This window comes from Engystomops pustulosus, chromosome 5 (assembly GCF_040894005.1).
Source record: "Engystomops pustulosus chromosome 5, aEngPut4.maternal, whole genome shotgun sequence".
NCBI lineage: Eukaryota > Metazoa > Chordata > Amphibia > Anura > Leptodactylidae > Engystomops > Engystomops pustulosus.
This window is the reverse complement of record NC_092415.1, coordinates 46,932,024-47,076,202: the sequence shown is the minus strand read 5'-3', so window position 1 is coordinate 47,076,202 and position 144,179 is coordinate 46,932,024. Positions and strand designations below refer to the sequence as shown.

At 43.2% G+C, this 144,179-nt stretch overlaps 2 protein-coding genes across 5 annotated transcripts; one reads left to right on the top strand and one right to left on the bottom strand.

Moving 5' to 3' along the window:
* The first annotated feature begins 81,077 nt into the window (after nucleotides 1–81,077).
* On the top strand, nucleotides 81,078–94,481 carry SDCBP (syndecan binding protein). 4 transcript variants are annotated; one of them, XM_072151852.1, is made up of 9 exons: nucleotides 81,078–81,267; nucleotides 84,388–84,449; nucleotides 86,188–86,272; nucleotides 88,005–88,105; nucleotides 88,821–88,982; nucleotides 89,072–89,247; nucleotides 89,456–89,627; nucleotides 89,928–90,019; nucleotides 93,909–94,481. In XM_072151852.1, the coding sequence occupies exons 2-9, from the start codon at nucleotides 84,399–84,401 to the stop codon at nucleotides 93,961–93,963; spliced, it is 894 nt and encodes a 297-aa protein (XP_072007953.1). In that variant the 5' UTR covers nucleotides 81,078–81,267; nucleotides 84,388–84,398; the 3' UTR covers nucleotides 93,964–94,481. The 4 variants fall into 4 exon arrangements, with proteins under 4 accessions (XP_072007953.1, XP_072007954.1, XP_072007951.1 ...); XM_072151853.1 differs by having other exon boundaries at nucleotides 81,078–81,278; XM_072151850.1 differs by having other exon boundaries at nucleotides 81,080–81,263.
* Nucleotides 94,482–94,895: 414 nt separating this feature from the next.
* On the bottom strand, nucleotides 94,896–143,613 carry NSMAF (neutral sphingomyelinase activation associated factor). The gene is made up of 31 exons (XM_072151849.1): nucleotides 143,426–143,613; nucleotides 135,938–136,027; nucleotides 133,608–133,686; nucleotides 133,466–133,524; nucleotides 133,339–133,375; nucleotides 132,394–132,444; nucleotides 130,546–130,617; nucleotides 129,430–129,477; nucleotides 128,509–128,561; nucleotides 126,736–126,865; nucleotides 125,660–125,731; nucleotides 124,652–124,760; nucleotides 124,216–124,392; nucleotides 123,726–123,805; nucleotides 122,259–122,349; nucleotides 120,671–120,734; nucleotides 119,343–119,394; nucleotides 119,148–119,268; nucleotides 118,927–119,058; nucleotides 117,669–117,711; nucleotides 114,138–114,301; nucleotides 111,259–111,367; nucleotides 110,606–110,664; nucleotides 108,411–108,478; nucleotides 104,072–104,139; nucleotides 102,481–102,604; nucleotides 101,905–101,988; nucleotides 101,285–101,435; nucleotides 101,050–101,152; nucleotides 100,211–100,320; nucleotides 94,896–99,516 (listed from the first exon to the last, which is right to left on the bottom strand). Exons 1-31 carry the CDS (start codon nucleotides 143,473–143,475, stop codon nucleotides 99,422–99,424), a joined length of 2,745 nt encoding a protein of 914 aa, XP_072007950.1. The 5' UTR covers nucleotides 143,476–143,613; the 3' UTR covers nucleotides 94,896–99,421.
* Between the last annotated feature and the right edge of the window lie 566 nt (nucleotides 143,614–144,179).

Below are 144,179 nucleotides of genomic sequence, written 5' to 3'. Positions count from 1 at the left end.
CAGTTGTCGTCAGAATTGCTGTGGTCATTGCTTAGTTTTAGTTGCATGTGTTCCCTGCCATAGACAGGACTTTTTTTCCTTAACATTGTCAAATACCTGTCCAGTAAACAGCGCAACCACAACCAGACTTGGCGCAAGCTGTCAGACTGGGTAAGCAGTGCAATGCCCCTGCAGGCTAAAACTGCCTAAAGCAGATATACTGCCCTGAAAAGGGCAAACCCACTAACATCAACATTCCAACAGACCCCGAGAGACCCTGCAAGTGGATAGGGAGAACTTACTTTGCTGTATGGTGAAGTGGATAGGTAACAGGGGGTCAGAGACACAAGGACACAGAGGGATGAACAACAATAACAGACACACAAGCAGAGTCAGGCAGAGCCAGGTCAAAACTGAGATGGCAGCTAAGGCACATAATCGAATTACTAGAAAGAGATTGAGTAAACCTAGCAGAAGTTGGATACAGAATAACAAGGTAACAAAACGCTGTAATAGGGAAAAGGTACGAGGAGACTAGTAGAACCCGCAAGTTGTAATGATATTGGGCAGGTATATAAACCCCTAGTAACCCATACAGTACAGGGATGGGCTGCAGAGAGCTGGGTGGGGCTCAATCACAACACAGCAGCAAACTTAGCCACAGTTCACACTCACAAAAAAGATAGGAAAATTAACACCTAAGCCATACTCTCCAGACAGAGGAAGAATGGATGTTACCAATATTTTTCAAGATTATGCAACAGAGGCCCATAATGATCTCTATGACAAAAGTGTGAACTTATTAGTATGAGTATATAGTATTCTTCTAAAGGAGATAACAATTTGCGCCTGCTCTGCCAACATAGAATCTGCCATTAAATAGTAGTAAAAGAAAAGTAAAAATTTACCTTCTTGCATTCATACGTCTTTCTCCGGGTGAAACTTTAATGGTGGTTCATATTGGGTATAAATGCCCCTCCTAATAAGAAATGGAGCTGTCAGTGAGGATATTTAAACAGTTAATCATTTACAGCCAGACATATCTTTTTTACACAAAGCAAACTTTCAGTGCTAGAGCTTTCAGTAAATTGATATAGCCAAGATGAAACCTTTGATCTAATTAAATGGAAACTAATATTTCAGGCTTTAGATTACACTAGACTGTGGGCGCTCTAAAATAATTTATAACAAACACATTTTAATGGCCCGCTGGAACCAATAAAATGCTGCTAACCACAACTACATTAGACTAGATGGTGAGCTCCCAAGCCATAAAATCCAGAATATCTCATTTCTTTCCTATTTTCATTTGTTCTAAAAGAGCATTTCCCATGATCCATAAATTTACAGGCTGCGCAATTACCACGTTTAAAGGGACGTTATGAAAATGAAAGTCAGGATTTTTAGGCAGTCGGCATACAGAGCTTAGAACTCAGTCATAAAGGTAAAATGAGGTCAATGACGGCTTTATAATGCTCATCAAACAATACATTAATGATGTATCGCTGGTCGGCTGCAGAGAAATATTAAGATCTAAATGTAGGTTGACTTTTCTCCAGATATTATTAGCACTAAAAGTGGCTTATTACATTTCACTGCAAACAACTGTTGTTTGGCAGATATTTCATTTCTGAAAAGTTGATCCAAGGGGCTCTTTAAATGTTTTGATGGATGAATTGGACGATTAGTCGGGACACTCTTAAGAACACTTTGTGGCTACTGATAAATCATTTTAATTTCCTAAGAATATTTCTAGTGCTCAACAATTTTGCTGTGAGAACCATAAAAAAACACATTCAGAGAACTTGAAAAAGTTAATGAGAGGTTTCAAAAAGAGCTTTGCACATAACAATAAGCCAGATTCATTTTGTGATTGAGAGATTGGCATAAAAAGTTCTGAAATCTGCCATAGATTATGTGCAGTATATTTATCAGTTTACATCATATTTTCTGGGCACTAATGGGTCCTCCTAACACAAAAGTCCAAGTATTTTTAAAATTCCTTTTTTAATTTTTGATGTCCCCCTGTCAGGTCCCTGTCCATCAAACACCACAATCAGACTTGGCGCAAGCTGTCAGACTGGGTAAGTGGTGGCGAACTCACCCTGCGATGTCCATGTCGGCTACAACCTTGCCTAAAGCAGATATTCCGCCATGATAAGGGCAAACCCAAAATTAGGAACCTGCCAGCAGACCCTGAGAGACCCTACAAATGGATAGGGAGAACTTAATTTGTCTGGCAGCTACTGGATGGTGGAGCATGTATCATAACGCAAATCAGCCTACAAATTTTGGCCATCTTGTCCGCACTCATGGCTAGCCATGAGTAAATGATAAGATGTCCAAATCGCGTAGGATGATTTGCCTTATGTAACCCGGATCTACTGTTTTGTACTGTTTCTTTTTAATTGGTCTACTAGTTAAATTCACTTGGTTTTGTCGTCATTCTATAGAATAGTGTTTCTTGAAATTATTAGACTCCCTATCATGGTCGGCTCTAGGATTCAGTAGGCTCCTGGGTGACAGAGCCTCAGTGGGCCCCTTTGCAGTGAACTCACATGGCAGCATAAAAAATTCGGAAACTAAAACAGTCTCCTGTTCCCTAAAATATTCCCTAGTTTATCATATTAAACAGCCCCCTTATAGTTATTATATCTAAGCCCCCCTCACCTCCAAGGGTTCCTTAAGTACAGCCTTATATGGACCCCTCAGGAGTTCTGGGCCCTGGCATTTGCCCAGGTATGCCCAGTGCTGGCGCCGGCACTGCACCCTTTGGACCTTAGTGTATTTCTTGTAGTAATTTTTTATTCATTATGTTTTTAAAAATATATTCAGCAACTTTTAAGTCTATGTTTACTTTATTACATATTTTGTGTGATTTTTTTTTTAAATTAAAAAAACAGTATTTACCCAAATAATGGAGCGATAATCTCAGCCAAGTATTTAAAGATCTTCCGGATACCAGTGATAACATGCATGGAATGTACTGTATAGCCTAGTTTCCTTTCTGATTATCCCCCTTCCAAAAATGAAATGGTCACAAAAAATTTTGTTAATTTAAAATGCTTTCTTCGAACTATTTCTTTCACAAATCAGGCCGAAGAACATTAAGTGTTACTTGTTTACTTTGGCTCCAGAACACACACACTTTCATTTCAGATTTTTTTGTTTTCCTTAAAATGTTAGTTCTGGCATCAAAAATTTGTCAGGCAAAGTGAATATTCTTTTGTTTGAAACTGTCAGAATATATCTGTCATATCAGCACGTGGTGCCAAGAATCATATTGCCTGTTTCCTTTCACTTCTTTGGAATTCTTTTGTCTCTCAGAAAGTGAGACAAAAATACATTAAGATAAAAAGCTGGCAAAATCAATTATTCTCATTAGCCATTCAGCACACTCGCATCAATTCCAGTAATGGGATCTATTTACATAGCAAATGGTGGATGGTAGTGTTTATTTCTATAAGAAAAGATAGCTTTGCGGATTTCTAATATATTAAATCACAAGCCTTTACATAATGTGGTATTTTTCAGTTTTTTCCTGTTACCAGCCAAATTAACTTAAAAGCAGATGAAAATATGGAACGAGACACAAAGGGCAAAGAAAATCCTAAAGTAACATGTTACACTTTTTTCTATCATATGCTACTTCTACATACAATGGGACCGATTTAGTTTGTAAGATAATTTCATTGAAAAAAAAGTTAAACAGTTAAAAAGTATCACTCGTTACTCCTAACCCCAATATAAAAACTGTGACAGACCCTCCTCAACAACCATCTACAATTTATAACACTGGTGTTTCCAGCAAACGCGCAACCACAACCAGGCTTGGCGCTGGCTGTCAGACTAGGTAAGTGGTGGCAAACTCACCCTGCAACGTCCCTGTGGGCTAAGGCCCTGCCTAAAGCAGATAAACCGCCCTGATAAGGGCGAACCCACTATCAGGAACCTAACTGACTGTCCCTGAGCGACCCTAAAAGATGACAGGGAAAACCTACTTTGTCTGGCAGCTGCTGGATGGTGGAGCGGACAGGTAACCGGAATGCACACTGGTGCACATAATACAAACACAGGTCTGAGACAGGGAAAGCGGGATAACACTAGGTGGTAAACGATACTGAGAGACAAACAACATTATATATAGGTCAGGTCAAGATCAAGCGGGTATATACAGGTCCGGTTCAGATACAGGCGGACAAGCGGAGACAAACAAACTGGGTCAAAACCAAGATGGCTGCAAAGGTACAGAATCGGATACAAAACACATAAAACCAAACAAGATAGTAAGAGCACTGGATACACAGGTAAGACTTGAACTAGATACACAGATAAGACAAGACTAAAATAACCAGCAAGGTATGATAGGAATAGGCAGGTATATAAGGCCGATCCCGGACACACCTCCAGCAGCACACTGGGGAAACTGTCCATCAGGCTAGTAACCCTTGCTGGGCAGAACAGAAATGCAAGGAGCAGGGTGGGGCTCAGTTAATCCAAACACAAGCACTAAGCCACAGTTCACACACAAATAAACGCCATCATTCCACAAACTGCGGATAGTGCAACATTTAGGCACGGACGTTACAGGTGTCTTCTACGTTTTTACCAGAGTATGTGTATAAGAATGAGCACTGTCAGAGCTAGCACTAGTCAGAGACACCAGAAGACACTATGGAGATGCCGCTCGTTACCACTTCTACCTTTTCCGCTCCTTACAGCATTAGGCTAAATGAGCGGTCTAAAGGGGTTAAACAGAGCTGTTGGGTCTACTTAGACCCAGTACAGCTCTAATCAGCACCACTAGTGACAGGTGGTCATTTCCCCTGTAACTGAGGCTCTTATAGATGGTTCAGTTACAGGGGAAAACTTGTAAAAGAGAAACAAAGTAATTTAAAAAAAAAAAAGCCTTTTCCCCATGAAGCCACATCCCATTTTCATTGGCCAAGCACCTTTTTGTCGTGCTAGTCAGAAAAGTGTTAATAAAAGTGACACAAGGCATTTCAGACAGTTTGTTGACAAAAATTACAACAGAATTCAGTCCCAGACAGTTGGTGAAATTTCCCTCAATTTGTCCCATGCTAAAGAAAAGGGAAAAACACTACAATAAATTTCATGGTACTTTAAAAATGGAACACGCAACACATTCCATAAAAAAATTAAAACGATAAAACTCCCAAACAACACAAAAAGTGAAAATCACCACACTAACAACACATATGAGGTATTGCCACATCTGTAACAACCCATAAAGTTTACGTTTGCATAAGTAAAGAAAAGTTGAAAAAGGTAAAGTTTAAACAAGAGAATAAATAATAAATAAATAAATAAAAATATAAGCCCCTAAAATGTCACTTTCCCATACAAACACTTAATAAAGTATAAAGAACACAAAAACCACCACATATTTAGTATTGCTGCGTCCGTAACAAGCTGTACAATAAAACAGAATTGTTACTGGAACTGCACGATAAACGCCCGAAAAAAAAGCTAAAAACTTTCCGAAAAAAGATGAACAACTATTCTTGCCAAAAATAAGCCCTTAACCAGATTTGTCAGCCAAAAAATAAAAATGTTATGCATCTGAAAAGATGGTGATGGTGATGAACAAGATTTTCTCCAAATTAGTTTTTATTCAGTAAAATGTAATAAAATACACAAACCCCCCACATATTTGTTATCACTGTATCTGTGACAATCTGCATTATAAAACAGAATCATTATTGGATCTCCACAGTGAACCCTATAAAAAAACAACCACAAAAAAAACGCTCAGAAGAAGATCATTTTTAATTAACACCCTTTACAAAATGCTCTAAAAAGTGATTTAAAAAATGTTAGGAGCTCCAAAATAAGACTACTAAAAAAAACAATTTTTCTTGCAAAAAATGAGCCCTTAACCAGATTTGTCAGCCGAAAGATAAAAAGTTATGCATATGAAAAGAATATGAAAAAAATTTAAAAAATCTATCAAAATAAGGTATTTTTGTGATTGTGGTGACCCATAGAATGAAAATAATATACTATTTTTATAGTAAAACCCCCCAAAAATTCCTTCCTAAAAATTGATGATCTTCATTTCCTTCACCAACAAAGAGTTAATAAAATCTCACCAATTAGCTATAGATGCCCCAAAATTATGTACCAGAAAAGTGCATCTCATGTGGCAAAAAATAAGGCCCTATAGGTCCACATTGAAAAAAGAGAAAAAATTATAGCCTGTACAATGAGACATAGCAAATCTGATCTGGATGGCGCCTCCTTCCCTTCTCTGCCCGGCCGTGCGCCCATACAGCAAGTTACCACCACGTATGGGGTATCGGTGTACTCGGGAGAAATTGTGTAACAAACTGGAGCCTTTTCCACCAAAAATGAATGCATTGTAAAAAAATATTCCAATTTGTAGACCGCACCTCCATTTTGTTTTAACTCCTTTAAAATACCTAAATGGTTAACAAACTTCTTAAAAGTGTTTTTCATATGTTGAGGGGTGTAGGTTTCCATGTGGAAAATGGCACCCAAATTCTTTTTTTTTTTTTTTTTTAATTATTTTTATTAGTTTTATCATAAAACACGTAACATGTATTCCAATGTTGTACAATGTCATATCAATCAGATAACAAGATTTTGTAGTTCCTATGGCATCTTTATATCTTCTTGTCCTCTTATATGAATTGTATCGTACTTGACATATCTGATGATGACGACGATTGTAGGAATATCAGATAGTATACATGTCCTTAACTTTTTAGGGCCTTATTTAGTCCCTTAACAAAAAAAAAAAAAAAAGTGGGATTGGGGGGGGGGAGGGGGGGGGGTTTAGGTGGGGGGAATAGGCAAGCTGTGAATTCTGATACCAGTAACTAGTTTTATAGCAGATTCTCAGGTTATGTGCTGAAATGTTTACTTCCTGTCCAGAGGTTCCATTTGTCATGAAATTTATTGAAAGTTGTGGTCTGATGCGCCAGGATCCTTTCGTAGGCGCAAGTTGTATTCATTTGGCTGATGATCTCGATGATGTGAGGAGATTCAGTCTTGTGATTATTAATTTTGTGGACATCAGGAGGTGTGTTATCACCGTCTTCTGTTCTTTTGGGATGTCTTCTAGATTTATCAGTAGGAGGGCTTGTTCTGGGTTTAGCACAAAGTCCTTTTTTGTTATTTCTTTTATGATTGTAGTTGTTGCTTTCCATAGGGGTACGATTTTGGGGCAATTCCATAGAATATGTAGTAAGCTTCCTCTCATCCCACATTCTCGCCAGCACATTGGTGAAACATTTTGGTAGATAAGGTTGAGTTTAGAGGGAGTGAAGTACCATCTAAGGTGGGTTTTTAGGATGGCCTCTATGTGTGAGGTGCAGCGTAGTGTCTGGTAAGTCGTTTGGAGTGCTGCTTCCCATTTTGCCGGTGAAAATTTCATTTGAAGATCTTCTTCCCATTTCAGTTCGTTTTGAGTTTTGGTAAATTCTGTTTTCTTTTCTAGCCTATTGTAGAAAAAGGAGATTCCTTTTTTCCCCGTTTTTTTTGTCTAAATATTCTAATAAGATGGGGTCGATTTTAGGAATTGTTTGGTTTAATGAGTTATATAAAGTCTTTACCCTTGTGATTTGTTGGCATTCGGTAGATGGGAGGCCTCTAGTGTTCAGTAGGAATCTGGTGTCTATATGACCATTTGAGTTGAGAATGTCGCTTATTGTTTTGATTCCCTTTTGTCTCCAAGTTTCTAGGTTAAGATACTTATTTTGGTTTTCTAGGAAGCTTAGTGGAATTCTATTTATCATGTTGAGGGTATGGTTGTTTTCTTTCTTGATCATGTTTGCCCATAGGTTGTCTGATATTGTCATGGACTGGAGTTTGGAGGGTGGAGGGTCTGTTCCCCATAGTTTGGCGATCATTCTATTTGCTAGTGTCGTGTTGTTATTGTAAAATCTCTCTATTCCTATCCAGACTTTTTCTTGTGTGTCTGGCACCCAAATTCTAATCCTCATAACACATGTCTGCTTTAGGTTGGCATTTTTAATTTAATTTTATTCATTTTTTTAAATCGTTTTAAAAGTTCCAGTTATTAGAAAATTCTCTACTTTTGATGCAGATAGTCATAGCACCCAAATAAATTCATAACTTACATTTCCTAAATGTCTGCTTTATGTTGGATGGTTTTTTAACATTCCAAATATTTTACTAGAATGTTATGAGGCACCCAAATTCTAATCCTCATAACATTCTAGTAAAATATGTGGAATGTTAAAAAACCATCCAACATAAAGCAGACATTTAGGAAATGTAAGTTATGAATTTATTTGGGTGCTATGACTATCTGTATCAAAAGTAGAGAATTTTCTAATAACTGGAACTTTTAAAACGATTTAAAAAAATGAATAAAATTAAATTAAAAATGCCAACCTAAAGCAGACATGTGGTAAATCACCTTGGAAATCTACCAGTATCAATAAGGCAAAATAGACTGAAAATACTCACCTACTGTCCTCTTAATGTTTATCCCGGCCATGGTCTTCAGTAATCTTGACATGTTGGGATCACCATAAAAAAGACTTATAATAGCCGGCCAGAGATGCTAATTATTAGCGCTCCAGGCTGCTAATTATTAACGCCTCTTGTGTGACTTCACCTCCCTCTCCGATATGAGTGAGTGAGGTATCTAGTATGCAGGAAAAGTGAATAATTATCAGCCCGGAGCACTGGACATCTTGTCATCTAATAAGTCTTTTTCTGGGGGGATCCCGGCGCGTTAAGATTACTGGAGCCCACCAGGGCCGGCTCCAGGTTTTAGTGGGCCCCTGGGCGACAGAGCTCCAGTAGTCACACTGCCCCCCCCCCTCCGCCGCGTGGACACACGGCCCCTCATCCCCATGTTCACGTCCTCCCCTCCTGTATACACACTGCCCCCCCTCCTCCTCCTGTATAATACACACTGCCCCCCTCCCCCTGTATAATACACACTGCCCCCCTCCTCCTGTATACACACTGCCCCCCTCCTGTATACACACTGCCCCCCTCCTCCTGTATACACACTGCCCCCCTCCTCCTGTATACACACTGCCCCCCCAACCCTGTATACACACTGCCACCCTCCTCCTCCTGTATACACACTGCCCCCCTCCTCCTGTATACACACTGCCCCCCTCCTGTATACACACTGCCCCCCTCCTCCTCCTGTATACACACTGCCCCCCCTCCTCCTGTATACACACTGCCCCCCTCCTGTATACACACTGCCCCCCCTCCTGTATACACACTGCCCTCCACCTCCTGTATACACACAGCCCTCCATGTTCTCCCCCTTCCCTGGCCCCTGTTATGTCTCTCCCCCCTCACCTCACAGATGCAGGTCTGTGTTGTCACAGTGACAAAGCAGTGACTGCACATGTACTCATCGCGATCTGTGTCCGGAGGACACAGATCGCGATGAGAGAGGGAAGGAACCTCCCGGGCAGCGGGGCAGATGTCCTGCTGACCCGGGGGCCCGAGTGGGCCCCTCCAGTACTCCGGGGCCCCGGCACTTGCCCAGGTTAGCCGGGTGCTGGCACCGGGCCTGGAGCCCACCCCCGGGTGAGTATTTTCTGTCTATTTTGCCTTATTGATACTGGTAGATTTCCTTTAAAGCGTTCTAAAGCTATAACAAGTGACAGATTTGAAAAATAAGTCTTTGTGAAAATGAACTGTGTCCTTTAGGTGTTAAAAGAATATTATCACTATAAATTGAAAAAAAGGAACGTTGTGTACTTTGGGCCAGTTTGCTTCATCAGTTTTCTGCATCAGTTATTGTGAGTTACAGTCAGAGGGGTCTGACCATACAAAACCTGCGCAGATCTTTCTAAATAACCTCTGTGTAGCCATACTTGGTCAATAACTGATGCAAAAAAACTGATGAGGTAACTGAGATGTCAACTGACCATTAGTTTTCACATGATGTATTGATATTATTGGGGGAAGAAGTCGCAGGATTTCCTACTATGTTTCAGGCCCGCTTGTGTGATGGTGGTCTCAAGCTTTGCCAAAGCAAATCTAAAGTAAGTATGTGCCACATTTTTCCAGTTTGGATCTTTCTAAACTTTCAGCTGTGTATTTGTGCCATGTATCCACTAGAATGTCAAAGAGAGACAGTCATTTCAGGACATGCAATATGTAAAAAAAGAAACTGCTAACAATAAAAGAATACCAGGCCAGAGCAACGTCCTGTATAAGCACAGAGTAGGAAACCTGATTATTTGTCTGCTGTTAAAATGTGGAAAAAAGTACAGTAAGTAAACTCTCAAAATATAATAGACACCCAATTTACAAAAAGGCAATTCCAGCTGTATGTCGAAGCTAGGAGTTATGAATAAAGAATACCTTATCACATGCAGGTTATAATGAGTATTTTGTTGTGAGCTTCACCTTGTACAGTACAGTTGGTGACATTTATGCAAATCGTAAACACATTGGGGCTCATTTACTAAGGGTCATGCAGCCGCGATTCCGAATATTTCCGTTTTGCGCCGTTTTGCGCCGAATTGCCCCAGGTTTTTGGTGAACCCGATCGGATTGTGGCGCATCGGTGCCGGCTTTCATTGCGACAGAAATCGGGGGGCGCGGCCGTCAGACAACCCGACGGATTCGGAAAAAACACGGAATTTAAAAAACTATTTGTGTTGCAAGACACGCACTCACATGCACCGGGAAGAAGAAGGTGGACTCCAGCGGACCTCGGCGCAACAGCGACACCTGCTGGATATCGGGCGCACGACCTTAGTGAATCCCGGCAGACCCAAATCCACGTCAGACAATGCACTGTGGGATCGCGACTGGACCGGGTAAGTAAATCTGCCCCATCGGGGGCGATGTATCAATCTGTGTACACCAGAAAACTGTAGTAAGTTACACCTGAAATGCTGTGCGCCACATTTATTGAAGGTTTTAGACCATTTTTAGGAAATTATCTGACTTGTGAGGAAAGAGGGCGTGACTGGACAGAATATAGCCTGTGCGCCAAAAACCTCAGTCCGTGATCCAGAAAATGAAATTTAGTGGCACAGTAAAGAAGACCAATTAATAGGAGATGCAAAGTAGGACTCAGCAGATTAATCATCTAGCATCAGACACAGGGATTAAAGGGGCTGGCCACTTTACATCATGTTTTTCGTAATGTGTTTGAAGCCTCCTGTCTTTTACCTCATCAGCCAGAGATTCCTGCCCATAAAATGGCCGCAGATGGGGGGGGTCATGTGATCACTGTCTGTCCATGAGCAATCGCCAGTTAGAGATCACATGACCCTCCATCTGCAGCCATTTTATGGACATGAATCTCTGGCTGTTAAAAAGACAGGAGGTGTCACTTTAATAGCAGAACTATTAATAGATGTATATTGGTAAATTACCTAATATCCTGCCCCCCCCCCCCCCCACACACACACACACTTACACACACATTACAGAATACATGAGGTAAAGTGGCCAAGCCCATTAATCTGGCACAGTAGAGAACTGTCTAGTTCTAATCTGTACTGGTCTAAAGACTGACACATTAATATATCCCCCCCCCCATTGGTCTGTGGAGGGAACCTGTCACCAGTATTTTCACTGGTAAATACCAGCCCCTTTAGTTAAGGTATCAGATTTCCTCTCAAGCATTCCCTCAATCAACCTGTTTACCTACAAAACAAATTGCCTCCAAAGTTCTGTATAAATGAACTGGATTCATATTTTGTTTGATAAGAGTCCTGTCTTGTCTGAGATCATTCGAGCTGAGATGATAGAGGTGCAGGGCCTGGCATAGAAATAAACTTCCCCGGTCAGATACATCAAGAGGTGGGAACCTCTTGATGTATCCGGCTGCGCCAGATTCTCAGTGGGGCTTTGATGCACAGGCGCACGTGCCCCGGCACATGATAAATGACCCCCATTATGTCTACACTGCACAGCAGTGAGACCACTCCCTGGACCTCCAAGCCTATAATGAGAGGAGGTTTAATACTAATACTGAAGTCCTTCCGAAACAATCTATACATCATCTCAGCTCACCACCATGGGTTGCCTTTAAAACATGAACACAGACGATTACTAAGCTGAAATATTTCGAACAAATAGATCTTAATACTAATAAAGGAGACTGTATCATCATGCTAAAGGAAATGGAAGTGTGTTTCTATTAAAATGATATTTTATTTGTGACATTTCTTTCCTATATGATTATTTCTGTAAACAAACCATAAACTATAAGCGGGATTCTGCCCAACACTAGAAATTAATTGCTGCAGGCACCGATTTCCTGTCTGTTACTTAAACATAGTTTATTATAGCGGTTAGTCATCAGGAAGAAAATATAAATTTTCTGCTGCAGCAATATGGAAACCGTGGCGGACACCTCCTGAGATATTTCTCCTGTGAGAGTCCTTATTAATGCAGCCTTAAAAGTTCTCTAAATTCTTCAGTCCCCTTATAATTAAAAATTGAGAGCAAAATAATAAATAAAAGCTAATTTCCTGAAAAAGCACATGCAATTTTTTTAAGTTCATTCTTTCCTGATAGTTTCTATTCTCTTCTTTCTGGAATATAACCTTCGTCAGAACTGCCGCAGGTGTAACATCCCACTGGCTCTATATACGACCCCATAGGCGATCAATGGGCGTGTGGTACGGTGTAAGCCACATATGTCTATGGAGAGGGGAGTGGGCGAGCAGCGCTCACCCCCTCCTCCTCTCCCATGCCCCAATGTGTGCCTGCCGTGCTATGGGACAGCTGGCAGACATGTGTGAATGCAGCCTAACTGTAGACAAAAAAGTGCCCACTAATACTGCAGTCTGTATAGGTACCATAGAACAGATACCTTTAAGGAAAAGTATTACACTTAATTACACCAACTTTAGCAACGCCCCCATCTACTGGTCTCATTTGGTACTGCAGATGCTCTATATCTGCCTGAGAAGGAATGTGTATTTCTGTGCTGGTCGGATAATGAGCTGGACACTCCCAAGGGTTATAAAAACCCTTGGGGTGGAAGGTTCTGGTCTCTTTCTCCTGAGGTCTCTCCAGGAAGAGCCCAGTGAGGGCTGAAGCAGAGCACTCCTCAGTACATGGCCAGCAGCCACCAGGCCCAAGCAGACATCCCCCTTCAGGAGTCTACATCATCCTGCTGCTGAAGCAGCCAACTATCCTCTCCTGCCTGAAGCTATCTAGACCAGGCTGTGAGCATCTCCTGTGGAACTCCATCCAATCCCCCATCTCGACCCAGTTGTCTGTTACTGCTGTTCTGGCCATTACCGGGTTCCAAATAAACAAATGTAAATTGAATGATATTCTCTGCCTCCAAGTGATCCCTGTGAAACATCCCCCACCGGGGCCTAGCCTTTTCTTGGGGCCTTGAGGAAGCCCAGGCCCAGAACACCAGAGTGGCTGGCGGTTGAGACCTAGGGCACGCTGTGGTCGCGGTGCTTGGTATGGGGACCGGATGGCTGTCCTACAGCCAGTTAGGTCTCCAGAAGGTGGTGTGTGTGCAAGAAATATGGAGGGAGAGGCTGATGTACTGGTTCTCCCTGGGGCAACGCCTGAGTATCTGTAAGAAGAGTCCCTGGGTAATGGATGGGGAGCCCGTGGTGGTAGACAGCCTTATCCAGGGATTAGACAGAGGCAACATTGTGCAAATCAACTCACGGTTCTTTATTGAACAACAGGTAGCAGGCAACGGACCTAAATGGTCAAACAGCATATCTGGATTCTGCTACTGGTCGTGGAGAGTGGTTCTCAGGAAAAAACACCAGCCTGGTAGTCAATGCAGGCTGGGATAATGGAGATGGAGCTGTGTCCAAACTTTGGAAGCTTCAGGTCTGGATTAGAGTCTGTGACAGCACTAAAAGTGTCGGTATCTGTGACAGCACTAAAGTGTGTCGCACACTCTCTCTCTTTCTCTCTAGAATCAGACCTGAGACAGACCATGAGGTCTAAGACTGGACCATGTGCTCCCTCTGCACAGGGGTTTTATACTCCCCCTGGTCAGGTGGTAGCACCTCTCCAATCACACTCAAGTTCACAATACAGCCAACTGATTGGATAAGATCATACACCTACTTAACTATTGCCTTTCTAGGCAGAAGCTACAGCTGCAAATTGCCTGAGTTCTCCCTGCATTATCCCTTGGGTGAGTTGCGCAGGCTCTCCAGATGGATTCTGACATTTAGTGGGCCTTATTCGCAACTACTTCCTTGCCTGTACCTTGGCAGGGCTGACAACACCAAGGGAGCCCCATTCACCACCACCAGGGATTCCTACATCTACATCTGGGTTGAGGCCTCTGTCCCCTGGTACCCAGCACCATGACCGCAGACGAGCGCTAAGCAGCGCTCCGCCAGCCACTCGGGTACCTCAGGAATCCAGCTGTCCCCTACCCAGAAAAAGACTAGGCCCTGGTGGAGGATTTAGTACATGCTATAGGTAGTGTCTTTGGGTGCAAGATTGGAACGGCGTGTGGGGAAAAATAATAGCAATTCCTGACCATGCGCAAGTAATTGCTATTATTTTATTGTGTTTTATACAAGCCTGGATAAATCCCCCATAGAATAGAAAGGATCTGTATGCTGTCCTCATAAATAGCATACTGTGAAAGGGACTCATATGTGAATGAGCCTTTGGGCTATAGCAGGCGTGTTCTGTGGATGTGACATCAATGCTGAGACTCTATATACCCAAAATGTCAAGCTGTAACGGGAGGCGCCGATGATCAAATGAGAATTAGTTCTTTATTATTTTTACACAAAGTAAATGAACACAATCTATGGTAATGCTTTCTTTCTAGTCCCACCTCACCATTTGCTCTTTTGATCCCATTTCATACTTGAACTCTCACCTGCTTTTATTCTTGCTTCAACATTTTTTCTTAATCTATTTCTCAGAGAAACATTGTTAGGTTTAACCACATCAGGGAATTTTCTATGGAAACTTTAACTGATGGATGAAAAATAAATCTCAACTGCTATTTTGACAGTGAAATGGAAGCTAAATGAACAATGGAAAGCCAATCCCTAAAGGTACTGTATAAAAACGCACCTTTCTTTGACTGGTGGAATGAATGACTAACCCCTTCTTCGCATATAACTCACCGGCACTTTAATAACAGCATTCACACAAACCGTAGTAAACCCAAATAACGTAAACATTGAGGCTCATGTTGGGTGGTGGAAAACCGGTCACAGCATTTATTAACATTTATTGATTAACATTCTCAAACATTATTGAACAACATTAGGCACTTTAGGTGAAAGAAATCTCCATCCAACGGTAAAACGGCTCGGGACTGCACTATGCCCATCTGGACTCCCAGATGGCAAGTCGGCCAGACGAGCAAAGTACACCTCTCAAATCTCCATTTTCCGCCAGCTGTGACTTCAGGACTAAAGAAAACAAATATACAAACAGTAAAATTAACAACCAATACATTAGGGAGGGAGGGAGGGACTGCTTCCTGAGTGCCGCAATCAAGAGAGGAAGAGGGAGGAGACTTGCTCCCCTTATATACAGAACAAGAGGGGAGGAGGAAAGTGCCTGCAGCAAACCTCCTCCCCTTAAAGTGCACTTATACATATTAACCCCTTACGCCTCCCCAACTTCCTCCACCAGTCCAGGTGTACCCTCCATAACCTGTCGGGCGTACACCGCAGACTGGTGGAATGAATGACTAACCCCTTCTTCGCATATAACTCACCGGCACTTTAATAACAGCATTCACACAAACCGTAGTAAACCCAAATAACGTAAACATTGAGGCTCATGTTGGGTGGTGGAAAACCGGTCACAGCATTTATTAACATTTATTGATTAACATTCTCAAACATTATTGAACAACATTAGGCACTTTAGGTGAAAGAAATCTCCATCCAACGGTAAAACGGCTCGGGACTGCACTATGCCCATCTGGACTCCCAGATGGCAAGTCGGCCAGACGAGCAAAGTACACCTCTCAAATCTCCATTTTCCGCCACAAGTAGGTCCGTGTACCCCTACACGGAGCTACGACCGCCACCCAACAAGAATAGAGCCTGCTCCACCCCATCCTGTAAACCTGTCAGAAATATGTCCAAACCAATCTCGTTCAAATGGACACCGTCGGGCCGCAACAAAGCACCATTATCACCTTCTAACTCCTGATGTCGGACGACAACCCCACACTTTGCTCTCACATACCGCGCCATTCTAGCATTAACTGTGCGGCGGGATCTCTCCACTGCTGCCGCATCTCTGGCCCCATGCCACACCCTGCGAGGGATAATCTCTGACCACACGAGAACCACTTCCGGGAAATAAGCCAAAACCCTATCCAGATCATTCCGCATCCAAGTAAGAAGTTCCGGCACCCGCAGAAAACCCAAATCATTTCCCCCAGCATGAATAACTAGAACCACAGGCCCTGATGTGGCTCTCCCAATCTCCACCGCTTCAGGCAAAACTTGAACCCACTTCAAGCCACGAACACCTCTCCAAAACACATCAGCGCGTTGAAAACCGAGTTGCCGACCGCCCGGCCGACATGCCGCTCTCTGACCCGCCCAAAGGACATATGAATGCCCCAAAATCCAAACCGACGGACGAAGTGATCCCGAAGAGCCTGCAAGACAAACAAATGAAATTAGAGCAGATCAGGGCGAACATATCTAGCAAAGCATGCAGACCTCCATCTACCTATCCGCATCACCTCAGAGTCGGGCAAACCCGCTCTAGCCGCCTCAGTCGCTGCGCCAATCCTAAACGAATGGGTCCCATATGCAGATGCATCGGAACCTAGCTCCAACAAACATTTTTTAAAAACAGACCGAAATTGAAAACACGTCAAAGGGGAACCATCCCCATGGGACAAGAAATTTTCCCCCGGAATAGACAACGACACATAATCCTGCGCAAGGGCATAAGGGCATGCTGGCCCAGGGACAGCCAGAAGGCGAACCCATGACCCCCGACCATAAAGGTCAGTCTTGGACCTACACACCCGAAACCTAACACAACCTTGACCCAAACACACATCCCCCCTAGACAAACCACCCCGCTTGACAGAAGAAGGGGAAACCAGCTCACTCACCCGAAAGGCCCCAAAAAATGCAAAACTGAACGCCAGCGCAAACAATGAAGCCTCCGCAGGGGAGGAACACACTATCGGAGTGACCCGAATCAAGTCACACAACAGGGCAAAAGAAACCGGGCGACGCGAATCCATCGTGACATGTTCTCGACGCCAACCCTTCAAGGCTTGTCGTATCACAAAAGACTTTGTAACATCTGCAAAGCCATAAAGCTGCAAGAAAAAAGCTACCCCTGCTAACCTGCGCTGCGCTACCGCACCGGACACACCCAATTCCCGCAATGACACCAAATACCGGTGGGTAACCTGAATTCTATCAGAAACACAGTGGAAAACATCGAAACCACCAGACACAGCCAACCAGGCCTCCCACGCCTTACCGTACTGCTGCCAAGTAGCCGGAGCCAAAGATGACCGAACTAAAGCCATCAACTGCGGATCAGCTCCCACAGGAAACCCGGGCACTCCCTGCCCACCTGCGCCGCCGATGGGTGGCGCTGACGAAAAACCTGGAAATCAAAACGTGACAACGGATCAGCGACAACATTCTCAACCCCAGGGACATGACGGGCACGGAAATGGATGTTAAACTGGAGGCACCGCAGAACCAGATGCCGTAGGAGACACAAAACTGGCAAAGAGGAGGAAGTCTGTTTGTTAATGCAATAAACAACACCCATATTATCAGTGCAAAAACGAATCCTCCTGTTTGAAAAAACATGCCCCCAAATCTCGACCGCAACCACTATTGGAAAGAGCTCCAAAAGCGTAAGGTTGCGAACCAAACCATCCTGTATCCACGACTCAGGCCAAGGGGCCGCACACCATTCATCGCCAAACACCGCTCCGAAACCGCTACCACCAGCAGCGTCTGTAAACAATGAGAGCTCAACATTCTCCACCTCATCACTTTTCCAGCAAGTCCTACCATTATAAGACACCAAAAACTGCCGCCACATATTCAAATCCGCCCGCAATAAAGCAGAAATGCGAATGTGATGGTCTGGATTAACCACCCCTTTCGTGGCCAAAGACAAGCGTCTAGAAAAAACCCGGCCCATTGGCATGATTCTACAAGCGAAAACCAAAAGGCCGAGAAGCGACTGCACCTGCCGCAGCGTAACCCTCTTCACAGCGCAAAATCCCTCTACCAGAGACACCAGCCTTTCCAACTTATCCGCAGGTAAACGATACACCATGGCCTCTGAGTCGAGCTCGATGCCCAAAAAGGAAATGACCGTTTTCGGTCCCTCGGTCTTGTCAACCGACAACGGCACCCCAAAACGCTGCATCAAAAATTGAAAAGTAGAAAGGAGATGCAAACACACAGGGCTCCCCGCAGGCCCCACAAAAAGAAAATCATCTAGATAGTGGGTAACCGAACGAAAACCTGTCTCCCAACGAACTACCCACTCCAGAAATGAACTAAACGCCTCAAAATAACGGCAAGAAATGGAACACCCCATTGGCAGGCAAGTGTCGTAATAAAAAAGGCCATCAACACAACAACCTAGCAGATGATAACAGTCCGGATGGACAGGCAACAAACGAAAGGCAGATTCCACATCGGACTTAGCCATGAGGGCCCCTTGACCCGCCTCCCTAAGAAGATAAACCGCCCTATCAAAAGACACATAGGAGACAGAAGCCTCCTCGGCAGAAATACCATCATTCACAGACGTGCCCTTCGGAAAGGACAAGTGATGAATGAGGCGAAACTTCCCCGGTTCCTTCTTGGGAACAACTCCCAAAGGAGAAACACGCAAATTAGGGAAAGGCGGCGTATCAAAAGGGCCCTCAATCCTACCCAAATCCACTTCCTTCTGAATCTTCTCCCTCAAGATCTCAGGATTCTCCCTGGCAGACTTCAAATTCTTAGACACACAACCTTCCTCCCTATACTCAAAAGGTATAAAAAACCCAAAACTAAAACCTTCCCACAACTGACTAGCGGCCCGCCGATCAGGATACTGGTCGAGCCACGGCAACATCGCGACTACGTTCACTGGTGTCTTTTCGATCAGGGAGGGGTTGGGACCTGGCGCCCTGCTTCTGTGGCGCTCGGGGACAGCGGACGACTGCGTGGCCACCCCCACAAGAGGAGCACTCGTGCTTGTACTTGCACAAGCCATAGAAACGGCAGTGTCCGTCATTATAAAGCCAGCAGGCGCCAGGTCGCCGGGGGGCCACCGATCCCTGAGCGGCAGAAACAGAGGAACCGGTGGCCGAGGACTGAAAAGGCGGCTTAGGGGACACCATCAAACGTACCCAAACATCGGTCACCTTAACACCCCAACCCACTTCCGGCTCCAATGCAAGCCGCCGCCTAAAGTCCTCATCATACTTCCACCAAGCATTTCCACCATGAGTCTTAAACGAAGTATAAATCACATCTTGATATAAAAACAACTCAGAGCAGCGCTCCGGATGCTTCTGACCCATCACATAACCCAAAACCGAGAAAGCCTGTAACCAATTATTTATTGTCTTAGCCACTTTCGGCTTCCTGTCCTGAGGGCGGGCAGTAGCCACCACCCTCTCCCGGTCCACCGTATTCTGATCAACCGATACAAGCGACCAGATGTCAATATACGCATTAGACCAAATCTTCTCTTTCAACTCAGCATCCATATGCGCCCCAAGCGGGCTCACCCCGCAAAACACAGCATCCTTGTGAATCCCTGCCAGCGGAGGGGCAGGTGGCCCAGAGGAAGAGGGCTGAGGGAGGGGGGAGGGCGCGGGGGGGGTATAACGGTCTAACAAAGCCTTCAATGACGCTACCAGCTCAGGACCCCCCCCTGGGCCCTCCCCACTACCCCACGCCCCAGCATATTGAAAAGTACCTGGAGAAGGAGCACCCGCGGTCTCAACCGCGGGCGACGCGCTCGCTGCTGCTGGAACCAGGCCGGACGCCCTGGATGACCCCCTTCGGTCCCGCTGATGCCGAGCCCGGCGCCTTGGACCAGACCTCGCCGATGGGCTCGATGAACCGCCCGAGGATGACGGGGAGCGCCATCTGGACGACCTGGATCTCCTATGTGTTCGAGACGACCTGGAGCGGCCACTTTGCTGAGAAATTGACGCCGCAGAGCCGCGGCGCCTGCGCCTGCGGTCGTCCCGGGAGGAGGAAGAAGATGGCGAGCGCCTAGCGCGCTGGGATTGGGCAGGTGGAACCGAGGGCACTGGCACACTAACAGCCCCCAAGGGAAAAACAGGGGCCTGGGGCATAACAAAACTGGCCGAGGGGTAGACTGCTGGCTGAGATAAAGCTGTGCCATCGCCAGAGTCAGACCCCGCAGCCATAGGCATGGCAGGAGACACTGCCACTACAGGAGGAGGTATGGAGGTAGGAGGAACAGACACCCCAGCCTCATCCTGAGAAGGAAGAGGGGTGTCTGTAGAAGACCCAGCAGACCTGGAGTTCCCCATAGCTGGTGCGGCTGGTCTGGCTGCTGCGCTGGGGAGAAGCGTGTGACTGACACGCTGGGAACCAGTCCGAGCCGGAGCAGGAGCAGGAAGCCCCCCCCCGGCCGGAAATGAAGTGGCCGTGCGCACACGCGCCCCGCTGCGCCCACTAACGGCGCGTGCACGTGCGACATATCCAGGCGCAACACGCGCAGCGCCCGACCTCCGCCCCGCCACAGGGGAGTCAGGGGGGGCCATCAAAACTGGGCTAAGGCGCTCCGGCGGTCTGGAGATCCTCGCAGACCGCCGAGCAGCGCCGGAAGCGGCGACATCAGCCGCCGAGCTAGCTGCGGGAGGGGGAGGGGGGGGGGAAGGGTTGGAGGAGGGTGAGTGGGACCGGCCGGGATCGCTGAAGGGGAGAGGACTTGAGATAACCACCCCTCCCCTCAGCTTGGACACGGGCGCGGAGCGCCACAACCAGAGGATCCTCCATCTTACCAGGCAATAAGTCCTGGCTGCCTCTCAGCGCGCACTGCTTCCTGAGTGCCGCAATCAAGAGAGGAAGAGGGAGGAGACTTGCTCCCCTTATATACAGAACAAGAGGGGAGGAGGAAAGTGCCTGCAGCAAACCTCCTCCCCTTAAAGTGCACTTATACATATTAACCCCTTACGCCTCCCCAACTTCCTCCACCAGTCCAGGTGTACCCTCCATAACCTGTCGGGCGTACACCGCAGGACCTCAGGATTCCTAAACCTACAACCCAACCTTTATTCCCTTTCTTATTCTGTATTGTGTGTAGGTATGTAGTTTGTCACAAATCATCTAAATAGCATTTTCAAGTTTAGTTTATTCCTAACATTAAGGACATTCTCTGTTTTGCTACCTGTATAATCCTATACTGTTCATGTGTTTTGGACATTTAACACTTATAGTAGCCACAAAAATGTTCACATTTTAACATTAAAACAGCCATATATCTGAAAGGGAACCTGATTTACTCATAACTTAATAACAAGTTCCCATAGCTCTATATTAACTTGTGCCCACACTGTCTTCAGCTAAAAAATGCATAGTTCCTATTCCCCAGAAAATTAAGATTGTAAGCCTACCTTGCAACCTGTATGAAGGGGCAGGGTGTCCCAAGGGAGTGTGCTATTTATGCAAGGCGCTGTGTCTCTCACCTCATGTCTGCCGGCAAGTCCCTCTTTCCCCTCTCTTGGACTGATGGGTCATCCTCTTCTCTGCATTGCAGGAGTGATGAGGGGAAGAGCAGACATGAGGTGAGAGACACCCTGCCTTGCTTGAAACTTACATACTTCATTTTCTGGGGATAGGAACTATGCATTTTAGCTAAATACAGTGTGGGCACAAGTTAGTATAGTGCAATGGGAACTTGTTATTAGGCTTATTAGTCAAAATTTGGTGACAGGTTCCCTTTAAGGGTAACCTGTCAGGGCTATTTTGGATAGTACACCAATAACAGGTCATTATGGACCAGTGGTTTAGTGGCCAAAATTGCCCCCTACAAACATGCATTATAAAAACAAACATTTATACTTACTTGCGTACAGAGCTGGTGCAGTACAACCTCACATCACTGCATAAGCGCCTGCTTCACTTCCCGCAACGTGAGAAGAGGTGCTGGAGCGGGATCTGCTGATGTGATTCTGATGTGCTCATTGTACTCAAATCAGGGTAAGTACAAATGTCTTTTTTTATACTTAGGCCACACAAACCACAGGATCTGATGAGAAATAAATAATATTACGTCTTGTATTACGCTTTCTGTTGCACCTCTATTAACTACCAATACTTTTTATTCAAGGGGTTCTCTGGGATATTAAAAAAAATATATGTGGCTGGTGGAGGTTGGCAGTTGCTGTAGCACAAGTATTCGGCTAGTGATCAGGAAGGCACTGCGGGACCCTGTAAACCAACAGAGACCTGGCAGTGGTATCAGCGCCGCGCTAGAGGAGATAAATATACAGTAAGTAGTTTAGTCTTTTTGATTAGTCCACCTCTCCAGACATATTCAAAATAGTTTTAAAATCCCGGAAAACCACTTGTAAACCGCTTGTAAATACTTAAAACAATAGTCATCTGAAGAGCTGAAGAGCATTATACACCTTTGACAATGTTTATCTCTGGGGTTTGTATTTATAAAATCTGCCTAAAAAGCAAAGGACTCCTAGGGTCCATTACATATTACATTGTTGAAAATTGTTGGGATCTGTGAACCACATTAAATGACTTAAGATACAGTTTTGCTCTTGACTTCTTAAGTGTAATTTATGATATTTATTAGTCCTGATTCAGTTTTCTGGGTATCACAAACACTATGTCTCATCTGTTAAATCCTGCAGACACAGTCACATATTGATGCTGACATTTTTATTAAAATGAGTCAAATAATACTTTTGACACACTAAATGCTTGTGCCCACTCGAGGAAATGAACTGCCAAACAACATAAAATATGATAAGTGAATTAAGCTCAGAGACGAAAAACAAAAATCAAGTTGTATTTCTAGATGGAGTTTGAGAATGTTCACCAACCCTGGCGGAAGCTTTCATTTTGAAGTAAATAAATGGAGGTAAGTAACTTTCTGTACAGAATCTATAATAATATTTGTGCTAAGCAAGCTTAAACCAGTGTTCACATTTCAGTTTTTCCAGAAAGGTACAAAGATACAATCAGCGCCTCCTCAGCCGCAGACTACAGACAGAGGAAGACGCTGTCACGGATGTTACAGTGCGGTTCTGAGGCTCCAGGTTTTAGGAGGACCCTGGAGGACAGAGCCTCAGTTAGTCCCTTTGCAGTAAACTCACGGCATAAAAAATTCAGAAACTAAAATATTCCCTAGTTTATCACACCAAACAAACCCCTCATGGTTATTTTACATACAGCCCCTCCTCCCCCTTTATGGATTCATTAGATACAGCCCCCTCACCCTTATGGATTCTTCATGTACAGCTGTATGTAAGCCCCATTAGGAGCCTCGGGCCCGGCACTGGCCCCTGTGTATGCCTAGTGCTGGCACCGGACCTGCTCTGAGGCTAGCCATTGTAATGAAGTAATCACATCTTGCCTGTCAACCTCTGCGGCACACAAACACCAGAGGCACAATAGTTGAGTGGGGAGCCTATGTTGCATTCAACAGTAGAAGCCTGGGACATACCCCCACCATGCTGCAGACCCAAAATGACTCCCTAGCTTAATCCACGATGGTTGAGAGGTATGAAATTATTGTCCATTTTTGTTTTGGAATTCCACCTTTTGCGATTTAGAAGTTGAACTCCTTTCCCATGACTACAAAAACTGACATTTTTTGATGGGTTCTGTTGTGGTGGAAATTGCTATGGACATTCTGTAGTTATTCACTACTTTATGTCTGCAGCTTTAATCAGGAAAAATATATTACAAACATCTAAAGACTTTTAACTACCTATCAAGTTTTATCAAACTGCGATCAAGAAGGGGAAATAATCAGTTATTTCAATGCCAATTTAAATGTCTAGGTCATATCAACTTAGAAAGACCAATACAGATTTACAACAATTTGTCAGGATGCGAAAAAAGATACATAAGAATCTTCTATTGAAACAAAGTGAATGTAGAAAATCAAGAAAATCCTCCATCTGCAACAAAATAATTTAAAGTGATGAGGCCAAAATCGAACTATATGGTCTAAACCCACTACGGGGGGAATTCTTTAATGTGTGACAACCCTAGACTTTTGATGTGACAGATTCATCATTGTGATCATGAATCTGTCACAGGCTGACACTGTGAAGTTCTACTTTTAGACCTGCTTTTAGCTGGCCATAATATGACACAATTTCCTAATTTTTTGGCAAAGACTATTTCTCTCCAAGTCATGCCCCTTTTCAGGAGGCCACACACCCTTTCTTGGACAAGTTGGGAAAAGGGGGAAAATGGTCTAAAAGCCTTCATTAACAAGTCGGATGGCAAAAGTGGCTTCATGAATTCCCTCTATGTTCAGAGACAAGATAACAAGGCTAACAAAGAAGGGCATATATACTTTGGTATATCTCTTTTTGGTGGAGGGATGTGTGAACTACAGCAGCTCAGGAAATGTAGCCAAAATGCATCTCAGATTTAAATAATCTAGAAAGAGAATTAGCTTTCATCAGAAAATAGCAATGACAATGACATGTATAATAAGGTCAATGTGACCCTTAAGTGTCTGTAGCAGAAACAATGAAGTGATTAGAGTGGATTCAACGTCTCTGGGACCTAATCATTAATATTTACAGGATTTGGAGATTTTTTTTTCAGATTTCTTCTTTTCCAGATTTACACGATATGGACAGACACATTGGGGGACATTTACGTCAGTGGCGTAGAAGCCCTGAAATAATCTCAAATCTTAGATTATAGCTTGCACTTGCAATTATTTTCCTCAATCCGCAACCTTCACGCCAGTTTGGCATTCAGAGGCATGAGAGGGGGCGAGGCGCTGGCCCTTCAAATCTTTGAGTACCGGCATGGGCGCGTCCTAGGGAGTGGGGGCGCGCACGAGGGCTGGTGAGAGAGAGGTGAGTTTGGTGTGGGGACCCAGGCAACGCAACAGGGAGGGGCACAGGTGAGCGATCCATGTCACGGATCACGGGGGCACCTGTGACAGTACCCCCCCCACACCTTTGGCCTTTCCCTCTTCTTTTTGGTCCCAAGGAACCTCTGGAGGAGACTTCGATCCAAGATATTCTCTTCAGGCTCCCAGGATCTTACTTCGGGCCCGAACCTCTTCCAGTCTACAAGGAAGAACCACTTATCTTTAATGGTCATCATGTCAAGAACCTCCTTAACTTCAAAGACATCTGGGGAGTCAGCCTCAGGAGGAGGAGATTGCTGAGAGAAGCGGTTCAAGACGACAGGCGGTAGACATGGAAGGAGTTCCTGATGCGCATCGATGGAGGAAGGTGGAGCTTGTAGGCCACTGGGTTGATACGCTCGATTTCCTCAAAGGGACCAAGTTTGTAGATGGGTATCTTTAGCCGAACATATCTGGAGGATAACCACACCTCGTCACACGGAGAAAAGATAGGAAGAGTTTGACGCTTCTTATCAGCCTGGGTCTTAGTGTGATCTGTGGCTCGCGGTTCTGGTCCCAAATAGATTTGTGGTCTTGCACCAGATCCTCTACCACAGGGACATCAGATGGAGTAGACAGCGGAAGAGGAGGACGGGGGATTCGTCCATAGACCACAAAGAACGGAGCTGTGCCAGCAGACCCAGAGTCCATGGAGTTATAGGAAAACTCAGCCCAAGGAAACAAATCAGCCCAGTTATCTTAATGGCCAGAGACAAAGTGGCGGATGTAACAGTCCAAAGTCTGATTCACCCTTTTTACTTGACCATTCGACTGAGAGTGGTAAGCAGAAGAAAAGTCCAGATTGCAGCTGGTTACACAAGGAATGCCAGAACTTGGATATGAACTGGACCCCTCGGTTAGACTCAATGTGCAGCAGAAGTCCATGCAGCCGGAAGATATGTTTGAAGAACAAACTGGCAAGCCGTGTAGAAGACAGAAGACCTGGAAGGGGAACAAAATGGGACATCTTGGAAAAGCGGTCCGTCACCACCCAGATGACAGTATCAGAAAGTCCATTGCCACGTGGGACCACGGGTCACTGGGTATCGGCAATGGAAGTAACAGTCCAGCCGGTTTGAGATGAGGGGCACCGGACAAACAGGATCCCACAAAATCCTGGACATCTTTGACCAGATCTGGCTACCAGTAGTAACAGGAGATGAGGGCCACGGAACGCTGCACCCCTGGATGCCCAGCCAAACGTGAAGAATGTCCCCAAGACAGAATCCTCTTCCGGAGAGCAGGTCTGACATATGTCTTGCCGGGAGGTAGCTGCCAAAGATCCACCGGAGCTGCAACCACAAGTTGTTAAGGAGAGTTGATATATCGAGGGAATGGCTCCTCTCCAACAATATCCGAAAAAGTCAGGACAGGTAGAGGTGATGCCATACAGCGTTAGTGGCATTCTGATCCCCAATGCAGGACCTCCCCAGTCTCCCAGTTGAGGACCGGGGTGTGAAATTGTGCAGCCATGAAAGATCCAGGGGAAGAGGTGAGAGAACAGTTTTGTGCTAATGTCAATCCTAAAGAGGTTTAAAACTAAGCCAGCAGTGTCAGCAGTGTTGACTTCTATGGACTAAGCACATTAGCACTATGACCTGGCTCTAGAACTTTACATGATCTGCACGTTGTAGTTCAATTGAGTCAGGCTCCAGGGCTAGTGGACTCACTGGACCACCGCGAACAATGACGTAAGCCGACACCTGGGACCAGATATCTAAATGGCATCCGGTTTTCACCAAAGCCCGCCGCAAAGCGGGTTGGACTTGCTGCAGCGAGGTACCACCAGGTCGTTCCACAGGTGCAACTTTGTCCGCGGTGGCAGCCAAGGTGATGTACACAGATGCCCAGCCAAAATTGTAGTCGGGGGCAGGCAGGAGGTCAGGACGGGCAGTATGGAATCAGAGTCGAGCACGTAGCAAAGGTCAGGGTAGGCGGAACAGCATCAAAGTCAAAAACAGAAGCGGGGTCAGAACGGGGAATCGATAAACAAGCACAAGGTAGGGACACAAGCTTTCTCAACGGCATAGAACACAAAGATCCGGCAGGGAATCCAGCAGACGTGCTGGATATCGGCGCACGACCTTAGTGAACCCAGCAGACCCGAATCCACGTCGGGCAACGCGCCACGGCATTGTGACTGGACCCGGTAAGTAAATGAGCCCCTATGTTCTTCTTTTCTGTTACACCTTCCTAAAACCGAGAGTTTGACGGAAACCCCCGAAGCCATTGTGAACTGCGTCTAAACTGCTGTACATTGTATATGAAGTACTATTTCATTTGAGATTATTTATATAAAACAATATATTTTCAGGAGCCCACATATTTTCCATACAAGCATCCCTAAAACCAGATGTCATCTATTTCAGCCAAAAAAAAAGTGCAATTTATAAAGAAGTTGTACCTTCTGCCTTCAGTACACATTACCTTCAGTGCCAGCCTGTCAGCTTTCCAACACTATACAGAAATGTGCTCTAAGAAGTCCAAGTGAACTAAAATAAATATTGACTAACCAACTTATTAGGGGCTTAGCCGAGCGCCGTGTTCAGCAACTCATTTACAATGTGATTTTGCAGTGATGTAAATGAGGGAAGAATAATCACCTCCTTTGTGGACTGCAAAATCAATGGCTGTAAAATTAATTACATCTTCTCCTTGCATCATGCAAATATATGCCATTAACTTTGCACTTTTTTATTGTTGTGGATTAGAAAGTTTTGCATGACAGTAGAATCCCTCCCCTGGGCCTAATACACAGCAGAATAAAGGGCTAACTGCATTTACAGAAATGCTCATTCATTTTGATTTTCCAAGCACTTCAGACCACTATAATAGTTGCTATATATATTAAAATAAGCCTTAGCTTTCATGAGTAGCAGTACTGTAGTTTTTTTTTTTTTTTTTTTAAAGGAAACATAAAAGTTAGAATAGATCAAGCAACATGCCAAAAATAATACCAAAAGCTCCAGGAGGGATTAGAAAACAACATTTTTGGAAAGATCTACACCAGATAAACAGTTCTCTCTTTGTTGCATTAATTTGGCAGACAGATGTGGTAGATAATGATTTCTTCTAAGTATCATTGCTTTGTGTGTGGTTGCACAGTGTTCTGCCTTAGTTCATGTTTAATTGCAGAGTGTTCCGACTTGGACGCTCCGTTGCCATTGGAAAGAAGAAATTTACCGACTTAGGAAGTCTCACAAAGAACAGATAGCCAGGAAATAAATTAAAGGTAAAGCTTTACTGCTACAACTTTTACCCAGTGTAGATGACATAAAAGGCATTCTGTAACACACAAAAAACATGGTGCCTTAGTGGTGAAAATGCATTAATAAGATTAAGATTTCACTCACTGCTGATGTGGTAACAACAAATATTAGACATTAGTCACAGGGCTGCATTTGCAAGAGGGCTGATATACAAAAATGATGACCCTCAATATTTTATATTTGAAAAGTAAGGCTACAGGAACATGATCATTTTTATTGGCTCACACAAACTACGGCCAGCTCATGGCCCCCTTGTATTATGCACATTCACATGTATCACAGCATAATATACAATAAAACCCGCCATGCAAATAGCTTTGATGCAAAAAGTCTGTAAATGTATTCCGTTACAATAAGCCTTTATCAAACATTATAATACAGAAAATAAGTGAAATAAGAAAATTGACATTAACAAAAGACATAATGGGGGTCATTTACTAAGGGTCCGAATTGCGTTTTTACGTGGGGTTGGCTGAAAATTACAGTTTTGCGGCGAATTGCCCCGGGTTTTTGGCGCACGCGATCGGATTGTGGCGCATCGGCGCCGGCATGCACGCGACGGAAACCGGGGGCGTAGCCATCGGAAAACCCGTCGGATTCGTAAAAACCTCCGTATTTTTTTTTTAAAAGTGTTGCTTGACACGCACTTACCTGCACCCAGCCTAGCTTGGTGAACTCCGGCGAACCTCAGAGGACTTCAGCACAGCAACGACACCTGGTGGACATCCGGCGCACTACCTTAGTGAATCGCTGGAAGACACGAATCAGCGTCGTAGAACCTGCCGCTGGATCGCGAATGGACCGGGTAAGTAAATCTGCCTCAATATTCCAATATTCACAATTTTTACATAAGGGGGCACATTTATTAAGGGTCCGAATAGCGCATTTTCGTTGGGTTTCCCGACTTTTTACTGTTTTGTCCTGAATTGCCCCGAGTTTTTGGTGCACCCGATTGGATTGTGGCGCATCGACGCCGGCTTGCATGCATCACACATCGGACAACCCGACTGATTCGGACAAACCAAGGAATTCAAAAATGAAATTGTGTCGCAAGATCAGCACTCAATAGCACCAGGAAGAAGAAGGTGCACTCCGGCCGGACCTCAGCGGGGGTAGCGACGGATGCAGGAAATAGAGTGCACAAGCTATGTGATTGGCGGAAGATCCGAATCCTCGTCGGACAACACACAGTGGGGATCGCGATGGGACGGGTAAGTAAATGTGCCCCAATATGTACAAAAGGTCCAAGTAGGTAAATCTGACTAAACAGGGAGACTCCAGGTAAGTATCTCCATTGGCTAATCGGAAAATGGAGAATACTTATATATAAGGGGGCCGGTATGGGGCAAGGTGATAATATTACATGAATAATGGAATGCACAAAAAGGTAATATTGGGGCTTATTTACTAAGGGTCCGTGGATTGCACTTTTGTCGGATTTTTGAAATTTTCGGGATTTGCGCCTCTAGGACAGGTATTTAACAGGGGATTGTGTCACATGCGATCAGATTGTGGTGCGCTGGTAGAGCTGCGCTGGCTTTCATGCGACAGAAATGGGGGGCGGGCCATAGGACGATCCAACTGATTCAGAGGGAGCGCAGGATTTAACATTCAAATTGTGTCACAAGATCAAGCACTTACATACACCAGGAAGAAGAAGGTGAACTCTGGCGGACCTGAGCGGGGAAGCGACACATGCAGGATATCGGGCGCACGATCTTAGTGAATCGCGGCAGATGTGCATTCCAGTCGGACAAGGCACTTTCGGGGAACGCGCAGGACAGGTAAGTAAATGTGCCCCATTGTTTCTATCTCTTAAATGGTCAGGCAGCAAATATGTAAAAATAATCATATTGTGCAAAATAAAGCAATATACTCTTGTAGTAGGACAAACATCCAATGGGACCAGGAGAGAGCTGGAGGGGTCTGTGAAAGCAGTATGTGTATGATTGTCAGTGTGGCCATCATTGGTCAAGGGGCAAGTGATTTTATAGTGGCGTACCGTGCCTGTATGGAAAAACAGGAGCCGGCATTGTGCGCAGGCACGCACATGTAAGTGCTGTAGAATATTATAGTTATCTGTATAACAGGAAAAAATAGAGTGAAATGTAAAAGAATGTAATGGTTTTGATATATATATATTGTAAGGTCATGAATGGGAATGGGTTACATAATGGAGATGTATGTATAGTGGGTTAGAAAATGAATTTGGGATTAATAATAATTATTCCTTTATTTATATAGCGCACACAAATTACGCAGTGCTGCACAGAGCTTGAGTAGAAACCGAATGTGTATCGTATGTAATAAAATGAAATATGTAAAACTATGGAGATTTTTGCAGTATGTAAACGAATGACAGCATGCAATCACATGTATCGCAGCATGTCTCACCACACAGTGACCACACCAGGATGTTGCGCCACCAATTATAGAGCAAGTCCGATTCCTGCCCCAATTCTTCTTTCATGGAGACGGGTGTGTCACGTCTGTCTCAACGTCTTCCTCCGCCTGCTCTTGTAGGTTAAGGAGACGGTGACTTTTTCTGTCATTCACTTGTTCGGAAGTCTAAACTGGGCCTCAGTAGGTGGCTGACCTGGTATCTCCACACCTCCTCTCTCTGCCTTTCTCCATGCTGCTTATATTCAGGTACTTGACCTCTGACTTGAACTTCTATTTCTCTTTCGATCTCCATTTTTTCACTATTTGCTCCATCAGTTGCTGACCTGGTTTGTCCACTCCTCCTTATTGTTTCTTTTGTTTGTTTGTCTTGTTCCCTGTCTGCACAGAGACCGTAGAAGGGATTGTCGTCTAGTTGTCCCGGGTCATTAGAACTCGCTGATGCAATAAATAGGTGTCAGTTTTGGGGAGCTTATCTTAGGGCTCACTGTCTTGTTTAACCAACAGGGGGTTGTGGAACTCACTTCTCCCTGTATTTGCGGTCCATATTAAGCACACATTTGTGTGCACTGAGCCTAAGTATGGTAATAGGATGTACAAACATCAGGTTTTACACTTTTGAAAGATAAGGCAATTTTGGAATAAGAGATCTTGTGTTTTCCAGTAAAACTTTAATCTATACAATTGCCATTAAAGTCAATTAGCATATTGCTGTATATGATTTTAGGTAATTTACTTAGAACATATTAATACACCTAGCCAAATGAACCCCCAATTTTTTTGTGAGGGTAAGGGTGGCTTTATACTTCCCAAAGTTGCAGGCAGCAGCAGCAGCAATAATATAATCAATATGCTCAGAGTAGTGTACCCAGGTGTAGGTTAGGTTTGGGAAGCAGGACCCTGCACGGTCTGTGGCCTCCCTTACAGAAATCTCCCCAGTTTTTGTGCTCCCTTTTTTCCCTGTAAAAACAGGATTATTTACTGTACCTTAAAGGTATTGCACAGTATTGTACATGACTGGAGATAAATTATAAACTTTTTCACGTTATCTATTATCTTAGAAGATATATTTTTGGATATTATTCCCTTTATAGTTAGCACACAAGTATTTCTTTAGGGACTTGTTGCTTCAAGGAGAAAACCTGAAAGTGTATTGAGATTAATCTATATTTCAATAGTACATCTGGCATGCCAGTACTAATCTTCATCATAAACAATATATATACTCAGTAGTTAATGAGTGAAAAAAGAAAACTTTAGTTGTAATGTTTCCTCCAGCAATACAGGCGAGAAAGTTAGAATTGCAAGCTTATTCCACTTTCACTAATGAGTCAAACTTTTAACTCAACAACATACCATCTGTTCCTCTGTATAGAATGGTGGTAAAACAAAGTTATTCAGGAAAAAAGTTGAATGTTTTTTTATATTTTTAGCCATTATTGTGCTGGCATTCCTACCCATGATGTAAGAGAAAATATAAAACTGGGCATTTCAGAAATGTCTATACATGTCTTAACCCCTTAAGGACGCAGCCATTTTGTAGCTTAAGGCTCAGCCCGATTTTTTGGATTCTGACCTGCGTCTCTTTATACGGTTATAACTTTTGAACACTGTTACTTATCAAAGCGATTCTGAGATTGTTTTTTCCCCACATGTTGTACTTCATTTTAGTGGTAAATTTTGGCAGATAAGTTTTGCGTTTATTTACAAAAAAAAAGAAAATATGATAAATTTTTGGAAAAATTTGCCATTTTCGAAATTCAAAATCATTGCGTTTTCAGGCAGATCGATTTACCACCTAAATAAGTTGCTGAATAACATTTCCCATTTGTCTACTTTACATTTTCATAATTTCTGAAATGTCTGGATAATTTATTTTGCCGTCACGCGGCTTGCAAATAGAATATCGCTTTTCCGGATTTCCAGAATTGACTATTTTGGGGATAAATACAGTTTTGAATGAAATTTTACATATTTAGCATCAAAACCCCCTATATAACCAACCCATTTTCAAATCTGCACCCCTCAAGCTATCAGAAACAGCTTTTACGAAGATTGTTAACCCCTTGAGATCTTCATAGTAATTGAATCAAAAAAGAGGTGAAATTTAGAATGGTCATATTGTTCCCTTATACGTTCATTTAGCCCTAAAATTTACACATTTCCAAAAGATAAAAAGAGAAAACCCACCATACAATTTGTTCTGCAATTTCTCCTGAGTACAAAGACCCCCCACATGTGGCTGTGACTTGTGTTATGGGGGCACAGCGAGGTGCAGAAGGGAAGGAGGGCGCTGCAGCTGCCAGGATTTTAGTTTCCTCATTGGCCCCTTTTGAAGGCTATAAAATTTTCGCTTTTTCGTTATTGGGGCCATGTGATGCCATTTTTTTTGCGGGATGAGATGCTTTTTCCAATGTTACCATTTTGGGGTTTGTATCACCTATTGTTGAAAATTTAGGAACTTTTTTTGAGGACAGGAGTAGAAAAGCATCAATTCTGTACTGGATTTTTTACTTCTTTTTTTTTTGGTGTTCACCGTATAGACTAATAATCCTGTTATCTTTATTCTATGGGTTGATACGATTACGGGGATACCAGACATGAATATATTTTCTTACGTTTTACTAAATTTGTCAAACAAAACCCTAATGTGGGAAAAAATCTATCATTTATGTATTGCCGTCTTCCAAGTGGCATAACATTGTTACTTTTTTGGCTACGGAGCTGGTTGATGGCTTGTTTTTTGCGGGACATGTTGTACTTTGCACCAGTATCATGTCGCAGTACATATGGTTTTTTGATCACATTTTATAGCATTTTTTGTGGGATTGAAAAGGTAAAAATCATAATTTTTGGAGGGTTTATAACAGTTTTTTTTTACGGCGTTTATCGTGCGGGTTCAATAATGATTTACTTTTATTCTACGGGTTGTTACGGACGCGGTGATACTATATATGTGGGGTTTGTCTTATGATTTAGACTTTTTTTTTGAGTTATATGTCTCTTTATATGTTTTGGGGATTTGGGGCATTTTTAGTGATTTATGACTTTATTTTTTTATTGAATAACTTTTTTTTTTACTTTTTCACTTTTTCCACCATGGGACATGAAGAAGCAATCATCTGATTGCTTCTTCATGATAATATTCTGCAATACTGATGTATTGCAGGGTATTATCAGTGTCAGCCTATACACTTGCATAGGCTGGCACTGTGCCAGTAAGATGACGTCACAGACGCCATCTTACTGGCAATTCTTGCAGGTAACTCTGGGGTCCAGATCGGACCCCAGAGTTACTATAGCAACGATCGGCGCACCCCGAAAACGGTTCGGGGGGGCCGATCGTGGGGGAAAGACCCCCCAGATACATGTTAGATGCCGCGGTCGCGCTGACCGCGGCATTTAACGGGTTAAGCACCCGCGATCGGAGACAACTCCGATCGCGGGTGTTACACTGGGGTGCCGGCTATCAGTCACAGCCGGCACCCCGTCTTTCCCGATGCCGGTTCGGCTCAGATCTTGAGCTGAACCGGCATCAGCTCAGCGTCCGATATATCGGACGCTGAGCGCTAAGTCACTGCGCTCAGCGTCCGATATATCGGACGCTGAGCGTTAAGAGGTTAAAAGAGCTTTCTTAGTCTATATTTTATGTGTGTTATAATCTAATATATTTCAAAATCAAATCTCCATGCCCTAGAACCAGGACCAGAGGCCCTTGGGTGCAAAACCTGGTAGCAGCCCCCACTGAATTCTAAATTATCAGTAATATTCTAAATTTTCTTCTACTTACCTGTTAGCCTAGCTGCTGGCCTATCTGGCAAAGTGGAAGCGGTATTATCCTAGCTGCTGGCCTAGCTGGCACAGTGGCAGTAGTGTTATCCTAGATTCTGCCCTAGCTGGTACAGTGGCAGTGGTGTTAGCCTAGCTCGTGGTCTACCTGGCACAGTGGCAGTGGTGTTATCCTAGATGCTGGCTGCAATGGCTGCCTCCTCTGGCTGTGCTGATAAGCCCTGGAGCCCATCGTATTAACAAATCTACAAACTCTACAGACTCCTGGGAGGAGTTGGTGCTCACAGAGGAGGAGATCATGTGACAGACTCTCTCTGTGTTTGTAGCAGAGCTGGATGTGTTCCAAGACTGTGGATATTAATGTCTCCTGCACAGAATAGTGAGGTACAATATCTCCCCTGTTCCCTATCAGTTCCTCCACCCCAGTCTGTGATTCTACAGAACCTTCTCTGTCTATCTCTTCACATAACTGATCATACTTATGATTTCTTTCACTTATTACATGTGCCCTGCTCCTCCATGTGATGGAAGCTGCCAGGTTGTTACCATATACATCGTGTATGTGCACTGTGCAGTGTTCAGTGGAGTTACTTGTGGGAAACTAAATGGATTTAATGCTAAATTACTTTGAGAGAGAACACAAGGCATCATGAGATCTGTGGGCAAGCTAAGTGGCCTCAGCTTGAGGGCACAGACTAAGAGACATTACTCTCTGCCCACTTAACCTTTGGTGAGAAAGATTTTTGTCAAACACTTTCAGAACAGAAAATGCCATAACTTTGGAAAGAAAAGGGTAAGCAGCACAAAGTAGGCATCATTCCTTTTTTTCCATTGGGGGAAACACATATAATAATTTGGTAAAATCATTATAACTTTACAGTTAGGCATTGATAAATGTGGCTTAATAAATGTGGGCCAGTGTAGATGTTTTCAAATTTTATACATTACATGCAGTCATAGTCTAAAATTCCCTATTAGATAGGGGGCTGAAGTAAATGGGGAATTTTAAGTGGGCATTATAACTGGGAGCACTGAGGTGGTTCACTTTATGTGAGAGGTAGAGGAAATGGATATTAAGACCGAGTTGCTACAGGAAGGATATAATGTGGGGGCCACTAATGGGGGCTTTTATACTTTGTGAGCATACTACGGTGTGAGGTAAGGGGCACAGGGTGAACTAATTTTTTGCTATGGAGGAGAAGTTCCAGTTTGGATTCTGCTCTGGAGCCTCTGTTATCCATGATTTCCTGACCAAGAAATACCAATTTGTAATATTTGATTAGATAAGTTATAAATAGCAAACAAATAATGTTAAACTATAAACACTACATTTCCCTACATACAAGATTAAAAGAAAGCTACTTTTATGACCAGATCTGGAAGGCTATACAGAGCAGGCGGGTGTAGTTTGATCTTTTGGGAGTCTGTACTGGGCCATTTGTTATGTTAAACAATTAAATGTTAGTGTTATGGCAGTTTTATGAGCATTTCTTTAATGAGAAGCATATGCCGCAGCCATGTACTCCTTACATTCCCTGATGCAGAGACAATAACATGATGCATGGTCAGATGTATAATAAGACTTGCTTCCTCCCCATCACACAGGATGTTGGAGCTTAGATTTGCTGTTCTTTAATGCTCGCTTTCTATATATACAAACATGTAAATATTTAGCAATGTCAAAGCTGGGACTAGTTTCTTAATTAAAAACCAGAAGGGGACCCAAGGGCTAACGTAAGGCAAACAGGAAGTCTATTAAAACACAAAAAGACTTTTAGTAATAAATATTTTTTAAATATACAAGATATATAGCATAAACATAAAAACGGCATAGCACTAAAATAAACTAATATTGTATTGTCCTCCTGGCACATCAAGGCATGGACTTTAGAAACTTCTGTGGAATTTTCCACCAAATTGTTGATAGCCAATTCTTCAATCTTTCGGTGTTGCCACCATGGAACTTGTTTTACAGATCTGACAGGGCTGAAAATTTAGTGCACTAAACTTTAGTTGTAGATGTAACAAGCACCAGGACCCAAGGTCTCCCAGTGGAATATCATCCCAAGCACCACACTGTGTGCCACCTGGGTGCCATCTATTCCCAGGTGGGCATCCCGATGCTTAAAATGTAAAATAAGAAAGGATTCATTAGACCATGCATGTCTTGCAGTGTACGCTGGTCCATTTGTGATTCTCTTGTGTGCATTGTAGGTGCTTCCATCAGTGGTTATAAAAGTGGCCACACTCATGCATATGCCAATACGTAGCCAACAGTGGGGCAAAGAACTTATTATTATTTTACTGCGGCAGATTTATCACAGTGATAATAAATTCTGGTGTAGTAGAAGACTGTCAATTCCAACTTTAGACCTATTTTTAGTTTGTCTAAACTGTGCGCCACAATTTTGGGGACATTTATTTTCATTCAATCACACCCCTTTTCAGTTGGGCACACTCCCTTTCATGTAGGCCACGCCTCTTTAGTTGAACTAGACGGAAGTGCACAAATCCTCCAGAATCCTGGTGCAAGTGCATTAATAAATTCCCCCCAGTGTCTCTTCTATGGGGATGGACAGGGGAGTCTGGCCCTCATTTTTTTGTGCACAATATTGGGCCTTGGGCTTCCACAACTCCAGTTTTCTATTTGACTATTGCTTTACTGCAGCAAAGTGTGATACATTTGGAACCAGGGTGTACTACTCCAGCTTTACTTGCAGCAGAGCACAGGCACATGAAGCTCGGGTGGAAAGGTAAGTAAAAACCCCTTTTTTTATTGCGCCCACATATGAACCGCATAGAGGGCATTTTGCGGCACTAAACCACCGGTTTAAGGGCCTGCTTGTGGTTTAGTACCCCAAATCGCCCTGACAGGTTTTCTTTAAGTTTGGTCCTGTTTTGTACCTGAACACATCCATTTCAAACTGAATAGCTTGTTTAGGTAGGATGATCTATTGCGTACTGGGAATTTAAAGTGACCCTGGAAAAAACTGTAAAAGTGGCCCCATTCGGAAAAAACGAGTAGGCATGTCCATGTGATGTGGGTGGAGTTATTATAATCCACACAAACTATTTATAGTTGATCAACATGTACAGTGCATAAGAGAAAACTCATACTGCCTCCCTTGCACAGGAATAAAGCTTCTTTTTTAAAGGAACACAACTTAATACTGGCTAAACAATACTGTCCATACAAAAAAACTACTACAATACCTTCTCCAATAAGCAAGAACGTAATTACTATAATATTGCCCCTAAGTAAAATATATTATAATACTGCCCACTTTGTACAAGAATATATCTACTATAATACTGCCCCTTGGTACAAGAATATAACTACTACAATACTTCCCCCATATGTACAAGAATATACAGCTAACCAGTCCCCCAGTATAGAGCAGCCCCATCTTGTATATAGCCATAAACCCCCCCTGTAAACAGCCAGCTAGTCCCCCCTGTATATTGCCAGACAGCCCCCTCTGTATACAGCCAGTCCCCCCCAGTATATAGCCAGTCTCCCCTATATACAGCCAGCCAGTGCCCCTGTATACAGCCAGTTCCCCCAGTATACATCCAACCCCCCCTGTATACATCCAGACAGTCCCCCCTGTATATAGCCAGACAGCCCCCACTGTATACAGCCAGCCAGTCCACCCAGTATACAGCCAGTCCCCTGATATACAGCCAGACAGCCCCCCCAGTATACATCCAGCCCCCCGTATATAGCCATACATCCAGCCCCCCCCCCGTATATAGTCAGACAGCCCCCCTGTATATTGTCAACCAGTTCCCATAAAAATAAAAAGACCATGTACTCACCTTTCTGATGCTCCCCCGTAGCTCCGCTAATTGATGAAGTCCGGACGGCAGTGACACCTCAGTGTGCTCCAGCGGCTCACAGTCTGTGACGTCAGCCGCTTGCTGAAGTCATAATCTGTGCAACGCTGATGCACACAGAACTATCACTGCCGGCCAGACTACATCAAGTAGCAGAGCTGCGGGGGAGTTTCGGAAAGGTGAGTACATGTTTTTTTATTTTTCCGCACTTCCCCCGGTGGGTCATATGGCCAGTCTACCCCTGCACAAGGGAATCACAGGCTAATGGCTCCCAGAAACTGCTGTGGTAGGTCCATGAATTTCAGTGTCCGGTTTCACAAACCTGCACACAGTGCAAAAGATGGGAACAAGCATCATAGTGATATATGGTCCAAGGAGTCCCTGCTACCCTGCTCTTATTATGATAACAGTTTGGTACTGTTGTTTAGCAGGAAAGGAGGGACTCTTTGTATAATAAATAATGATTGATACACAGATACCCAGCTCTTGCTTCTATGGTTGGTCTTTGAAACAAGAGACTCCACAGTTTGGTATTCAATGACCAACCACGCCAGCATAAAGCTGCCCTATGTATGTGTTTTAGGGTCAAATAAAGCAACCTTCTTGAGATTGTGACTCCTTTTAATGGCTAACTGAAATATAAGATGTTACAAGGAAGATTTCAGGACAGCTACGGTCCCTTCATCAGACCTACTGTAGCTGTCCCGAAAGCTTGCTTGTAACATCTTATATTTAGGTATCACAATCTCAAAAAGGTTACTTTATTTGATCAAAAGCAACAGGACTTTCTTCAACTGGCTAACACGGTACAAAACTTTTTTTCTTGTGTGTTTTAAGGGGCATTATTTTTTTTGTCATGAGTGTGTTTTTTTCATAAAGTAATTCTTTATAGCTTAGAAGAATGTGAAATATGATGACTTATGGTTTTCCATTCCCTAGTTCTAGCTACATTTTCCTACTTGGGAGGGAACACAGTGTTTCTAGCACACGTTCTCTAGATCTGACTTGTTTGGTGTTCCCTTATTTGAAGGCATGGGTGCCAAACTTCCGTTCTTTGAGCATTTTAATGTTAATCAGTCTAAATAGGTCTCTCATCAGCATTACCAGCTATATCCCATGTGTCTTTGTGCCTTACTCAATACAGTATTTAGCTGAGTCGTTCTGTGTTTAATGTCTTCAATTAATTATTTTAACAGTGTTGTTTGTTCATTTAATAAGGGTTTAACATTCCCCGTACTGCCTTTGAAATTCTGTCTAGCCTGTTGTCCTTGAAAAAAAAAATCACAAATTTGCAATTTTCAAGGTATCTTGTTGGTCTTTTGCTCATAGCTGAAGCATAATGGATGAGAAACTTAAAGAGAACATGCCAGTTAAATTAACCCACCCCAAAGTAAATACTTCACTAAAAATGATGATTAAAGAGTATTGCCCGTATCCCTAAATGGTTCCTTTCCATGGCCACAATTTAAAAAAATAATTTTGTAACCATATATGCAATTCACCAAATTAATCCAATCACAAGTGAGTCATGCATATTACATTTAACTTGCATTGCCCTGTCTTCTTGTTCCTGATTGATAGGTCTCACTGCTAGGACAGTGTGTGGAACATTGAGAGAGAGCTCTATTACATCATTGGGCAATTCAGGTCATGTGACTAGGGTGATGTGATCTCATCTAATGTCCTTTACCCAGTTACATTTGCAACATGTATGAATAGTAATCCAGTATTTTGAGTCATTAGTTCGTCTCCCTATAGAGTGGGAATCACTGAGTCACAATTGTAGCTATGACACTCCCATCCCATGATGAAGCCCGTTTTGGTCTTTGTTGATTTTATTTTTCCATTAATGTCACTGGTTGAAGAATTGTTTTTTTGCAAGACAAGTTCTACTTTTTTATGGTTTATACTTGGAGTACCAATAAGTTATAGACTGAATTTTATGAACTGCTTCTGGAAGGGGAAAAAAACCCACTAATCTAATGTTATATATTGAAAACACTTTTTATAAAAAAAAAAAGTTTTTTGCATAGTCAACTTCTTAAAGGAAATCTACTAGCAGATTTAATTAGTAAAAAGTAGTGTCACTTACAAGGTCATGTGGGAAATCTCTGCCTCTGCTTTACATTTTCTTTTTACTAGCTTTGTTTTTGTAAAAATTTACTTTTAAAAATATGCTAATGAGCCAGAGCGGCGGTGTCACCCTTCCTGGCTCTGTCTGCACACACTAATTCACGGCCCAAGCAGCACTTATTCCCCTCCTCCTTCATCCGTTAGCCCTTTTAAGGAAGGAGTATTAAGGTAGGAGTATATTGTGTGACTAAGATAGTAAAACGAAACTCAGGATAAAAATGGACGTTACAACGGCACAAGGGCTACTCGTGTATTCAGTCAAAATTCATTTATTTGAAGTAAGAATAATGTGACAACACATTTCACACCCTTACTGCTTGTGCTTCATCAGGTCTAGAATTGAGTATCGGCAGGTTGACTGTAGTCAGAGAGCTGGTGATGTCACCAAGCTGTAGACGATTCCTGCACGTGCTGCCACTCTATATTGTGCAGCCACTCTAAGACGACCGTGAAATTAAGAGTGCACTGCACATGTGTTAATTGTTAATATTTTTTATCAATAAACATAATGAAAAGTACGGTAAATGAACGCAAGAGAAATCTAAATTAAATAGATATTTGTTGCGACTATCCTTTGCAAAAAATCGTGAGAGTGATGATGAGGCCCTCACATAGCCCGATCTCAACAGCATCAAGGCAGTCTCCAACTACATAAAGGTTGAGAAGAATATGAGCAAGTCTACAGCCGATATGTGATTATTTCTCCAGGTTGTTTGGAACAACTTTCCGGCCAAGTTCCTTTAAAAACTGTAGGAGCGTACCTAGATGTCTCACCAAAAACTAATTTGATTTAGAATTATTTTTCCATTTTTGTGTTGCAAAGAGTGACTACTTGAGACAACATCAAAGGTCATAGAAATGACAAAAAATAAGTAAAAACTGTAATTCGGAGCAGGACAAATAACAAAGGGAATAGACAGTCCAGGTGTAAAGGAAGATTAGCTGTTATCACTGAGGAGGAGAAGGGGTACTAGGAGATTGAACACAAAAATATAAAGAAAGGAACAAAGAAAGAAGGAAGATAATAATGATACTTCTGTGTGCCAGGGAAATAATAGAAAATACACACTCTCATAATAGCACACTGCCTGCTAAAGATGACGGTGAATCAGCTCCCAGAATACCTGGAATCTTTCCATATTATTATGAGATCACATCTCTAAGGCGGGAATGTATTTTCCCAGAAGAGAGCAATAATTTCTGATGCTGATAAAAGTTGAAAATGTGTTCTTACAGTGTTCTGAAATCTGAAGTATGTAATGGGCATATAGAAAAGATATATCTGCCATAACAACCAGCTGCAAATACCGTACATTTATCTTTATATAAAAGGTCACATGAAGCCTCTAATGTAGCCTCTGTGGACGGATGTTTGTATTTCTCTGGGACAGACAGGCATAAAAGCGAACAAACTCTTACGGCTCTCTCAAAAGTATATCAATAGCCATATTTTTCCTTCTCTTTATATTCCTGTTGTTTATATTGTAATTCGCCAATAGATTTTTGGAACAATGTACATACATTTTTACAGTTCCAAACATATATTAGGGCACCTGAAAAAAGTTTTCCAGGCTATCAATTTGAAAAGCTATTCAATGGATATTTCACCAATAACAGATTGGAGGTCTTACAACCTGCAGCCGCACATGATGATAAGCAGAGATTGTAGCAGGAAACAGGCAGCACCATTATCGGTATGGTTTGTTGAACAAAATCATTGCAACTTCCCTCTGTTCAAACTATGGTTTATTAATTTTATTGAATGATGTATAGTAATAAAACATTATAAAAAGGCATTGTATGTTTTGCAAAAAAGCCAAATGCAAATGTATACAGTTATTATATTGGTAGGTGCATTCAGATGAACACTACGTAACAAGAAAAACCAAAATGGTCATATAATAAAGCAGTGAACTGGTTGGAAATTTAAGGGGGAACTACAGTAGACAAGACAGGAAACATTGGGGAATGGGAGGAAAAGACAGGAGAAAGGTGGAAGAGGGTGTTGGGCATGACCCTTACCATGCGCCTAGACACCGTTCCCAGAAGGGTTGCTGCCTGATGTCAACCGATTAGCTATAGCGGGTGTGGACCAAAACGTTAGCCAACTCAACAAAGCTTATGGTGAAACTATTCTTCTATACCATGGTCACCAGCCTTCTTCCTGTTCCAGTAGCTGTTTATCAACTGATCTTATATTGAGGACATATTCTTTGGAATAAAAGCTTATGCTATATAAGTCACTTGTGTCTTCCTTGGTGGGGACATTTGGATTTTTCAGACACTAAGCGATAAAGACCATCTACAGTGCAATTCTGGAGATTCTACTGACAATTCCACCTTGCTGGATTCTGAGCTAGTTCTGCAAAAATAACACCTGGGTTAAACTACGTTTTCATATACCTACAGAACTATACCTAAAACTGGGGATAAGCCAGATGCTGCACCACTTTCACCTTATATGTTTCAGACTGGATTGTTGTCCTTAGGTTAAAGCTACTCCCTGCTCTGCCATCCAGAGAAGAGCTTTGCAATTGGGGAGCTCTAAACATAACTAAGGTAAATTAGAGGCCCCAGATATACCCCGATAAATCTCACCTTATTATACACAAACATATAAAGGTATAATACAGTATCTTTCTAGCATTTAGAATTTTTCTTTGTAAAAATCAGTATGAATTTGCTCAAATCTAAAAATCATATTCTCAAAATATTTAAAAGAAAAGCCAAGAAATGCATTATACCATCTTTATTTAGTTGAAAATTCCAACATCCAGAATGTATAAATTCTGCAGTAATAGAAATATTACATATTAAGTAAGTTATGTATTTTGTTCGTAATGCTATGCATGATGTTAATGTAATTATTAGATAAGTATCATTAGTATAATACACTTAAAGGTAATTTGCAGTGATATGAATGGGAAGTCATGTTCTGTTCTAACCACAAGAAATGCAGGTCAACATGTGGACCCCAGATCCAACGGATATGAAAGTAAAAAAATAACTTCCTTGTGTAACCTGGGAACAATCTCCCACCCACGACTGATCATTACAATCATGCTTCATTCTTTCTTAATTAAATTAGTGGGCTATTACTTGAAACTACAAAGGATTTACAGAACATCTTCGTCAGTTCAAGTCATGTGCTTATAAAAAACTGCATTTGTAAGCAACTACTGTTTTAACCCAAATGTACCCATTCTACTCATTAAAGAATATCGTAAAGTGTAACTCTGATGTCATAATGATTATCAAATTATCATATGTGATTCCCTCATTTCTTCCTAGAGTTATAGCATTTTCTATTCTGAATCTACTCGTCAGGAACCCTCCTCATTAGCAGTGAAGTGGACGGAGTAAAATTTAGGCTACCCACACTTCCCATAATGCCCTGTGTTTCCTTATTAAGTAATTGAGACAAAAAAAACCACTTAGATTCCTACAAGTAAATCCACTGAATACTTCATAGTGTACATACAGAATTATATTAAGACTAGTCTAGCAGCTTTAATCACATGGAGGAGTATGGTAGTATCCAGCAGTGAAACATAAAGCTAAATAAAGTGTATAGACTCTGCGGTGTGAGTACTAAGGGTGTTACACAGCTTCCCTGCTGTGTAGAAAGTGTCCGGAGAGCTGAAGGTGGAGGAAGGGTGATCAGAGGAGTGTATGACACAGTTTGAGGTGTCCCTACAGAATGAACAAGGAGCAGCAGCCCCATCACTCTGTGAAACCATATCTGTAAACAACTCTACAGATCCACAGAAGAAATCAGCTAAGCCAGGAGACACAGTTACTGTAGGAGTAGACTAATATGGTGAAGAAACTGATTTTCACAGTTAATTGAGATAACAGGCAAGTTATTCAACATCCAAAAGCCATTTACCATCACTTTCTGATCCACTGGGATGGCGGGGACATCACTAGTCCAAATAGAAAAAACATAGGTGTTATTTTTAGCTGTTCTGGAGCCTAAAGGTTAAAAAAGCCCAGCTTAGTGGGAGAAAAAATATTACATTGTGTAAGGAGGTCAGTCAAGGTGCAATGTGTACAGAACTGATGACCAAATGTGAGAAATGTCTTTAGTTTTTAAGGGGTTACCTTGTGTCCCTTGTAAACATGTGGACTTATATGACTCGGACATGGTGTGAACTTTGTTGACCAACCACTTCTCAGGTGGGAAATAATGGTTTTACATTTCCTCTATATGAACACATTGGGGCAGATTTACTTATAATATCTAAAAGTTCCACAAAGTAACATTAGACCAAACAGTCTTAGGCTACATTCACATGACCGTTGGGGACGACATATATATATGTTTAAGGTGCAACAACATCAAGGTAGCAATGAGGCATTTCAGGATTTTAGAGAGAAAAATAAATTCTGTAAAAAACAGATAAAAGCAGCATTGAGACTGAGAGAAATATTGGCAAGGAATGTAAATTATCTTTTGAATCTTAACAGTTTAACCCAGGAAGAGGTACGGCACCACCTCACAACCACTAAGATAGACAAATTACCAGATGGTATACACCCCAGAGTACTGCATAAATTATGTGTTGTGTTAGACCATTATTCATAACATTTGAAGATTCCTTAAGGGCAGGTTCTGTTCCACAGGACTGGCACAGAGCTAATGTGGTGCCAAAATACTAAAAAAGGATCAAAAACAAAAAATATTTGCTGGGTTTGTTAGGGATGCTGAGGGATTGGTCCTGTCAGACTAATCTGATTGGCTTCTATGATTAGGCAAGTTCTAGTCTGGAGCTGGGGGAGGCTGTGGATCTTGTGTATCTGGATTTTTCCAAGGCAATCTATACAGAGCCGCATAAAAGGTTGGTACATAAAATGAGACTGCTGGCACTAGGGGAAAATCTAGAGTATTTGGGCAAGCAATTGGCTTAGTGATAGAAAACAGACGGTCATCATTAATGGTACATTCTCAGATAAGGTTTATGGCACCAGTGAGGTGCTACAATGATCAGTATTCAGCCACTGTAAAGTCAGTGCCAAAACGTCCCTCTATTCGCAGTTGGCAAAATAGGTGGCGTTAATTTGTGTGTAAACTGTGCCATGATTAACTGAGCCAAACCCTGCTCCGTGCATTTCTGCCCTGCCCAGCAACGGTTACTAGCCTGATGGACAGTTTCCCCAGTGTGCTGCTGGAGGCACGTCCGGGAACTGCCTTATATACCTGCCAACTCCCATCAGACCTTGCTGGGTATTCAGTCTGATCTCTGTATCTACTGCTATATTACTGTTTTCACTAGTGCTCTTGTATTTTCTGGTTTCTGATTTCTTGCCTGTGTCTTGACTACTCTATTTAGATTGTGATTTGGTTATTGTTATTCCCGCTTTGCCGGCTCGGATTGTATACCTCGCCATATTGTGTTTGTTTGTCTGTATTGTTTTGGTTTCACAACTTACCCAGGGAGGGAACGTAGCCCAGTTATTGGCCTCCGTTTATGGGGGGACGCAATAAGTAGGTAGGGACTGATTGGGGGTCTCAGTTCCTGGGCTCACTGTCCTTGTTTGTGTCCTGCCATTACAGCCACCTTCTTTTTAATATTTTTATTATTAGCCTTGTAGAGGGTTTACACAGTCAAGTTTCAATATTTTCAGATGATACTTAGCTGTGGATTGGGTGGAGAAATGGCCGATGGGGTTTAATGTAGATAAGTGTAAGGTTATGAACTTGGGTCATGGAAACAAAAGGTACAATTATGATTGTCACAATCTCGGGGGATAAACAGTGGACTCCCTGGACCACCACGGGAGATAACAACCTTAGCCGCACCCGGGAGCGGAGTCTAAGTGATCTCCTGGTCTTCGTCAGAGGCCGCCGCAAAGAGGGATGGTCTTGCAGCTGCGGGAGTCACCAGGTCGCTCCGCGGGTGTGACTAGGCCCGCGGTGGCAGCCAAGGTAGGGACACGGGGACCACGGATGGCAGACAGGACCACGGATGGCAGGCAGGACCACGGATGGCAGGCAGGACCTCGGATGGCAGGCAGGACCATGGATGGCAGGCAGGACCATGGATGGCAGGCAGGACCTCGGATGGCAGGCAGGACCTCGGATGGCAGGCAGGACCTCGGATGGCTGGCAGGACCTCGGATGGCTGGCAGGACCTCGGATGGCTGGCAGGACCTCGGATGGCTGTTGGATTACCGGAGCGCCACAGAATACCAGGACCGCCACAGGATACCAGGACCGCCACAGGATACCAGGACCTCCACAGGATACCAGGACCACCACAGGATAACAGGACCGCAACAGGATAACAGGACCGCCACAGGATAACAGGACCGCCACAGGATAATAGAAACACAGGAACAACATGAAACACCACGGAACACGGGAACACCTTGGAGTAGCCAGGCTATATAGCAGAGCCAGGTATGCCAGCACCAATAAGGAGGACGCTGGCCCTTTAAATTCTTAGAGAGTAGGCGCGCGCGCCCTAGCAGCGGGAGCGCGTGGCCTACACAGGAGACAGACCTGCAACCTGGACGGGACCACGATGGAGCCAACAGGAGCCAGGACAGGTAAGCACTGACCCGAGGGGAACGGGGTAGCGGCAGCAGAGCATGGGTGCACCCGCGATCCGCAACATGGATCGCGGGGACACCCGTGACAATGATCTAAACAGTCAATTACTTGGTGAAACTGCAGCTGAAAAAGATGGGGGTATTGGTGGATGGTAAACTTAATTTTAGTGAACAGAGGAAGGTGCTAATAAAGCAAATAAAATTGTTTGATGTATCCAGCGAGGAATAGATTCTCATGATAAGGACATCATTTTTCCCTTACACAAATCACTGGTCAGACCACAAATGGAATATTGGGACTCAATTAATAAGGGTTGCGCTGCTCCCTTTCATCAGACTTTGCACTTTTTTCACGGTTTGCATGGCTTGGACAGGTATTAAACCGATTTCTGTGCTGGGATTTTGGTGCTTGTGATCCTTTTGTGGTGCACCTGCGCTAGCTTCCATGCCACACAAATTGGGGGGCGGGATTTAACTTTCAAATTGTGTCACAAGCCCAAGCACTTAAATGCACCATGAAAAAGAAGGTGAACTCTGTCGGACCTGCGCATGATCTGAGTGAATCCAGCGACCGGGTAAGTAAATGTGCCCCATTCTGTACAGATTCGGGTACATAGTAGAACTGGAATGGGTGCAGAGGAGAGCAAGCTTATTAAGGGAATGGGGGGACTAGAATACAATGACACATTACAAAATTTGGGATTATTCAACTCTACTTTATTCCATGGGTCAGTACGATCACCCAGATACCAAATTTTTTAATAATGATGATCTTCAAAAATTACTATTTGTATATGGAGAATTTGTTAGGGATCTATAACAGTGTGCCTTCTACACACTCCTGGAGTCATATACAGACTCCCAGCTGCCATCAAAATGGATCGGCGCTCCCCAATGACTTCAAGGGGAGTGCTGATCAAACCAAAGATGGTGGTGCCGGCGGCAGGTAAATGGTTAACCCCCGCGTTCAGTGCTAGCAAAGATTGCGTGTTTCAGCGGTGGGTGTTGGCGGCATAATGCATAGGCCTGTGAACCCTCTTCATAGATACCCTCTTCATACATACATGTACGTTGTAAGGTGTTAAGAGGTTTAGGAATAAAAAGCCTTGATCAAGGTTATAAAAGCTCCTCTTTTTGTCATCAATGTATTACTGCTGTGTTGAGGTATTTTCTGAGAATCACCACATAATTTTAGAGGACACAATATCGCTGAGGTATCAGGGACGGTAGCTGAATTCTAGAGCTTTCATCTATGCTATGAAAATACAATTGTTATTGCATAGATGGGGGAGAGTGGGACACAGAATAACTTCCTCTGGTAGGCCCTGTGTGTCCCAACTCTTTCATAACTTTTCATAACTTTTTCATTTTTACATGTACAGACCTGTGTGAGGGCTTATTTTGTGCGTAACAAATTTTACTTTCCCGTAATGTTATTTATTTTAACATGCCGTGTACTGCGAAGCTGAAAAAAAATTCCAAATGTGGAAAAATTAAAAAAAAAACGCACATGCGTCACGTTCTTGTGGGCTCAGTTTTTACGACTTTCAATCTTTGCTCCAAATAACACGCCTACTTTATTCTTTGGTTCGGTGCGATCGCGGAGATACCAAATTTATATAGGTTTTATTGTGTTTTAATACATTTTCAAAAATTAAACGAATGTGTACAAAAAAGAAAAAAATTTTTTTGTCATCTTCTGAAGCTAATAACTTTTTCATACTTTGGCGCACGGAGCTGTGTGAGGTGTCATTCTTTGCGAAATGAGCCGACGTTTGCATTGCTACAATTTTGAGGTCTGTGCAACATTTTGATCATTTTTTATTCCATTTTTTATGTGATGTAAAAAGGTGTAAAAGTCGCATTGTGGACATTTGGGCGCCATTTCCCGTCTCGGAGGTCACCGCCAGCCATAACCGTTTTTATATTTTGATAGATCGGGCATTTTGGGACGCGGCGATACCTAATGTGTCTGTGATTTTTACTGTTTTATATCAGTTCTAGGGAAAGGGGGGTGATTAGAATTTTTAATATTTTATTAATTTTTTTATTTTTTAAACTTTTTTTTTTCTTTTTTTTTCACTAATTCTTAGACCATCTAGGGTACATTAATCCTAGATGGTCAGATTGCTCCTACCATATACTGCAATACTACTGTATTGCAATATATGGCATTTTTGCAGTTCATTCATTACAATGAGCCACTGGCTCATTGTAACGAATCTGCAGAAGCCATTAAGCCTCGGGTCAAACGAAGACCCGAGGCTACCATGGCAACTGATCACAACCCCCCGATGATGTTCGGGGGCGCGGCGATCGTAATAAAGATGGCGGCGCCTGCGCACCGGCGACTTTGCCGGCGGCATTGAAAGGGTTAATAGCCGTGATCGGTGCAAGCACCGACCGCGGTTATTAGCGGTGGGGGTTTGCTGCAATATGCAACAACCCCCACCTTTGTATGAAGAGGACTCAGCCCGTGAGCCCTCTTCATACATTCCCTATACCTCTGCGCTGTAGAGCTACGGCGCAGAGCGTTAAGGGGTTAACGAATGGGTGTTTTTTTCCATTGATTTCTATATCATTTCTGAAAACAACTGAAAATTTTGAAAGTAATCAAAGATTGATGACCACCTCCCCAATTATAGGGTTCGGTGGGGGGATCTGTAAATTAAGTATATATCTCCAATCACTTTACTGTAAGTTACATAGCATGTGACCCTTGTAGCCTGCAGTGTTCCATGGTCACACATGTCAGGCTTCGAGGTTGTGGATCCTCTGGACCACTGCGGACGATGACACAAGCCACATCCTGGGACCGGAGTCTAAGTGGTACCCGGATTTAACCAGAGCCTGCCGTAAAGCAGGATGGTCTTGCTGCGCCGTGCTACCACCAGGTCGTTTCACAGGCGTGACTTGTCCGCAATGGCAGCCAAGGTCGAGGTACAGAAACGGCAGGCAATCTCGTAGTCGGGGACAGGCAGGCGGTCAGGACGGGCAGCACAAGATCGGAGTCAGAGACGTAGCAATAGGTCAAGGCAGGTGGCAAAGGAGCGAAGTCAAAACGGGAATACACAGAAACAACAGACGGCATAAACAAAGCTTTCTCTAGGGCTCTAGGCACAAAGATCCGTCAGGGATCACAGGAAGAGGCAGGATTAAATAGATTTACCTGAAATGGCCAGCGCCAATTAGTGGCGCGCTGGCCCTTTAAATCTGCAGAAGCCGGTGTGCGCGCGCCCTAGGAGTCGGGGACACGTGTGCACGGCCGAGGATGATGGAGCAGCCGCGGCGGGGACCGCAGAAGCCAGGGCAGGAGCCGGGGCACGGGACCACCCGTGACAACACACTACTGATGTGCCATCACCACTACCACCTCTGTATACAGACTGGCAATGAGTGAAGAGCGTAAGTTCCTCTTCTATTTTCATCCTTTTTGCTGAGCAAACATTATATTGTGATCACAAATAACCTCTTTAACCTCTTCCCACTCAATGACATAATCACTAATATTCTGAATGTACTTTCATGGGTAGGATTGAATACAGAGTTGACTTGCAATATGCCTTATCTGCCGTGGGCACTAGAATGCCTTGTCCTGGTAATTAAGAGAGGTCATTGGGTTTGTATCTGGGGGAAATCATTTACAGCGCGCTGAGTATTCACTTTTATGTCTTTTCATTTTTGCAGACCTTAAGTGATTATTGCAAACAGGAGGCAAGAGGCAGCGGCAGAAGAAATTGTTCTGTTATTTTTCACAGTTGACTGCTAAGCATCTGTATTAAAGTGAGGCCAGCTGCAGAGTCTATAGCGGCATGTGCTTCATCCCCGGCTAAGGGAGCCCGGCTGTGAGTAAGCACATTCTATTATAATCCATCTCTAGACTATGACTGCTCTGCACAGTAAATATCCAGTCTTCTTATTTGTATATTTATTGTTCCAGGACATCTGGATTCATAAGAATGCCGCTATAAATGCCAGCACTATTATGGGGGCATTAAATACTGTTATTATAATGTTCTTTTAGTTTATTTCTGGTTCTTCTGGTCTTACAAATACATGAGAGTAAAGCCTCATGCACACAAATCTATTCTCGCCTGGGTCGTAACCCGGGCAAGCAGAGCCAGGTCCAAAAAGGAGGATTCTCACCCCTCCCCTTTCCATTGAAAGACGAGCAACAACATTTTCTGGTTCAGCTGTCCAGCTTGGCTGTTTTTTTCTATGGACCCGCAGGAAAAAGATTGCGGCATCCATTAATTTTTTTTTACATTTGAGAATCACAGTAATGAATGGAAGTCAATGGGGCACATTAGTTAGAAATTCGGAAAATACACTAAAAGTGCTTTTTCCGAGTATAATGCTGCAGATTTTGCACCAGAAATCAAGAATCTGTCAAGAATCTTTTTTGTGGTGCACCTTTAACAATGGCGTGCAACACTATTTGCAAGTTAAATACGGCGCTGGGTCCGCATCAGTTGGACCCAGCGACGGCAAGCCCCCTAATTTGTGTCGCATGGAAGCCAGCCACAGCATTGCCACAAAAGGGTCGCCTACGAGACAATAGCGGTGCAGACACTTCTTAAATACTTGTGCAAGCCGTTTCAGTCAAGAAGAAGGTGCAGAGTCCAACAAAAGTGCGGTGCGAAGCCCTTCGTAAATGTGCCCCAATGGGTCCATAACAGGCGCCTGTTACCTGGATGACATTTATGTGCAATCTCTTTTATTCTCTCCAAATGGATGTGAAAAAAAATGATGATGATAGAATATTCACATAAAATGGACTAAAATAAATATACATTTTTGTGCATGCACAATGGACACACCTGTTTGAATCATCCAAAATTCACTGAACTTCTACTGAAACACAGCCACAAGAGACTGACTAGGTTGTGTAAGGTTTCAGGAGGAGAAGTTAGGTCAGACTTTAGTTCTCAAGGTGGATCGATCAACTTTCTTAAAGAAAATCTACCTTTTGATTTGATATATTATGAACGAAACATACCTTGAGAATGCTGTAGCTACACAGAAATATATCTTGTTTAATCCATCAGCTTAGTGGTGTTGCTGAAAATACAATGATAAAATTCAGGATAATGAGTATCTGTTGCTCCTTTGCCTGGCTCAGAACTTCTCTTCTTACACTGATCGAATGATGTAATCACTGAGAGGCAGAAGTAATCAATCGCTGCACCTTCCCCCAGCTGCTGTGTATGAGTGATCCAGCTCAGTTTGATTAGTCCTGTCTAGACAGCGCAGATAGCTAGTGTAATGTTTTTATGTACTGCAAGAAGCATGCAATGCAGCTATCCCAAGGTCCTGAATGTCACAATTGTTTTTTCAGCAAAACCACTCAACTCAGCGATTAAACAAGATGTGCTGCTACATCAGTGTGGCTACAGCATTCTCAAGGTATGCTTTGTTCATAATGCTTGAAATCAAATGGTAGATTTCCTTCAACCTTTTCAACAAAACTTTTTTAACCAGAATAAACATATTTACTAAACCAGAAATGTTAGGAGACATGTCCTTTTTAAAGAGAACCTATCACATTAATTTTCACTAATAAAATTATTAAAAGGTTCCCATAGAACAATGCTGACTATTGCCTACACTGTTAGCTACTTAAAAAAGACATAGTTCCTATCCCTAGAAAATGAACTTTGTAAGCCTACCTGGCGCACAGAAGGAGCAATGAGTCACAGGGGACGTGTGTTATTTATGCAATTCACTTTGTGGTTCAGCCCATGTCTCCGGCATCTCCCTCATTCCCCCCTCCCTTTGGTAGAGCAAAGAATGAAATCAGCCAAAGGAAATGTCTTCAGCTGTAAGAAAAGCCAATTACCATGTGGCCATTAAGTAGCCTTTAAAGGGAAACTGTCAGCTGAAATTGACCTAATAAACCAAGACTAGTATGTTATCATCGATCGCGTGCGCCAAAAACCCTTTTTAAATCCCTGTCCCAGTGGCACAAAACGGAAATCATTGGGGTGGCCGACAAAAGTGTGGTCCGCGGGGCCCTTAGTAAATGAGCCCAGTATGTCGGTTCGGTTCAGCATTTCTAAACTCAGATTGGTAAATTCAGCAGATACACATAGCAAGTTTTTCAGGCTAAACTTGCTTGTGTACAACCGGCCTTACTTCAAACCAATCTTTAAAGAGTCATCTTGAGGTAATCCGGCAGGCCTTTGTCTCTGTCTTTAAGAGGAGGAAAACCTTAATAACTGATGACATGAAGACAACAATGAAAAGCACAAAGGCAAACAAAATAAAAATGCTTGGCATTCATTGTGGAGAAAGAATGGAGAAATTCTATAGAAAGTGATCAGATTCTTTAAGTTTTATGGGATCTGAGATGTTACATGTGCTGATCATGCAAAGACTTGTAAGATTCCTCTCATTTATTTGGTTATGGTCTCTCTCAGCTTCATGACTTCAAGTACTAGGTCCAGTATATGCTGTGTTACTCTGCCAAGTGTCAAAATGCAGGCCAATAACAAGACATGGACTAATCTGCATGCCTAACACTGCACTTTCAAAGGGGATCTAAGAGCCTTTCTCACGGGCATGAAGAACGGCATTGTGTCATTGCCAGAAGCAGGAGCAGCTATTACGTGCAGGGCGAGAACATCACTTTGTCTACTTATATCTCTGCTCAATTGTCAAACCGTTTAAGCTAAATTAAGTAATATTTGTACAATATCTATTTATGAAATATCCACCAAATACTAATATTTAAAATACCATCTTATAGCTTCCACTGGGGCACATGACCATGACATCAGTATTGTTATGTAGAACATCTTATATAGTCATATTATCCCTTTATTCTTCATTGTATCACACATCTATTCAAGCCAACTTAACTACGTCAGGATAGGCCCCATGAATTCCCCTTCATTTTTACACTGGTACCAAAAACAGTGCAAAGATTTCATAGCAGGAGTGACATAATGGGGCTTATTTACTAAGGGTCCCTCGGATCGCACTTTCGTCGGCTTTTAGAAGTCGCTCCGACTTTCATGCGACAGAAATCGGGGGGCGTGCATACCACTGAATATATCCAAGTAAGTGGTATACATTATTATTCTAAATTATAATTAATATTATAAACTTTCTCCTACTTACTTTGTATCCCAGCTGCCGGTCTAGCTGCCACAGTGGCAGTGGTGTTAGCTTAGCTGCTGGTCTAGCTGGCACAGTGGCAGTGGTGTAAGCCTAGCTGCTGGTCTATCTGGCACAGTGGCAGTGGTGTTATACTAGCTGCTGGTCTATCTGGCACAGTGGCAGTGGTGTTATACTAGCTGCTGGTCTAGCTGGCATAGTGGCAGTGGTGTTATACTAGCTGCTGGTCTAGCTGGCACAGTGGCAGTGGTGTTAGTTTAGCTGCTGGCCTAGCTGGCACAGTGACAGTGGTGTTAGCTTAGCTGCTGGTCTAGCTGGCACAGTGGCAGTAGTGTTAGCCTAGCTGCTGGTCTATCTGGCACAGTGGCAGTGGTGTTATACTAGCTGCTGGTCTATCTGGCACAGTGGCAGTGAGGTTAGCCTAGCTGCTGGTCTAGCTGGCACAGTGGCAGTGAGGTTGGCCTAGCTGCTGTTCTATCTGGCACAGTGGTAGTGAGGTTAGCCCAGCTGCTGGTCTAGCTGGAACAGTGGCAGTGGTATTATCCTAGCTGCTGGTATAGCTGGCACAGTGACAGTGGTGTTATCCTAGCTGCTGCTATAGCTGGCACAGTGACAGTGGTGTTATCCTAGCTGCTGGTATAGCTGGCACAGTGACAGTGGTGTTATCCTAGCTGCTGGCCTTGCTGGCATAGTGGCAGTGGTGTTATCCTAGCTGCTGGCCTATCTGGTACAGTGGTAGTGGTGTTATCCTAGCTGCTGGTCTAGCTGGCACAGTGGCAGTGGAGTTGTCCTAGCTGCTGGTCTATCTGGCACAGTGGCAGTGATGTTATCCTAGCTGCTGGTCTATCTGGCACAGTGGAAGTGGTGTTATCCTAGCTGCTGTTCTATCTGGCACAGTGGCAGTGAGGTTAAGTTAGCCTAGCTGCTGGTCTATCTGGCACAGTGGCAGTGTTGTTATCCTAGCTGCTGGTCTAGCTGGCACAGTGGAAGTGGTGTTATCCTAGCTGCTGTTCTATCTGGCACAGTGGCAGTGAGGTTAGCCTATCTGCTGGTCTAGCTGGCACAGTGACAGTGTTATTAGCCTATCTGCTGGTCTATCTGGCACAGTGGCAGTGTTGTTATCGTAGCTGCTGGTCTAGCTGGCACAGTGGAAGTGGTGTTATCCTAGCTGCTGGTCTATCTGGCACAGTGGCAGTGAGGTTAGCCTAGCTGCTGGTCTAGCTGGCATAGTGACAGTGGATTTAGTCTAGCTGCTGGCCTAGCTGGCACAGTGGCAGTGGTGTTATCCTAGCTGCTGGTCTAGCTGGCACAGTGGCAGTGGTATTAGCTTAGCTGCTGGTCTACCTGGCACAGTGGAAGTGTTGTTATAGCTGCTGGTATACCTGGCACAGTGGCAGTGTTGTTATCCTAGCTGCTGGTCTATCTGGCACAGTGACAGTGGTGTTAGCCTAGCTGCTGGTCTATCTGGCACAGTGGAAGTGGTGTTATCCCAGCTGCTGGTCTATCTGGCACAGTGGAAGTGGTGTTATCATAGCTGCTGTTCTATCTGGCACAGTGGCAGTGTTGTTATCCTAGCTGCTGGTGTATCTGGCACAGTGGCAGTGAGGTTAGCCTAGCTGCTGGTCTAGCGGGCACAGTGACAGTGGTGTTGTCCTAGCTGCTGGTCTATCTGGCACAGTGGAAGTGGTGTTTTCCCAGCTGCTGGTCTATCTGGCACAGTGGCAGAAGTATTAGCCTAGCTGCTGGTCTATCTGGCACAGTGGAAGTGGTGTTATCCTAGCTGCTGGTCTATCTGGCACAGTGGCAGTGAGGTTAGCCTAGCTGCTGGTCTATCTGGCACAGTGGAAGGGGTGTTATCCCAGCTGCTGGTCTATCTGGCACAGTGGAAGTGGTGTTATCCCAGCTGCTGGTCTATCTGGCACAGTGGCAGTGGTATTAGCCTAGCTGCTGGTCTATCTGGCACAGTGGAAGTGGTGTTATCATAGCTGCTGTTCTATCTGGCACAGTGACAGTGGTGTTAGCCCAGCTGCTGTTCTATCTGGCACAGTGACAGTGGTATTAGCCTAGCTGCTGGTCTATCTGGCACAGTGGCAGTGGTATTAGCCTAGCTGGCACAGTGGCAGTGGTGTTATCCTAGATGCTGGTCTAGCTGGCACAGTGGCAGTGGTATTAGCCTAGCTGCTGGTCTAGTTGGCACAGTGGCAGTTGTGTTATCCTAGCTGCTGGTCTAGCTGGCACAGTGGCAATGGTGTTATCATAGCTGTTGGCCTAGCTGACACACAGTGGCAGTGGTGTTGTCTTAGCTGCTGGTATATCTGGCACAGTGGCAGTGGTGTTGTCTTAGCTGCTGGTCTATCTGGCACAGTGACAGTGGTGTTTTCCTAGCTGCTGGTCTATCTGGCACAGTGACAGTGGTTTTAGCCTAGCGGCTGGTCTAGCTGGCACAGTGACAGTGGTATTAGCCTAGCTGCTGGTCTATCTGGCACAGTGGCAGTGGTATTAGCCTAGCTGCTGGTCTATCTGGCACAGTGACAGTGTTGTTATCCTAGCTGCTAGTCTAGCTGGCACAGTGGCAGTGGTATTAGTCTAGCTGCTGGTCTATCTGGCACAGTGGCAGTGGTGTTTTCCTAGCTGCTGGTCTAGCTGGCACAGTGACAGTGGTGTTAGCCTAGCTGCTGGTCTTGCTGGCACAGTGGTAGTGGTATAAGCCTAGCTGCTGGTCTAGCTGGCACAGTGCAGGTGGTGTTATCCTAGCTGCTGTTCTACCTGGCACAGTGGCAGTGAGGTTAGGCTAGCTGCTGGTCTATCTGGCACAGTGGCAGTGGTGTTATCCTAGCTGCTGGTCTAGCTGGCACAGTGGCAGTGGTATTAGCCTAGCTGATGGTCTAGCTGGCACAGTGGCAGTGGTGTTATCCTAGCTGCTGGTCTGGCTGGCACAGTGGCAGTGGTGTTATCATAGCTGTTGGCCTAGCTGGCACACAGTGGCAGTGGTGTTATCCTAGATGCTGGTCTAGCTGGCACAGTGGCAGTGGTGTTAGCCTAGCTACTGGTCTAGTTGGCACAGTGGCAGTTGTGTTATCCTAGCTGCTGGTCTATCTGGCACAGTGGCAATGGTGTTATCCTAGCTGCTGGTCTATCTGGCACAGTGGCAGTGGTATTAGCCTAGCTGCTGGTCTATCTGGCACAGTGGAAGTGGTGTTATCATAGCTGCTGTTCTATCTGGCACAGTGACAGTGGTGTTAGCCTAGCTGCTGGTCTATCTGGCACAGTGACAGTGGTATTAGCCTAGCTGCTGGTCTATCTGGCACAGTGGCAGTGGTATTAGCCTAGCTGGCACAGTGGCAGTGGTGTTATCCTAGATACTGGTCTAGCTGGCACAGTGGCAGTGGTATTAGCCTAGCTGCTGGTCTAGTTGGCACAGTGGCAGTTGTGTTATCCTAGCTGCTGGTCTAACTGGCACAGTGGCAATGGTGTTATAGCTGTTGGCCTAGCTGACACACAGTGGCAGTGGTGTTGTCTTAGCTGCTGGTATATCTGGCACAGTGGCAGTGGTGTTGTCTTAGCTGCTGGTCTATCTGGCACAGTGACAGTGGTGTTTTCCTAGCTGCTGGTCTATCTGGCACAGTGACAGTGGTTTTAGCCTAGCGGCTGGTCTAGCTGGCACAGTGACAGTGGTTTTAGCCTAGCGGCTGGTCTAGCTGGCACAGTGACAGTGGTATTAGCCTAGCTGCTGGTCTATCTGGCACAGTGGCAGTGGTATTAGCCTAGCTGCTGGTCTATCTGGCACAGTGGCAGTGTTGTTATCCTAGCTGCTAGTCTAGCTGGCACAGTGGCAGTGGTATTAGTCTAGCTGCTGGTCTATCTGGCACAGTGGCAGTGGTGTTATCCTAGCTGCTGGTCTAGCTGGCACAGTGACAGTGGTGTTAGCCTAGCTGCTGGTCTTGCTGGCACAGTGGTAGTGGTATAAGCCTAGCTGCTGGTCTAGCTGGCACAGTGGAGGTGGTGTTATCCTAGCTGCTGTTCTACCTGGCAGTGGCAGTGAGGTTAGGCTAGCTGCTTGTCTATCTGGCACAGTGGCAGTGGTGTTATCCTAGCTGCTGGTCTAGCTGGCACAGTGGCAGTGGTATTAGCCTAGCTGATGGTCTAGCTGGCACAGTGGCAGTGGTGTTATCCTAGCTGCTGGTCTAGCTGGCACAGTGGCAATGGTGTTATCATAGCTGTTGGCCTAGCTGGCACACAGTGGCAGTGGTGTTATCCTAGATGCTGGTCTAGCTGGCACAGTGGCAGTGGTATTAGCCTAGCTGCTGGTCTAGTTGGCACAGTGGCAGTTGTGTTATCCTAGCTGCTGGTCTAGCTGGCACAGTGGCAATGGTGTTATCCTAGCTACTGGTCTATCTGGCACAGTGGCAGTGGTGTTATCCTAGTGCTGGTCTATCTGGCACAGTGACAGTGGTGTTTTCCTAGCTGCTGGTCTATCTGGCACAGTGACAGTGAGGTTAGCCTAGCTGCTGGTCTAGCTGGCACAGTGACAGTGGTTTTAGCCTAGCGGCTGGTCTAGCTGGCACAGTGACAGTGGTATTAGCCTAGCTGCTGGTCTATCTGGCACAGTGGCAGTGGTATTAGCCTAGCTGCTGGTCTATCTGGCACAGTGGCAGTGTTGTTATCCTAGCTGCTGGTCTAGCTGGTACAGTGGCAGTGGTGTTATCCTAGCTGCTGGTCTATCTGGCACAGTGGCAGTGGTGTTATCATAGCTGTTGGCCTAGCTGGCACACAGTGGCAGTGGTGTTGTCCTAGCTGCTGGTATATCTGGCACAGTGACAGTGGTGTTTTCCTAGCTGCTGGTCTATCTGGCACAGTGACAGTGGTTTTAGCCTAGCGGCTGGTCTAGCTGGCACAGTGACAGTGGTATTAGTCTAGCTGGCACAGTGGCAGTGGTGTTAGCCTAGCTGCTGGTCTATCTGGCACAGTGGCAGTGGTGTTATACTAGCTGCTGGTCTAGCTGGCACAGTGGCAGTGGTATAAGCCTAGCTGCTGGTCTAGCTGGAACAGTGCCAGTGGTGTTAGCGTAAATGCTGGCCTGGCTGGAGCAGTGGCAGAAGCAGTAGTATTGACTACTAGTCCTAGTCACCAGGCCAGTCCCACGCGCCACTTCTTCCCTGAGGGTTCTCTCTCATCCTCTCACAGATTAGGGCAAATGATCTGAGGAAGTTAACCTAATACTGATTGGCTAGCACTTGGCTGGCAGCCAATTCAGCCAACCAGTGATAGGTACTAAGGGGAGGAATCAGGTGTCACTCCGAAGCCTGCTGCATGCAGAATGCGATTTAGTACTGCTGGGCGGGATCACTTTCACTGAAGGAGCCAGTGAGTCATTGTCACAGCTTGGAGGCAGGCGCATGTGAGGCACAGTGGAGCACGCTGTGCATCACTCCCAGAGACATTCTTACAGCTCTAAGCTTGCTGTCAGACACTGCTGGTGGGCAGTACATCCCTGGAGCCTTTCCTATAATCCAGCCCTGATATGAAACAATACACCTTTAAAGACACCAAAGTCAGCTATCTATGAACAAATAAATATTCTTGCTACACTTGGATATACTATTTATAGATCTGTTTGAATGAATATTGATTTTGCTAAATTACTTATGTAATATTATGCCACATAAGTGATATATTCATGTATAATACATAATATTAACACTGAACACAATTTTTTTCATGAACATTTACATTAATATTAGATTGCATTTTACTCCTTTATATTGTATCTTGTACTTTTAATGTGCTTTTGTTGCATTTTAACTTAACAAAAGCACCTCCTATATATAGCGGCCCACATTTACCAAAAACAGTGCAGTCTGTGCTATGTGCAGTTTCCCTGTGTAGTGTGCAGGGGGCACCAGATTCATGAATTCTGGCACCTGTTCTTTATGATTCTTGCGCCCCCTGAACTGCCACCACAGAGTGCACCAAACTTTTTATTTGGTGCACCTTTAACATGGGCTGTGCAAAACATTCCTCTCGGATTTTGCATGATAAAAGTGACACACGGTTCGACTGAGCACCAGAATACTAATTTCAGTGCAGAAATGGTTGTGTGCATCACATATGTGCTCTGGAGACTACTTAAATACCTGTGCAAGCAGTTTATACCTAGAAGTACATATGGTGAAGCCTGTTGCCATTTTGCTTGTATACGGAAAACTGTTAAACTAAAACACCCAAAAATCACCAACCAATGCATAGGTCATAAGAAGAACAGAGGCCATAACATTTCTATTAAGTAGTATGTGGTCAGATATTTATTATTGTACACGATTGTGTACACTATTTTATTGCTTCCGTTATTTCTACATTTAACAAGAAAACAATAGTAGGACACTGCCATCTAATGGAAAGCAACTTGAAGTTTTCAGGCATTGTACATGTCAGTAGAATGTTCCCAAATTCAGTAAAATCCTTTAATAGAAGATGTATAGGTATTCAGTATGTTAACACACATGTATACTCTATATAGTTATACAGAAGGCAGTATACCTTCTTTAAATTCTAAGGTTTATATAGGAAAGTTCTTAGAGAGTTCTTAGAGTTGTTACATTAAGCAAATACAATCTCAGATGAACCTCAATACATGATAAAGTATGCTATTTTTTACCCAAAACTTGAGAAAATGCAAAAGCAGTACATGAAAAATGTTGCACACCATTAGGCTGTGTTCACATGCTGCGTTTAAATTGTGGTTAGAATTGCAATTCAAGTCCAGCGGGGAGGAAAACGATTTAAAAGCAAACATCCAATATCTTATTACATTGAAACAAAATGTAATAAATATCAAACAGGAAAAAACAACCACCCACCCCAACAAAAAAATAGATTCGAAACTGTTAACAAGGAATATGTAACCCCTAATCTAAATAGGGAGATAAAACACAATGGTGGGGACCCCCGCAGCTAGACTGCCAAGATTAATCAGGTCCTCATAGGCCCATAGCAAATATATGAATATAGAGCAGTACCCAAAAAGCTAGTTAACCCTTTCGTGAACAGCAGTCATTGGTACTTGAATGTCGGGTCAAATCTTGAATCTGTTCTGCTCTTCTTGAACCTCTTTTCGCACTCTGAGGAAACAATACAGCCATTCCGGAAGGTATTTCCCGCAAAAAGACAGGAGGCTTCTGGCACCAACTCACAATCAATTTTGGATAAATGTTTGATGAATGTTTTTTATACCATGAGTGTAGTGTGTAGTTTGCATAATGGGGTAATTTATGGGGTTTTACTATTATTTAGGCCTTTTAAAGTCACTTGAAGGCTTAGAAGGCGCCTCTAAATATAGGTTTCATCATGTTTTCAAGTTGCAACCAAATTCAAAGCCTCATAGCATCCTAGTTATGAGTTAATGCTTAAAAACCGTCTGTTACTGTGGGATCCCGGCTACCGCGTACCGACGGGATCCCGCGGCGATCGCACAAGCTCAGCTTCTGAGCCCGGGTGATCACCATGACGTGATTCTACATCAAGGTGCGAGAATGACCTGCATCCTGCGACGTAGAATCACGTCAAGGTGCAGGATGGGGTTAATAAATAACCCAAAAAAAATCATAAACATATTCGGTTTAACCATACCTCAAAATGTCTAATCTACCAAAATATAAAAATAATTATCACATACGTGATATAATGGGAAAAAATGTCCAAACTGTTATTTTTTTTTCAATTTTGATACAATTAAAAAGACAGAATATGGTGATACAAGACTTATTTTGTGCTACATCACCAAACTATGTACCATATATACTCGTGTATAAGCCAGGTTTTTCAGCAGAAACTTGGCTGAAACACTATTGTGTATAAAAAAACTTACATACTCACCTTCCAATGCTTCGTACGGCTTCTCTTCCTTCTCCTCGTCTCCGGTCACAGAGTGGGATGAGACGCGTCCAGAGACGGCTCTGGCTGTGTCGCTGCTGATGTCTTATACTCCCAGGGGGTTCAGGGCATTTCATTACGTGGGGGCTGTTGCAAGACATTTCATTATTTGGGGGGCTTCTGCAGGACATTTCATTAATAGGGTAACTGCAGAGCACCTCATTAATAGGGGGCTTCAGGGCATTTCACTATTAAGGGGGGCTGCAGGGCATTTAATAATAGGGCAGCTGCAGGGCATTTCACTGTTGGGGGGGCTGCTGCAGGGCATTTCATTATGGTGGGCTGCTCCAGGGCAGTTCTTTACTGGTGGAGGGCTGTATGGGGCATTACATTACTTGGAGAGGCTGTGACCAATGCATTTCCCACCCCAGGCTTATACTTGATAAGTTTTCCCAGTAATTTGTGGTATAATTAGGTGTCTCGGCTTATACTCCAGTATATACAGTAATTTTAGTATCTCTGTGGTCATACTAACCAAAAGAATAAAGTGGATGGGGCACATTTACTAAGAATGTGGGAAACTGCACTAAAAGTGCTCTGCCCATGTATAATGCTGGGTGCAACAGATTCATTAAGAACGTGCGCTTCTGGCACTTCCCCGCACTGGCACGTCAGAGTTCAACAACTTTTTTGTGGTGCACCTTTAACATAGGGAGTACAACAGACTTTGCATGTTTAATCCAGGGCACGGTCCGAGTGAGCACCGGAACGCCCCCTAATTTGTGTCGCGTGGTGCTTAGTTCAGCTGCGCCACAAAATAGTTGTGTGCGACACAATAGTGGCGTGGACACTTCTTAAATACCTGTACAAGCCGTTTACCCCTAAAAGAACACGCAAAGTCCGTCAGAAAACTGGCGCAATGCACTTAGTAAATGTGCCCCGATGTGTCAAGAGGAGCGCAATGTGAAACCTGTAAATAAGGACACATAAAAGAAAATGGCACAGCAGTGTTTTTTTTTTTTTGCCTCTTCCACCACATTACAAATATTTTTTCTAGCTTCTCAGTACATGGCACAGAATATTAAATGGTGCCAACAGAACCCCCCCCCCCCCCAAAAAAATACATATGAGGCTTTTAAGCTATTAACAAGTAACTATAGCATATTTTTTCATTCAGAAACGGCAGAGATGACCAGCAACTGGAATATTTTCTTGTTTTCTGTAAAATCTGTTTTTATATCCAGTTTGATTTACTAGGTTTGTTACAAAATCTCTACACGTAAGATGTAAGTCACCACTTGTTTGTACTCAGTTTTATGCTTCCTATAGCATGCATGGAATGTGTGCTTTCTCTATGTACTTCTCCTGTGAAGCTACAAGTGGTCCTCCTAGTGGTAGGAATGAGTTATAACATGTGACAAGCATGTTCTCTCAGCACTCTGCACACCAGACATTGGGGCTCATTTACTAAGGGTGCGCGGACCACACAAACATCGGATATTTCAACAATAACCATTTGCGACGCATTTAAAAGGGGATTATGGTGCATGCGAACGGATTTTGCTGCATCAGCACAGGATTTCACGCGATGGGGGCGAGCCGTCGGACGATCCGACGGATTCGGACTGAGCGGGGGATTTAACATTTAAATTGTGTATCAAGACAATGCACTTACATACACCAGGAAGAAGAAGGTGAACTCCGGCGGACAGATGCAGGAAATTGGACGCACAATCTTAGTGAATCGCGGCAGACCCGAATCCTCGCCGGACAGCGCACCGCGGGATCGTGACTGGACCGGGTAAGTAAATTTGCCCCAATGCCTCCTTTTGCTATCTCGAAAGGCAGCCCCCTTAAAAGGGTTATCTGGGTATACAAATTTACTTATGGCCGGGCTGGAGCGGTCCGTCTCATCTGTGCGCCAGTTTGTATACAGGGTTACACAGGGAGCTTCCGGCCGGCTGGAAGCTCTCATCCGACACCATCTCCCAGCGCTTACGATGCTGAGAGATAGGGACGGATGGGAGGAGCCGGCCACATCGCAGACCAGAAGCTCCCTGTGCTCGACTACTGTTCCCCTGTAAACAAACAGGGGCACGGATCAAACGGACCGCAACATCATCGGTGCCGGAGGAGGCAAGTAGAAGTTTATTATTTTAAATAGCCCACCCCAGCCCGGCCATAAGTAAATTTCTATACCCGGATAACCAAGTATGACCTACAAGAAAAACGATGTGGGATGAAGCCAAACTTGGTGTTTAGGGGGCTGCCTTTCAAGGTAGCAAAAGGAGGCTTTGTTTTCCATTTAACACCTTGGAAAATGTATTTGCATACTTCCCACCAGACATTGGGGTACATATACTCAAGAGTTCACAGAAAGTGCACTGTCCGACTATAATGCATTGTGCCGCGATTCACTAAGATCGTGCGCCCGATATTGTGAATGTGTCGCTTCCCTGCTCAGGTCCGACAGAGTTCACCATCTTTTAAGTGGTGCATCTAAATGCTTGGGCTTGTGACACAATTTGAAAGTTAAATTCCGTGCTCAGTGCGAATCAGTCGGACTGCCCCATAATTTGTGTCGCATGGAAGCCAGCGCACCTGCCCCACAATAAGGGTCACGTGCGACACCATCGCAGCACACCCACTACTTAAATACCTGTGCAAGCCGTTTTACCATTGAAGAACGAGCACAGTCCGAAAAAAAGGGCGTCGCAAAGTGGCGCAAAGCTCTTAGTAAATGTGCCCCATTATGGACAGACAGATTGTAGAACAACCTGATTATTATGAGTGCTCTTAGTGCACTGCTTCAGGTTAGTCATATGAGGGTAGTTAGGCTCAAAACCGATGTTGGTTGAAGGATTGCAAATGACCAAAAGAGAATTATGGTAAATTATTGTAGAATCACAGCAACAATGCTACTTCCATTGTACTCTGGAAAGCAATATATTAGCTTTACCAACAACTATATTACTGTATATTGTATTAGAGAATAATTTTATTAAAACATTTAAGGACCGGGCCCTTTCCTGTTTTTTCATTTCCATTTTTCACTCGCCACCTTCAAAAATCTATAACTTTTTTAATTTTACATGTAAAGAGCTGTGTGATGGCTTGTTTTCTGCGTAACAAATTGCACTTCATAGTGATAGTATTTAATATTCCATGCCATGTTCTGGGAAGCGGGAAAAAAATTCCAAATGCAGTGAAAATGGTGAAAAAACACATTTGCACCATTTTCTTGTGGGCTTGGATATTTCGGGTTTCACTGAGCACCCCAAATTACATGTCTACTTTATTCTTTGGGTTGGTACGATTACGGGGATACCAAATTTGTATAGGTTTGATAATGTCATCATACATTAACAAAAATTAAAACCTCCTGTACAAATTTTTTTTTTAATTTTGCCATCTTATGGCGCTAATAACTTTTTTATACTTTATTGTACGGAGCTGTGGGTGGTGTCATTTTTGATTATATTTTCAATTATATCATTTTTAGGACTGTACGACCTTTTGATCACTTTTTATAGACTTTTTTGATAGATTAAATAAATATATATTTTGATAGATCGGGCAATTTCAGACGCCTCTATACCTAATGTGTTTATGATTTTTACTGTTTATTAATATTTATGTCAGTTCTAGGGAAAGGGGGGTAATTTGAATTTTTAGGTTTTTTTATTATATATTTTTTTTAAACTTTTTTTAATTTTTCTTTTTACTATTTTTCAGATTCCCTAGGGGACTTTAACCCTAGGTTGTCTGATCGATCCTATCATATACAGCCATAATACAGTATATGGGGATTTTCCTCCTCATTCATTACAATGTGCACATTGTAATGAAGGGGTTAAAACGAAATAGCCTCGGGTCTTCGGAAGACCCGAGGCTACCATGGAGACGGATCGCCGCTCCCTGATGACGTAACGGGGGAGCGACGATCCCAGGCAAGATGGCGGTGCCCATGCGCCACTATCTTTTTGAGGCTGCCGGCAGCTCTGCCAGCAGCGATCGCTGTGCTAACACCGATCGTGGGTGTTACAGTTAAGTCTTTGCTGCAATATGCAACAAAGACTTACCAGCTATGGAGAGGGCTCAGCCCTCTCCATGCAGCGGGACCCGACCGCCGCCGTGAATACCCGGTTAAAGGGGTATTCCAGGAATCAGCATAATTCATATACAAGTGGGCACTCAAAATATAAGCTAATGTGTAATTAGTACACGCAATTAAAGCAATAAGGGTTCGTAGAAGTATAAAATTAGAAACACACCCATGTATAGATTTTATTAAAAACACTGAAAAGAAAAAGGGTTTGGTCGCGGGGGTGTATAGACTTCTGTTAAAAGGTATGTTTTTAGGGGTTAGACACAAGTCACAAGAAAGTTGGGAAAATGTGGTAGGTCAGATCACACTACACGAGTGGGAGGGGATCTACAGGAATGTGAAAGAAGGGTCTATTAGTGAAAATCACAGAGTTATACAGTTAAAAATATTGCTTAGACTATACTATTCTCCAGATGTGCTATACAAGATGAAAGTTCGGAGTGCGTCGAATTGCTTCAAATGTGGAATAGAGGAGGCGGACTTCCTTCATACAATCTGGGCATGTCCTAAGCTTAAAAGTTTTTGGGATGAAGTCCACCTGCAGATAAATAGAATCTTAGGAACATCCCTAACCCCGTCGATCAATCTGGCAGTTATGGGATTATTTAGGACTTGTGATAATGTGAAGCAAAAGGAGAGAGCATTGGTATTAAAACTTATGTCAACAGCGAAAGTTCTGATAGTGCGAGAATGGGGGAGTGGTAGGATTCCTACGATGGATCACTGGGTTGCTCTTACACGGAAGATTAGAACATACGAACAAATTCATTACGACAAATGCGGATCCAGGGGGAAGTGGTTGGAGATCTGGGATAAATGGAAATAGGATGGGTCCTCCTCTTTTTTTTTTTTTTTCTTTTCCTTCTCTCTCTTGCCAAAGGGGTGGTAGGGATAGGGAGGGGGGAGGGTGGTTTAGGGCACTATATAAGATAAAGGTGGGTGTGTCAGACTTGCCAAACTCTACGGGATGGCCGCGGCAATTTGTAAAATATGGCCTTCAGGCGTAGGTTGGCACTGGCTGCCATTCACAGGCTGCAGCCAGGATTATATAATGTATAATATAACGTCTGTATAACCTACCATGTGGAGACATCTGCAATGTTAGGGGGAAGGGGGGGGATATGTTTGATTATGTGATTTTGTATTTCCTTGGCTTGTAATGGAAATTCTATGTTTTTTTTTAAAAAAAGAAAAAGATTAATAAAACTGATTGTTAATAAAAAAAAAAATGTGTAATTAGTTGTTATTTAAAATTTTGCTCCCCTTAGCAGAAAATGCTGGTGACATAGACTGTAATGAAGAATTAAAATGCTACTGGCCCTTTAATCAGTCCGTTAATTTCCTCCGCGCGGTCCGTCGCAGAAAAGAAGATGGATGCTGATCACATGTCCACATCACATGTCCTGTACCTGCCTGGGCAGGTCATGTGATCACCACTACGTTTGGCTGTAGTCGGTTGGTTGCAGTGCATCCAGTATGGTCAGTGTTGTGGTAATGGCAGTTACACATCATTACTATGGTAACAGAGCAAGAAAACCTGTTACATCATCACTGTTAGCAGAGCACAAATGGTAGGAGGAGTTACTGAGAACTAAAGGATCATGGAACTTGTAGTTTCCAGTGGCGGCCATCTTAGTGATAACTCCACCTACTTTAGAGAGGCCATAAATTTTGTAAATCATAAAATCATATTATTTTAGCTCCGTTTTGTGACTAATGACATTGAGTATTGTTGTATTCATTTATTTATATCATCAAGACGTTCATATTCCCGGAATACCCCTTTAAGCATTAAAAATATTGTATAAATATAAAAATGAATTGAACATAAAATTATTGAATAAATACTGAACTAAAGGGATAAACATTGTTTTTTCTTTACTAGTGTGAACACTGGTCTTTTTCTAGCAGTTTTTAAAAATTATGCACCACACCCAGCAGTGTCCTTTCAACTTCACTAGCAGTTAACCACATCTGATATCACATAAAAGGTACTGAGAACCTATCCTCTGTGCTTGTTCACACTTGACCGAGCTCATGTGTATTCTGTCTGCTTATAGTTATTTTCTTATGACCCCTTGGCTTGCTTTTTTGGTTTTCTCTCCAGTCTATCAATTTGGTACTTCGTTGCTCTACTCCGGTATCCACCCATGTTCACACTATGCTTTCCTGGTCCTGTAGCCGGGCTGTTGCTCTTGGCGGGGGCTCTATGGCGACTGTGGTCATCAGAATGCAGCCCTGCAATGGTGTGAGTATTCCAACATGTATCTACAGATTCCCACCCCCAGTCAGCCTTGCCACCACCCCAGAGTTATTCAGGAAATGTGTCCCTTATCACAGCTGAGCTGTTATAAGTTGCTATCCAAGCTAACTGCCATAAAAGCCAACGGCTCCTGTGTTTGGCAGTTACTATGGGTATTTGTGAAAGCGTGGGGGTTAAAATTTTCACTGAAAACATTGGGGCTTATTTACCAAGGGCCCGCGGAATGCACTTTTGTCGGATTTTGGAAATTTTTCGGGATTTGTGCTGCTGTAAAAGCTATTTAGAAGGGGGATTGTGTCGCAAGCTATTGGATTTTGGAGCAGCGTGACCCTCAGGTTCAAGTATATAAAATGGGTTGTCTGGCATTGAAATTTTTTTCCCAATTGGTCCCACGTGGCAAAAAAAAAAATAACAAACCTTGTTTATGATGCCTACCATCATGTCTGGCCTAGGTTGATATACAGAGCTCCACTATAGAGCTTGTGCCTCTGCGCTGAGCGACTGGAAGGCCTACAGGAGGCAAAAAAAGGATTTTATAATATATGCAAATGAGGCTCCGGCACTCCACTTATGTCCAGTCACTGAATCTCACGAAGCCGCAATGTGTCACAGGTAAACACAGCTGGGCAACACAGGTATTCGGGCTTGGGCAGTCACTAAATCTGGCGCAGCCTGACACGACACATTGCGACTGCACCAGATTCAGTGACCGCCAATGCACGAGAAGTGCCGAGAGCCGATTGACGTCACCGGCTCTTGGTCCAAGGAGGAGGAACACAACGAAGATAGAGGTGTGCATAATTGATTATCGGAGATGCGCGGAATCGCTAGGGTGGCGTAAGTGGAGCGCCGAAACCTCATTCACGTATATATTATAAAATTCTTTTTTTGCTTAACCCCTTAAGGACGCAGCCATTTTGTAGCTTAAGGCTCAGTCCCATTTTTTGGATTCTGACATGCGTCGCTTTATATGGTTATAACTTTTGAACACTGTTACTTATCAAAACAATTCTGAGATTGTTTTTTACCCACATGTTGTACTTCATTTTAGTGGTAAATTTTGGCTGATAAGTTTTGCGTTTATTTACAAAAAAAAAAGAAAATATGATGAATTTTCGGAAAAATTTGCCATTTTTGAAATTTGAAATCATTGCGTTTTCAGGCAGATAGATGTACCACCTAAATAAATTGCTGAATAACATTTCCCATATGTCTACTTTACATTTTCACCATTTTTGAAATGTCTGGATAATTTATTTTGATGTCACGCGGCTTACAACTCGAATAGCGCTTTTCCGGATTTTCAGAATTGACTATTTTGGGGATAAATACAGTTTTGAATGAAAATTTACATATTTAGCATCAAAACCCCCCATATAACCAACCCAATTTCAAATCTGCACCCCTCAAGCTATCAGAAACAGATTTTACGAAGATTGTTAACCCCTTGAGATCTTCATAGTAATTACATCAAAATGGAGGCGAAATTTAGAATAGTCAAATTGTGCCGGTTATACGTTCATTTAGCCCTAAAATTTACACATTTCCAAAAGATAAAAATACAAAACCCACCATACAATATGTTCTACAATTTCTCCCGAGTACAGAGACCCCCCACATGTGGCCGTGACTTGTTTTATGGGCACACAGTGAGGCACAGAAGGGAAGGAGCACCCTGCAGCTGCCAGGATTTTACTTTCCTCATTGGCCTCTTTTGAAGGCTATAAAATTTTCGCTTTTGTGCTATTAGGGCCATGTGACGGCATTTTCTTTGCGGGACGAGATGCTTTTTCCAATGTTACCATTTTGGGGTTGGTATCACCTATTGTTGAAAATTTAGGAACTTCTTTTTGAGAGCAGGAGTAGAAAAGCATCAATTCTCTACTGGTTTTTTTACTTTTTTTTTGTGGTGTTCACCGTATATCCTAATAATCATATTATCTTCATTCTATGGGTCGATACGATAACGGGGATACCAGACACGAATATATTTTCTTGCGTTTTACTAAATTTGTAAAAAAAAACCCTATTGTGGGGAAAAATCTATCATTTTTGTATTGCCATCTTCCAAGTGGCATAACTTTGTTACGTTTTTGGCTACGGAGCTGGTTGATGGCTTGTTTTTTGCGGGACACGTTGTACTTTGCACCAGTATCATTCTTGAGTACATATGTTTTTTTGATCACTTTTTATAGCATTTTTTGTGGGATTGAATAGGTAAAAATCATAATTTTTGGAGGGTTTATAACAGTTTTCTTTTACGGCGTTCATCGTGCGGGTTCAATTCTACGGGTTGTTACGGACGCAGTGATACTATATATGTGGGGTTTATTACTTTATTTTTTTATTGAATTATTTTTGTTTTTACTTTTTCACTTTTTCCACCATGGGAAATGAACAAGCAATCATCTGATTGCTTGTTCATAATAATACCCTGCAATACTTATGTATTGCAGGGCATTATCAGTGTCAACCTATGCACTTGCATAGGGTGGCACTCTGCCAGTAAGATGACGTCACAGACGCCATCTTACCGACAGTTCCTGCAGGTAACACTGATCGGACCCCAGTGATACCGTAGCAATGATCGGTGCCCCCCGAAAATGATTCGGGGGGGGCCGATCGTGGGGGAAAGACACCCCAGATGCATGTTAGATGCCGCGGTCGCGATGACCGCGGCATTTAACGGGTTAATCACCCGCGATCAGAGACAACTCCGATCGCGGGTGTTACACTGGGGTGCCGGCTATCAGTCAAATCTTGAGCTGAACCGGCATCGGCTCAGCGTCCGATATATCGGACGCTGAGCGCTAAGTCACTGAGCTCAGCGTCCGATATATTGGACGCTGAGCGTTAAGAGGTTAAACTATCAGTTTTTGGCCCTAAACAAAATATGTCCTGGGATCAATGGTACAGAATCCAGAGGGTGGTGTGGGGAGGTCGTTTTAGCCGGGATCGTTTAAGTACACAGTGAGACTGGCCATTTTAATGTGCGCCATATTAACGCATTCACAACATAAATATACATATACTGTATATATACGTCGGGTGGTCGTGTCGTGAATGGGTGTATGGAGGACGCTGTGGACCATGCCTTCTCTGATTGTGGCAGTTAATTTGAGTCACAGCAAGGAATGTGTAGGTAGGCAAGTTTTAGGATTAAAACAAGGAGGGAAATACAATCGGGGACTAAGGTTCAAGATATTGGAAATAATCGAGGGACAGAGAGACATATGAGGCTGTCAAGTGTGCCCCTGCGCCCCATGTCTCGGGTTGCAGGAGCACCCGTGTGCCTTTGTATGCCCCTCTGTGCCAGCCGTAGCCTCACTTACGTCTCCATGCTCCAGCGGCATCTCCCGTGGCTCTGCGCGCGTCCCTGCCTCCTAGAGCTTGCACGTGCTGGCTCTCTAAAATTTAAAGGGCCAATGCGCCGCTGATTGGCGATGGCCTGCCGCTGACCTATTAAATAGCCAGCCTCTTCCTGTGACCTCCGTCGGATCTTTGTGCCTCGTGCCTCTTAGAAAGCATTCCAGTGTGTGTTCCTGATTATCTGTTGCGACAAGCTCTGATGAAAACCGGGTAGCCCTTATATTCCGATCCCAGGTGTCAGCTTACGTCATCGCTCATGGTGGTACAGTGGGTCCACTACCCCTGATTCTGACATTAAGATCCGCCCATGGATCCCGCCAAGGTGTCGCTACCTGAGTTGGCTGATCTCACTACCATCGTGGCCTAGCAGATTGCCGCGCAAGGCCAGCAACTTGGACAGCTCACTACTATCTTGCAGCAACCCAGCACCAGTGTCGGCTGTACCTCGCACTGCTACGGCTACACTGTCTACTGCTGAAACCAGGCTTTGACTCTTCATGCCCACCAGTGCTCCTTGCAAATCAAACTTCACAGTTCGCCATAAAACGGGCTATGGTGGCTTTCGTTAACAGTCTTCTCTCCGGGAAAGCCCAGGCATTGGCCAACCCCCTCTGGGACAGGAACGACCCGATCACGGCTAATCCGGGTCAGTCTCCGAGGAACCAGCCAGGGCGCCATCTCCCGAAACCGCCCTTCTGAACTTTCGCCAAGAGGACTTGCCTGTCTGTGACTTCTGAGCTAGCCTGGAATGAAGCGGCCTTGGTCGCTACCTTCAGAAAAAAAAAAAAAGGACTTTCAGGACAGATCAAAGACACTCTGTCTGCAAAAGATCTGACCTCTTTTCTGAGTGGTCCCATCTCCCTGGCCACTTGGATTGACATCCAGTTCTCAGAGCGCTCAGAGGAACAGCGTCTTGAACAAGGGCAGACCAGGACCCGTCGACTTCCCAGTTTTGCTCCAGTCTTCCAAAGACCACCTCTGCTACCCTCTGTGTCTGCCGCAGAGGAGCCCATGCAGGTGAATAGAGTTTGTCTGACACCTCAAGAGGGCTCAAAACGAAGACAGGAGAATCTCTGCCTCTATTGTGCCAGTCTGGAGCATTTTCTTGAATCTTGTCCAATCCGCCCTCAGCGTTCGGGGAAACGCACGCACCTAGGGTTGTTGGGAGAAGCATTCCTAGGTAAGAGCAAAGCTTCTCCACCCATGAATATACCTGTTCTACCTAGCTCTGGGACAGGTAGCCAGTTTAAAGTTTCTGCCTTCCTGGATTCCGGCTCTGCAGGAAACTTCGTGGATGCTTTCCTGGTTTCCCAGTATCATCTTCCTGTTATCCGCCTTGAGAAACTACTGGTTATCTCATTTGTCAGTGGGCAGATTCTCTGTGTTTGAGTCCGGTACCGCACCAAGCCTCTATGTCTGCAATTTGGGGCGTTGCACTCAGAGAGACTGTCATTTTATCTGCTTCTCTGGTCTATATCCTCCGTGCTTTTGGGCCTTCCGTGGTTACAGGCAGACTGTAGAAATTCTTTGTTGTGACCTGAATGTCAGTCTCGCTATCTTAAGAGACTCCATCATGTGGCTACTATGTCTTCTTCGGTGTCCTCCAAGCCACTGGTGGGTCTTCCCACTTCTTATATGGACTTTGCTGATGTGTTTTCAGAGAAGCAAGCGGAGACTCTGCCACCGCACTGTCCCTACCACTGCCCTATAGAGCTACTGCTGGGCACGTCTCCTCCATGAGGTTGGGTGTACCCATTGTCCATGCTTGAAACCATGGCTATGTCAGCCTACGTAAAGGAAAATCTGAAGAAGGGGTTCATTTTCAAGTCCTCTTCTCCTGCCACTGCTGGATTATTTTTTGTGGCCAAGGAGGATAGTTTACCCTGTCTGGTTTTAACAAGATTATGATGAAGAATCGATACCAACAACCTCTGATCACTGAACTCTTTGGCCGCATAAGTGGAGCCAAGGTCTTCACCAAATTAGACCTACGTGGGGCGTATAATCTCAACCGCATTTGTGAAGGCAATGAAGAAAAGACAGCCTTTAATACTATGATGGGCACTTTGAGTATCTTGTCATGCCATTTGGACTCTGTAATGCACCAGCCGTGTTCCAGGAGTTTGTCAATTACATTTTCAAAGACTTGCTTTATACCTGTGTCGTGGTCTATCTAGATAACATCCTGGTGTTCTCCATGGACCTTGAGTTCCATCAGACCCATGTACAGCAAGTTCTCAGGCACCTAAGGGCCAATCGCTTGTATGGCTTGTTGTTGCCGCTCCTTTGGCAGCTTCCTCTTGGCAAGACCTATGTCCAACCGGCTCTCCGGAACAGTTGTGGACACCAACTTGGGGACATTGCTCTTGTATGGCTGGGCACCCTGGGGTGCAGAGATCTGTTGTTCTCATATCTCGTTTCTACTGGTGGCCAGATCGGGTCAAGGATGTACAAGACTCTGTGAGTTCCTGTACCTCCTGTGCCCGTAACAAGTCGTCACGTCTCAAGTCAGCAGGACTGCTCCTGCCATTTCCAATACCCAGTTGCCCGTGGACCCACATAGCCGTGGACTTTGTTACGGATCTTGCACCATCTTCCGGTAATACCGTCATCTGCGTGGTCACCGACTGGTTCTCTACAATGTCCCACTTCGTTCCTCTGCTGGGTCTCCCTTCAGCTCCTCGTCTTGCCAGTCAGTTCCTCTTCCACATCTTTTGGCTTCATGGACTTCCTCAACACATCGTCTCAGACCAATGGATCCAGTTTGTTTCCAGGTTCTGCAGTAGCTTGTGCAACCAACTGCAAGTTAAGTGGAGAGGGTCAGCCCTCGTCAGGACGACTGGTCTACCCTCTTACTTTGGGCAGAATTCTCATATAATTCTCTGGACTCTGCATCTGCTGGTGCTGCTCTGTTCTTTCTTGTGTATGGACGACATCCAAGCCCACCTCTCCCTTACTCAGCGCCTTCTGATGTTCCTGCCGTGGAAGAACTGGTACAAGATCTCAAGTCCATCTGGGAGAAAACGCATCAGTCTCTTTGGGCGCCCAACCGCACCAAAACCCAGGCCGACAAGAGACGCAGGCCTCCTCCAGTCTTCTCAGGTGATAAAGCGTGGCTGTCTTCTAGATACGTCCTGCTGAAGATTCCCAGATACAAACTTGGTCCTCGTTTCCTGGGTCTATTTGAGGTGCTGAAGCGCATCAACCCCGCGGCCTATAAGATTCATCTTCCTCCCACCATGCACATCCCGAACTCTTTCTATATCTCCCTTCTGAAACCTGTCATTTTTCTGAACCACTTCTCCCAGCAATATATAGAAAGATACGAACCAGCACTGCATGAAGGAACTCCCCGGCAAGTCTTGTGCTAAACAAATATCCTTTATTCAGTAAAATGCACAGATTCACATGAGGAGAAAGTACGCTTAAGGCGTTTCGACGCTTGGCGTCTTAATCATAACCTGCATATACTTTCACAGCTCCGTCTTATATCTGATGCAGCTGAGTGGGTTGGGGGAGGAACCACCCTTCCTTTCCGATCACATGATCTCAGGTGATACGCCCACTCAGTCACATGACAAAAGGTGAGTTGAAAATTCTCGTACAAATAATAAAAACATATATTAAAAAAATATATATATTAAAAATTGCATATTCTTGCTACCCAGTGGTAAAAAAATCACACCAATAGCATAGAAAGTACATGTTAGCTATGGGATGCATACCGTGGTGTTGGCATGAGTTATATGAAAACATCACAGAAGAAAACAAATGGTTATAATGAACATCGAATACCCTAAAGAGACAGAAAGGTGGGAATGGGAGGATCAAGAACATACAAAAAAGTGAAATATGAATCAGATCCCATATATTAATACAAAGTGAAACTATGCATCAAACACATGGTAAGGGATCACAAGCATAGTGACCTGTAACCTAAAATAAATTACAATAAAAACAATAATATTAAAACTAGATGTATTGAAGTTTATGTGGCATACAGGGTAATGAACCCCATACTAAAAAATAGCTCCTAAAATCCATATGTTTACAACATGAAATATGTAAATTTATCTATGTCCCGAAACCTCCAATTCAAAGTAAGAAAACAAATGGACAAATTACAACCAATCTTACTGTATTACGTCTGAATTAACAAGTCATTGTTGAAATTCATATATGTATAAGGCATAAGGAAAAAATTCATGAGTCAATAAGTGAGAATAAGGTCTTGCCGCTTATTCAGACCTAGCGACATCCTACTTTCAAACATGAAAATCCAAAACGATTCTCGGTTGAAAAGCTTCCATTTGATATTACCTCCCCTAATTGAACATGTAACCTTTTCAATTATGTATCCGTATTATGTATCTCTCTAAAGTGTCTAGAAGCCATTGATAAATTGGTCGTGTCATATGAGATGTCTGAAAGATGGCGTCTGATTCTAACCTCAAGTGGTACTGTGGTGTAGCCCACATACTGCTTATTGCATTCTTCACATGTTATCAGGTATATAGCATTAGTGGTGTTACAATTCAAATATGATTTAATAGAATAGCTGATGTTAGTTATACTTGATGTGAAGTCTTCGGACGCATTAATGCAAGTACGTGCTTTGCTCTGTATATGACCACATTTGTGGCATCCTATAGTTTTAAGCCAAGTTTTGTTAGGGGGCTTGCTAATAAATAGGCTCAGTGAGAGGGAGTTGCTTAAAGTATGGGCTCTTCTTGCTATACATTTAATACCATCACTCAAGATATTAGATAAACTTGAGTCTTGCAATAGTATAGGAGTATATTTACATACTATTTTACTGATGTCTCTAAATTTTTTACTGTATGGAGTTGAAAAAACTATAGATGTCTTAGGTTTATTCATTGTACCATTCATATTGTCAAATGACCCTTCTGTTTCAGACCCTGATGTTTTCTTATATGTCTTATATACCTGATAACATGTGAAGAATGCAATAAGCAGTATGTGGGCCACACCACAGGACCACTTAAGGTTAGAATCATACGGCATCTTTCAGACATCTCAAATGACACGACCAATATATCAATGGCCTCTAGACACTTAAGAGAGATACATAATAAATCTACTAAAACACTTTACTTGGATGGGAATTGAAAAGGTTACACGTCCAATTAGGGGAGGTAATATCAAAAGGAAGCTTTTCAACCGAGAATCGGTTTGGATTTTTGTGTAGGAAAGTAGGATGCCACTAGGTCTGAATAAGCGGCAAGACCTTATTCTCACTTATTGACTCATTAATTTTTGAGTACAGTGAACTCATTGTCATGTTCAAGAAACCAGTCTGAGATGACATGGCGCATTATCCTGCTGAAAGTAGCCATCAGATGTTGGGTACATTGTGGTCATAAAGGGATGGACATGGTCAGCAACAATACTCAGGTAGGCTGTGGCGTTGCAACGATGCTCAATTGGTACCAAGGGGCCCAAAGAGTGCCAAGAAAATATTCCCCACACCATGACACCACCACCACCAGCCTGAACCGTTGATACAAGGCAGGATGGATCCATGCTTTCATGTTGTTGACGCCAAATTCTGACCCTACCATCCGAATGTCACAGCAGAAATCGAGACTCATCAGACCAGGCAACGTTTTTCCAATCTTCTGCTGTCCAATTTCGATGAGCTTGTGCAAATTGTAGCCTCTTGTTAGCCTTTTCTTAGCTGAAAGGAGTGGCACCTGGTGTGTTCTTCTGCTGCTGTAGCCCATCTGCCTCAAAGTTCGACGTACTGTGCATTCAGTGATGCTCTTCTGCCTACCTTGGTTGTAACGGGTGGCAATTTGAGTCACTGTTGCCTTTCTATCAGCTCGAACCAGTCTGCCCATTCTCCTCTGACCTCTGGCATCAACAAGGCATTTCCGCCCACAGAACTGCCGCTCACTGGATGTTTTTTCTTTTTCGGACCATTCTCTGTAAACCCTAGAGATGGTTGTGCGTGAAAATCCCAGTAGATCAGCAGTTTCTGAAATACTCAGACCAGCCCTTCTGGCACCAACAACCATGCCACGTTCAAAGGCACTCAAATCACCTTTCTTCCCCATACTGATGCTCGGTTTGAACTGCAGGAGATTGTCTTGACCATGTCTACATGCCTAAATGCATGCCGCCATGTGATTGGCGATGCCCCCGCTGTCTATGAGGTAAAAGAGGTCCTGGATATAAAGTCGGTCAGATGGAAGCGGTTCTTTGTTGTCGACTGGAAAGGGATAGGGCCGGAGGAGAGGTCTTGGGAGCCAGAAGACAACATTCTGTACTGTGGTGTTCTTCAGAGGTTCCTTCAGGCCAAGAAGAGGGGGAGGTTGAAGGGAGGAGGGAGGTACTGTCACGGGTGCCCCTGCCACTCATGTCTCAGGCGCGCTCATGTGCCTCTGTATGCCCCTCCTTGCCATCCGCCATCTCACTTACCTCTCCACGCTCCAGTGGCTTCACCCGTGGCTCATTGTGTGTGTCACCGCCTCGTAGGGCCTATGCATGCTCTGTAAAATTTAAAGGGCCCGTGCACCGTTAATTGGCGCTGGCCAGCAGCTGACCTATTAAATAGCGGCCTCTTCCTGTGACCCCTGCCATATCTTTGTGCCTCGTGCCTCTGAGAAAGCATTCCAGTGTGTGTTCCTGAAGTTGTTCTGATTATCAATTGTGACCTCCATTCCATTCCTTGACTCCGCCTCTGTCTCATGATTCTGTACCTCGGCTTGGCCACCACAGCGAGCAAAGTCATGTCTGTGGAGCAACCTGGTGGAATCCAAGTTCTCACCAGAGCCCACCACAAAGTTGGTTGGACTTGCTGCGGCGGGCTCTGGTGAAAACTTGGTGCCACTTAAATTCTGCTCCCAGGTGTCGGCCTACATCATCTCTCGTGGTACAGTGGGTCCACTACCCCTGATCCTGACAGTGTGAAACCTGAGCTATCGTAGTGGACAATACCAATAAGCAAGAGTCAGGAAGTTGGGGGATAAATAAATAATCTAGTAGCTGAACTGTGGGGTACACACTCCTGAGGTTTAAAAGTTATACCACCAAAATAGTCAGTTGCGTCCCAATGTTTTTTCATTCATTTTTTTGTTCCACGATAAAATGAAATTGGCGGCAGCGCTGGACACCTGGAGCAACGGGGGAGGTGAGTACAACTTTGTTTCCCCAGCCCAGTCGCACAACTGCCTTAAACTCATTGGACTTGATAAGGAAAGGCACACACCTGTCTATATAAGACCTCACAGGAAGTCTAAGGAACTGCTCAATGAACTCAGAGACAGAATTGTGGCAAGGCACAGATCTGGCCAAGGTTACAAAATAATGTCTAAATTACGCAAAGTTCCTTAGAGCACAGTGGCCTTCATAATCCTTAAATGGAAGAAGTTTGGGACCACCACAACTCTTCCTCGATCTGGCCAACCATCCAAACTAAGCAATCGTGGGAGAAAAGCCTTGGTGAGGTAAAGAGGAACCCCAAGATCACTGTGGCTGAGCTTCAGAGATGCAGCAAGGAGATAGGAGAAAGTTCCACAAAGTCAACTATCACTGTAGTTGAGTGTGTATGTATGGCAGAGTGTGCCGATAGAAGACTCTTCTCAGTGCAAAACATATGAAAGCTGCAAACAGCGCGCAAAACACATGAAACACATTATCTGCGCGTGAAAAACGCATTGAAATTGCATTGAAAATGTGCGCGAAAAACTGAGACACTGAACAAATTCTGACTGAAAACGGATTGAACTATGATGCAAAATGTCAGTTTTTCACTGACCAAACCCTGATCGCACCCTGATCAGACTCTGACGTGATCTGCAACGCAAGTGTGGAAGGGGCCTAAAGAGATGCATTTTAAAGCACCACTTCATTGACTGTTTTGAACTGTGGGGAAAGTAAGAAGGTGCTGACAGAAGTGCATTATCTTTGGAGGTCCTCCTGCTGGACCCTTCATTCTTCTTCTGGAGAGAAGCTACAATGATAATCTGAATTTGCCCTCTTTCCTTCCACTGTATTGGTGGCCTCAGGGGGCTGATACGATTGAAAGATGTGGAAGAACAGGTAGCAATAAGTTACTCCTTAAAATGCCATGTTGGCGATTCACAGTAAATAAGTGGATTTTGGTTGTAGCTTGGACACTCTGGGGCAGATTTACTTACCCGGTCCATTCACGATCCAGCGGCGCGTTCTCTGCGGTGGATTCGGGTCTGGCCGGGATTCACTAAGGCAGTTCCTCCGATGTCCACCAGGTGTCGTTGCTGCGCTGAAGTCCGCCGAGGCCCGCCAGAATGCACTGAAGTTCACCGGCCCATTCCTGGTGAAGGTAAGAGCGAGTCCAGCAAACTTTTTTTTTTTAAATGCGGCGGTTTTTCCGAATCCGGCGGGTTTTCGTTTCGTTCCGTCGTGTGCACGCCACAATTCGATCACGTGCGCCAAAAACCTGGGGCAATTCAGGGAAAATCGTTGCAAAACTTAAAATTCGGGTAACACGTTGGGTAAACGCAAATCGGGCCCTTAGTAAATGACCCCTTCTGTCTCTAAAAGGTTCACCATCTCTGCTCTAGAGCAATAGGGATGCCACAATCTCCTTACCGCCCAGGGCCCTTCATAGTCTTAAACATGAACTACTGCTACTACACCACACGGCTAACATAAGATGGGAAATTCATGTGTAGCAAAAGGAGGGGGGACAAAATTTGCCAGCCAGGAGCGCTGTTATTCCAAGTGGTAGCAGAAGGATAACTCTGTAAGGGTCAAGGTGAAGAATATAAGACGTCTGCGTGGTAAACACGACACATGTGGCTGGCAGACATGACACAGTGATGGCGGCTCTAATGGAGTAGATAAGGAAGGACAATCCGTGGGTGCGGCACACTCACTCACTGCATTTGAGAGGTTTGGATTTTTTCTGGGTCTTCCTATGATTAGTACGGGTGTTTTTGGCACATGAGGGCTACTGTATATAGTGGTGGATGCTACTGAGAATACTCAATGGCGCTCAGGAGTCTGAAAACAAACGTAAGACCCCTCTAATTCTCCTGGAGCGTCTCTCCATTCATACATTACTAAAGTTGCACACTGTAAAGTTATATGGGGTCCATACTTGCACCTTTCACACTGGTCACTTGCACACGTAGCCCTGTGAAGAGAGATAACAGGACGCGTGATCTTCCCGCCCTGAAACTCCACAAAGTGAAAGTCTGTCACAACAAGTGACGTGTCTTATGACGTCAGAGGCGAGCCCCCGCCCACTCCTCCTCCTTCCACTTCCTGTCGCCCATGGCAACAGTCACGAGAGCCTTAGCTCTTGAGTGACGTCTCCGGTTGACGCCCCCTTCCCCCTGACTCCGCCCCGGTACGCGCTTTGTCTTCTAGTGAAACCGCAGCCGTGTGACGTCACTCTCTCCGCCGCTGTCCGGCCGTTTCCTGCTGTCGCTCTGAGAGTAACGGTCCCGGTGTCTCCGTTATCTGCCCGTGGAGGAAGGTAGGTGCGTGTATGGTACGTGTGTGGCCCGGGGCGGTGTATATATGTGTATGTGTGTGGTCAGTGTCCCGGGAGCAGGCCGCCCTGTCCCAGCACCAGGTCGCCCTGTCCCAGCACCAGGTGTGGCGTCTGCCTTCTCCTCCTGACCCACGTCCACACACCCGGGTGTCCCTCCAGCTCCGGGGCTGCTCCCATGCCTCGCCATGAGGTGACCACCAGAAGTTCTGGACACTTCTGCCCTGAGACAACTCTCTGCCTATAACAAGTTCTGCCCCATCTACAGGCAGCACCCATTATGGGGCAACAGGGCGCATCCACCCCGGGGGCCGGAAACCCCTCATCCCCTCCTACCTGCGCATCACTCACCCTAATATAGTCCTTACCTTTCTATTACTCTTTTTGTTTCTATTACTCTATTATCCCCTTTAAAATGGTAACCTTTGCTGCACCCCTTTAAGGGGAATCCTGTGTTTTGGTTTGTGTGTACGTTGTACCTATTACACCCCTTTGGTCCGTGGCGATATGGGCCTGTAGACCAATGATGGGAGTTATCTCCAATTGTCCGCCTGTTCCACCTTCCCGTATGGATTGGGGTTGTGGATGCATCTCTGACTGATCTCCGTCTGAATCGGGATATGTTCACACACAATTTAGTGTTAGCGGTTGGGAAAAAAAGACACCCCTATTCATCCACATGTGGTTCCTGGTCTGGAGACCCTTCAGTACCTGGCAGGACCTTTCCTTTTATAATGTTCTCAAACAAAGTGTCCATTACTGATCATGAAAACAAATGGACCCATTTCCCACAAAGGGTTTTCCCCAGATTTCAGGAAATGTAAGGTTAGGCCCCTTCTATTACATCAGGGCTTCCTGAAATTCATGACGCACCCTCACATCTAAATGCAGCAAAGTAGAATGGTCACATTCAGCTCATATACTAGTAAAGCTTTATTTATATAGCGCCATCATGTTCCGCAGCGCTGTACACATCATAGGGTACGTGTACAAATCATACAAGACATTACAGTTCAGATCCCAGGAGGGCGGAGGGCACCCAGGACATGTACTGGAGAACTAGGGCGGAAAGTATGAGAACTGGAACACACCAGAAAAGCAAACAGAACCAGAGAAACGAAACTGCAGCACTTCCTGAGATCCTGACCAGGTCTACAGACCTTCCAGAAATAATCTAATGTAGTATTTGTATTGTGGATAACAGAACATAGGAGGGTCTGATCAGAACATATCATAGACTATCTGTACTACTGGTCTTCCTGGATATTAATGGACATGTCTTTGGGATAACCCACAATATCCTCTTGGGAAGGGAGGGGCTCCTGGCACTAGCTGATCCAAAGGTTAGCACTGTGTCCCTTCATTGTTTGTACATCACTGTGCCTGGTATTTTGTAGTGGCAGCGCTTGGTACTGCAGCTCAGTGCTGAAGCACAACATTGTTTGCCTGATCCATCAGCTGAGTGTGAGCATAATGTTAATGTCTTACTCTATGGATAGTCTGTGCATGTTATAATCCTGGTAAAACTGTTTAGGCTGGGTCTACATGGGATGCTTCCCTTCATATTCTACAATTTGTGAGGGTCCAGCTTTTGCAATGTAATATAATGGACATGATTTATGTAGAAAAAGCCATTTGTGTTATTATGGTTTTAAAGGGATTTTCCAGGTTTATGTTATTGACCTATTAATAGTGCCCTGACTGAGCCTAGGGCTAATGTACAGTAAATTGCCAACATCCAGAGGTCCGTTTGTAACTAGGGGCTGTCTGTAAGTAGGATGTTCTTAAGTAGGGGACCGTCTGTATACTGCACCTGATTCTCCTAGGCTTCTATTACCTCCACTATGCCCCCGTCTGTCAGTACATGTCCAATGGGTACACTCAGTGTATATGCCGCTGGGCGTATAGTAAAAGCCAAGTGTGAACCCAGCCTTAGACACCAAACCACTGATCTAAAAGGACCTGTGGGTGGTTTAGTGTCTCACATTTCCCATTTATGACTGGGTGCAGACTGGTGGGGGGAATAGTAAATAAACCAAACCCCATTCACAGTGTAAAGTGCCTGACAATTGTTGCTGGTATTTTCACTTACAAATTCCAACCTTTCAATGTAAAGGACAAAAGCCTTGAGGCACCGGCCAGCAGCTTTTATTGAAGGCTTAGACTAGTCTCAGAGTGCTCAGATTCCTTTATTAGCTTTTAGGCCAAACTATGCTGGCCCCAACTTGCACATCATATCCACTCTCCTATACCCCTAACCCCTCGCTACCCAAACACCTTAGAAACTGGATGCAGACAAGTAGCATGTGATATACATGAGCTTCTGCTTTCATAATGGTGGTCACTACCTTGTGCAGGACGTGTCTGGAGATTGCACAGTAAAATACTTTTGCATTGTTTTCTGAAAGCAATTTATATGTTCTTACAAATAGATATAAAAAATTATATTTGATATAAATGTTATATATCCTGGGGCAATGTCATGTGCTTGCCTATGGGGTTATAACAGTGGATGGCCCCCGCCGCCATGCCCCGTCTACGCACTTCCAACCTATTGTGTCTTGTAGCTCTGAGGTTTCTTTCTCATTATATATTAGTATGTGAGGCCCAAAACTGGATTTACATAGCAGTCATCAGTTTTTGGCAATGATCCCAGGCTTATTGTTTTCTAATGTTCTGATAAGTGACTTCTTATCCCTTTGGATATGTGGTGCTACCATAGTATCTATTACAATGTATGGAGCTCTCAGGACTGGTGGGAATTTCCCGGATTTGTATATGGCTGTGATGTAATGTGCGGGGCGTCATATGACTGTCATCTGCATGTGATCTGCTGATCTCACTAATCCTGTCATACGCTTTACTTCTCTTCTGCATTATTGTACTTTCACTCTAAATATGGTGTTGTGTATATCCCTTATCTCTGTGTAGTCTCCATTCCTGGTATTGGCTCACAATAACTGATGCACAAAATTTGTTGAAATAACTAAGGTATGAAAGTAGTAAAAGATAAGTGCACTAGAGGATTTAGTACTTTATACTTAGTGGCTGTAGTTCATATATTCCATGAATAATAATGGATTTCTATGTTTTTTGTTTTTTATAACAGGAGGATCCATAATGTCTTTGTACCCATCACTTGAGGACCTGAAGGTTGACAAGGTCATCCAGGTATGTACCATTCAGTTTTATCTGCCTAAAACCTTGTATCGAAAGGAGATGGAGGTAAATTATCTGTATTATCGTGGAAGATGTTGTTATGTTATATATCTTGAGCTCAATTCACACCTGCATTGGGCTTTCTGTTACACTGCCTCATTTTTAGGAAATCGTAACTGTGAGCGGAAAGTCGGCTGTTTCCCAGAGACTTCATTGTATCTTTAATTACCTTCTATTATTTATAGTGGGGAAAAAATTATGCGCTAATTTTTTCACAAATGGAATGTTTAATGGAACCTGCCAAACACAGGTGTGAATTTAGCTTTAAAGAAAATCTACCACCAGGATGAAGGATTGTAAACCAAGCACACTGACATTCTGCCACTCCGGCAGAAGCTGCTCTTCTTGTAGCTTCGTATGCCTTTGTTTTTAAGAAAAAGAGGTTTTAAAAATCATACAGATGAGACTTCGGGGCTTCAAGCTCCATTGACATCAATAAAGTCTGGAGTCCCGGAGGCTCATTTGCATAATTTGTGAACATTTTTATTGTTAAAACAAGGTCCTAAGAAGCTTAAAGAAAAGATGAACCTGCCAGAGTGGGCACTCACCAGTATGTCAGTGTGCTTGGTTTACAATTCTTTATCCTGGTGGTAAATTTCCTTTAATGGTATTTTTTTAATGGTGTCTACTGACAAGACCATGAGATCTACAGGCCATGAGGGTGCAGTATGTCCAATGTAATTTCATCCACTTTTCAGTTTTGGGAGTAGCTTGTAGGCCTCTATACACATTAGGCTGTAGTCAGCCGTCATATCTGTGAATGAAGCTTGTAGGCAGCTGTGGTCTAAGAATGGAGCTGACCATATAAAGTCTTACAGGAAAACATATACAGTACTGGAATCATTATCACATGGATGTCTGGAGCACACAACAATAATTTAGTTAAAGAAACCTGACATGTTTAACGGGGGGGGGGGGGGGATCTGCTCTTTAGCCAACATGTTATGGTGGAGATGCCAAATCTTCTCTCAAACTACACAACTTGTATTATATTGTTTTATATTTAATCATAAACCTATCTAAAACCTGCTCTATAACATGCTACATTCAGATTAGACTGTACAGGAACAGGGTCACCAACTATGTAATAAGTTATGTCATCCACTATAGAGAGTCCGTCATGCACTACACAACGTGAGATACTAAGGTTTTTCCATGGGAATGAGGGGCCATGTAAAAGTTGTGATTCTGTTCTATAAGGAGAGAATAGAGAGCAGTGGAAGGCAGCCAGGGCCTGAGATGAATAATTCAATGGGTCCTTGTGTATACAGAAATGTCTGTGTGCCTGGGATCCTCTTGGACTGGTAAATTGGTCCATTAGTATATTAAATGGGGACCTTTTTAACTCCTAATGGATCGATTAGATTTGCATTAGTAATGTATGACCTTGTCTGCCAAGAATGGACAATGATGGCTATTGTCACCCGAACAGCTGACTTGTCTCCATTTTCTCCTATTGCTGATAAGCTGGAAATGTCTCCTCCTTCCCCTCCCCCACATAGGATGCCTCAGAAATCCGCCCTACTCCTTCCTACTCTACATCTTGCTTGTACTAGGAGTGTGGAGATGTAATAGATATACAGGGCATGTTGTAAAGTCCCACCCAGAGTACAAAGTCCTACAGAGACATGTGATCTCTTTAGATGAAAATTGATATGGTTTATCAAAACATGAATTTAATGTATTTCAGGCTCAGACGGTGTTTGCAACAAATCCAGCAACTCCAGCAATTTTATCAGAGGCTTCAGGATCCTCATCTGCAGCTCCACATGGAGGTATTGTCTAGTCAGGACGATTTTCTCTCTCGTTCAAAAAAGGTGGACGTGTGTGTGTATCTCTCTCTCTCTCTCTCTCTCATACATCCACCTTTACAGTCCCCTACATATTGTTACCAAGCATTCACATGTTGAAAGATAGAGGGGCCTGATAGTGTCTAATGAATGAACTCTGTACACTGTCCAGGGACACTCTGTAATCTCCTCTTAGAGCTGAGTAATACAGGCAAATAGGAATACAAAGATGTATAAATTACACTTCTTATGTATCAAGTGGCTGGAATCTCAAAAGGCTTTCATATACACTGCTCTCTACAGGAGAAAGCAGAAAAGGGTACAGAGAAGATACTTTAGGGCACTGTCACACGGTGCGTTTTGGTTGCGTTTTCATTGCGTTTTGAAACGCATTACAGCTGAGATGAGGTGATTAGCCTAATTACATTACTATTAACATTTGCGTTTACAAAACGCAGTGTAAAAGCAACGTTAGCGCTAGCAAATCCTGCACTACCCAGCGTATTCATGAGGCGGTGACTGCAGCTTGAAGCCTGGCTGTCACCGCCAGCATGTGGTGTGGGAGGGGAGGTCCCTGTAATCTTTGTCCAGTGCTGGAGGGCTATGTACTGCAGTGTTTGCTAGCTTATCGGTATGTTCCATAAAGCTAGCGATTAAACACTGCTATTACTGGGGTAGGGCTAGGGAGCTGCTTACCTAGAGCAGTGATGGCGAACCTTTTGGAGAATGATTGCCCGAATTACAATTGAAACCCATTCATTTATTAAAAAGTGCCAATGTGGCAATTTAAGTAGTAACTTATTGGTCCCTGCTCTGTCACAGCTTTCAATCGTATTGGTTTCCTGCGGATACCAACACAGTAGAAAGGAGGAAAAAAAATGTTGTATTATTATTGTAGCTTCACTCCAGTGTCCCCTGAACAAGAAGAATCAAGGGGCCTGGAGGAGGTCCAATGATAGTCCATTCCTATGCACTCTTTACACAGTCTCAGGCAGCCAAGGATGTGTCGCTTTGAAATAGCACTTCGCAGAGCACATCCTGGTCTTCAGGAGAAGGCTTTGAGTCCTGTCTACCAAACTCTGTACTGGGATGACATTCTGAGTGCCCACAGAGAGGACTCTGAGTGCCACCTCTGGCACCCATCCCTTAGGTTCACCAACACTGTCCTAGAGGTTTATTCTGGGTGACAGGAGAATATTACAAAGTTTATTTGTATCTCCTTCTCGATTCATTTCTAAAATAAATTAAAACATAACTTCAAGGGTTTAGCTTTAATTTAATCCCGATAGCAGCACATGACTTAATGTAACATCAGTAAGTGACCCTCTGCTATTTGTACAGTGGGTCCAACACCACCACATATAACTTTTCAGGGACGGGAAGCAGGCAGCTCCTTTCTCGTGGTCAGATCCGGTTACTGCAGATCATTCATTTAGCCTCAGTGATTTGGTCCAGTCACTACACTGAGAACAGAACTTTCTGCTTCAGTTTCCATTCTCTGTTTATGAAACAATCTGATATTGAGGACTTGCCCTACAACTATTAAGTTCCAAAAGCAGTTGGGAAATCATTGATGATTTTTCATTAATAGTGGAGAAAGACTTGTCCCTACTTTCCTTTGTGTTTGTAGTGTACTCACAGCATTACATTTATAGGCTGCTGCATGTTGTGCTTCTATATTGACAGATGCATTAATGTTGTCTTGGTTTTTGTCTAGGCTTGTACCCCAGACTGTACCCCGAGCTTTCTCAGTACATGGGATTAAGTTTGAATGAAGGTGAAATCCACAAGAATATGTCCATGGTGCCTTCAGCTGGGGTAAGTGATAGTATAGTGTTCTGTGAGGATATCTGCCTGCTCCTTATGTGAAAGACCTCGGAGCTAATCGCAGCAAGGCCTTCTTTTTGATTTGGAGCACTGCCAGAACTGAAAGCTTTACTATACATGGTGTATTAGCGCCAACAAAGTCACAAATAACACCTGACTTATACATGGAAATCCATCACTAAAGTAAGCGTTTACTAGTGCTACAACACAGCAGTGTTATCGTAACCCTCCGATAACGCTAGCAGACACTGCCACGCTGTACAATAGGAACGCCAGACCACGCTGTAAGCGATCGGGTGCATTCATGAGGGGGCAGACCGAGGCGCTGCTACTTCCCCGGACCGCCCCGGGCTTCATGCGTCCTGCCCCCTCATGAATATGCCCGACCTCTTCCAGCGCAGTCTGGTGTTCCTATTGTACAGCGCAGCAGTGTCTGCTAACTTTATTGGAGGGTTCAGATAACACTAGCAGTGTCACACTGCTGTGTCTGTTACTTTAGTTAACAGCTCCTAGTGCCTTTTTATGGGTGGCAAGTCAGTCATGGTCAGAATGGTAAAATAACTCAATTTTATTTTCGGATTGTAGATTATCTGTTTCACTTTCTAGATTTTTAGAAGAGGAAAGTTAGTGACCCATTCCCTTTGGAATACTTGCATCAATACCAATGGCTCTATTTTTTAACATATATTATCTTTTGTTTCTCTAGATGCAGGTAGCCAGACCATCAGCCATAAATAACATGGTGGCCCCTGTAAGTGGAAGTGACCTGGGAGTGCGCAGGGCAGAGATCAAGCAGGGACTGCGGGAAGTTATATTGTGTAAGGACCAGGATGGGAAGATCGGCCTCCGCCTTAAGTCCATTGACAATGTAAGTGAAGAATCTGTCAGTACCCCACGACACTTGGGCTTTGTTGTTTCACTTTGCCTTTAAAAAAAAAAGTTAACTTTGTATTTCAGGGTATTTTTGTGCAGCTGGTACAAGCCAACTCTCCAGCAGCTTTAGCTGGTCTCAAGTTTGGTGATCAAGTTCTTCAGATTAATGGTGAAAATTGTGCCGGCTGGAGCTCGGATAAGTCCCATAAATTTCTGAAGCAAGCTGGAGGGGACCGGATTAATATGGTGGTCAGAGACAGGTTGGTAGAGAGTATTGTATAAGACAGTAGTGACATTGCTCTTACTGAGTACATACTTGCTGATATAAGCAGTGGGGACAATACCTGCCTTGTAAGACTATACCTTCCCTCCAAGGTTCCCAAAACTTACAGCACCCTTTTAAGTCTGGTGTAATCTTGTATCACTTGGCTGTAGAGTTGACGTTGAGTTTATTGCACTTTGTTTTAGGCCATTTGAACGCACCATCACAATGCACAAAGACAGCAGTGGACACGTCGGGTTCATCTTCAAAAATGGCAAAATAACTTCCATCGTCAAGGACAGCTCCGCTGCAAGGAATGGCCTCCTCACCGAGCACAACCTGTGCGAAGTCAATGGCCAGAATGTCATTGGACTGAAGGTATCATTGGTATTAGTGATCTCTTGGTTTCACAAGGGCAGATCAGCAGCTTCATAGATATTATCTCGCATATTTACAGGGAATCTGTCACCAGGTTACCAGTCGTAAAGAGGTTAATGTGACCTGTTTTTTCAGATTAAGGCAAAAGCAGAATGTTAAGCTTTTTTACATGTGACTACATAGCCCCCTGACAGTGTACACTAGGGTGTGATATGTAGAACATATTGATATTTATGGTGAGATGCTATGGACATGGCTGTCCCATTTTCTGAATAGCTCATTGTTACTGTGTTTGTACAGGATTCCCAAGTTGCTGACATGCTGGCCAGCTCTCCAAACGTGGTGACCCTGACTGTAATGCCGGCCTATATTTTTGACCACATGGTGAAAAGGTAAGTTAGATCCTGTGCAAATTTCGGCTTCGGCCTGCACAAACTTTGAGAAAACCTTTAGACTGCTTGTCTCTGTACAGATGAGGCTTCGCCCATCCTTACTAATAGCACAGTGTACAGCTATATAATACAGGTTTATATTTACATTACAAGGTTTCCCTCATTTCTTAGCCCTTTAACCCTTAACAACCTGGCCCTTTTTAGTTTTTTCACTCGCCACTTTCAAAAATCTAACTTTTTTATTTTTCCACATAAAGAGCTGTGTGACTGCTTATTTTTTGCGTAACAAATTGCACTTCATAGTGATGGCATTTAATATTCCATGTCGTGTACTGGGAAGCGGGAAAAAAATTCCAAATGCAGTGAAAATGGTGAAAAACCGCATTTGCAACGTTTTCTTGTGGGCTTGGATTTTACGGCTTTCACTGTTCGCCCCAAATGACATGTCTACTTTATGCTTTGGGTCACTACCATTACGGAGATACCAAACTTGTATAGGTTTTATAATGTTTTCATGCATTTACAAAAGTTAAAACCTCCTGTACAAAAGTTTTGTTTTTTTTTTGATTTTGCCATCTTCTGCCAATATGGCAGTATACAGTATGGCAGTATATGGGGGATTTTCCTCCTCATTCATTACAATGTGCTGGTAGCACATTGTAATTAAAGGGTTAAAACGAGACGGCCTCATGGAGACCGATCGCCGCTCCCTGATGACGTCACAGGGAGCGACGATCCTCGACAAGATGGCCCTTTGCTGGCGACGATGCACGGGTTAACGGCTAGCACCGAGCCTGGGTGTTAACGGCTATGGAGAGGGCTCGGCCCATGAGCCCTCTCCATGCACCCGCAGCCGACCTGTGACGTGCTATTACGTCTCGGGTCATAAAAGGGTTAAGGTTTCCCTAATGCAATATATTCTCATGTAATTTGTTATTTGCAAGCCTTTGTACAACTTGTGGGCTGTTAAAGCAGAGTGGCTTCTTGAAGAGGGAAGTCTCGTCATTGACCTTCAGACCCAATATTAATGCTTCTTCATGTGTGGCAAGATCTCTCTATTTATATGGCTTTCTAAGTTGGAGGAAAAGGTGAAAGGAGATACTCCGAGGGAAGCTCTGTTATTTATTACCTCTGCTCAGTAGATGTCCTCAAACTGTCGGCTGGATCCTCTGCCCTTTCGAACTCAGACAGAAGGGCCATCTGGCAAAAGAAATGGAATAGAGATTTGGCATCTAAGAGCTTCCATGTGCCATCCCATAGGGAGGGGAGTTCCTCCTCAGGTCCACCCTAGAGAAGATCTAAGACAGAGCCTCGGATAACAGAAAGGGAATTCCAAGAACCCAGGGAACTCTGCATAGGTCTTTTTATAGGCTCTACCCAGAATCCTCAGTTTTTTTGAGAACTTCCAACCACCTTCTTTTTTATCCCAATGGGCTTCATGTTTAATCAGCCCTCAGAACCATACAAAAGACCCAGCCAACAATGACGCCAGAGGACCTGTGGGACGCAGGCTCTTTTTTTACCCAGAATGGAAGAAAATATCCATCAGCAAGTTGGTAGTAGGTATTATACGGGAGGGCCTAAGGCTGACATTTTTCTCTCTACGCCCTCCAAGATTCAATGTTAAGGTTATGACAAACAGGGGTGGGTTTTGACCCCATTTCATTTCAAGAAGTGCAGAAGGACCTTTCCCGCTAAACATGTCTTTGTTAATTGAAAAGTTCGAAAATCAATCCATGAACAACAAATTTATTGCCCATTTCAACGTTTCCATTTAGGTTTCAGTTGATTAATCTGACACTTAATGATCATGTTCCGGTACATCCTTCCTTCCAGAAATGCCTCAGCATAGCATTATTTATGGAAGGCATCCCGACCCACCTACAGTTCAGGGCAATGCCCTTTAGGATCACAATAATCCCAAGGTTATTGAAGAAGTAAGTGTCCGAAATGGTGTCCTTTATACGTCGGTATTTTTATCCCTTACCTGGATGATTTCCTCCTTGTAGGGAAATCAGAGGAAGCTGTCTCATCCCAATTAATCAGGGTGCAGCAGATTCTAGTTTGGTTGGTTGGTAAATACAAAAAAGTCTTCTCTCATTTCATCAAAATCCAAGACTTTTTTTTAATAGGAATCTATTTAGATTCCAGATGTCAGCGGTCCTTTCTACCAGTGGAAAAAGTCCAAAAGATTCAGGTGGCAGTGCAGGGTCTATTGCCATATGTAATGTTGGTTCTAGGTCTCTCTACAACTGCCATTCCATCCATTCCTTAGGCATAGAACCATGGCCATCTACAACTACACATGCTCAGAATGTGGGAAGGGATGGAATCGAAGATTCTTCTGCCCAAAGCAGTACTATAATCCCTAGGGAACTGGTTAAGGAATCTTGTTTGTGGCAACAAAAAGAACAGTTAACCCTGACTACCGACATGAGCTCCTGGGGATGAGGCGCTGAGTCAGGGTGTCATCTTTTTCAGGGTGCGTGGGCCACACCATTCTAGGAAGATCTTCTCTCCGATGTGAAAATACAACACCGCAGTAGTTTTCCTGAATCGATAAGGTGTCGCCAAGAGTTCATCTTTTATGCATCTAACTTTTGAAATTTTCCCTAGCAGAACAACATATAAGCTACCTTACTGCGGTACAAAGTGGCAGACTGAATGATGCCTAAAAAGAAAGATTTCTCTAAGTATTGCCCACCTCCTGGGAACACCAAATGTAGACTTATTTGCTACCTGGAAAAACGGGCAGGTCTGAAAGTTCTGTTCCCTGGATCCCCCAGGGTGTATGAGGTGTTTTCAGTGAGATGGTAGTCCAAACCAGCATGTGCCCTCTCTCTGCTTGTTTTTCTGCCAAACTGGCCATAGTCTCAGCCTACCTGTGCCTGTAGGACTAAGAGCCCATTTTCTAGATCCTTTTTTATGTCTTTAGATGAATTAAGGGAAGTCTTCATTAGTGAGATCCATCGAGCAGCCACTTGGCCCTCTCCCCCCAGTTTTTTCTGTCACTTTCAGGAACTTTCCTTTGAACATAGGGTTCTATCCTCTATGGTCTTCTAGGCTGTTCTCTCCGCTGGTGCTGTCATGGTGAGGGGTAATCGGTAATTACTCAAGGGTAACTTTTTTTTTTTCACTGAACCACAACAGCAACACTTAGGTTCCTCTTTTCTTTCCTCACATCTTTATATTCTTCACGCGGTGCACTTTGTGTTGTGGTCCTGGAATTTTGACTAACCAAACGAAAAGAAAATATTTAAGTCTTGTACAGTCTCTGAAAACACGGAGTTGGAGTTACGAAATTTTTAAAGCCTGGGTTTCCTGTCCCTGGGGACTGACTCCTTCTCCCCAGTGGTGCAGTCGTGCTTCAGAGAGAGAACATTGCCTATTTTTGGCACACAACTCCAGTGTGGTTTTTATATTGTGTAGCACAGCCATAATTTTGGGTCTCACACGTAAATCCGCATGAAAACTGAAACTCCAAATCCAGGAAGGGGTGTGGAAGTTTATTTATCTGCTTTTTTTTTCCTGGTCTCAATAAACAAATTGTGGCAAAAAATGTTTAATGAAACAGTAGATACAATGAAGCTATCAGTGAACCAAAGCCACGGCCATATTGGATGCCAAAAAAGGCATAAGGGTTTGGAACTCAAGCTTGCCAGACATCTGCCAGTAATTGGGCGTTAAGTCAGTAATACATTACATAGGAAGTCAGAAATGAGGGGGCAATGCTTGTGCCCCTTCATCTTAGTGATTGGTGGAAGTCTTTGTGGATTTGTCTTGTATCCCATGATGGTTACTTAGGTTTCCAACAGTCTATAATGAATGTTTGTATTGTGATGTATTACATTTAACTCCGTCTCCTAATGTTTTCCTCTCCCCCCAACAGAATGGCTTCCAGCGTGATGAAGAACTTAATGGATCACTCCGTCCCAGAGGTTTAATGGCATTGTCCTCCATTTTACCCCCAGTCTTAAACCTTGGCCAAGCTAGGACGGACTTCACGATGCGCAGAGAGCAAGGTGTCTTCTTCTGCATGTTGACCTTGTGCGTTGTATAAAAGAACAAAGCTCTTTGCTGTCGGCTCTATACAGTATCCGCTAATATACCTTTACCAGGTAGAGATCTGTGCAACTTCCATTTACTCCACAAGCTGTTTACAGCCTGTCGTATAGTCCTGTAAAGCCGGATGAGACTTACACACTATATTTTGATTACTATTTAGTCTCACAACTGATGTTTTGCATATAAATTTTTTTTTTTTTTGCCTTCTGCCATGAGAATTGCACCGTCTGTTCAGTGAAAGCGACAATGCACTATATTCATGTATGGCAAGAGAAACGCTGTAATTTTCTATCCTCTAGAGCTATTTTCCTATGTACGAATCATGTTATATTTGCATGGCAATTTTTGCTATAGATGCTATTTATGTTGAAAAAATGATTAAAATAATACAACGGTTGCACAATGTAAACTTATTTTTTTAAAAACTATTCATAAAAATATTAAAAAGCTGTTAGACTGCGGCCATTTTTTATCTGCTTATTAAGGGAGGGCCTTAAGTGAATCTCCACTCTTTTAAACACAAATGTGATCCGATCAATTGAAAATACCAGTAAGAAACCCCCGAGTTTATCACAAATTTAATCAAAACGAAATATGAGAGTAAAAAGCCACATACAATATACGGTAACACAAAAATCTGATCAAATACATTGCAACTCCAAATGAGACATGTTCTCCAACCCAATACATATGACCCAAGGTGCAAAAGATCTGTTTGTAGATTGATAAATTGTTTTTTATCAGGACCAATTGACTCCTATGTTTGTGTTTTGGGTTTTGATTAAATTTTTTTTTTTTTTTTGGAATGGTCATGAAATAATCTTGGAGGACTCTTGTGTCCTGCCCATGTGGTATTTTTGCCTGTAATTTGTTTTGTAGGATCGAAGAGCTCAAATCACCCTTAAATGGCTGCAGAGCTGTTAAAGGTGTTGTCCAACAACAGCATAAAAAACCTATTGGTGGGCGGGAGGGAGCTGGTTAAAAAAAAATAAACATTTACTTACCTGCCCAGTCCCTCCTAGCATCCCACGCTGCCATCACTCCGGTCCGGGCCCCATGTAAACCAGCAGGGGCATGGAGGTCGCACTGCGTTAAGCTGCCGGTCAGAAGCTGAAGGAAATGTTGTGTGTGTGGTTAGGTCCTCACTCCACTTGTAAACACACGTGATCTGTGTGAACGCTGCCCTGCAGTATGTGATGTGTGTAGATGAAGCTGCTGGATGGGGGAGGGGGATAATTGTGACACTTGCTGTCATGTGTCTTCTGGGAATGTATTGAGCAATAATGGTTCCCAGGTGGAGTCGCGCAGTCTTGTTACATTGTTATATATTCTGCTTCTCTATTAACCTTCTCATTTTGCCTTCTTTTACAAATGGGGACGTTCCTGAAACGGTCCATGAGCTAATTGATGTCTTCAATTAATTTCTTGCACTGTTGACCCTTACATGAGTGCATTGTAGCAGAGTAACCCCCCCCCATGTGACCCATGACCTGGAATGTACAGTCGCCAGGATCATGTGACTCGGGTCACACTCCAGGTTCCTGACTTGCACATCCCCTCCCCCCCTTTATATCGCTGTTCCTTGTTTCACATCAATGTGTGTATTGTGTTTTCACATGATGTACGATTATCTAACATTTGCAAATGTGTTTAACCCTTTCTATAGTTTGTATACAAGCCAGACGTGCTTAACCGAAATAAAAAGCAGAAAAGTTCTTGAAAAATATTGTATTTTTTTTTTTCCTTTATTGCATTATAATGTAGGATAGAGGTTTTGCTCTATAAGAGCTGGGATATTTCACATTACATCTTGCAGGAAGAAAGCATCATATGAGGGACATGTGCTGGATAGGCCAAATATTGTACATGAACCCAGCGGCCCCATCCTCTATACACAGGAGCAGGGTACAATATAGTGAGTAACCAATCCCAAAGTACCTCACTGGGAAATATAGTGACACAGCGCTGTTTTTACCTGTGGGATGATTTGGGGACTAGTTAATTCCAATTGAGGCCTCATGTACATAACAGTATATGGAGGCAGTGAGCTATAGCCACACTAACTTTGTCTCACAGCCCCCATTGAGGTCTATTGTGCAGTCACCACAGTGCAGAGAGCCATTTACTATGGACATGGGGTGACACTAGGGGCCAGATCACTTTCCCTGTTTGCAGCCCATACATTTGGGCACATGTATCTACCTTAAGACCAAAATCTGCTGTCATTTGCTGCACATTTATCAACATTATTTACATTTGGTACAACAAATTGGGAGTGACCCAAGTTGTGTCAAATTCAGGTTTAAAGTAATCCAACTAGTAGGTGGTGCAAAGAAAGACTAGACAGTGTAACGCCACACCGGATTATCCTCCAGATACTGGGGCAGTAGAAGACCACCGACTTATAAACGTGCAAATTTCACTGGCCTTAATCAACGGATCTGTTTGTGGGCTCATCCACATAAACTTGGGTCCTCTGCATTGTGCAGCCTGTTTGATTGACCCGAGTCCCTGCATTATATAGAAATATCCAAGGACGCTCTGCCTGTTGGCCAAACACCCGCGCCGGAACTGTATTAACTATTTCAGTACCAGGGCAGCGGTTCCTTGTATTAGTTTTCTATATAATGCAGGGACTGCCTGTGTGATCGGCCCACCATACGGCACATTTATTTGTGCATAAACCCTGTGGCTCCTGTGGCCACAAGCGAGTAGGAGTGAACCTGCTCTATAATTTGTAGCCTGGGTGGCAGCTCATACATGAGGCCGTGGAACCACAGCTGTGTGCATGAACCCATAGAAATACAATATTTTGTTCCAATACTTTTCAGGTCTCCTACCAGAGGAATAAATGGAAAGTGGATCCATCAAGTATAACCAGTATATCAGAGCATGTAAAAATCCCTTTCATGTTGCAACCAATTTAGTTTGGTTTAACTTGTATTGGTTACTGGATGCTATGCTTTCCACTGTGGTGACCAATCAGAGTCGAGCATTCTGGACATGTGACACACAAGTCTTACATTGGTTACCTGTGTGAGACACCTTTGCCAGTAATTTCTCAACCTTTTTTTTCGTGTTGGAGAGGCAACAAGTGGTTCTAGGGTTTTCCTATGAGATTTCCCAGATTCCACCAGTCAATAGGTCACAGTGAGTAGGAAAACTTCTCTCTCCCAAGAGAATGAACAGGTTATTTGTACAATTCCAGCAGGAATAAAACATTTTTACAAAACTGTTCTGGTTAGTTTCTAGTGAATTCGCATATTTACTAAAATACACATATAACACGTCATTTAAAAAAAGAGTCCAGGTTATGACTAACCCGGACTAAAAAGTAAATCCAAATCCATCATGATAAACCAGGGGCACTTACTCATAGATTCAGACACTGACTGTATTAATTTTCTTGTATTTGTTATGGCCTCCTTCCACCCAAAATCTCATTTAAAAATGTTGCTAATGAGCCAAAAAGGCTCTGGAGGTGTGTTACCAGAGCCACCCCATGCTACAGCTTCACAGGCTGTTACATTGTACAGCAGCACTACCCCCCCACCCCTCCTCTCCACTGTGTTAGTATAGGTGGAATTACTGAAGCAGCGACAGTCTGAAGCCACAGCACCCCCAGGATCCCTTCTGGCTTGTTAGCATAAATTTTAAAGCTGATTTTAGAAGGAGGACCATGGATAACCAATATAAGATTACCACAGTCACAGTGCCTGGATCTATGAGTAAACGAAAGAAGGAACAGCCACAGCATCCAATATAGTGAAGAAGGTGATAAACTTTTATTCACACGGGCAAAAAAAACAGCATGTGAATAAAGGTTTATTACCTTCTTCACTTTATTGGATGCTGTGGCCGTTCCTTCTTTCGTTTGTAACTCTGACCCCAGGATCCGGGGTTGCGTGCACTGCCTACTTAGAAAAAAAAAAAAGCTTCTGCCAATTACAAAAGGTTTCTGTCTCTCTTGGATCTATGAGTTTTCCCTGGTTTATGAGGCTGGATCTTGACGGGAGATTTCCTTTAAACTCCAACATGGACACTTGGGAAACACCTATCCTTATCCCAAAGACCGGAAGTGCCAATATGGGAACTGGAATAAAACCTGGAATCAATAAACATGTTCCCCTTTCCTTATGGAGCCCCAGCACCTGCTCAGTGGTGCCCAGGGTCATGGTATCATGTTCAGCACTACAGAATACACATGGTGGTACCTGATTGTCACATTTGCTTCACCCAGAGAGGCAGAGATTCTGTCTACAACACAGGGGGCCCCAGCAGACACCAGTGTATCCATTTCCTATTTATGGAGACATTTGGTGTGTGTGATAGATCAGCAATCGCAAAGGTCCACCAACACTGGGCAACATACAATAGATTGACACCAGCTACTACAGAATCTCAGTTCTGCACCCTTGAAGCACAATTAACCTTTTAAGCAAAGAGCAGATGATAATAGTAAACATTGTAATATACATTTTTGCAGTGTATACGTCGGCTTACTCTACCCACCCTCAGCTGTTAGATAAGGAGATTCTGATAAAGTCTCTAATCATGTAACTCTTTACAGACCCTGGATAGTCTAATCTCCTTACAGAGCTGAATCATATTTTCTAGGCATGTAAAGAGTTCACCTTATCCTCCTCTCCTAATCTATCTGCTGTGTATGGACTTGAAAAGGCCTTCAGAGATACACTGCTCACTGCAGGAGAAGAAAGGAGCATAAAAAAATAATATAATAAAATAAATGATATTATAAAGTTTACTATTATTACCCATTTATATTTCTATGTGCTGCCTATAATAATGTAATCCTATAATAAGTGTTGGTTTTATGTAATACAAAAATCTGAGGTCCCCTTTAAAGCCATGACGTCCTTCATAGATATGTCCTCTCTGAACTTTTTTTTTACAAAAAGGAAAGCTCAGTAACCCAATATGACACTGCAGACAGTTACAATATGGCGGAATAGAAGGACCTGCCCTCTTACTAAACAAACAAAATCGCATCACTGCTCCTTCGTGTTTCACATCGCATTGGTCTATCATTACTACAACCCTGTGACACCCCCCCACCCCCCAAAGTGTCCTAGACAAAAAATAAGGGGGATAGAAACATTAGAGACAATAACTTACAGTTGTATAAACCTGTAGGTAAACATGTTACGTATAACTAAAAGGGCAGAGGCACATGACACGGGCTTTCAGGAATAGTGGGAGGACAAGGCACCTTCTTAGAAGCAGCTTCGTACATTCAGCCACCACACAATGACGTTACATAAAAACAAGCAGCGCTTTCTAAAATCTTCAAGTCCGGAGAAGTGGAATGTAAAAAGCTCAGTACTGCAGCTTCCAGAGTAACATCTGCCTGTCTGACGATCCTGTGATGATAGTGTTACAAGACTCATTCATCCACATACACGTCACAGCATCTGAAAAATGCAAGTTTTAGAGAAAAAAAAAAAGAATTTATGATATTTCAATTGTCCATTTTGTCGGAGACAACATTACACTCCGTGTGCAGTCAGCAGAGGCCGGGGATGGATGCCACATAGTGATGTCTGTCCCCCACTGAATGTATACTTATTTTGTACACTTCTTCATCCTGTGGACATACACTTGTACATGGTCCACATGAATGTCCAGAGATTTCCTGGGATACGCACTGAACATGCCAAGAAAACTAGAGGGGAACCTGCCTTGCTGGGAGTACTCATCTTTCTTTGGGCCAGAATCCCAGCTGGGGGGGGGGGGGGTGATGCTGAATTTTGAGATTGACATGTCGCTGATTGTAGACCTGCAGTGGAAAGCCACAGGCTCTTTATGCAACACGTGGTAGGATTTGTTTAAATCCCATCCACTATGTAGTGACAGGCTGTTTTAGCCACAGCCCACAAATGGGTTTGGTCTGACAACCTTGCCTCATGTGTGCAGGATCTATCAAGACCAGATGTACAGTCTCTGAATTGAATGGACTTGCCGATTTCATGTAAATTCCAGGTTTGGGTCCGATTCAAAACCTGCTAATAGGTAATGGGCTCAAACCAAATGTGCCTCAGGCCTTAAAGGGATTTTCCAAAGATCAGAAAGGAAGTCACTTGGTGTTTCGCATAGATTATATTTTACCTGCATGACCCGTCATTCTTTCAAGAATTCTTCCTCCGAGGAGATCCCAGGCCAGTAACTCCCCATTGTCATTGCCTGATAGGACAGTCTGTCCATTCCAACAGAAGCATCTACATGAAAGATAGATACAGAGGGGGACATTTATCAGGCTTGTGATGTAAAATTGTACACCAGCACAGCCGGATGGGGCTAAAACACTATGCACCGGTGTATGATAAATACCCCCAAGGAAGCGTATAATGATAAATACCCCCCTAGGAAGCGTATAATGATAAATACCCCCCTAGGAAGCGTATAATGATAAATACCCCCCTAGGAAGCGTATAATGATAAATACCCCCCTAGGAAGCGTATAATGATAAATACCCCCTAGGAAGCGTATAATGATAAATACCCCCCTAGGAAGCGTATAATGATAAATACCCCCCTAGGAAGCGTATAATGATAAATACCCCCAAGGAAGCTTATAATGATAAATACCCCCTAGGAAGCGTATAATGATAAATACCCCCAAGGAAGCTTATAATGATAAATACCCCCTAGGAAGCGTATAATGATAAATACCCCCTAGGAAGCGTATAATGATAAATACCCCCCCTAGGAAGCGTATAATGATAAATACCCCCTAGGAAGCTTATAATGATAAATACCCCCTAGGAAGCGTATAATGATAAATACCCCCCTAGGAAGCGTATAATGATAAATACCCCCTAGGAAGCTTATAATGATAAATACCCCCTAGGAAGCTTATACCTGGATACATTGTCAGTAACAATCCAGAGAATGTGACAAAACGCCAAGGTCATCACATGTCATTTCTATAGTTTTATATCCATTACCTCTGCCTTTCTCCAGAGGACAGGGAAGAGATGAGCATTCCTGTTTGGACATCAATGACCTTTAGACAACCATCCTCTCCGGTAGAGAGCACATGTCTGGCATCTGCAAAATTTTATTCACTATTAAGTTTTGTGCCCATTCAAAAACACAGAAAATACAGCAGGGATCGGTTACACTGACAGTGACCGTCCCCGTCCATACAGATATTATACAGATATAATACATTACATGTACCAGGACTCAGAGCGATGTCATGGACTGATCCATTGTGACAAGGAAGCTGATGTAACACGCAGGACCCTGCTACATCCCAGATACTGACGACACCTTCTTTAGTTCCAGACACCAGCAATGATCCATCAAGGCTCACATTGATCGTGTTTACCTATATATACACATTATGGAACTTTAGAAACACAAAACAAATTCTGCTTACAATCATATGAGATATTAAACCCATAAATGGACCCCGTCACCAGCTTTTACCCCACTAGCAGCCCCTCAGGTAGGGGGTGAAGTGCCCTTTGTGTCTGGTTGTGTTTGGAGGAGATTTTGTATAAGTAAATGAGATTTCCCATAAATGAGGGAATTCTACATTCTTTGTCATTATGTACTGAATGGCATTTTGGGTCTTGTCCTATATTTTTAGCAGAATATAAGTCAGATCACTCATGGAAATCCAATGGAAAATCAATACCAAAATGCACCATGTGAACTGGTTGTTACAGATAGATTGCAGCAGATTTACTATGTTTAGGGGTCTGATCAATGCAATTCCCAACATATCAATGTCTTTAAAGGTGCAGTAATACAGTAATGCTCTGATCCCAAAACATCTGGTCCCATAGTCTCACCCCGGCCTCATGCTCCAATTCTGCCAGTAGTTCAAAGTTGTTTCTCTTGGTCCCGCACACATCGGCAGGTACACAGCTCCACACCTAAATGAGAGAATAGGACATTTATATTTAAGGTCCACAATTACAACAGTAAGATCCAAGCCTAAAATTAAAGAACTTATTGGGATGAACCCATCTTTATGGTTATAACACTAGACTAATGTCATTCAGCCTCAGCTCCAGGTGGTCGGGCACCTCAGTAGCACATGCACGACCACAGCTGCCAGAGTGCAGGGGTGATCGTATCCAGCAACAACAACCACATGACTACATTTATAGGAATCTATCTTCACGCAGGTACATGTTTAAAAAAAGTTACATCCAACTGAAAAAATTGATGTATATGGTAGATGGATTTGTTTAAATGTCATTGCCCAGATGGGAACATCGCTTTACAATCACCCAAAAAGAGTCAGGGCAAAATATATTTTTGTCATAACCCCTTCTTTTTGGCATGCTTGCTTTCTGACTTATAGGGGTCTTAACATTCAAAAAGCATCCTGGGTCACTAGCTACATGGATAATATACTGTACCTTCACGGTAGAATCCCAAGACGCAGAGAAAAGCCTGTTGTTGCACCAGTGAATCTTACTGACCGCATCATCGTGTCCCATTAATGTATCTTGTCTTCTTCCAAAAGCTATAGAATAAAAATACCTGGGCGGCACAATAGAAAGTTCTGATGGTTAAAGGAAATCTACAATCAATTATATTATGGCCTTCTTCCTTCTAAAATAAACTTTCAAAATTATGTTTAATAGCCTGAAAGGCTACTGGAGTGGCGCCCAGAGAGCCTATGTGCTGAAGCATCTCAGGCTGTTACACTGTCTCCCCTCTGCTTCCTAAGCACTTCCCCCTCCCTCTGCCTAATGATATCACACTGCAACAGAAATCGTTTCAGCACACAGCAGGAGGAATGAAGTGCTCCTGCACAGTATAACAGTCTGTGAAGCTACAGCATGGTGCTGCCACAGTATTCCTTCAGGCTAAATAGCATAATTTTAAAAGTTGATTTTAGAAGGTAGGAGGCCATGGATAACAAATATAAGAAAATGATCACGGTGTCTGGATCTATGAGCAAGTGTCATAAAGGATTTTGATGGTTTATTTCCTATGAAGTGGTTTTTACCCAAGCATACTTACATTCTGGTCTGCCCCCCATGAAACAGGATCAGTTCTGCATTCAGCTGTAAATGGTTTTTTTTTTTTTTTTGTAAAAGGCTTTTAAAAATATGCAAAATGTCATTCAGGGGCAGAGAGACAGGGAAAGGGAGGGAAGAGTCAGGCATAACCACAGAACAGGATAAATAATTAGCAACTGAGCCCGAAGGGGCTTCTAAGATGTACACAGGAGCCCCTGAGGCTCATTTGCATATTTTAAAAAATCTCTTTCCATGAAAAATAAGCCATTAAAAGCTAAATGAAGAACAAATGCCATTTCAGTGGGCACATCCCAACGCATGAGTATACTTTGGTTAAAACCACCAAATTCATGTGGATGATTTAAAGGGGTATTCCAGGAATATGAACATCTGATACAAAAACCCATGATGCTTTAAATAAATTAATATAACAAAACTCATTGTCATTAGTTACAAAATGGAGCTTAAATAGTTTGATTTTATAATTCACAAAATTTTATGGCTTCTCTAAAGTAGGTGGAGTTATCACCAAAATGGCCGCCACTGGAAACTACAAGTCCCATGACCCTTTAGTTCTCAGTAACTCCCCCTCCCTCCTGTGCTCTGCCCCCCAGTGATGATGTAACAGACTGTTCTTCTCTGTTACCATAGTAATGATGTGTAACTACCATTATCACAACACTGGCCATACTGGATGCACTGCAACCAACCGACTACAGCCAAACCAGCGGCCATCTTCTGTCCTGTGTCTGCGCTGCGCGGAGGAAATTAACGGACTGATTAAAGGACCAGTAGCATTTTAATTCTTCATTACACTGTATGTCACCAGCATTTTCTGCTAAGCAACATTTAAAATAACAACTAATTACACATTAGCTTATATTTTAAGGACCCATTTGTATATGAAATATGTTGATTCCTGGAATACCCCTTTAAGTTCAAATATAATATACTGCATTAAACTAGGAGCATAAATACATACACGTTATTATCCCATGAGGAACACATCACAGTTGTATCTCCAGGCAAGAGGACGCAGGATGACAGGGCCTGGAAGAAGAGAAAAGAAAGTCAAGTACTGTATATACTCGAGTATAAGCCGACCCGAGTATAAGCCGAGGCCCCTAATTTTACCACCCAAACCTGGGAAAACCTATTGACTCGAGTATAAGCCGAGGGTGGAAAATGCATTGGTCTCAGCCTCCCAGTATATAGCCATCCAGCCCCCCAGAGGTATACAGCCTGCCAGCCCCCCAGAGGTATACAGCCTGCCAGCCCCCCTGAAGTATACAGCCTGCCAGCCCCCCTGAAGTATACAGCCTGCCAGCCCCCTTAAAGTATGCAGCCTGCCAGCCCCCTTAAAGTATGCAGCCTGCCAGCCCCCTTAAAGTATGCAGCCTGCCAGCCCCCTTAAAGTATGCAGCCTGCCAGCCCCCTTAAAGTATGCAGCCTGCCAGCCCCCTTAAAGTATGCAGCCTGCCAGCCCCCTTAAAGTATGCAGCCTGCCAGCCCCCTTAAAGTATGCAGCCTGCCAGCCCCCTTAAAGTATGCAGCCTGCCAGCCCCCTTAAAGTATGCAGCCTGCCAGCCCCCTTAAAGTATGCAGCCTGCCAGCCCCCTTAAAGTATGCAGCCTGCCAGCCCCCTTAAAGTATGCAGCCTGCCAGCCCCCTTAAAGTATGCAGCCTGCCAGCCCCCTTAAAGTATGCAGCCTGCCAGCCCCCTTAAAGTATGCAGCCTGCCAGCCCCCTTAAAGTATGCAGCCTGCCAGCCCCCTTAAAGTATGCAGCCTGCCAGCCCCCTTAAAGTATGCAGCCTGCCAGCCCCCTTAAAGTATGCATCCTGCCAGCCCTTAATATACTGCCAGGCACATTAAAACAAAAAAACCTTTTATACTCACCTACAGGCGGCTCCCTGATGCTCCGTTCCCCGCGGCTGGTCTCCGGTCTTCTCTGTGTTGTATCAGCCGGCAGATACGCGTCCACGCGATCTGCCGGCTGGCGCACAATATCATGTGACGGTGTCGCCGCCGATGACGTCATCGGCTGCGACGCCGTCGCATCTGCCGGCTGATACAACACAGAGAAGAGAGAAGACCGAAGACCAGCCGCGGGGAAGACAGAAGAGGAGCCGCCGAACATCGGTAGCCACGCAGACCATCGGGCCTACGGAGGGTGAGTATGGAAGTTTTTTTTGTGTTTTATTGACTCGTGTATAAGCCGAGGGGAGGTTTTTCAGCACATTTTTTGTATATACGGTACTTATAAAGTCAAGTACTTCTTAAGAATTTTTGGTATCATTAATGGTATATTTTTGTAAAGAGTAATTGGTATTCACTTGTAGCATGGTGGAGCGAACAAAATTCACCTAAAAAAATATGTATACATAGTTTGTTTGTTTTTTTAAATCTAATCAAGTCTTTCTGGGAAAACTAATAAACAATGTTTTACTCAAATAATAATAATAATTTCTTTATTTCTATAACACACAGATCACGCAGCGCTGCACAGAGTTTGCCAGATCAGTCACTGTCCTCAATGGAGCTCACAATCTAATCAACCTACCAGTATGTTTTGGAGTGTGGGAGGAAACCCACACAAACATGGAGAGAAGATACAAACTCTTTGCAGATGTTGACCTTGGGACTTAAACCCAGGTCCCCAGCGCTGCAAGGATGTAATACTAACCACTGAGTCACAATGCTCCAGTCCAAATTCTTATAGCATTTTATTTTGTTGACAAGTGCTATAACTGGAATCCACTGACCAAGGTCCAGCGCAGAATGGTGACACGGCTGTGCCGTTATGGATTCAAGTTTCATATTTCCGGACCATATCAGATCCGTTATGCAGCAGCCGGCAGTATTTTAATAGAATCAGTGGTGAAAATCATAAGTAAACCAGTTTTTTGGAGTTTATAGCCCGTGCAGTGTGAGCACTAAGGGTTCATTGCTCATCTGCACAGAGCACAAAGTGCTGAATACAAGGTGGGAAAGGAAAGTAGCATGAGGTGTAGAGAGACAGAGAAACTTCTGCAAAATTACAAACTGGGATGGAGGGACTGATGGGGAACAGGGAGATCTTGTACCTCACCAGTCTGTGCAGGAGACAACTGTATCAACTGCCTGGAACACATCCAGCTCTGCCACATACACAGAGAGAGCACTGTCACATGACCTCCTCCCCTGTGAACAGGGAGAAGCAGCCCCTCCACTCCCATGTAACTGACAGATAAACTATAAACAAACTACAGACTCCAGGTCTCTTCAGCACAGGCAGAGGAAGCAGTCATTGCAGCAATGAGTTAATCTGAGGTGTATAGCAAAGAAACTGCCTATTATCTTTGTTACCTATTTGCAGTAAAGTTGTTTTACATCCTAAAAGCTATTGATTTGTGGAAAATGTTTAATCTACCACCACATTTACAACTACGTTTTTACATTCTTAGGGCAGATTCACACTGCTGTTGTTGGTTTGTAAATCACGGTGCATGCAGAGTCCTGTGGACCCACATCACTCCTGGGGACAGAACTCCTTATATCATAAACTATCATGTAAGCAGTTCTGTCCCAAGCAGTAATGTTGGTGGAACACGACCGTCCGCCAACGGCAATGCGAATCTGCCCTTTCTGAAAAGAACAGGTCATTCTGATCCAATTGGGTCACCAAGAGTGATAGAGGTTTGAAAAAATTCCTAGTAACAGAAAATAAAAAGTTACAAAATTTGAAATGGCAAACTAACAAAAAGTTTTAAAAAGGTTTATTGTCAGGGCCAGACTAAGGTTGGTGGGGCCCTCACTGAATGTAGCATACATACACCCTCCTGCTCACTATCCACTCTTCCCCCAGGAATACATCTATTTACAGCCACCAAGCCCCCTCCAATAATAAATCTATACACAGCTGCCAACCCCCCTCCCCCAAGTAATACATTTATATACATCTTCCACCCCCCCCAGTAACACATCTCTATACAGCCACCAACCCCCCTCTAGTAATACATACATACACACCCTCCACCGCCCAGTAACACATCTGTATACAGCCACCAACCCCCCCCTCTAGTAATACATACATATACACCCTCCACCCCCCAGTAATACATCTGTATACAGCCACCAACCCCCCCCTCTAGTAATACATACATATACACCCTCCACCCCCCAGTAATACATATGTATACAGCCACCAAGCCCCCCTCTAGTAATACATACATACATATACACCCTCAACCCCCCAGCAACACATCTGTATACAGCCACCAACCCCCCCTAGCAATACATACATATACACCCCCTCAAACCCCCCAGTAACATCTGTATACAGCCACCAACCCCTTCCAAGTAATGCATATAAATACACCATCCACCCCCCAGTAGCACATCTGTATACAGCCACCAACCCCCACTAATATATCTATGTAAACCCTTCACCCCTCAGTAGGACATCTGTATACAGCTACCAACCCCTCCTAGTAATACATATAAATACACCTTCCATCCCCCAGTAACACATCTGCATACAGCCACCCCCCAGTAATACATCTATATACAGCCACCTCCCTCCCAATAATACATCTATGCACACCCTCCCAACCCCAGTAATACATCTATATACAGAAGAGAATCTCCTAGACCAGTGATGGCGAACCTATGGCACGGGTGCCAGAGGTGGCACTCGGGAACCTTTCTGTGGGCACCCAGGCTGTCACCCCAGGACAAAGTTCACCAGACAGGACTTTAATCTTCCTGCAGTCCTAGACAATTGAGATGTAGCTCTTGGCACTCTTTTAAAGTGACGTATCCTTGACTGATTGGAACTGCAAGAGGAGTAAGTAGGTGTGAACAGGCCCAAAATATTTTTAGAGGTCCTACTACTGGCCCCACGATTCTTCCTGTACAGAGAGACCCTGGAGAGAAGCTACAATGAGGTCTGAATTTGCCTTCCTGCTTTCAACTGTATTGGTGTCCTCAGGGGGCTGATATGATTGACTGTTGTGGAACAAAAGAGCAATAAGTTACTGTTTAAATTGTCAAATTGGCACTCGCTGGTAAATAAGTAGGTTTTGGTTGAAGTTTGGGCACCCGGTCTCTAAAAGGTTTGCCATCACTGTCCTAGACTGAACACTATGAACTACAAGAACATAATCACAGCTCCACACAATACATTCTGAATTTGCAGCCTAGGAAGGCAATACAACCTGACAAACATGTGACAGATTTACAGATTACTAAATACCACATGAAAGGAATTTCTCTGTACTTCTTAAGATCACTGCGTTGTGTGAAATTCAGAGCTTATTTCACATGGCCGCTATATCTTACCATGTTTGAGAAGGAAACGCTCCTCTGCAGAGACTTCTGACTAGTAGAGAACATCTTCAAAGTAGAATCTGCAAATAAATGACTGTTAATGCCTGGACCTGTAACTATATAAAAATGTAAAGAGAAATTCCACAATTTTCTTATTCTATTTATCACCCATTTATCAGACAGTCAGACTTCTAGCAAAATGTACAAAGTCATATTCTCTCCACCATGCTACAAGTGAATCAGAAACTAAATAAAATATCCTCCTCTGTCGGTCTCCTCTTGGGCAGCTCTACTTCCCCTATGCTGGATATTAAAAGGGTTGTCCACTTTACCTCACGTTTTCTGTAATGTGTATAAGTGTGGGGGGGGGCAGGATATTAGGTAATTTACCGATATACATCTATAAATAGTACTGCTCTGCTTTCTTCATATGTAAAGTGAAGCCTCCTGTCTTTTACCTCATAAGCCGGACATTCCTGTCCATAAAATGGCTGCAGATGGAGGGTCATGTGATCTCTAATTGACGTTTATTCATGGACAGATCACATGACTCGCCATCTGCAGCCATTTTATGGTCAGGAATGTCCGGCTGATGAGGTAAAGGACAGAAGATTTCACTTTATATATGAAGAAAGCAGAGCAGAACTATTATAAGTTGTATATTGGTAAATTACCTAATATCCTGCCCCCCTCCCCCCAAAAAAACATGAGGTAAAGTGGCCAACCTCTGTAAATTCTACCCATTTTACATTACAATAAGGGTGACAATATTGCGGCCATGGCTTGCCATCTTTTAGACTGGTAAACGCTACACGTTTTTCACATGGTACACACTACTACTCAGACCCGCAGCTAGATAAAGCATTGGCAGGGGACCGTAATTGCTTTCTTACTTAAAAATTACCACTTCCTCCCTGGAGAAGTAAAATGCTCTGTTCTGCTTTTAGACACAATAGCTGGATGGAAGGAGGTAAGGAAATTATATGGCCCCTCTATGGGAACACCCAAAATCCCCAGCACGTTCTACTAGTTCTTTCTTTAAGGTCTGGAAGGAGAAGAGCATTTTGGCTTCTCCACAAAGTCATGTACCAGTTTTGGCAAACCTTTTAGAGACCGAGTGCCAACACGGCTATTTAAGCAGTTACTGCTCTGTCACAACTTTCCATTGTATCAGTGTCCTGATGACACCAATACAATAGAAAGAATTCGGTGTATCGTTGTAGCTTTCCTTCAGGGTACCCTGATCAATAAGAAACATTGGGCCCGGATCCATAGCTCTAATGGGTCACCCAACTGTGTCAACACCTTCTCTCTCCTACAGTAGTCGCAGGTCCGAGATGTGTATTAAATAGAACAGAGCACGGTATGTCCTGGGCTTTCTTGGACTGCAGGTGGAGGCCTTGAGTCCTGTCTAGCAAACTCTGGGCTAGGATGACAGCCTGGGTGCCTACACCCGTGCCATAGGTTCGCCACCAATGTCACTGTAGAGTCCTCATGCTTCTTGTTAAAGTTTAGGGACTGAACTACAAATGGGCCATGTGACTGATGGATGTGACATTACTAACCTGAGAAGCAGAAGTAGCGCTTACCCTACTGGTGACTCTTATTTGCTTCATACAACTAGTCAACATGACTTAACATGCATGAATACCAACAGGCCAAATACACCGGGCCACCCCCTAGGTGCACCGTTTTATGTTGCAGTGGACACAGTGCAGGCTTGACAAAATTTGGCGCAAACACATCATAAATACATGTGCAAGAGGTCTGTATAAGAATTTATGTGCAAAGTTGGCCAGCGTGTCTGCCGCTCGTGTGGCTCACAATGGGGCTTATTTACTAAGGGTCCGTCGGACGCAATTCCGTCAGGTTTTCCGACGTGATTGCGCCGCTGGGACAGGTATTTAGTAGGTGATTGTGTCACACGCGATCGGATTTGGTTGCAATCGCGCCCGGCTTTCATTTGACAAAAAAAAAATAGTGTCGCAAGCCCATGCACTTACATACACCAGGAAGAAGAAGGTGAACTCCGGCGGACCTAAGCGGGGAAGCGACACATGCAGGATATCGGACGCACGATCCTCTTGAATCGCGGCACAATGCATTATCGGGATCTCCTCCTGACCAGGTAAGTAAATGTGCCCCAATGTGTCCATCATTCACCTGCCTTTCATGTGTCCAACATCTTCACACATCTCTAGACTCACCTTGTGATGTTGTGAAGACTGATGATCCATTTGAGGTGACAGCAATTGCAGTTATAGCCCTGTAAGTTATACACATCAAATCAATAGAATAATAATAATAATAATAATAATAATATATTACAGTAAAGAAAACAGCAGTATGGAAATAGAAGCCTGCTTTACACAATTCTTGATTCCTAAGTGACTGCACATGGGATCTAGCAGCACACATGTTAGTTAGAGCAGTATCTCTATAGTATAGTTCACAAGCCCCTAGTTGGCTCAGCGGAGTGATCCCCACCCTGTGTTCATGTGTTTATAAGGGAACATATACAAATCGGACTGGAATCTTAATTACAACCTTGGGCTGCAGTTTTGCGGAGGAGCAGAAGCTCCTCACATCATATGTCACTAGGAGTCCTGTCCTCTGCACTTTTGTGTTGTTGGATTCACTGACCGACCGCAGTTTAAGACATATATATAAGACATGTATATGGGAGTGGGGTCTCTGCCGGAGTGATGTTCTAAATGGAGTTATGTGATTACTTTTGTAACTATCTTACAAGCCCCAACATCATCACAGGTCAGATAACAGTTAATAATAATCTAATCACACAGCTCACATTTTCCCATTTCCCCAAAAGGTTTGGCTTTTACATGAACAGGTCACTCACTCTTTGTGAATTTTGTGTCTGCCCTCTATCTGGAATTTAGTGATATTGTTCCATGCAAGAGTTTTACTTTCTTCTGTTAGGTCTTCAAAAGAATCTTCACTGGGGGAAACTGCACAAAATAAGAACAAAAAATACATTTTTCTTTTATTATAAAAACCTATATGACACTATTACCTAGTGTAGAGCATTACATTATGTACTGGAGTAACACTGCAACATATCTATTACAAAAGGCACACATAATGGAGAGGACTTGCAGTCTTAAATTATGCCAGATTCCTCAAAGTGCATCACATTGGAAAGTACTGTATTTATTGCATCTTATAATCTGAAGGTCAGGAGGATTCATCAATGCCAGACCCTCCTGATCTATCATCTTTAGATTGGATGAAGTGCTGACATAGCATTTCACCTGATATCTGAGAGAGCAGCCCTCTGCGCTGCTCTCCCTCTCCTTCCTTGTCCTGGCAGGAGTATTTCTGCAGGACCTGGAATGATATCAGAAGCATGTGACTGATCACATGCTTCCTGCATCACTAGAAGGTCCTTACACCCTTCCATGATGCCCTGGTATGGAGCCAGTTAAGAAGTTGCAGACCTTAGTGAATGGATGTAGCAGAGCTGTGTATGTGAATGAATGAATGTAGCAGGGAATTAGTCTGAAAAATACAGTAAATCTAAGTCTAGATTTCCTCTATACCTTCAAGTATTTGGGTTATTTCATACTAAATGCATGGACCAAAATTCTGGCACACAGGCACATTTCTGTTTTACGTGAGTCACACCCTAGGGCACTCCTTTCTATGATGCTGTAGCTCTTTTTCATATAGACGTCTCAGAACTGTCCAAAATACAGCTGTGCCCAAAATTGGCTACCCCTAATTTTGGCTTCAATTGCCTTTTTGAATGAGTATGAATGAGAACACAAAACTTTTTTTCCCACTCATGGTTAGTTGTTGGGAGAAGCCATTTATTGTCAAAATACTGCATTTTTTCTTTTTAAATCATGATGAAAACCAAAAACATGCAAATGACCCTGATCAAAAGTTCACATACCCCACTTCTTAACACTGTGTATTCCCACTATGACATCAATGACATCTTGAAGTTCTATGTTCCTCTACATTCCTGGGTTGTGTTGCATAAACTGCGCCGCTTGTTATCTCCCCAGAGTGGTTCAATAATATTCAGGTCAGGAGACCGAGATGGCCGCTGCTGAACCTTCACTTTGTTCTGCTGTAGCCAAAGGTCGAATTGGCCTTGTGTTTAGGGTCGTTGTCATGTTGTCAATGTCCAAGTACAGCATCCTGGCTGATGAGGGAAATTTGCCTCCAGTATCTGCTGGTAACAGGCTGTATTCATCTTACATTTAACTTTGGCCAAGTTTCCTGAGCCTATGCAGCTCACACATCTCCACATCATCAGCGATCCACCTCTGGGCTTTACAGTGGGAATAGCAATCCTTTCAACGTAGGCCTTATTGACACCTCTCTAAATGTAACATTCATGATTGTGACCAAAAAAATTCGATTTTGGTCTCATCACTCCAAATGACCTTGTGCCAGAAGTTTTGAGGCTCGTCTCTGTGCCGTTTGGCGTATTGTGGGCAAGATATTTTGTGGCCCATTTGACCCATTTGCGTCAACTTCTGTGCAAAAATCACCAGGGTATGTGAATGTTTTTGGTTGTCATTATGATTTAATAAAGAGAAAATAAAAAAACCACAGTAGTCTGACAATAAATGGCTTCACCTGACCACAAAGCGTGGTTAGTAAAAAAAGTGTTTGTGTTATTATTCATATTCTCTCAAAAAAGGCCAAGAAAGCCACAATTCTGCAGATACAATCGGGTTAAAAGTGGTGTGCAATGGAGCGACTGGCTGGAGTACAGCTCCCTACTATACATGTAATAGGGAGCCGTTCAGGACCCAGAAGAGTTGTCTCTTCTTAGTGAGCGGTGCCTAATGAGCCAGCTCACTAAGAAGAGCCAGAATTCCCATCACTAATCCCGGCAGCACGTAAAAGCTGCAGGACCTGCAGTCATGTCATAAGCAAGTGACGAATCATCTGCTTCAGGTCATCCAATTACATACCAGGAATGGTATGTAGCAGAGCTGTTTGTGTTCATCTTCTCATTCTTATGTAGGCGTTTTATAGTGTAGGTGGGCATGTTTTAATATATCTTTTTCTTTGTAATGTAGTAGATTACTGTATGATGGAGAACTCCAGTGCTCTGCCTTCCCTGCACTAGATCTCTATACAAACAGTAATACTGATTATGTATCCTGATTGGCTGAGCTGTTTGTTAACGTTCACATGGATGCCCTGAGTGCTATTGGGATCATTGACCATAGCTGATGTCACAACCAGGAAGTCCCGCCCACTTTAGGAAAAGCGGAGAGGGTTTCACAGATAGCCTCATATATCTATGAACCCTAAATCTCAGGTTAGGAAGAAGTCAGGAGCATGATGCAAGTATCATTGGAATTGTTGTCAAAGGTTCTCTCCAGCTCTTCTAAAACTGTTTTTAGGAAAGTATCTTTGCAGTTACTTTAAAGGTTTGTAGTTTACAATAAGGATTTCGAAATGGATATTTTGTGTGATGGGAGACCTGTAGTGGGACTGACAAAGAGGGTAAAAACATAACAATGAGACTGGAGAGGCGACATTGGATGGGGTTGCAGTGGGTAATTGTAAGTGCACTTGTACTACTTTCAAAGTAGGAATACACCAAAGAACCACATAATCATTTGCTAGAAGTTCTACAGAATGTGCCAGGAAACCAGTCTCCTAGCGCTAGAATACAGTTCTGGTCCACACCTCATGTGCCCTCTAGGCAGTTCAGTTTCCAGTCTTAATTATCGTGTGTCTCCATCATACCTGGTGATTCTACCGTAGACAGATTCTGGCTGGATGACCGGGAAAAACTTCTGGACTTTGTAAATATTCTCTTTGGATGAGGTTTTGTAAACAGCTGTTTTGGAGTTTGGCCAAATTCCAAAATTTGAGTCAGCATCGCTATTTTCTGCTCAGGATCTTCAATACTGAAAGTTAAATGAAAAAAAAAAAAACACACACAAAAACAAACAAGAGTCAATCAAATTCAAATTCATTGAATCAAATTCAATGTAAAACTGCAGTATTACAGTGTAAAAGAAAGAAAGTATCAAAGTAGATTAGGTTAATAACAAATGGAGTTCTATCAAGTCCAACCGATAATCCTACAATGTTGACCCAGAAAAAGGCAGAAACAGAACTCCATAAGTCCATGAAATACATAAGATCCTTCACTACCATCACCACTGAATGATTTCTCTTCAAACAGATGCTTAGTTAAAATTCTATGGATATAATGAGGCCCCCAAAATGTGTTGCCAGAGGCAATATACAGTTAGGGCCAGAAATATTTGGACAGTGACACAATTTTCGCGAGTTGGGCTCTGCATGCCACCACATTGGATCTGAAATGAAACCTCTACAACAGAATTCAAGTGCAGATTGTAACGTTTAATTTGAAGGGTTGAACAAAAATATCTGATAGAAAATGTAGGAATTGTACACATTTCTTTACAAACACTCCACATTTTAGGAGCTCAAAAGTAATTGGACAAATAAACATAACCCAAACAAAATATTTTTATTTTCAATATTTTGTTCCGAATCCTTTGGAGGCAATCACTGCCTTAAGTCTGGAGCCCATGGACATCACCAAACGCTGGGTTTCCTCCTTCTTAATGCTTTGCCAGGCCTTTACAGCCGCAGCCTTCAGGTCTTGCTTGTTTGTGGGTATTTCTGTCTTAAAGGGAACCTGTCAGCAGGAGACCCATTTTTAGCACTCCCCCAGTCCCCACAGAGCAAAGTTCATACACTGCCAAAGTGTTTTTGTATAAAAAAAAAAAAAGATATGTTATATAGCACCTTTCATTAGCATCTGCTGTGTGACTAGGCAGTTGCCTAATGGGAGGGGCTGGAAAGGAGCAGTCCCCCCCCACCCTTGGGAAACATGTGACCTTTTCAAATATATGAATAACTCCCCCCACTCGGGATTGGCTGTAGAGGAGCAGGAGGCGTCGCTAAGCCCAGTGATGGGTGTTTTCATAGATTTGAAAAGGTCACATGGAGTATCTGAATCCCAAGGGTGGGGGGTGGGGGGGGGGGAGACTGCTCCTTTCCAGCCCCTCCCATTTGGCAACTGCCTAGTCACACAGCAGATGTTAATGAAAGGTACAATATAACATATCTTTTTTTCTGTAAAACCTATTTTTATACAAAAACACTTTGGCAGCGTATGTTCTATGCTCTGTGGGGACTTGCGGAGTGCTAAAAATGGGTCTCCTGGTGACAGGCTCCCTTTAAGTCTGGATTTGAGCAAGTGAAATGCACGCTCAATTGGGTTAAGATTTGGTGATTGACTTGGCCATTGCAGAATGTTCCACTTTTTTGCACTCATGAACTCCTGGGTAGCTTTGGCTGTATGCTTGGGGTCATTATCCATCTGTGCTATGAAGCGCCGTCCGATCAACTTTGCAGCATTTGGCTGGATCTGGGCTGAAAGTATATCCCGGTACACTTCAGAATTCATCAGGCTACTCTTGTCTGCTGTTATGTCATCAATAAACACAAGTGACCCAGTGCCATTGAAAGCCATGCATGCTCATGCCATCACGTTGCCTCCACCATGTTTTACAGAGGATGTGGTGTGCCTTGGATCATGTGCCGTTCCCTTTCTTCTCCAAACTTTTTTCTTTCCATCATTCTGGTTCAGGTTGATCTTTGTCTCATCTGTCCATAGAATACTTTTCCAGAACTGAGCTGGCTTCTTGAGGTGTTTTTTGGCAAATTTAACTCTGGCCTGTCTCTTTACTGTTGACTTAGAGACAGATACACCTACTTCACTGAGAGTGTTCTGGACTTCAGTTGATGTTGTGAACGCGTTCTTCTTCACCAAAGAAAGTATGCGTCGATCATCCACCACTGTTGTCATCTGTGGACGCCCAGGCCTTTTTGAGTTCCCAAGCTCACCAGTCAATTCCTTTTTTCTCAGAATGTACCAGACTGTTGATTTTGCTACTCCAAGCATGTCTGCTATCTCTCTGATGGATTTTTTCAGCCTAAGGATGTTCTGCTTCACCTCAATAGAGAGTTCCTTTGACCGCATGTTGTCTGGTCACAGCAACAGCTTCCAAATGCAAAACCACACACCTGGGATCAACCCCAGACCTTTTAACTACTTCATTGATTACAGGTTAATGGGGGAGACGCCTTCAGAGTTAATTGCAGCCCGTAGAGTCCATTGTCCAATTACTTTTGGTCCCTTGAAAAAGAGGAGGCTATGCATTACAGAGCTATGATTCCTAAACCCTTTCTCCGATTTGGATGTGGAAACTCTCATATTGCAGCTGGGAATGTGCACTTTCAGCCCATATTATATATATACAGGCAGTCCCCGGGTTACATACAAGATAGGGACTGTAGGTTTGTTCTTAAGTTGAATTTGTATGTAAGTCGAAACTGTATATTTTATCATTGTAGTTCCCGACAATTTTTTTTTTTGCCCCAGTGACAATTGGAGTTTCAAATTTTTTTGCTGTAATAGGACCAAGAATTATCAATACAGCTTCATTGCAGACAATTTTAAGCTGATTATTGCAATCTGGGACTATTTTAAAGCATCCAGAGAGCTTCACCAGAGGTCACAGTGGGCGGAGGGGTCTGTCTGTAACTATGGGTTGTCTGTAAGTCGGGTGTCCTTAAGTAGGGGACCGCCTGTAATTGTATTTCTGAGCATGTTTTTGTAAGCAGCTAAAATAACAAAACTTGTGTCACTGTCCAAATATTTCTGGCCCTAACTGTAGTAACCTGTGCAATCTTCATTACTGAATATACTATCTCTAAAACCACAATTTCCTTTCCCCACGGCTGCACAAAAGGCCATAACACAGAACAGCATGACCCAGTGTGGCCTCACCCTAGAGGTGGTCCATAAATGAAGGAGTCTGGTATGAATGGATGTTAAAGGACATCTGGCACCAGGGGGTGGATTGTACACCAAGCACACTGGCATGCAGGTGTGTGCCCCCTCTGGCAGGATCTGCTCTTCTTTTAGCTTCTTATGCCCAAGTTTTTACAAAAAAAAGGCTTTTAAAATTATGCAAATGAGCCCGAGGGGCTCTGGGCTACATAGGTCTTAATGGAGACTGGAACCCCTCAGGTTCATTTGAATAATTTGTAAAGCTTCTTTTTCTTAAAAACAAGGGCATTTTGAGATGTGATGAAAGTCATGAAAGAAAAATTTGACGGGTTTTGTATCAATTCAGGCGAGTTTTAAGCCTTAAACATGTTCTGTTTATCACATAAAGCATGGGAATCACAAGAGTAGTCTCACTGATCTGTAATGTTCACTTGTATTACCTTTTTAGGTCAATTTCTCCTTCATATGTCACCGGATGGAATACTAAGAAAGGAGAGAGAAGCACAACCTTAATATAAAAAGCAGATATAAGATGTTCTAAATAAATGTTTCTCAACCTTTTGAGGCTAAGTACCACCTAGCATCCAGTACAAGGTTCTAATGAGATCCCTCATATAGAAATTACCTTTGTAAAGCAGAACTTAGTGCTTCCTATGACGTCCCCTGGCTTCCAGCAGATGAAGAAGGCTTTACAGTCATTACTGTCCCCCTTCAACCACTGCTATGGGGTTGGTGATCACACAGGGTGTGTGCATACAATAATATCTACCCGGCCCCCTCCGTCTACCGGAAGGCAACAGGATGTAACAGGAAGTTCTGATTGCCGGGGGCTTCACACAAACTTAACTGAGGTAAGTACAATATGATTAACCCTATTAGGATCTTGTAAAGTTTGTCAAAGATTTGCATCAAAGTAATGGCCACTAGCATCACAATCCAATATAATAAACTAGGGGCACTGGGACTGTGGTAATCTAATTATATTTGTTATCCATGGCCTTTCCTTCTAAAAAAAACTTTTAAAGTTATGCAAAAGAGACTGGTAACACACCCAAGAACTCTTCAGAGTCCCTCCATGTTGCAGCTTCACAGACTGTTACATTGTGCACTTCTCCCTCCCACTATGTAAGATTACAGCAAGCAGATGGAGAGGGTGAGACCTGCTCCTGCACAGTGTAACAGCCTGTGAAGCTACAGCACAGAGGGGCTCAACGAAAGCCTCTCAAGGCCCTTTCTGGCTCATTAGTATAATTTTAAGAGTTTATTTTAGAATGAAGGAGGCCATATATAACAAATAAAAGAAGATACCATTTTTAATGCATTTTAATGTACTTAACACAATAAAACCTATATAAATATGGTATCAACATGATCGTACTCAACCAAAGAATAAAGCAGACGTATCATTTGGAGCTCAGATTAAAAGCCATAAAAACTGAAAGAAAGTGGAATAATATAAATAAATAATAAACCACAAGAAAGTGGAATAATAATACCGTCACTAAATGGAAGAAGGCAAAGAGGTTAAGGAAGCAAATATAACAAAACAAGGTTTGGAGCCACTGGAGTAAAAATACATTTACTATGGGAAACCAAGTTCTAGGCATGTTACATACACGAGGGTAAAAGACTGAATATGATTACACAGTATTTTCAAGACTAATTGTGAAAGTCCTGAGACATTACTAACAGTGTTACCATTATTTGCAGCAACAGCCTCACTTCCTCTTTGCTTATAGCCAAATATCAAATCGATCCATTCATGGAGATAGTCTGACACATATTGACTCTCTAAAGCCTCTCTGTTTTTCCGCAGGAAGTCATCTACATCTGATTAAGAGAAGAGATAATCATACACTGTAAAACAGACAACATAATACAGATTTACATTCTTATCTAACACCAAGTGTTTCACTTACCCGCTGCCCAGGGAGGGATATCTACGTCATCAACTAATTTCCCTCCTTGTCTCTTCCCAAGGTCCAGGTTCAAACTGTTAAGCAAAAATGCTCCATCGTCTTCGTAAAACTCTGGAATTAACTAAAAGGACAATGAAGTTAATAGAAAGCAAAAGCTGAGAAATAAATACCAAAATATTTGTTAATATAAATTACCTCTTTAAAGTCGGTCACACCTTCTAAGCAGTTCCTCCAGGTCTCTGCAATACTAGAAAAGTAAAAAAAAAAAAAAAAAAAAAATACATTTTTAGTTCTTAAGCAGGTTTGGCCACCAGAGGGCAGATGTGCAGTATAAAAGCAATAGCCTCCATCCAGCAGTCACATGACATTGATGTAACATCAGTGCTGTATACCAACAGACTGGCAGGTCAGGAGCACAAGTGCTGCACACGAGATCATATGATCTCATTGGGACCTAATAAAAATCACACAGATTTGTGCATATGACAGGAGGTCACTTCCTACTGATGGGCTCTACCACACAGATGCCTATAGAGGGCAGCGGGGGAGATGTTACTGCTGATGAAGAGAAAGTTCTGTCATATAGTAATAATGGAGATGACAGCACAGCTTTGTGATTATTCTTCTTCAAAGCAGAGAGAAGAGAGTATTTATCATGGCTTGTATAACGGATGTAGTCGCAATTCCCCTTACAGAGTGATTACTACACCCTCTTCAACAATTGGGGGCGGTGTTGGACCACAAAGTAGGCCGGTGCAGGGTTAGTGTGCAGACTATAGCACAGTTCTACACCAGATCGGGCACACCGCAATTGCACCCACCCCATGGGAGCCTAATAGGGGTGGGCTTCATATGCTGGCGGATATGTATTACACTGTTCATCTAGCCCAAAAATATAGACTACTCTACACTGTGTAGCGCCTTTCAGGCTGCACAATCTTCTCAGGAGGAGACCCCGATTTACTTCTTCCCTGATCATATAAGCACATGAGCACAGACAGAGATATTGCTAAAAGTCTTCAATATGTACAAGCTGTTTATGCGGCTGTCAGTTTCAACTGTGTGTGAAAGGTGGTGTGATCACAGGACCTAATAGTGGTGAAGAAAGGAAGGACTGGCCCTTATATTGTGAAGACACACTTATTAAAGTTACTCTCTCTTTATCAGCGGAGGTACAGTATACTTTCAGGCAGTAATTCAAGAACAAGGCTATATTATACAGAAGATATATGGAGGACATTTATCATATGATGAAACCCCCACGTGGTCTGGTGCACCGGATATATATTAGGAAACTCTGGCCTCCTGATATATACCGCAGGTGGCTGACAATTCTATGCCAGGCCCTTTCTGCTGTAGAATTGCACTATTATGTGCCCAGGCCCACTCCACCGCCCGCCATGACCCCATTCACACCCCTCCACGTCCACTTGACGTAAAGGAGGAAATGATTTCAATTTCTGCCAAAAAAATATCCCTCTATGTGTGCTACCACTTGACTATTGATCACATTGTATACACACCTGTTGAACATCCTATCGGCATGGTCAAACTTCCCATTCTGGATGCACAGCATGTGCTCTGGAGCTGTAAAAGAAGAGGCTGTCAGAGATTTGATTTTATAAACCGCTGAACTTGTATGGCCGGTTGCCCACAGACCCAAAGTTGAAATTGTCCGATTTTGATTCAATTTGAATCCTAGTGCCATCTGACTATCCATTTTTGTAGTCCTGGTGTCGTATAGGTTGTGTCAGATTTTCACATCTCTAGGCTACTGCCTTCTTTTAGTTCAACAGAACAACTAACTCCAACAGGATGACATCAATTTTATTTCACGCACACTTTGACTTGAATGGGCGAGTTTCACGCACGACTTGGACCTGCGTTTTTGATTTGGAGGCTGCTAGACTTCAGGTTTGAGAAGACAAATAAACTCATCTGCTTCTAGGACCCCCAACAATCAGTGGCGAGTTCCACTTACAAGATAACATATGGATATGCTGGCTGGAAAATCACAGCGCTTCCCGTTAATGACTCAGAATTCCATAACAAAGTACAGACAGTCCCCAGGTTAACAAAACCTATAGAAACAATTTGGGCTGAAATTTGCAAGTGCACATAGGCAAGACAGGGCTTAAAATGCAACAGGGCACAGAAGGTGTAAGGCTCATATGCTCAAAATAGCAGGCACTACCAAAAAGAGAGAAAAAAGAGCATATAATGCTAAAACAGTCAAAGTTTATTGAGTACACTTTAAAATTAGAACATGTAAACAAAGTAGGTGGTTACAGGGCATGAAACATGTAGGTGCTGGGCAGCAAATGCAGATATAAAGCTATAAAATAGATGACATTTATATAGTGCATAGCCAAAAAATGTAGTACGTGGTAAACCAAACATTGTTGCATAAAGATGTCAATACATTAGACACACACAATGCGTGTACAAGATAAAGTGACAAGTATACCTCATGGCGGGTTGTAGTAGATAAGAGGCTGCCCAGCACCTCCGACACTTGTTTCGTCCGGAGAGGACTTTGTCAAGGGCCCACTATTTTAAAGTGTACTCAATAAACTTTGACTGTTTTAGCATTATATGCTCTTATTTCTATTTTTGGTAGTCCCCAGGTTAAGATAGATTCCATAAATTTGTTTAAGTTGAATTTGTATGTAAGTCGAATTGTAACTTCAGACCAATTTTTTTTTTGTCCCAGTAACAATTGGAGTTTCAAAAGTTTTGCTGTAATGGGACTATGGGTTATCAATAAAGCTACAGACACCTTACAGCTGATTATTGCAGCTGGAGACTAAATTAAAGCATCTGGAGAGCTTCACCAGAGGTCACAGTGGGCAGAGGGGTCCGTCTTTAACTAGGGGTTGTCTGTAAGTCGGGTGTCCTTAAGTAGGGGACCGTCTGTATTGAAATGGGTTTTCTAAAGAACACAACCCATGTAAGATAAGACATTACACATACTCTGCTCCTTTAATAAATCAACATATAACTTGGCACAGATCAACCACAGATCAACCACAAGACATTCTTCCTGCCTAAGGGAACTTACTTTACATTCGGTGCATATATCAGATATCCTGCACAAAATAAAAGACTTACCAACTCTAACCAAGTAGAAGAGAACATATCCCGGGGAGGAATAGTGACTTCCATATATAAATTTGGGGTCTGGCATTTCACGGTAGCGCTTCTGTAAGACAGTCATTAGAAATCAGCATATTAAAGTCATTTAACTAAGGGGGTTTCGAGACAAATATGACACAGGATAAGGAACGAGTGTCTGATCAGTACGAGTATATGTGACAAAGTGGACAGGGAATAAGTGTAGAACAACTGGATAAGGGCTAAAATAGCCGACTGTGATTGGTCTGTATAATTATTATCAGCGATGTATTCGCTCTGTGAATCCAACAGTCAGAGGTTTACACACCGAGCACAAACCATAACTTGTATCATGAGAGACCACCAAATACAATCCTATATACAAAAACACGAACTTTAAAGTGTAACTAGCCCTTCAAATAATCAATAGTATTGTGTGCACAAAAGGGCTAGGTAAACTTTAAAGTTTGTGTTTTTGTTTTGTCCATCTTACTAGAAGAATGGAGTTCAGCTAAAAGTTAAAGGTCAATATATAAAGAAGGAACGGAACATGGAAAGAGCCAAGTAAGTGGAGAAAGAAGCATCTTCCCCTGGTGAGATATTTTACAAAATTTCCTATATTGACTTGCGCTGTTGATTTATGCAATGACAATGTATCTGCCTGAAAAGCTCAAGTATTAGATAAAAAATAGCAAAAGTGAACCTCAAGTATTAACCATGTCCTTAGAAGGTCTTAAAAGGAACCTGTCATCAGGATCTTTTTTATGGCTCCCCCATGTACCCAAAGAGAATATCAGACACGCTTAAAGTAAAACTGTCTTTTTCTGAAAAAAGTTTACCTTTCTGTATGTAGAGCTCTGACCCTAGTCCCATGGGAGTGGCCAGTGACAATAGGTTTCCCGTCACCCCCGGGAAACCACTCCTCAATGCATCGATTTAAAATTAAAAAAAAAAACTCATGTCCCCCATATCCCACCCACTCCTCTGTGACCACTCCCATGGGACTAGGTACGCAGCTCTGCATACAGAAAGGTAAACTTTCATTTTTGGAAAAAGCCAATTTTGCTATAAAAACTCTTTGGCAATGTGCACACTATTCTCTATGGGGACATGGGAAAAGGAGAAAAAGGGCTCCGGATGACAGGTTCCCTTTAAAGTTGGGTAAAGTTGGTCTGACCGCCGCATTTAACGAGTTGAACAACCGCGATCGGAGCCCACTCCGCGGGTGTTACTGGGGGATGTCAACAGTAGATTACCACTGACACCCCGCGACTCCCAATGCTGGCTCGACTCCAATGCAGAGCGGAACTGGCATCGGCTCAGCGTCATACTAGTACTGTGCGGAGCGCTAATAGCTGGAGCCCACACAGTACTAGTACAGCGATGAGTGCTAAGGGGTTAATAAATGTAATCTAATACTTGTGATTAAAAGAGTTACACATAATGTGTTCAATAAATACATACCAGTAACCTTTCAAGTCTGTCTTTATTTAGAGCTCCCACTGGTTTTCGGAGATCTCGGAATGTTTCAGGAATGGTTAAATCTGCAAAGAAACTAACTATATAACAACAGTTTTCTGCCCTGTGTTTTGGTAACCATGCAGAATTTTCTCAAATTTAGGACCCATATACATGACCATATGGGGGACAATTTGAGGCCAAAACACGGTGCTATGAGCAATGGTGTCTAACCGCACCATGACTGACCTCAGCCCTCAGGGGAAGGTGGGCTACACCCAGGATCCGGTACGGGCGAGAACACGGCCGTGTGAATGAGGCCTAATAGACAATTTTTACATAGAACATGTAAACAGTGGCATCATACAAAGTGATACAAAGGATCAGCAAGTTGATGTTTGTAGTGACTCTACATCCCTTTTAATATTTGTATCGAGGAATCAATTGGATCATTCACGGGTTCAACAGTCGAGTAATGTGAATGTCATTGTTATACCCAATTGAGAACTTGTGTAGTCTGCGATGATCCATGGAAATACAGGATACTGGGAAAGGTCATTGCAGCTGCGATCTGCCAGGTTATTGAGATGTAAAAGATACTGGTAATTGGATATTTGGCCCATCTGCCACTGGAGCATGTAGCTGTCTGCGGTGTGCTCCGTCACATGATTCTCTGCAGGAAACGGGAGACAACTATTAGTCTCAATGTCATCTCCAATGACAGGTGTTCATATTGAATAGGTAAAAAAAGAAATTAATTAACTAAACCTTTTAATATAAAACACAGGAAATAAAGAAAAATTCTTTTTTAATTCACATTAAAAAATGGTGTCATAATTGTGTGAGATATACAGCTGTAGGTATCTTAGATGAAAGAAAGGGGAAAAACAAAAAAAAGAAACTTTATAGAACAACAAAAAACCCCCACAAACCTAGATAAGCAGCAATGTAGTAGTAAACTCCATCTCGATCTTTGGGGTTGTAAAATTTAAGGTATATATCGGAGCACAGGTCATTTTCAGTACAAAAAACCTCCAGCCCCTAAAATGTATTAGAATAAAGATGAAGTGTTACATTATCGATGTCATAATTATATATCAACATAAGTGTAGCGCAGTATCAGTACCACAAAAGAACAAGCAGAAGGTTCATACCAGGGACAAACAAATATGTTAAGATACTATGCATGATAACATATCCTAATATAGGATGCAGCGCCGAACTACAAGACCTGTACCTACCAAGGTAATGAAGATCCCCAGACCCCATTCCTGCAGCCAGGGTGACTAGAGATTTGGCCATGTATGTGCGGTCACCCTCCATTAAAGGCTTTGGCCACTTTACCTCATGTTTTTTTTTTTTATTTTTTTTTATTGATACATAAATTGAAACCTCCTGTCCTTTACTTCATCAGCCAGACATTCCTGACCAGAAAATGGCTGCAGATGGAGGGTCATGTGATCTCTATCTGTAGATGAGCTAGGACCTTATAATAGTATTCATGAACATAAGATAGAGATTCTGGCAGGGTGATTGTTCATGGACAGAGATCACATGACCCTCCAACTGCAACATTGGAGTAAGCGGGCAGAATATGGGAAGGGGGACATGCAGCCTGGTCCAGCCCACTGATCATGACGTCTGCGGATCAGGCATTATCAGGCAGTGGAGCAGAGAGGAGCTCGGTGATGTAGACCGGAGCACCAAGGGCTCATTAGAATATTTTTATCAAGTCTTTTATATGATAACCTGTCCATTCCCAGACAAACAAAAAGTGAGGTCATCCCCTGGAAGACATGACATGCAGGTAAGTATGGGACATCTACCATCAGTAAGCATGCTGATAGATGTCCTCTGATAATAATAAGGCCTCACTGTGGCAAACCATTAAGCTGGTTTTTGGCTTCAGAATCTTGTCACAAAATGAAAACTTTTCTTACCAGAGGCATCAGCATATGTCTCCTTTTATATATTCGTCGAATGTCGGCCAGGCTAATATGAACTACAGGTTTCTAGAAAGAGAAGAACATATATTAGCCCATTTCTTTGCAAAACGGTTAGGTACAAGAGTGCAAGGATAAATACACAAAAATACTGAGAGGACCGAGACAAGAGGGAATCCAAGTCACCATGAAAACCTCCTTTTATAGCTAATCCTTCTCAGGATGGATAAATAATTTAATTTTGTATATTGTTCAAATAACTTAGGTCCGCGGCCAATGATTCTACAGTTTTTAACTTGTAATGAATAAATATTTCGGTCAATAAGTCTGTATAGTTATGAATGTTGGTACATTAGTCTATTCCCTCAGTAATATCTGTAGCTCTTTTTTACTCGTTTATACGAATCCTGACAGAACACTCGGCCTTATGTCTCCAGTGGAAACCCATAAAATCCTTAACATCAATTATAGAAAGTCCTCTTTACACTGCCCTATTATTGGGTCAATTATCATTATTATGGTGAACATACTGGTTTCCCCAACACTGACATGTCCACTGGATTTATGTAAAGATCCATTACTGAAATTCTATGAGGAATATGCCATTTAGGGAATCCCGTTATATTTTTCCTATTTGGCATGGGACAATAGTCCCCAAAACCTCTGTGACCCATGACACTAGTTGAGTAAGTGGGGGACATCATCAGCATTCAGTAGTGGCTTATGGTATATAAGGTTTTCCCACAAAGACTTATCCCCTATCTGCAGAATTAGGTGTGTGAGTCTTGCATTATAGCACTGGAGCTCCACTGATTTAGAGGATGGTGTCCAGTCCCCAAAGGATAATCTTTATTTAAGGTACATCAAGTAAAAGCAACAGAGCCTAAAAATTTTGGAGAGCATAACTGTACTCTTGGGGTCTTCAGTTTCTGGTTAAGTTGGCTGAAATAATTTGGTGGCTTTTATATCCAATGCATAATGTATATTGGCCGATATCGAATTACCCCTTCAGCCAATACCACATTTCTTTACACTGTCTGCAAACAGATAAGCGTATCAAGAGGTTTTCTTACTGGGAATCCATTTAAAGGCTGGAAATAGAGGTGTTTATCGGTGATGCACACGTGGCCAGGGTTGGAGACCAGTGGAGTTATCATCTCTGCTTCACATTCCATGTTTGATATTTCGTTCACACTCTGAAAGCTGTGAGAGATTGAAGTAAGTCGTCACACAATGTACACTTATGTACATCCAGCTATAATATAATATTCTAGACCATAATGTCACATCAGCCGTCATACAATGAGGGGAATTTGATAAGGCTTACTGACCTGATTGTATCATACTCAGCGACAATCCAGAAATTCTGCCTCCTTTATTATTACTGTCCATTAATAATAATAACAGTTGTGTCCTATGACACAGGTAATAAATTCCCTCTGATGTGTTCTACAAACCTTATATTATAGCTGGAAGGATAAGTGATAATATACAAAACTTAAGAATAGTTACAGGACACCTGCTGACTACACAGTTACCTATGAACACATATGAGCCACTAAATCTCATATAATCTCATGGCTGTGGGGCAGATTTACCATTAAAAATGGAACAAATTCTGGTGCAATAATAATAATAATAATAATAATATTTTTTTAATCTATAACTGACAAACTGATGGTGTAAAGAGAACAATCTGCCAGGTTTATCATCCACCATCATTCAGGGTGATAAATCCGGTACATGTTAAAAATCTCGATTTTTACAAGGATCCAGTCACTATGATTTTTAATGTACTGTAACTAGATTCCCTGCAAAAATACGGACATGAGATCGTGACCCTACCCAGAGTACCAGCAACTCCGCAGCATAACTGCTCTGTATTCTGTGGGCAGGTCTAAAACTGGTCTAGGTCGGCAAGGTCTAAAACTGAGATACTAGTAGTAATTCTGTCCCACGGTCCATCCACAATGTAGCCTATAAATAGCAGCAGCGTCTAGGCCTGCAGTGATATAAGCAAGCATTTCTTTAGACAGAGGGAGGGGAGGAAGAAGGGTTCTCTAACTGTAAGTATTTAATGATAAATGAGAAGCTACCTCCTATACTAGAAACTGAGAGAAGCAGCCGAGCTTACCAGAGGTAACAAGAGGACTAACATGCATTCAGGAGCATAACCTATAGTGCTAGAAGTAGGATTAAAAAAATTATTAAAAATTCTTATAAATTAATAGTATACATGTCCCTCACTGTACACTTTTTTGGTTACTCTTACCTAGAAAATTTTTAAAATTCCCCCTTTAAGCCTAGCAGAATTTTTTTTCAGAATAAGCCACACAATGGGGCACAGGTATCATAAGTCCAGCTTTATCTGCATGTTTTTGGGGACTTTTCTTGGCTTCTTTGCTGGCTGGATATATCTTGGCAGTTTTACTTTATTGACATATATTGACTTTATTGCCAGCTTCTATAATGTCTCCCATACACAGCACAGAAGAGATCCTGCTCCCTTCTCCTTCATACACACGAACAGAATGAAGAACATCAGACATCTTCTTAAGGGGCATCTACCACCAGGATGAAGGATTGTACGCAAATGAGCCTAAGGGGCTCCTGGTTCCATAGGGGTTAATAGAGCCTGGTGCCCCACAGGCTCATTTCCATATAGTCTTTCATCCTGGTGGTAGATGTCCTATAATGGGTTGCTAAATAATCTCGTGTGTAGGCATTTATGCTCAAAATCAATAACATTATTTCTCACAAAAATGCAAATTAGATTAATGACTAACTTAACAGACTTGTTAGCATCTGGCTGTATGGACAGGGAGGCGTGCATTTTTTTTACATACCTGTTTTTATCAAATGATGCCCTTGCCAAACGCGACTGCAAAATAGCGGTAATCTGAGGGAAGAAAAGATAGGATTTGTACATGTAATTATCAGAAATTATATTCCAACTGGCCAACTTAGGAAAGTAAATCAGTAGGTAAAGGGGTTCAATGGATTTATTGAATTACACCTTGTGCAGGACCTGAAGAGAGGAGCATGACTCTAGGAGCATGAGGTTCTAGGAATACAACGAAAAGGAATCCTGCACCATGTATTATTCAATGAATTATCTGTGACTGGAGTGTTCCTTGAACGCACCATTACCTCCACCATTATAACCTCATAGGTACGTACATCTTTGGTAGTGGGATCTAATGCCATCACTGTGCTAGATTAAACTGTAGTCTAGAGGGCAGTCTTAGAGGGTGCATGGTGAGTTCCTCACTTGCAGGGTGGGCCTTAATGGTGCACAGATGCCTGTGTGTCGACAGTGTGTACCTGTTGAACTGTCATAATAAAGAGAACACAATTTTCTGGCACTCCCTGCACTGTTCTGGAAGTGTGCACCATTATTTTTTTTTTTTGGTGCAACTTTGACATACAGCATGACACAATTCTGTTGAGTCCCTGTATTAAAATGTGGCGCAAACTCTGACTAAGCACAAAAACACCCCTTTAGGTGCACATTTTTCTGTCTTGTTGACACAAAACTGGCTCAGACACATTATAAATACGTGTGCAAGCTCCAAAGTTGTTCCTTCTAGTGCAAAGTCAGACAGAAAAATAGATCTGGGCCACTGTGTGTTTGTCTGGTGTTTTTAAAATTAATAAAGGTTACAATTTACTTGCCACTATACCCCTCTCACTCCTTTCCCCTTTCCTACATTATATAACTGTATATGGATTTTGGCTTGGTCACATCAACAAAACAAGACACATACCATTGCCGTCTGATCTCCAAGTTTTTCTAGACGTGAAGCTCTCTGAAGCTGTAAAAATAGAATAATTGAAGTTTCCTTGAAAATGCATCCTGTCGCACGCATTCACTTACAGATCGTGTGATATAGATCATGTGACATTATTACCTCAATTATACTATAGATCTAAGAAGACTGCACAGTTATACACAAATATTAGACTGTTGTTGGCTGATCCTTATTACACAGTAAAGTGTATAGGAGGCTCACTGCCAGCAATCATCCCACAAAATGTCATCCATTCCATAAACACTGCTCAAAAAAAAATAAAGGGAACACTCAAATAACACATCCTGGATCTGAATGAATTAAATATTCTCATTGAATACTTTGTTGAATGTGCTAACAACAAAATCACAAAAAAAAAAAATCATCAATGGAAATCAGATTTAATAACCAATTAAGGCCTGGATTTGGAGTCACCCACAAAATTACAGTGGAAAAACACACTACAGGTTGATGCAACTTTTATCTAATGTCCTTAAAACAAGTCAAAATGAGGCTCAGTAGTGTGTATGACCTCCACTTGACTAGATCTGTGCCTTACCACAATTGTGTCTCTGAGCACCCTGGGTAGTTCCTTGGACCTCATGATTCTCATGTGCGCCGTGAGGTCTTAAATAGGCAGGTATGCGCCTTACCTAATCAAGTCCAATCACTTTAATTAAACAAAGCTGGACTCCAATGAAGGAGTAGTACCAGATCAGAAGGAAATGGACAGCATGTGAGTTAATAAGAGTGTCAGTTTTTCCTGTTTAATAAATTCGCAAAAATATCTAAGTTCCTGGGTTTTTTTCTGTCAAGATGGGGTGCAGATTGTTTATTAATGAGCAAAAAAAATGTTTTTGATCTTACCAATTAGCTGCAATGAAACAAAGTAAAAAATTATAAAGGGACTGTATAAATTTTTTAATACCCGATATAGCCAATGGGAAAAAATAAGTCAAACTCATCACTAGCCCTGCAATTACAAATATCTGCAGTCTTATTTGCAGCATCTCATTACCATAGGATTTTTATTTACAAAGCAATCCCTAGTAAAAAAAAAAAAAACACTTCCTCATCAGAAAAAGATAATACCTGAAGAACAGTCTGGACAACGTCATCTGCCTTTCTAGAATCTTCCAGCTGAAAGAAAAAACGGCCTCCACCCTGAAAAACAAAATTGAATACACCAAGTTCAATTTTAAAAAGAATAGTCTATAGCCAAGCCTAAGAAGAGGCACATGGCTTTAATCTTTGGGGCCACCATATAGAAGCCCCTCCATGAATAAGACAATGGTAGGAATAGAGACAAAGACAGATAACCAAGAAAGATGAGTTGTACAAATATTTGAATGGTCAAATACAGGGGCTGTGGCCAAAACAAGGGGTGGTCCTTTACACCTATGAGAGGCGGTTCTACCATAACGATAGACAGGAGCATCTGCTACACATAGAGGAGGAGGCTGTTCTACCATCACCATACACTAGGTGTAGAGGACGCTCCCTGAGGAGAGGTGGTTCTACCATCACCATCCATAGGCAAAGGGCATCCTCTACACCTAGAGGAGAGGCGGTTCTACCATCACCATAGACAGGGGACATCCTCTACACCTAGAGGAGAGGTGGTTCTACCATCACCATAGACAGGGGCATCCTCTACACCTAGAGGAGAGGTGGTTCTACCATCAAAGACAGGGGCATCCTCTACACCTAGATGAGAGATTGTTCTACCATCACCATAAACAGGGGACATCCTCTACACCTAGAGGAGAGGAGGTTCTACCAGCACCATAGACAGGGATTCTGTACTGTAAGAGCAGCAAGCCTGTGGACTATCACAGGAGGTTGTGTTACAGAACTAAATTTGATCCATGGATTTATGAGGACTGCCTTTTTTGGAGTAGAGAAGGAATATTTTCTCTTCAATGGACCATGTACAAGTCATTTTTCCTTCCTCTGGATTAACACTGTAGGAGTACAGATTGGACTTTATGAACCAGCATCTTTTTATCAGCCTTATCTACTATAATAGTATGAACTTTCAAAATAGGCTGCTCAGCTATTTTAAATATAGTCATTATCCTAATAAAATACTGTTAAGACTGGATTCACACCACGCAAGGATATGTTGGGAGGATTCTTGAAGTATCCGACTGTATACAAATGCGCTGTCCTGTTGCTCCCTCCCCCTTGAAAGAAGGAGGAGGAGTGAAGATCAGCAGTAGCCAGTGATTGGCTGCTACTGATGTTTAGGGTGTTTCCCTGGTGAAATAACTTTCCTTAGATGGACAGTAACATTACTGTGGATCTCCCTGAGGGTACACACAGCAGAGGCTGGGGGTGGATACAATACTTTGCATCCATCCCTCAGACTCCAGTCGTCTCCGGGGAATGTATACATCACTCAGCTAGAGCAAGCGGAATAATATAGTATAGTGTTTCCATCCTTTGTTTCCCTCAGTCTGTGACTTAACTGTGTAGATGGAGGCAAAAAGGATACCAGTGGATACTATGGATACGCTAAGCGTACGCGTCTGAAGATTTCCTGAGGTATGGAGAAACTGAGATGTGAATGTAGCTTTAGAAGGCTTACCGGAAGACCACTTTACACGTTTACAGCATCTTACAGCCTTTGCTGGAAGCCCTCAGCAATAACTGGGATGCTGCAAGCTCAAAAATGTTATTCAGCAGGTTTCAGTCTTGCTATGTACTCTCAATCTGAACCACAATGCTGCTACTCTGGGTCAAAGCAGAGTGATTTTAGGCAGATCAAAGGCGACACATCCAAACAAATTGGAAATTTTATTAACAGAACTGGGGTTTTTGTGAGAGATGAGCTGCTGAAAAGACAGAATACTTAGAAGAGAAAGAGAAATCTGCCTACAAAATGAACATCATGGTAAAACACAGCGGAGGTACAAATAAGAGAAGAATAGAACTTACACGCATTAGTTTATATGGAGAAACAATGTTTTGTTCTTTGATGAGATAAACCTAAATGAACACAAACAAACAATTAAGAATCACATATAAAACAAATACTCTGCATAATTGATGAAGCAGATGTTCCAGTGTATTTTCCTTCACTGGTAATTTTTCATAGATCTCTCTCCTGTCATCAACCCGAGTTTTCCTTAAAGGGAGCCTGTCACCATGAACCTTATTTTCCTTAAAGACATTTTGCAGAAGCTTATCACACCTGCATTGCAAATCTGCCTTTCTTCCTTCTCTAAGCATTTGCATTGCAATATAATTGTGTGTTATAACTTACATGGCATCCTGACAGAATCCTTGATGGTTTGGATGCAATTCAAAAAATATGTGACTTGTCTGTGCTGCAGACCCCTCAGCTTTGTGCTCCTGCACAGCTCCTCCCTCCTGCTCCTTCACAGAGGTCACAGCCTGATGAGCTGCCATCAGTGGGGGAGGGAGGAGCTGTACAGGAGCACAAGGGGTGGGGGGGGGGGCAAGAGCTGAGGAGTACCCAGCAGAGACAAGTCATATGTTGTTTTTTGAAATGCATCCAAACCAAAGCCCAAACCCTGGGACTACACAGAGGATTCTGTCAGGGTGCAAGGTAAGTTATATTGTAATACAAATGCTTAGAGAAATTTGAAAGACATATTTGCACTGCAGGTGTCATGGGCTTCTGCAACCTGTCTTTAGTGAAAATGAGTTCCCTAGTGACAGGTTCCCTTTAATGATGCTCAGTTAGAGCGTTGCTCAAGAGGGATTTTACAAAAGGTTTTTTAATAAGCATTATGATAATTGTACCATATACACACTTCAGGTCACTATTAGAAAATTTGCCCCATTATGAATTTCCCTCGTACAGGATATTGTGGGAGCCTGTGAATAAAATTTTGCTTGTCAGCAAATAAAATTTACCTGATTGAATGCAACAGTAAATCGCTTGTGCTTATTGCTAAAAATGAAAAAAAAAGGGATTTAAAAAAAAATGATAAACTTAGTATCACACATTATATCATCGTAAAAAAACTACTAAAGTCCATACTTTCTGAATAGATCTTCGCCATCTTCCACTTCAATTTTTAAGCAATCTCGCAGTGCAATCTGTAACAACCATTGAAAAATATTGCATTATAAATTTTTTTTACATTACTGAAATATATATATTCTGGAAAAAAACAACTTACCTTAAGTATTGGTTCTTCAATTTTATCAGGTTCAAATATGAGAGATTTTGAGCAGATTTTCAGGGAGCCGCTTACGCTTCTGAGTAAAATAAGTGAATCACGGTAAATGTCAAAGGCAAAATTATCATGTTTATTTATAAAGATCCTTTTTTTTTTTTTTTAAGGAAAACCTTTCATTCAAAATTGAAGTATGATCTGCAGGCATCATGAATCTGTATAACTTGTCATTGGAATCTCTGCTCTTTAATGTTAAGAAATCATAAATGGTCTAATCAGTGATTTACTGCCTCCCCTCTATTACATACACAAAGAGCTGCAAGTAATACAGCCGTCTCATTCTGCTCTATAACATCCCACCTGTAGATAGGACACTGCCTACAACCTGCTCAGCTCTTCTTGCTCTACAACATCCCACCTGTAGATAGGACACTGCGTACAACCTGCTCAGCTCCTCCTGCTCTACAACATCCCACCTGTAGATAGGACACTGCGTACAACCTGCTCAGCTCCTCCTGTTCTACAACATGCCGCCTGTAGATGGGACACTATGTATTGCAGAACATATTCCAGATTACTGTGCCTTGTATACAACTAAAAGCTATCAAGACCAAATTATACATTGAGGATAAAATAAAAACAATGAAAGACCATAATGTTTCTGAGTAGCTGTAGACAACCAAGTTGGGATATCTCACACTTGGCGTCTAGAGGTATAAACAATAACAGTGTAAAATATAATTGATATCAGTTAAGTTTACCCCAGATCAGGTGGCTTAGACGTGCCCCAATGTCCGGGTTTTTTTTTTTCTACTTTTTTCATTGATATAAACATTTGTTTGTGCCGAGGCTTAGAGGCAACACAAATTCTGTAGATAAAAGTCAATGGGGTTCTATATCATTAGGTAGGCTACATGTGATTGCCTTTGGAGCCATGCAGTCAAACGCTGCGCTAATGTACGGGACGTATATAAGCGATCGGGCCCAGGCCCACCCCCATATGCTTGCGCTGCAACTGTAAACACAGTGCTAGCAGTATGTGTGACCGCACATATTGATTATCAGTAATCAATAAATTAGGAACAGGCTGGGGCAGGCTTTTTTCTTTTTTTTTTAAATAAACTTGTACTCACATCCTCTGTCGCGGTCTGTCGCCCGGGGAGCTACCGGCAGGCCCAGCCACTCCCATCCGTCACCATATCCTAACGCAGTGGTTTCCCTCCCTATCTCTCAGCATTGTAGGTGTTGGGATATGGTGACGGATGAGAGTGGCCGGGCCGGCCGAAAGCTCCCCGAGCGCAGCTTCAGGGACACGGATTGGATGGACCGTGGCGTGGAAAACCGGGAGCGATGGAAGAGGTGAGTACACATTTTTTTGGGTGGGGGGGGGGTTTTGTTTGTTTTTTTTTTTTTAAAGCCCGCCCCAGCCGGTCCATAATTTATTAGTAGTCTCGGAGAGCCCCTTTACTGAATCTCTCAGTGCTGTCTGTGAAGTTGTTTTTTTTTTAATAATCACAAGATGAGTAAAAAAAATATTTCTGAGTAGCAGGCCTCGCCATTTTTTTTTACCCCTGAAAAATTCATTGCAATTTTTTTTGGCCACTTTTTTAAGCCAAAAGCCCAAAAACAAGATAAATAACCCCCAGTGTTTTTCCCACATTATTCTGACTCCACATCACCTGCATCTGAGCACCGGATACCATCATCTATCAATACGGTGTCTGAAGGCTTGATGTACATGCCCCTCCTCTCACACTTCCTGGAGTCATGCCCCTCCTCTCACACTTCCTGGAGTCATGCCCCTCCTCTCACACTTCCTGGAGTCATGCCCCTCCTCTCACACTTCCTGGAGTCATGCCCCTCCTCTCAGGCCCTCGAATCATAGTAGCCGATTGTTCAACGTACACAGGTTTAGACAGGAGAGAGTTCAATTGAGCTCATTCCACTATTTGATTTGTATCTGCACACATTACACTCGGGTCTTGCACCTATGTTTTGTCTACCATCCTCATCTCAAAGTGGTGTATACATTTCTGGACAAGCTCTTTGAAACCTTCCAAGGTTTTATCTATATATACACAGCATGTTTGATTTGTTAACTCCAAAAATGCCAACTACCGCAGTAATCTAAGGGAAAAAACATTTGCACATTTTGAGAATGGGGGAAGAATGTTCTATGTAAATTTACCCCACACATCTCTCCACCTTGCTTAACTAGATGCTTTACTGCAGCATCTTCAATAAATTGAGATCCCATGTAAAATCTAATTGTACTCTAAAATAATATGTGCACTAGTCCCATGGATTTAGATCAAGCCTATTAATTACCTTACCTCTCTCTCCCCTCTCCTGCTTTACATATATGATGTGCTAAATGCTGCTCAAAAAAGTATTCCTCCAAGTCCAAAAGCAACAACGAGAACCTACAAGAAGAAAGAAAAACATTATGTATATGAAAAGGACAAGTGTTCTCATCTTTGTTTGCTCTATATATGACCGCAATAAGTAGTAAATCTATCATTATGAAATATCATACAAAAGCACAACAATCCTATAAATAACGGAACAAACACTGTGAAAGACTAGACATGGTAATGCATCATACTAAGTTTTGGAACACATAGATCCTAAGTAGCCCTGGGACATGTTACTAGAAGCACAGTAAATACAGACCTCAATGTAATTGTGAAAATTGTTTAATGAAGCTGAAAGGAAAAAAAAAACAAACAAACACAGATTTCGAGCGAACCCATCAAATTGAACATGAATAATCTGCTCAGATTGTCCCGCTTAATGACATGCTGCTGCCATATAAGACATATATTCACTTCCTCCTGCTCTATAACATGCTGCCTGCATATAGCACACTGTGTACAGTCATTTCAGTTCCACCTGCTCTATAACAGGCTGCCTGCAGGCTGCCTTAAAGGGAACCTGTCAGCAGGAGACCCATTTTTAGCACTCCTCCAGTCCCCACAGTGCATAGTTCATGCACTGCCAAAGAGTTTTTGTATAAAAATAGGTTTTATAGAAAAAAATATATGTTATATAGCACCTTTCATTAGCATCTGCTGTGTGACTAGGCAGTTGCCAAAAGGGAGGGGCTGGAAAGGAGCAATTCCCCCCCACCCTTGGGAAACATGTGACCTTTTCAAATATATGAATAACTCCCCACACTCGGGATTGGCTGTAGAGGAGCAGGGGGCGACACTAAGCCCAGTGATGGGTGTTTTCATATATTTGAAAAGGTCACATGGAGTAGCTGTTCCCCAAGGGTGGGGGGGAACTCCTCCTTTCCAGCCCCTCCCAAAAGGCAACTGCCTAGTCACACAGCAGATGCTAATGAAAGGTACAATATAACAGATCTTTTTTTCTGTAAAACCAATTTTTTATACAAAAACACTTTGGCAGTGTATGTACTATGCTCTGTGGGGACTGGGGGAGTGCTAAAAATGGGTCTCCTGGTGACAGGTTCCCTTTAAGGTAGATCCGATGGCAGGTTCATGTAATCTATATAAGTATAGCCCTTTTATGGCATATCCTTTAGTCCCCCATATCTTTTATAGGTTTTAATTGCCCAAATTTACTTAGAAATTTACTGAAGATGCTACTGGGGCATGGAGTAGCCAGAGCTGAGGCTACAGGGCGCTGCTACTCGACGCCCCAGTAGCCTCTTGTGATCTGCCTATAAAGCCTTCTTCAGCGAGCAGCTACGCAAAGCCAGGTTCTGCTTATGCGCAGGCTGGCAGCTGCCCGGTCTTGGCTCCAAAGCCAAGCATAACCAGGCACCGCGGACGAGTGCGCACAACTATGAGGAGCTGCACACTGAAGATGGCTTGGTAGGCGGATTGCAAGAGGCTACTGGGGCGTGGAGTAGCCGCCCCATGTAGCCTCAGCTCTAGCTACTCCACACCCCACCTCCACAACGCCTCTTTAGTAAATTTGCATATTTGGGCAACTAAAAATGATAAAAGATACGGGGGACTGAAGGATTAGTCATAACAGGAAACTGTATAAATTATTGCTATAACCATAACACTATTTTAATGTTCTGTGAAAAAAGGAAGAAATCGTCTGCTTTTCACTGCCAATTTTGGCCACGTTCATGTGCGGGCAGCATAGGGGACACCATCTATATTTCATACACCAGTAGGTCTAGCATGAAATGTGGATTTCTGTGAGCTTCCCGCACCTTTTCCCTATCCTAGAAATACCATACTGCAGCTTACACCAAGCCGTGTGTTGGTTTTACAACAACTTATATCTTTCCAGGGTCATGTACCGTCAGGAAGACTGCTTCAGCCCTGACTTCATGTAACCATCATTGTCTCAACAGTTCAGAACAATAATGATGTCCATAAAGATAACAGGAACCAACTAATGGACCCAATTACAGTCAATCAGGTCTCCTGGACACCATTGGTGAACTCACAGTCAGCATTAGGGTACATTTCTACTTTTAGATGTTTGTTGCTTTAAAAAAAACAGACAACAACAATGTAGGAAGGAAAAATTAGAGGTAAAGCACTTGACATTTCCTTCCCTTTAGACTGCTCAAATAAATTTAAACACATCCAAACCGGATCAAATAGCCCCTTCGACCCATTATGACGTACCGTTAAGTAGGCATTGAGCAGCCAACACCCACCGCTGGAACTGATCATGGGTGTTAACCATTTACCTTCCGCTGCCATGGCCGGGATAGACCACTGTTCCCATGGCAGCCTGGAGTCTGTATGAGACTGGACAGGATCTATAACAGTGGTCCGGGGGCACAACAGAACTGTGGAGGAGACTGGCAGAAAAGGGGACCAAGCACCAGAGCAGTGTGAGAGACTAGCAATGTCCTGTGCCTGCAGATGGGCTGAAGTCATTCAGAGCAAAGTCCTGTGCACTCCCTACTGATTGGTGATGGTTGTAACCTTGAGAAAGTTTTGTTATAATCTTTTTCTGTGCTACAGTCATTGCTGTTCTCTAATTATGACCATCACATTTTTTTTAAAGGTCTCCTGTTGATGTACATTGCATCTCTTATAAAAAAAAAACATCCATCAAATGACAATTTTTTATTTATTTTTTTTAAATCAAGGGCTCATACATTGTTCTTAAATTTGATTTGCAGTGTATATGCAGCATTTCTTTTTCCAAAGCCAAAAGTGAAGGAAAAGTAAAAGTTAACTTTTATACTTCCTATTCCTTCTAAATCCACTTCTATCTCTGTCTAGAAACACCAGTGAGAGTAACATTTCATCGCTTTCCGGCGCTCTGCCACTTCCCTAATTGCTTCCACTGTAAACATCTTGCTACAGCAGTATTCTGTACAGTACATGGAAGCTAAACCCACGGGTGGATCCTACAGAGAGAACAAGCAAAGCAAAGGTTCAAATCCTCAATTAGAATCTGGAGCAATAGCTGACTTTCTGCAGAGTTTCTAGTGTTTGAAATCCTGATGACAGGTTCCCTTTTAAGCGGGTTAATCCATTAGAGCAGGGGTCAGGAACCTTTTTGGCTGAGAGAGCCATGAACGCCACATATTTTAAAATGTTATTCTATAAGGGCCGTACCATATGCGCATGCCCCCCAGTAGATAGGTAGTCCAATATCACGGGTGCCCCTGCGATCTAGGACCCATGCCCCTCTCCGGTGCCCCTTTCCAAGCTCAGTCAACTCGCCACTTTCCGGCTCCCGTCCTGGCTGGCCAGCGCGTGCCGGCACTCACGGATTTAAAGGGCCAGTGCCCCGCTGATCGGCGCTGCCCACTTCCCAGGTTCCTATATATAAAGACCGGTGGCTCCAAGCATTCCCAGTCGGATCTTAGTGCTTCATGCCTATGAGGAAGCTATCCACAGTGTTACCTTCCCAAGTGTTGACCTCCCATTGTGACCTCAGAGATGTTACTGATTCAGCTCCTCCGCTGCCAGCCCTGATCTCTTGCTCCATCCCCGACCACGCATAATTGCCACCTGCCTTGACGGTCTGCCTGTTCCTGACTACGAGACTGCCTAGTGATCCTGTACCTCGACCTTGGAAACACAGTGCACAAGTCGCGCCTGTGGAATGACCTGGTTGTACCACGCTGTAGACTGGTGGGCTCTGGTGAAGACTGGGTGCCACTTACATTCTGGTCCCAGGTGTCTGCTCACATCATTGTCCACGGTGGTCCAGGGGGTTCCCTATTCCAAATCCTGACACCCACCACATGCCTCCCAGTAGATAGGTAGCCATAGCACATGTCCCCCAGGTAGCCATAGAACATGCCCCCAAGTAGATAGGTAGCCACAGCACACGCCCCCAGAATATATATAGCTAGCCAAAGCATGCTCCCATTAGATAGGTAGCCACATCACATACTCCCAGTAGATAGGCAGTCACAGCATATGCCCCCAAGTAGATCGGTAGCCACAGCACATGCCCCCTGGTAGATAGGTTGCAAAAAAGAAAAGAATATTTACATACCAGCACTCCCAGCAGCCAGCTCCTCATCGCTCCCACGCTCTTCTCTTTGACCCAGACGATGGCAGTGATGGCGCCTGTGTCGTGCAAAGGACATAGGCAGCAGTAACATCGCTGCCTGTGTCCCAGTGATCAGTCTAAGACACACACAGCAGCCATCACTATTTATTAAAGATCTGTCTGAGAGCCAGATGCAGCCAACAAAAGAGCCATATCTGGCTCCTGAGCCATAGGTTCCTTACCCCTGCATTAGAGCAACGATAATTGTTAATCAGAAGCAGAGAAGCTGAAGAGATACAATAGAGATACACATCCTACTGGAGACAAAGACAAATGTGATCAGGAGCAAATGATATAATGTACCTCTAGTTCAACTCCATTACAAAATGTGCAAAGAAAGAAACAACGTTCTCCAATTCACAACATGTCACACTTTGCATAATCCCCGATATCAAATAAGAAAAATCCCTTTACATTATCTCAGATACAAGGGAATTTTTGTTTACATCCAGAAAATCCCCATATCATACCCATAGAATAAGACCTCCGTACCAGATTGGTTGCATTCAGCACTCACACTCTTCAGCCGTTCTCAGAAGCTGAAACACAGAGAACGGAACAAGAAGCAGACAGCGCAGTCCATTTAAAAACGCATGAGTTTTTGAACGTTTTCCATGCGATTGGCTGCTTACATTCTGTTTATTTATTAAGATAATTGGGGATAACGGACTAAAAACGCCATGTGTGGCATCACCCTTATTGTTTTAGGCGACACAACACGTTACACCTGATATAGGCTCAAGTCCTGAGCGGAAACGTGTCGTACAATAAAATATAGTTGAAGAATCCCACTGCACCAGTCATATGTTAGGTCCATCCCTGCTCACTCTGTAGAAATACATTATATCCATATGGACTAAGGTGAGAACACATGCTTATTCACATTTGTACCTCTCCACTGAGTCTGCAACCCCCCCCCCCCTGCCTCTGTGCCTTCATTTTTTTGGGTGGACTGTAGCAGGAAACTTATTCCCAGTACTTACCGCTAAAAGAAATGGCAGATGCTCTGCAGTAACCTGCTCTGCTTCCTGTCCCATTCTCTGTTATCAGCTCCTGAGAACAGCTGAAGTTTGTGGGTGCTGGGTGTCTGACAGCCACCAACCTCATAGTGACCCTTTATTCCATGGATATGATAACAGAATATTTTATTCTGGAAAAAAAATTCTGTTGTAATTTGTAGGGGATTTTCTGGCTGAATGCAAAAAATTCCCTTATACCTGAAAGAAGACCATCAATATAAAATAATTGGGACACTCCGCATTCTTCTCCTTCCAGATCAGGGATTATGGGAAGTGTAATGTTGAACACCACAGAACATTGAATTAATTTCTTGCCTTGCACATTTGCTAATGGAGGTGAAGTATATAAGTACATTATATCGCTGGCTCCTCATCTTATTCGTCTGTGTCTCCAGCAATAAGTGTATTTCTATTATATCCCATCAGCTTCTCAGTGTCAGATTATGACCAATTATCGTTACTTTAATGGATTAACTTTCTGTGTTGCTCTAATGTTAATAAAAAAAAAAAGACCAATCTGCTATTATGGAATTGTCCTTAAAGGGAACCTACCACCACGATTCTACCTCTAAAAGGTAGAACGGGTGGTAGGTGGATGTAATGGACGTGAGCTAATCCTCATGTCCCCGCTCTCTTTTTTAAACTTTAATACCCTAATATGTAAATTTTCTTAAGCGGCTACTGGGGCGTGGAGTAGCCGGACATGAAGCTACACGTCGCGGCTACTCCACGCCCCAGTAGTCTCTTTTCTCCTCCTACCCAGACATCTTCGCCACTGCTCCGAAGCCGGAGCTACTGCACATGCACAGAACTCCGGCTTCTCTGACGAGGGTGCGCAGCTCCTCTAGCAGGGTAGGACATCTATCCATGGTTCTATCCCTGGTCATGTGATATCACACAGGTACATGGCTTGTTATATCCCTGGTCATGTGATGTCACACACCTGCATGGGTCATTATATTCCTGGTCATGTAATGTCACACAGGTGCAAGGCTTGTTATATCCCTGGTCATATGATGTCACACAGGTGCACGGCTCTTTATATGCCTGCTCATGTGATGTCAAACAGGTGCATGGCTTGTTATACCCTTGGTTATGTGATGCCACACAGGTGCACGGCTTGTTATATCCCTGGTCATGTGATATCACACAGGTGCATGGCATCACATGACTAAGGTCCGGGTTTTATCCGCAGAAAGTAAACAATGATGCTTCCTATAGACAGCATCGGCAGACGCTCATGAATGACACATAAGTCAGTCCCTATAGGTGATCATTACCCACCACAGTACTTATCTGCTCTAATAAATTAGGACTGAATGTCATCTTTCACCGAGCTCCCTACCTACAAGTTGTCTGAGACACACCTCCTGTCTCCTCATTGGTCAGGTTGTTGATTCTCAGTCCCTCCTCCACTGCTATGACACATAACTGGATGTTGGGAATAAATAAGCCTTCCAAGGAATTCCTGCCTATTTTGAGAATAATTTACAAATACTAAACTGCCCACACAAAGATAATGAAAGTCAGGAAATATATGTAAACATGGTCACACTATACAGCATTCTGTTAGACTATATACTTCCTGACTGTGTGGAATGGGCTTGTTCATCAGGATGTCATTATACCCCGAGTATTATAACACACACCTCTTATATTAATAATAATATCCTGCTCCACACATAATAGACAGCAGCACACGATAATAAGTTCCATAAAGAATTCCTTCATCCAATCAGCATTGTAGAGTGTGACAATCTCACAGGGTCACGAGGTCAGAGGACATGTGATTGTGTCTCACTATTCTGCATTGTGCTTTTTATTACTTGGGTTTGGGGGTGTTATAGAGTGGGGAGGGTGACCCTTTCAGAGGCCAAGTGCCCACACTGTAGAACTGAATGCCGCCCATCCTGGCCTCTCCAGTACTGCTGTGTTTGGGGGGTTCTGTGTTTGACTATTGGGTCCTCCAATGATCAGCAGAATGAGTGGGAATATGGGACTTTTCAGACTGCCGGTGATTTGCTCGGTATCAGAGGTAGTAAGTCTCACAGGACTGAATGGGTCAGACTTGGGGATCCAGCAGGAAGACAATTATTAAGCAATAATTGGTGTACAGCCCCTTTAAGTGACATTTACAATTATAAGACGCCCCCTGCTGACTGTATATATAAAGCACACGCCATACAATTATCCAGCTGTACAACTGACAAGCACAATCCCTACACTGTCCCAGAGCCCCCGCAGCCTCATGGCCGCCCCAATGTCTATCTGGCTTCAGCGGCCACTTACCTCTCCTTAGAGGACAGCTGCAGGGAGTCTGCTCTCCTCCAGAAAGCCATGGGCGAGCAGGGAGACTACGTACAGCGCCGGCCACTCATCAGTCACTGAGCTGCCGGAGCGCTGAGCGATGACAACGGCCTCCTGATTGGCTGGAAGTTCCCGTAGCGCTGTCTACGTACAACACATGTTTGTGAATAACAAGTAGCGTAGGATTGGCCGCTGTGTTAGTTCCTCATTTGCGGCTCGCCCTGTGATTGGCTGAGGCGCGCAGATGCCGGTGTTTACGGAAGAGAGACAGTGTCATGGTTGGCACACAGCGCACGCGTCACGGGCTCCGTGTACATCCCCCATCCGTGTCCGGCAGGATGGGGGAAGAGACATTGGTTCACCTTAAAAAAAAAAACATTAAAACAATGAAAAACCATACAAACCTTTATATCAATGTTATCTAACTGCATACAGTGAAAATATACACAGGTTTTTCTTACGGTGTCTATTTTATACATGTTATTATTGCCTCTGGTAAATGTTATCAAACATTTATAAAGTTTTAACTATTTTGAGTGTTTTCAAAATATTTTTCATAAATTATTTTTCCTTGAAGGGTCAGTGGTTGTGTTTTTTTATCAGTAAAACTTCATTTTGATTCCGTGTTTGATGTTCTTGGTGCAGATATCTGTGTCTAAGAATAAAAAAGAATTATTTATATAGCGCTTTCATATTCCGTGGCGTTTTACAAGTCAAAGGTGACACATACAAATAT

What these genes read in the sequence shown, in the direction of transcription:
- SDCBP (XM_072151852.1), top strand. Translation starts at nt 84,399, where the DNA reads ATGTCTTTGTACCCATCACTTGAGGACCTGAAGGTTGACAAGGTCATC. An exon ending in GCCTTAAGTCCATTGACAAT is followed by an intron (nt 88,983 to 89,071) that starts GTAAGTGAAGAA and finishes TTTGTATTTCAG; the next exon opens with GGTATTTTTGTGCAGCTGGT. An exon ending in AATATGGTGGTCAGAGACAG is followed by an intron (nt 89,248 to 89,455) that starts GTTGGTAGAGAG and finishes ACTTTGTTTTAG; the next exon opens with GCCATTTGAACGCACCATCA.
- NSMAF (XM_072151849.1), bottom strand. Translation starts at nt 143,475, where the DNA reads ATGGCTTTCTGGAGGAGAGCAGACTCCCTGCAGCTGTCCTCTAAGGAG. An exon ending in TTACTGTTGCATTCAATCAG is followed by an intron (nt 132,445 to 133,338) that starts GTAAATTTTATT and finishes GTGTTCATTTAG; the next exon opens with GTTTATCTCATCAAAGAACA. An exon ending in TCCTCTGGAGAAAGGCAGAG is followed by an intron (nt 100,321 to 101,049) that starts GTAATGGATATA and finishes TCTTTCATGTAG; the next exon opens with ATGCTTCTGTTGGAATGGAC.